We start from the raw sequence: 144,179 nt of genomic DNA on the forward strand, positions 1-144,179 counted from the left end.
CATCAGTCTCAGTGCTGGAACTAAGGGCATACCTTTAACTGCATAGTTTTATGGTATTGAGTGCAGTCATGTATGCACAATAATCATTTGATCAATAACGGACCATGTACATAGCAGTACATTCAGATCTTACAGTCTGAAAGCATGCACTATGATGTATGCTAGTTGTATGTAATTTACTGCCAGCTTGGTTTGTGTGTTCTGTAATATCTAAGCTAGGATGAAATTGTCCAGTGATGTATTTCTTAGAATGTATTTCTTCGGCTAAGCAGTGTCTGATCATACATTTACCTTAACAATGAATATCCAAAGGTTCTTTTGCTTTGCAAGGCTAAAACTGACTTCCCATTTCTCCTTCCTCACAGTCCTTGGCAACTACCACTCTCCTTTCTGTCTTTCTGATATTGACTATGCTAGATTCTTCGCCCCAGCTTCCTAATATCATTTTCCCAAAAAAGGAGCTAGCAAGATGGCTCTGTGGGGAAAGGCACTTGCCACCAGACGACCAGAGTTGGATCCGTGAAATCCACGGGATGGAGGGCAAGAACTGACTCCCAGAAGCTGTCCTCTGATCTTACCTTACACATACATAAATACATAATATAATAAAGAAGGAAGCTGTTTTCCATGGCGTCTGCACCACTTTTGCATTTGCATCTATGGTGCACAGGGTTCCCATTTCTCTACGTCTGACACTACTTGCTATTTTCTTTTTTTTTTTTTATTTGTTATTACTTTTTTTTTTAATTTTTTTTTATTATTATTAACTTGAGTATTTCTTATATACATTTCAATGTTATTCCTTTCCTGTTTCCGGCAAACATCCCCTCCCCCCCTTCCTTATGGGTGTTCCCTCCCACCCTCCCCCATTGCTGCCCTCTCCCAACAGTCTAGTTCACTAGGGGTTCAGTCTTAGCAGGACCCAGGGCTTCCCCTTCCACTGGTGCTCTTACTAGGATATTCATTGCAACCTACGAGGTCAGAGTCCAGGGTCAGTCCATGTATAGTCTTTGGGTAGTGGCTTAGTCCCTGGAAACTCTGGTTGGTTGGCATTGCTGTACATATGGGGTCTCGAGCTCCTTCAAGCTCTTCCAGTTCTTTCTCTGATTCCATCAACAGGGGTCCTGTTCTCAGTTCAGTGGTTTCCTGCTGGCATACGCCTCTGTATTTGCTGTATTCTGGCTGTGTCTCTCATGAGCGATCTGCATTCACATTTTGATCATCCGTCTTGAGTTTCATTTGTTCTAGGCATCTAGGGTAATTCAAGCATTTGGGCTAATAGCCACTTATCAATGAGTACATACCATGTATGTCTTTCTGTGATTGGGTTAGCTCACTCAGGATGATAGTTTCCAGTTCCAACCATTTGCCTACGAATTTCACAAAGTCATTGTTTTTGATAGCTGAGTAATATTCCATTGTGTAGATGTACCACATTTTCTGTATCCATTCCTCTGTTGAAGGGCATCTGGGTTCTTTCCAGCTTCTGGCTATTATAAATAAGGCTATATGAACATAGTGGAGCACGTGTCTTTTTTATATGTTGGGGCATCTTTTGGGTATATGCCCAGGAGAGGTATAGCTGATCCTCAGGCAGTTCAATGTCCAATTTTCTGAGGAACCTCCAGACAGATTTCCAGAATGGTTGTAGCAGTCTGCAACCCCACCAACAATGGAGGAGTGTTCCCTTTCTCCACATCCTCGCCAGCATTTGCTGTCACCTGAGTTTTTGATCTTAGCCATTCTCACTGGTGTGAGGTGAAATCTCAGGGTTGTTTTGATTTGCATTTCCTTTATGACTAACGATGTTGAACATTTCTTTAGGTGTTTCTCAGCCATTCGCATTCCTCAGCTGTGAATTCTCTGTTTAGCTCTGAACCCCATTTTTAATAGGGTTATTTGCCTCCCTGCTGTCTAACTTCTTCAGTTCTTTGTATATTTTGGATATAAGCCCTCTATCTGTTGTAGGATTGGTAAAGATCTTTTCCAAATCTGTTGGTTGCCGTTTTGTCCTAACCACAGTGTCCTTTGCCTTACAGAAGCTTTGCAGTTTTATGAGATCCCATTTGTCGATTCTTGATCTTAGAGCATAAGCCATGGGTGTTTTGTTCAGGAAATTTTTTCCAGTGCCCATGTGTTCCAAATGCTTCCCTAGTTTTTCTTCTATTAGTTTGAGTGTATCTGGTTTGATGTGGAGGTCCTTGATCCACTTGGACTTAAGCTTTGTACAGGGTGATAAGCATGGATCGATCTGCATTCTTCTACATGTTGACCTCCAGTTGAACCAGCACCATTTGCTGAAAATGCTATCTTTTTTCCATTGGATGGTTTTGGCTCCTTTGTCAAAAATCAAGTGCCCATAGGTGTGGGGTTCATTTCTGGGTCTTCAATTCTGTTCCATTGGTCTATCTGTCTGTCTCTGTACCAATACCATGCAGTTTTTATCACTATTGCTCTGTAATACTGCTTGAGATCTGGGATAGTGATTCCCCCCTGAAGTCCTTTTTTTTTATTGTTGAGGATAGTTGTAGCTATCCTGGGTTTTTTGTTATTCCAGATGAATTTGCAAATTGTTCTGTCTAACTCTTTGAAGAATTGGATTGGTATTTTGATGGGGATTGCATTGAATCTGTAGATCGCTTTTGGTAGAATGGCCATTTTTACTATATTAATCCTGCCAATCCATGAGCATGGGAGATCTTTCCATCTTCTGAGATCTTCTTCCATTTCTTTCTTCAGAGTCTTGAAGTTCTTATTGTACAGATCTTTCCTTGCTTGGTTAAAGTCACCCTGAGGTATTTTATATTATTTGGGACTATTATGAAGGGTGTCATTTCCTAATTTCTTTCTCGCCTGTTTCTCTTTTGTGTAGAGGAAGGCTACTGATTTATTTGAGTTAATTTTATACCCAGCCACTTTGCTGAAGTTGTTTATCAGCTTTAGTAGTTCTCTGGTGGAACTTTTGGGATCACTTAAATATACTATCATATCATCTGCAAATAGTGATATTTTGACTTCTTCTTTTCCGATCTGTATCCCATTGACCTCCTTTTGTTGTCTTATTGCTCTGGCTAGAACTTCAAGAACTATATTGAATAAGTAGGGAGAGAGTGGGCAGCCTTGTCTAGTCCCTGATTTTAGTGGGATTGCTTCAAGTTTCTCTCCATTTAGTTTAATGTTAGCAACTGGTTTGCTGTATATGGCTTTTACTATGTTTAGGTATGGGCCTTGAATTCCTATTCTTTCCAGGACTTTTTATCATGAAGGGGTGTTGAATTTTGTCAAATGCTTTCAGCATCTAATGAAATGATCATGTGGTTTTGTTCTTTCAGTTTGTTTATATAATGGATCACGTTGATGGTTTTCCAGATATTGAACCATCCCTGCATGCCTGGGATGAAGCCTACTTGATCATGGTGAATGATTGTTTTGATGTGCTCTTGGATTCGGTTTGCCAGAATTTTATTGAGTATTTTTGCATCGATATTCATAGGGGAAATTGATCTGAAGTTCTCTTTCTTTGTTGGGTCTTTGTGTGGTTTAGGTATAAGAGTAATTGTGGTTTCATAGAAGGAATTCGGTAGTGCTCCATCTGTTTCAATTTTGTGGAATAGTTTGATAATATTGGTAATGAGGTCTTCTATGAAGGTCTGAGAGAATTCTGCACTAAACCCGTCTGGACCTGTGCTCTTTTTGGTTGGGAGACCTTTAATGACTTCTTCTATTTCCTTAGGAGTTATGGGGTTGTTTAACTGGTTTATCTGTTCCTGATTTAACTTCGGTACCTGGTATCTGTCTAGGAAATTGTCCATTTCCTGCAGATTGTCAAGTTTTGTTGAATATAGGCTTTTATAGTAAGATCTGATGATTTTTTGAATTTCCTCTGAATCTGTAGTTATGTCTCCCTTTTCATTTCTGATTTTGTTAATTTGGACACACTCTCTGTGTCCTCTCGTTAGTCTGGCCAAGGGTTTATCTATCTTGTTGATTTTCTCAAAGAACCAACTTTTGGTTCTGTTGATTCTTTCTATGGTCCTTTTTGTTTCTACTTGGTTGATTTCGGCTCTGAGTTTGATTATTTCCTGCCTTCTACTCCTCCTGGGTGTATTTGCTTCTTTTTGTTCTAGAGCTTTTAGGTGTGCTGTCAAGCTGCTGACATATGCTCTTTCCTGTTTCTTTCTGCAGGCACTCAGCGCTATGAGTTTTCCTCTTAGCACAGCTTTCATTGTGTCCCATAAGTTTGGGTATGTTGTATCTTCATTTTCATTAAATTCTAAAAAGTCTTTAATTTCTTTCTTTATTTCTTCCTTGACCAGGTTATCATTGAGTAGAGCATTGTTCAATTTCCACGTATATGTGGGCATTCTTCCCTTATTGTTATTGAAGACCAGTTTTAGGCCGTGGTGGTCCGATAGCACGCATGGGATTATTTCTATCTTTCTGTACCTGTTGAGGCCTTTTTTGACCAATTATATGGTCAATTTTGGAGAAAGTACCATGAGGAGCTGAGAAGAAGGTATATCCTTTTGCTTTTTAGGGTAGAACGCTTCTATAAATATCCGTTAAGTCCATTTGGCTCATGACTTCTCTTAGTCTGTTCTACGCCTCTGTTTAATTTCTGTTTCCATGATCTGTCCATTGATGAGAGGGGGTGTTGAAATCTCCTACTATTATTGTGTGAGGTGCAATGTGTTTTGAGCTTTAGTAAGGTTTCTTTTTATGTATGTAGGTGCCCTTGTATTTGGGGGCATAGATATTTAGGATTGAGAGTTCATCTTGGTGGATTTTTCCTTTGATGAATATGAAGTGTCCTTCCTTATCTTTTTTTGATGACTTTTAGTTGAAAATTGATTTTATCTGATATTAGAATGGCTACTCCAGCTTGCTTCTTCTGACCATTTGCTTGGAAAGTCGTTTTCCAGCCTTTCACTCTGAGGTAGTGTCTGTCTTTGTCTCTGAGGTGTGTTTCCTGTAGGCAGCAGAATGCAGGGTCCTCGTTGCGTATCCAGTTTGTTAATCTATGTCTTTTTATTGGGGAGTTGAGGCCATTGATGTTGAGAGATATTAAGGAATAGTGATTATTGCTTCCGGTTGTATTTATATTTGGATGTGAGGTTATGTTTGTGTGCTTTTCTTCTCTTTGTTTTGTTGCCAAGACGATTAGTTTCTTGCTTCTTCTAGGGTATAGCTTGCCTCCTTATGTTGGGCTTTACCATTTATTATCCTTTGTAGTGCTGGATTTGTAGAAAGATATTGTGTAAATTTGGTTTTGTCATGGAATATCTTGGTTTCTCCATCTATGTTGATTGAGAGTTTTGCAGGATACAGTAACCTGGGCTGGCATTTGTGTTCTCTTAGGGTTCAGTATGACATCAGTCCAGGATCTTCTGGCCTTTCATAGTTTCTGGCTAAAAGTCTGGTGTGATTCTGATAGGTCTGCCTTTATATGTTACTTGACCTTTTTCCCTTACTGCTTTTAATATTCTTTTTCTTTATTTTGTGCGCTTTGGTGTTTTGACTATTATGTGACGGGAGGTGTTTTTTTTCTGGTCCAATCTATTTGGAGTTCTGTAGGCTTCTTGTATACCTATGGGTATCTTTTTTTAGGTTAGGAAGTTTTCTTCATGATTTTGTTGAAGATATTTACTGGTCCTTTGAGCTGGGAGTCTTCACCTCTTCTATACCTATTATCCTTAGGTTTGATCTTCTCATTGAGTCCTGATTTCTGTATGTTTTGGACCAGTAGCTTTTTCCGCTTTACATTATCTTTGACAGTTGAGTCAATGATTTCTATGGAATCTTCTGCTCCTGAGATTCTCTTCCATCTCTTGTATTCTGTTGGTGAAGCTTGTATCTACAGCCCTTGTCTCTTCTTTTGGTTTTCTATATCCAGGGTTGTTTCCATGTGTTCTTTTCTTGATTGCTTTATTTCCATTTTTAATTCCTTCAACTGTTTGATTGTGTTTTCCTGAATTCTTTCAGGATTTTTGTGACTCTCTCTATGGGCTTCTACTTGTTTATTTATGTTTTCCTGGAATTCTTTTAGGATTTTTTTGTGACTCTCTCTATGGGCTTCTACTTGTTTATTTATATTTTCCTGAATTTTTTTTAGGAATTTTTATGATTCCTCTCTGTAGGCTTCTACTTGTTTATTTATGTTTTCCTGTGTTTCTCTAAGGGAGTTCTTCATGTCTTTCTTGAAGTCCTCCAACATCATGATCAAATATGATTTTGAAACTAGATCTTGCTTTTCTGGTGTGTTTGGATATTCCGTGTTTGCTTTGGTGGGAGAATTGGGCTCCGATGATGCCATGTAGTCTTGGTTTCTGTTGCTTGGGTTCCTGCGCTTGCCTCTCGCCATCAGATTATCTCTAGTGTTACTTTGTTCTGCTATTTCTGACAGTGGCTAGACTGTCTTATAAGCCTGTGTTTCAGGAGTGCTGTAGACCTGTTTTCCTGTTTTCTTTCAGCCAGTTATGGGGACAGAGTGTTCTGCTTTCGGCCAGTAGTTTTTCTTCTCTCACAGGTCTTCAGTTGTTCCTGTGAGCCTGTGTCTTGAGTTCACCAGGCAAGTCGTTTGTAGCAGAAAAGTTTGTCTTACCTGTGGTCCCCAGGCTCAAGTTTGCTAGTGGGTGTTGCCTATGAGCTCTCCCCACGGCCTCAGCAGCCAGGAAGATCTGCGCCGCCTTCCGGGAGGTTCCGGCACCAGGGTTCCAGATAGCTTTTGTTTTCCTCTGGGGTCAGTACTGTGCAGCGTGCAGTCTCTTCTGGTTTCCCAGGCGTGTCCGCCTCTGAAGGTTTAGCCTCCTCCCACGGGATTTGGGGTGCAGAGAACTGTTTATCCGGTCGGGTCCCTTCAGGTTCGGTGTCTCAGACGCAGTGGATCTGCTGCTCCTGGGCCCTCCTCTACGGGTACCCAGAGGCCGTATACAGTTTCCTCCTGGGCCAGGGATGTGGGCAGGGGTGGGCAGCGTTGGTGGTCTCCTCCGCTCTGCTGCCTCAGGAGTGCCCGCCCGACCAGGCGGCCAGAACTCCCCTCTGGGGGGCCTGGGAGCAGAGAGCTGCTGAAGGCAGGGATCCTCCGCTGGTCCGGGACTCTGGCCAAACCGCTATTTTCATATAGTAATATAGAATCCCACTGAATGTAAGAGTATATGGTTTATATCTATTTTTGCTCTTATCATCTACTCTTGGTGTCATAGCCTGGACGTTGTTGTCATGTCTACTGTTATGAAGATCCCCCTCTGTTTCCCCCGAGAACTTTATAGTTTTAGCTCGTTGGTCCCTTTTGGATTGATTTTCCTGTGGTGTAAGTCATTCTTCTGCATGTGTACATTCATTTTCCATGCAGCGTTTGTGTAGAGGTTTTCCTTTCCTGATGGAGCAACTTTGGTTCCCTGAATAATCTTTCTTATTTGGCCATATATACAAAGGGACTCTTAATTTTGTCCCTGAGACTGAAGGAAAGGCCATCCAGAGACTGTCCCACCTAGGGATCCATCCCATGTACAGTCACCAAACCCAGTCACTATTGCTGATGCCAAGAACTGCTTGCTGACAGGAGCCTGATATGGATGTCTCCTGAGAGGCTCTTCCAGAGCCTTACTGATACAGATTAAGATGTTTGCTGCTAACCATCAGACTGAGCACAAGGATCTCAATGGAGGAATCAGAGAAAGGACTGAAGGAGCTGCAGGGATTTGCAACCCCAGAGGAAGAACAATATCAACCAACCAAATCCCCCAGAGCTCCCAGTGACTGACCCACCAACCGAAGAGTACACATGAAGGGACCCATGACTCCAGCTGCATATGTAGCAGAGGATGGCTTTGTCTGGCATCAATAGAGGAGAAGCCATTGATTCTGAGAAGTCTTGTTTCCCCAGTGTAGAGGAATGCCAGTGTGTTGAGGTGGGAGTGGGTGGGTGGGAGCATCTTCATAGAAGCAGGGGGAGGGGGATAGAGAGGGGAGAACTAAGAAAGGACATAACATCTGAAATGTAAATACATATCCAATAAAAAATAGAAAATAAAAAAACTGTTGTGTCTTTGTGTATCATACTGATTTTACTGCTCCTGACCAATAATACACAAAGCCCCAACTTTTGTACATCCCTCCTGGAATTGGTATCATCTGTCTTGAGTCTCAGTCATTAGTGATGTGCAATAAAACAAGGCTCAGGCTCTAGTTCATTTCTCTGACGAGGAATAAAGATAAACATCCTCTTGGGTAAGTATTATGATAGATGTTCTTACATCTCCTGGTTGGAATGCTTGTTTAGATTTGCTTATTTTAAATTGAATTTATGTGTTCTTTGTATGCTCTAGAAATGTGTTTTGTCATGAGCGCACCTTATGCTTCTTTGTTCACAGTGTACTGAACCTTTTCACAGCTTGTGTTATATGTTTTGATAAAATACAATTTCTCCTGTCTTGATTTGCTTGTGTTGACTTATGGTTTAGACAGGTTTTTACCTACACTTCAAAGTCATTTTAGAAGTTTTAGTTTGCAAAGATTTAAATGTTTAACTTTTGTATTTGGACCAGTGGTTCTGGGTTAATTTTCATATGTGATATAATTAGGGTTATTTTCATGTTCTAGAAACACTTTTTTAAATTGAGGATGTCTTACTTGTATCTTTTCCATTTCTAACTCTTTCCATGTCCCCTGCAACCACCCCTCTCTAATTAATGATCTTCTGTATGTGTAACAGAAACACACACAAACACACACATCATACAGGAGCACACACATGAACATACATGCATACACGCACATGCATACACAGGCACATATACATGCACACATACACACACATGTGCATACATGCACACACAGGCATGCACTTGCATACACATACATACTCACACACCCATGCACACATGTACACATATGTATACACAAACACACATACACACACACAAACACACACACACACACACACAGCTGAGTCCAGTTAGTGTTGCTTTTATTTGCATGTATTTAGGACTGACCACTTGAGATTGGGGTCTCTTCCGTAGGAAAAAGAACTGGTTTAGAACCACTACTTAAAAGTAACAGGCCAGAGCAGATATAGGGGAAGCACAATGATGTGCATGTATGAAAATGCTGTAATGAAAATAAACCAATCAAAACCAATTATTATAAATCTAAATAGATTACTCTCACAGACAAAGGATCCACTTTCGGTTTCTTCCTGTTATCCCATTGGTTGCTCCATTATGGTCACACTGTCTTCATAGGAGTAGTTTATTAAGTCAGAAAATCAATTTGTGTCTTTTTCTTTTTCCAAACAATCTTGATTTTTCTGGGTTTGTTGTTTTTGTTGTTGTTGGTTGTTTTTTTTTTTTTTTTACATAAAAATCTTTTTTTTTCTAGAAAAAAGCCCAGCAGATTTTGACTAGGAATGCATTATGCTTGACTCTGACCCAAGGGCGTTTGTTCTAAAAAATTGGACGGCAGCTAATGGGACTTTTTGGAAATGACTGGCTCCTGAGGGCTCTGACTTCATCAATGGATCAATTCACTGATGGAGTCCCAATCTGATGACATGGTTGGGAAGTGGTGGGGACTTAGGAAGCAGGTCTGCCTGGAGACAGCAAGTCACTAGCACATGACTTTGAAAAGTGACTTGTCTGCCTCTGCTTCCTGGACTGCCGCCATGATGCTCTGACTCACCCCAGGCCCACAGTAACGGGGCACTCTCACTGTGAACCAAACCCTCTAGGACTGTGAACAACAGCAGCAGCAGCCGCAGCAGCAACAACAACAACAACAACAACCTCTCCTCTCATTTCAAGACGTTCTCCCAAGTGTTGTCACTGACCCAACAGGCTATCTTGAGAGGACTGTGATCCTAACAGTGCTGAATCGTTCAACACAGCAACACGGCATCTTATTTTTGAAGTCTTTCACTTTTTATAGTCGGACTTTATGGTTTTCAAAGCACAGATAGACTGCACGTATTTTATTCAGTTTACCTCAGGCAATTCATGCGTTGGCCGCTAGGATAACACTGTATGCCTTATCTTCATTTCATTTTCACAGTTTTGGTAACTAACCTGAGAAGTACAGCTAATTTTTGTTACCGACTTTTTTCTATCTTCTGCAGAATTTATTTCTTATTACTATTCGCCAGGTACAGTTAATAAGCAAGAAAAAGAAAATTAAGAAAGGAATTTGAAAGGCTTTTAATCCATTACTTTTAAAGTTGATCTTTTGGTGGTGATAAAATAGTCTATAAATAATAACGTGAAGTATATTGGGCGTCTTTGAATTTTTCTACAGATGACACAAGGGATAATGGTTCGTGGAATCTCAAATTCTCTGAACCTATCGCTTTCCACATCTTCTCTGTTAAATATCCCAGCTGCCCAGGATTGATCTAAAACCCTAAAACACCCCATCTCACTCAGCGATGCTCAGCGAATCTCCTCCTGGAGCGGGCTCTGTACCTTGACTTGGCAATACAGCAGAGAAAAGGCACAGGTGAGCCAACCGAGGGCATGAGAGAGGGAGAGCTGGCCCTGCTCCCTGCTCTCTGCTGACCGCCATATTGGGTGAGCTCGCCAAGACAATGCTGGAGAGCTGGCGGATTGACTTAGCTACCACCCAGGCCCAGAATCAGAGCTTTGAGTTGACTCACCCAAAATCTACCTCATTATGAACTGTTGGGACGTACAGACGAAAGGACCAGTCGTGGAGATCAGTGCCTGAAGCTGCAAGATCTCCCTGGCACAGGGCGACAAAAGGATAAGAGAGAGGAATCGCGGTGAAGATCCAGTATGGATGGTGCAGACATTTCCAAGAGAAGATGTGTGGACAGAGATGGTGTACTGTGGGACACACTGTGAAAAACTTCAGTTTCCACAAAGATATGTTTTCTATGCTTAGTTGGTCTTCTTTTATTCCTGTTTGTGTTTTGTTTGTTGGTTTTGTTTTTTTAATTCTCTTTGGTGGGGAGGCTGCAAGGGCAAAAGGCAGATACGAAGGGACAGGAGATGAAAGGGGGATGGGAGCACAAAGGAGACACTTACAAGAATCAATAAAATAAATTATTAAAGAAAATATTAAAATATTAAATATCAAAATGTTAAAGAAAATATTTTTAAATATTAAAGTGTCCTCCTGGTCTGTGGATATGATTCAGTCAGTAAAATGTCATTTTTCAAGGATGAGAATGAGATTTTGATCCCTATCCTAGTTTATCTCTCATTTTCTAGGTTCAAAAGTTGCAGATAAAAAAAACAAAAACAAAAAACTATGCCCTTCAGGCATAAATCTTGCTGATTATGAGCCATTAGTGGTTGGTTAGTCTGCCTAATTTTGAGTTTCTCCAGGCAACTCTTGAATTTATTAAGAGTTTTGCCATGGATTAGTGTTTAAATTTGTTTTCAGTTGACATTCATTGGCACTTGGATTGCCCTTCACGTAGAAGTCTACATTTTTTAATTTTTATTTTATGTGCATTGGTGTTTTGCCTGCGTGTACGTCTGTGTGAGGTGTCAGATCACTTGGAACTGGAGCTACACACATTTGTGTACTCCCATGTGGGTCCTAGGAATGGAACCCAGGCCCTACGGGGGAGCAGCCAGCCAGTGCTCTAAACTGCTGAGCCCTCTCTCCAGCCCCCCTTTTTTTGGTCTTTTTTTTTTTTTTTTTATCTTTTTATTCAATATTTGGCCATTTCTCAACTACATCATTTTTTTTTTCAGGATCTCTTGGAGATACAGGATAGCATTTCATCCTAAGGACTGTTTGTGGATGTCTACTCACATGAACTGTTTTCCCCTTCTCTTGTGTCCAGTGACATTTACTCCACATCTTAGGTAATTTATTCATATAATTTGTCGGTTCTCCTCCGCCCCTCCCTCTCCTTCCCTTCCTCCCGCTTTGAGAAGGATATTCCCTTCAATTTTCTCTACATCCAGGCAGACCTACTAATCACTATGTAATTAAGCTGGCTACAGAAAATATTTGGTTTTCTTTGAGACCGCTCTCCTGTTTTTGAGTTACTTGATGAACATTTTTGCCAGTTTCCTTTCTTTGCATAGCCCATCTTCAAACATTCCCAACATTCGGTTTGCAAGCTCTCTAGGGCTGTGTTGGCTTTATTCTGTGTGTGCGAGCTCTGTCCACCTGCCCAGAGGGGTCTGACTCGCTTCCTGTCACTGTGCCAACCTCACAGGAGGTGTTGCAGTTCGGCATTCAGACACGAGGGGGCGCATGACCACAGGCACTTGCTTGAAGCATCTCTTTGTGCCTTAGATCTGAGAAACTTGACCTTCAAACGTGTACCCCAAGCAGAAATCCTGAATTACATATGCAGGCTAGAGGAGCCGCACCAGCCTTTCCTTCTACGGTGAATTAGCACTGGCCATCGGCTTGTCTGGATCAGTGTCTGCCACCAATGGCAAATTTCCTATCTTCCTCTGCCCAGCTCTAGACTCGCCAGGGTTCAAATCTAACTTAAGTCATACTTTGTCTTGGAACATCCCTACGCCTTTCCCCTTTCGCATCTTTAGTCAGTCATTAACACATTTTCAGCAGAAAGAGCATCCCCTAAAATGCTGTTAGTGCCCATATGTGGGAGGGAGGGTCTGTGTGCATTCAGGATCAAAGGGCCTGAGGGTCTTAAAACTCGGTTTTAATGATGTGAATGTTTTATGGCGTTTAGAATGTTTCAAGCAATGTGGGTGTGTATCATAAAAACCAGCTAAGCTCTCTGGTGAATAAATGATGTGTTACAACCTCATATCCAGTAGGACAACTACATAGAAAATGCACAGAAACAATCTATGAGGCAATGTAGTGTTTAGTGGTGGTTTAAAAAATATTAGTGTGTGTGTGTGTATGCGGGCACACAAATGCCACATGACCCACATGTGGAAGTCAGAGGACAACTTGCAGGAGTCAACTTTTTCCTTCCAACAAGTTGGTCCTGTGAATCGAACTCAGTCCCTGTGGATACCAGGCAGCCTTGGTGGCAATCCCCTTACACACCGAACCATCTCATCTGCTCCATGACTTTTCTTTTTCTTTTTCTTTTGTTTCATTTTGAAAACTAGAGCATTTACCCACAAATCCAGTTTTCTTGTCTTTTTAAGAGCAAATGGTTTTATTCAACTACTTAAAGGCAGGTACAGAAATCCAATCATGAGAGCTCTGCGGTGATCTGTCTTCCAGCCCCATTCCAACTGGATGGAGTTCTCACAGGGTGGGCCTTGATAAGAACAGACAGGAATCTTACTACTCTACAGTAATTGGTTATGGGGAGAAATGAGTCTCTGCCCTGGGAAGCTATTCTGAACACCTTCCTGATTTTAGATTACTGGTGACTCAACTCAAATACAATACCTCTGACCTTTCGAAGAAGAAGAAGAAGAAGAAGAAGAAGAAGAAGAAGAAGAAGAAGAAGAAGAAGAAGAAGAAGAAGGAGGAGGAGGAGGAGGAGGAGGAGGAGGAGGAGGAGGAGGAGGAGGAGGAGGAGGAGGAGGAGGAGGAAGAGAAGAAGAAGAAGAAGAAGAAGAAGAAGAAGAAGAAGAAGAAGAAGAAGAAGAAGAAGAAGAAGAAGGGGGAGGAGGAAGAGGAGGAGGAGGAGGAGAAGAAGAAGATGAAGAAGAGGAAGAGGAAGAAGAAGAAGAAGAAGAAGAAGAAGAAGAAGAAGAAGAAGAAGAAGAAGAAGAAGAAGAAGAAGAAGAAGAAGAAGAAGAAGAAGAAGAAGAAGAAAGAAGAAGAAGAAGAAGAAGAAGAAGAAGAAGAAGAAGAAGAAGAAGAAGAAGAAGAAGAAGAAGCAGAAGCCATGCCAAAATGGAGGCTTTGTTTCCGTACTGGGTCTGCTGCTATTGTTTGAGACAGGCAGACCTCACATGTATGGCCCTCCTGTCTCAATCCCACTCAGAGCTGGAATTACAAGCAGATCCCACCAGGCCCAGCTCAAGTATGCATTAAATTTAATAAAATGTTAAGGTCCTACATTTCAAAATATCAGTAGAACAGAAGTAACCCCTTAGAATGAAGAAATCCCATTCAAAGCTCATTTACAACCATTTCCTGGTCAGAGGCATAGAGATGTGCGCCCTCCTCGTGCTGTTACTCCTTCATTCTTTGCAATTCCATACATTCCAACAACACAATGTGATCATATACATACCACCCATCCCCCCACCCCAGCTTGCTTCCTCTTAACACTCCCTTACCCTCCAAACTTAGGTTGTTGTTGGTGGTGATGGTGGTGGTGGCGGCGGCGGCAGTGGCAAGGGCAGTGGCTTTGGTAACCCACTAAGTCCAATAATGCTGCCCATGTGTGCTCGTTTATGGGGTCATCCATTGAAACATGGGCAACCCTACTGTCAACAAGGGGGCTGAAGGTACCTGGAAGAGAATGGGGGACAAGAGACACGAAGAAGGACACCAAGACAAGAGTCTGATCAAGGCGACAATTTTATTTTTCCCCAAGGCTGAATTTATACCATAAGAGGGGTAACAGAGGGAGGGGGGAAGTAAAAAACATTTACGCAGGCCAAGGACACAATATTCATGTGGTCAGGGAATTGGCTGATGTTGACAGATGTCAGAAAGGTCACAGGTTTGTCATATCTATTAGTCAGCAGGATGTTGGTTTTTCAGAAAGGTTACAGGTCATCACATTGGGTATCTTAACGTCAGATGTTATCATATGAGTATTCATCTTGACCACCACATTTGTATTAGTCTTTTGCAGCTGGCTGGATATTTTCCATGAACCCAGTCATACTTAACGCTAACCATAATAATAACATCAATAATGGAGGGCTTCAAGGGCATCGCTCCAAACACCTTACTAGTTGTCACCCTCTCAAAGATGAGCAACTCTCCCCCAGTAACTCTCAACTGCCAATGGTTTCTCACTAAGGGACATGGTCCGGCGAGCGTCTCCCCCATCCATTCAGAAACCTTTCTGGCTTGATTTTGTGTGTTGTGCTGGAAACCACGGCCGGTGAGAGCTCATGAATGCACTAGCCATGTCCTATCCAGGACGCAGGACTGACGAAGGGCATGGCCTCAAGCCATGGCGCATGGGAGATGGAGAGTGGAGGATCTCTGGGACGTGGAGTCCGGCCTTGTCTGTATAATGTGATCTAGGACATCCAAGGATGCCCAGTGACACTGTGCCTCAAAAATCAACAAGGATGAAGAACCTCAGAGCATTCCTCCCGGTGCTCCAGCTTTTACGGTTTTGATCTGCCTCCTTTCTTGTGACATTCCTGAGAGTTGGTAGGGGTGAGGGGCTGATAAAAATGTCCCATTTAGGAGTGCATGCATGCCTTTAATCCCAGCGTTTGGGTGGGTGAGTCTGAGTTTGAGGCCAGCCTAGTCTACAGAGGGAGTTCTAGGGCAGCCACGGACACAGAGAAACCCCTCCTTAAAAAAGAAAAAAAAAAAGAAAAGAAAAGAAAAAGAAATGTAACAAACCAGATTAAAACAGACCACTCAATGAAAATATAATATTATATATAAATTAAAAGCTCTGGACAGGAGGGTGTTTACAATAGCTGGAATTTCTACTTGGGATGTAAGTACTTCTGTTATATATTTAATTAATGAGGTCTATTCTAACACCATTCAATAAATCTGTAAAGAAAACAAACAAAACAAAAAACAAACAAATTAAAGGGCATAGGCTTTAAGTTTACAAAAACATTAGTCTATTGAGATGGCTCAGCTCAGCGATACAAGCCTGCTGATCTGATTTTTATCTCTAGAACTCTGTAAAGATGAATGGAGAACTAACTTCACAAACATGTATTGAACTACACACATGGACAACGACATATGTCCCCACCCATATCAAACATACAATAATAAATAAAATTGTAGGACCCTGAATCTAACAAGACAGTAGTTATGCTTTAAATTCAGTGGTAGATTAAATAAATTTTATTCAGTCAAGGAGAGCTGAGCAACCAAGCATTTCGAGTTTCTGAGCTCTCTTTAGACGCTCAGTTAATAACCATTTAGACACAAACATCAAGGAACAACCAAAAAAGAGCACAACAGCCTAAATTCCTAAGGTCCTTCAGTTAGTTCTTCAATTTTCCAATGACAATATTTTTACTCTAATGCTATTAATAAATTTTATAAAAGGGCTCACCTGTTGACTTGAAAATTTCACTTTTGGATTGTTATCTATCTCCCACAATCCTTCATTAAAACCTTTGCGTTTATTTGGTTCACCATACTTTTCCTTACTTTCTGATTAAGGAAATATGTCCTTTGGTCCTAAAAAATAAAAAGCACTGTAATAGAAAGGGAAGATGTAACTGCAAAGCAAACTCAAATAAATTCTATATTAAGCTACTAGATTACATTATTCAATAAATACTTTATAACAAAAAATAAAATAAAAAGTGTCCCCGTTAGGGTTCAGCTTGCTATAACACTGACCTGCCTGGCAGCGTGTGCCCTCTGGTGTAGTAGTAACATGGTTCATATAGGGCGATTGTAGTTTTGCTGGATTTGAGATTTGTTCCACAGGAAGGAATTTCAGGTCTGGAACTAAAACTGTCATAAAAAAAATCCATGGCTTGGGAGACCCTAGCCCTTAGGGAAGAACCTATTGTTGTTTTTGCTAAGTGGTCACATTCCTTTGAGCCTTCAGTATTTCAGTGACTGATCAGAAATACAGTCTGCCCTTCCACACCCAGAAGTTCCACATCAGCAGCTACAACTAACTGTGCATAAAAAATGTTTGAAAAAAAAAAAAAAAACCCAAAACATCTGGCGGGCAAATCATGATGTAAGAGCCTATAATCTCAGTACTTGGAGGGTAGAGGCAGGAGGATCGGGAGTTCCAGGCCATCTGCAGCTATGCGATGAATATAAAGCCAATCCTGGGCTATGAGAGAATGTTTAAAAAAACAACAAAACAATATTTTATCGGCGATGACCAAGAACAAACCATTTTCCTGTCACAGCCCCTAAGTGACACAGCTAAACAACCATTTACACGGTGCTTACAATGTGCTACATATTATTCTAGAGGTGACTTGGGAGTTTGTGTTTACGTTATATGCAAAGTCTTGCCCTATGAGTACTGGGCATCCTTTATGTTCGGTGTCTGGGTCTTGGGTCGTTCCCCCAAGGACAGCAGAGGACAGGTAGGATTGCTGTAAGACTATCTAAGACGCAGGCGCCTTTTCCACAAACCCCTCCTCCGGCTTCTCTCGGGCCACTGAGTCTCAGTAGCAGGGTCCTCCAGTCTCTGGTCAGGGAGGTGGTGAACCATTCTGGCCATCGGCTGGCAGAATTCCAAATGAATGCTGATCCCGTGGGGAGCCTCATCATCAACTCGAAGATTCCAAGGATGTGTTAGGTCTTCCGTGCTCTTCAACTTTACCCAGACCCTTTCTTCACCAGAGGCAGTCAACCTCTTGATAGAGAAAGCTGAATTTTAAACAGATAAAATCCTCTAGGTTTAAGGGGGCAGGGGAGGGTTAACTACTCATTAAGCCGGTTTAAATGTGAATTAAAATGTGTTCATAAGGGAAAAAAAAATCACCTTTCACACAAAGCGTGACACCAAGAAATGGCCTTAAATGAGAGCCTCCTTGGAAATGATGTTGCTGTGGAGACAGGTTTCATAACAGACAACATTTGTGTAGCTTCGGCTCCATCGCTTTGTATGTGTGAAGAGGGCAATATGCTCTGCGGGGAGTGTTAAGGCGTACATCTGTTTACCCCGTCGCACAGCTGAGTAAGATCTGAAAAATATGTTTTCCCATTTCAAAGGGGGGAAAAAAAAAAAACCCAGGGAGTCCTTGTTGATGAACAGTTTCCAGTTACATAAATTTCTTTACCTTGCCATTTAGGCGACATGTGTGACTACCAAAACAGCTGGTGGGGCTCAAGCACGCACTGTTTATTTTAGAGCTGTTACGTGTCCGGGGCAGACATTTTTATCCTAGAATTTTCCCTGAACTAGGATGACTCTTCTTAATAAACAACCCTGGGCTTGCTTCGGACTTCCTGTCATGTGTCCTGGTAACCCAGCCCGGTGCTGGAGAGGTAGCCTGAGGCTTCCCCCTACAACTTTCTGGCAAGCTCAGATGCAAGCCAGTGAGCTCCGTGTTACTGCAGGAGGGCGCCTCCCCGGCGCAGGCTGATTTATGCGCTGCGTCACCGTCACCGCAAAGGCCCAGCGATTCCAACCACCTGCAGAGTCACTACAGCTTTGAGCACTGGCTCATCACCTCAGGCACAAGCGTTCTCTCCGCCCCTGACTCCATAGGAAAATGCCCAGCAACACGAATTTATCCCCATCTCCTCAAAAACATGTCCCTGTCCTGGCGTTTCAGCCTTGCGTTCAGATTTGCATCTTTCTTCCTCTCCTGTCGTGTGCCAGCTGTGTGGGTGCCTTAGCCACAGTGACATCAGCTGGAAAACACTGGAACTAGGACCTCGCCTCATCCCAGAAACTGCACACTCATGTAAGCAGCATGCAAATTCCAGTCGGACTAGAGGAGAAGGTCTTATCAAAAATCCATAGAAAGAATAAAAATAATTTTAAAGATGTATGTGAATGGCCCTGAGATATGATTAAATACTTTGGGAGATATATTGATGACCATCTGAAATTGATCTCTAGCCTTCAGGTTTTTAAAAGTAGATTTTTTTAAAAAAAAAAATCATGACACAAATTAATAGCCAGTTAATATTAATACTTTCAGATTGTATCATTATTCAATATCTCAAAATTACAAGTTTTCCTCTGCAGCTGGTGGGAGCAGGGATGCTGTGTGTGCTCTGAGACTTGCTTTCTGAGCTTTACTCAGGTGTGCTTTTTCGGCCTCCAGGAAGCTGCGTCCTCAAGACAGTGAGCCAATAAGTGTGGGAGAACCTTCCACAGACCTCCCCAAGTGTCGCCTGATGGCTGCGTTTTGTGCTCTGCAAACTCGATCGGTATATTTATTTTCATTTATATGTATGAGTGCTCTATCTATATGTACACCTGCATGCCAGGAGAGGGCATCAGATCCCATTACAGATGGTTGTGAGCCGACATGTGGTTGATGGGAATTGAACCCAGGACCTCTGGAAGACCAGCCAATGTGCTTAACTGCTAAGCCATCTCCCAGCCCCTCTGCAACCTCTTAGAGCCCCGTAACCTTCTCCTAACTGTGTCCTGGAATCTTATTCCCCAGAGCACAAGCTAGGGTAACCTCAGGCTTTACCTCGTTATTCCCTCAGCATCCTGCTAAGTGCTGCCTGGTATGAGCATGGGAAGCTCCTGTCAACATACTAAGATCCTACATGTGGACCAGCAAGATGGCACAGTGGGGAGGGCGCTTTCCTCCAAGCCCAGTGACTTACCTGCCTCACATGGCAGAAGACGTTGTCCTTTCACCTCCACAAACAGGCACGTAGCCAGTGTGCTCAGGGGCACAGACATACACACTCACGTGAGAACACACAGAGAGACCGAAAAGCAAACAGCAAGTGTTTAAGAGCATCTCCCACTTGAGACTGATGTGAAAGAACTCCAAGACTCAGACTTTAAAAACATGTCACTCCCGGATTGTACGGGTAAATAACAACAAAGAAAACCAAGTTTTGTTATACAGAAAAACTCATTTCTTAAAAAACATTTTTCTTTCAATTTCACTCTGGACACTCCACACATAAACCATCCCAAAGTCTCTGATGAGAGGAGAGGCAACTGTTACACAGCCTGTCTTCCCACTCCCTCTTTCTGTGAGACAGAGTCTCAAGATGTAATCCTTGAACTCGGAAATCTGTGACTGACTCCTGGGTGCTCCCGGGGATCAGAGACAAGCGCCTCCATATTTGTCTGCATAGAATTTCCTCCTGCTGATGTACGCATGTGTCAAAGTGAGCCACTTTGGTGCATATATGATACTGTTTCCGCCTCAAATCAATAAGTACCCCCGGAGCAGGGAGACCCTCACTCAAGTATCGGGATGACACAACCCCCCAAGAACTCACAAGAGACCAATCTTGATGTAATCAATAAGAGGTTTATTGATAGGGACGACAGAAACCAGTGTACTGGGGTCGAGACTCGTATCCCACACAGGGGTAGAGGAGTTCGACCTCGAATGGTTGTAAGAAGGGGTATTTTTTTTTTTTTTGCAATTTTATTTTTTTTTTTTATTAACTTGAGTATTTCTTATTTACATTTCGAATGTTATTCCCTTTCCCGGTTTCCGGCAAACATCCCCTAGTCCTCCCCTCCCTTCCTTATGGGTGTTCCCCTCCCCATCCTCCCCCATTGCCGCCCCCCCCCAACAATCACGTTCACTGGGGGTTCAGTCTTGGCAGGACCCAGGGCTTCCCCTTCCACTGGTGCTCTTACTAGGATATTCATTGCTACCTATGAGGTCAGAGTCCAGGGTCAGTCCATGTATAGTCTTTAGGTAGTGGCTTAGTCCCTGGAAGCTCTGGTTGCTAGGCATTGTTGTTCATATGGGGGGTCTCAAGCCCCTTCAAGCTCTTCCAGTTCTTTCTCTGATTCCTTCAACGGGGGTCCTGTTCTCAGTTCAGTGGTTTGCTGCTGGCATTCGCCTCTGTATTTGCTGTATTCTGGCTGTGTCTCTCAGGAGCGATCTACATCCGCTCCTGTCAGCCTGCACTTGTAAGAAGGGGTATTTAAAGGAAAAACCATACCGAATCACAAGGAAGAACCTCCTGTTTCTCATGATTGTTCTTTAAGATTTTAATCTAACTTTATGGTTAACCAGTTCCTGCTACTATGGTCAGCTGCTATTTATTATGGTCAGCTGCTATTATGGTCAGCTACTATTATGGTTAGCTAGTTTCTGGAACAAAGTGGCTGAACCAGCTGGTGCAATTACTCTTTCTGTGATCAGCTAGTTTCTGGAACAGGCAGTTCTAGGGCCTGCTTTTGGCTTCAACTTTTGTCTAGGGGACAATTTTAAACTTTTTCCTTTCACCATTTTGTAAGGAATTGAAGTTTTCTTCTAAATTTCTCCAATGATTAAAGAGACCAGGCAGTTTTCATCGGTAACTCTATTGGAGATTTAAACATTGCCAGCACTAAACCCAAGTCACTGGAGATTAGAAAAGGACATACTTCTGACTTTGGGGATCAGCAAGGAATACAAGGGAATACAAATGCAGGCCAGTGTCCCTTCTGAACGAAGACAATCACCACGGGTTAGCAAAACAGATCCACTGGCAAGCTGAAGTACATCAGAACCAGGGTCGATTCGACAAGGAGAGATTCAGTCAAACCGAGCATGCACCTGTGGTCCCCACAGCTTGTAAAGCTAAGGTGGGAGTGGGGGGTGGGGTTTGCTCGAGCCCAGGAAACCGAGGTCAGCCTGAACCACATAGAATCTGTCCATTAAAAAGATGCATCCACTCTAACTTGCCTCAGCTAAAGATATGAGTCCAGAAGTCTAAGAGAGAACCTTCCGCCTAGCCATCGTGGTCAGTAGAGGACAGATTTGTGAGAGCGATTAGTGACAGAATCCCCACTGTCAGATGGTGTGGAGGACAGAGAACAGAGGGACGAAGGGCACTGGAAAGTGTTTCTTTGGGGCATTTGGGGTGACAGGGGCTCCATTAATGGAAAAGGAAAAACAAGGAAAAGCAGAGACGAATGAAAATATCAACTTTGCCATATTTTGAAGGAAATGTCCTATTACTGTACATCTCTGCAAACACTTGACAATATTTGTGGGTTCTGGGAGGTCATTGCAGTTGTTTTATTAATGCCTGCAAGTCTTGTTAATGATTTGTGAAGTCATAGTTGCCTACCTTGAGGCTGAAGGAGGGGTGCCCGATACTGAGCCCCAGGATAGGGATTAGGTAGAGACTAGGGGAGCGTAGTTTCAAAACGCCTATTCTAAGAGGGTCTTGTCAATTTAGGACCACAAGGGACAGTGAGAAGGCAGAGGAGCAGTAGGAAAAGAAAAGGGCTGGAGGTTGGGAGAAGACTCTGTCAGTGGCCTTCCCATCTCATTAACATGAGGACTTTTGGGTCCCCTGTAATTCACATTAAAAAGCCGGGCACTAGTTAGGTACTGTACTGTGCACCTATAATCCCAGCAATGGCCGGATGGGAGGCAAAGGCTGGAGGATCCCTGAAAACATGTTGGTCAGTCGGCCTGGCCAATGAGAGATCCTGTCTCAAACTAAAGGTAAAGGGTACCTAAAGGCCGACACTCCATGTTCTCCTCTGGCCTCCACATATATGCTGTGAGCATAGGTACATAATCCTAACATGGTCAGACACCTACACAGACGGCCAAAACGAAGACCAGAATGACACAGGCAAAGCATCTCAACCTCAGAGAACAGGAGGAACCACGATCCATGTGCATCCCAAAAGATAAACTCGACCGAGATCTTCAAACTGTGAACTTAGAGGAAATGAAGAGACTATGCAGCAGGGTATACCGGGTGTGCTGGTGGTCACCTAGAGGCTGGCCAAGCTTGTTCCCTGGCACAAAGAACGGAACACAAAGGACAGAAGAGAAGCTACGGAGAGAGCAAAAGTAACAGCTTTAGCCTTCCGGGTGGGAGGGGCTGAAGGCTGGTAGTCTGCCGTGTGGACTTTGGCTTGGGTATTTTATGGGGACCTTCTCTGTCCCCTATTGATACTGTTTAGATATCCTCCTTCTGGCCTTCCCAACATTTCTTCTGGCAATGTCATTCTGGATCAAGCAGTCACCACATAAGGAACTCAGCTTTCCCTCTTCTTCCTCCTCTAACCTCCCTTCAAAGGCTTCCTTCAGCAAGCCTCTCTCAGCATTAACTCCTTTGTAACTCTAGACTACTACTTAGGCTGAGACTGACTTTCTTAAGAAATGTATCCAGTTTCCCCTGGCTTATCTAATTCACTCCTGCCAGGCCCCACTGGAAGAGACAAATTTAACTCTTTCTCCCCTGAGAGAGAACATTGGTGTCAGAGATGCTACAGATGACTCAAAAACCAAATAGCCACAGGAAATTCTTGCATGTTCCTGGGCAAAAGTGAAACATAGAAACAACTGCAGCTGCAGCAGCAACAACAACTTATTTTGATCTCTTTCCAAAGACAGGGATATGATGTGTTAATACTTAGAATGCCAAATGGATGGCAGGGGGGTTCTAACAGAAGTAAACGTTTATCAGATACATATCAGAATATTTCAACCCCAAATCTACTCAGGCAAGTGATTTTTTTTTTACCTCCTGAGCTGTCGTCTTCTCCTTGCTAAATTCTTCAGAAGCTAAATTCTTACAGCTCAGTCCTGAGTTTGGTCTTTTTTTTTTTTTTTTTTTTTTTTTTTTACAAGAATGTGTCATATGAATTCTGCTTGGCAGATGCTTTTTCCAGCTTACGAAGCAGGAAGTGTTAGTGTGAATTTTGAACCCCTGCAAACTGTGTTGGCTGGAGGGTAATCCTGCCATTTCTAGAGCCGTGCACCAAGAAACAGACTTGAAAGATAAAATATTAAAGACAGCCTGGCATTCTTCACTTTCACACCAACGCCCTTGCGGTACGTCAGTGTGTTTTGTAATGAGATCTGAGATTGTCATGGAGCACAATAGCCCAGAAGGTAAGTCCTTCAATTGTTCTCTCATCACAGCTCCTTTTTGCTTCAGACATTTTTGCATGACCCAGGTCATGATATATACTGGTCTATACAATAAACATAGAAACCATACCTATATTGATAATGAATCATAAGGAAATTTATTTACAAACAATTCCTTGGCATACATATGGCTTTATCATTGATTATGGAAGAAAGGAAAGTTGCTCAGTAATGAGACGAATGTCTTTGTTTATTTTACATAAAGGACAAAGTCTCAGGCTGGGGAGATGGCTCAGCGGTTAAGAGCACTGACTGCTCTTCCAGAGGTCCTGAGTTCAATTCCCAGGAACCACATGGTGGCCCCCAACCATCTGTAATGGGATCCGATGTCCTCTTCTGGTGTGTCTGAAGACAGAGACACTTAACGTAAAATAAATAAATATATCCTTAAAAGAAAAAACAAAGTCTCAGCTGAGTATTAATTACTTCCTGGTTCACAGATTATCCATTGTTTTTCAAGTTGATAAATACTTTTATTTTATCAGTTCTGACAATGTTCCTTCATAAATACATAGTAGAAAATGGCAGAGGCATTTTAGGATCACTTCAGAAACTGTTGGACATTGTGTCCTAATCCTAAAACACAACTCATTTAATGATTTTTTTTTTCCTGAAAATCAGCCACTCGAACAGCAATTTCCAAAGATTTAGTAAGCTGACAAACACTGAGGAATGATGGCTTGGAAGAATTAAAGTTGCTACTCCATTGTGTTGTTGTAGCAATAGAAACCTTTCTGTGCAAAGCAGTAACATTGCAAGTTATGGCATTCAACCACCTTTTCCCCGGAGCCAAAGTGTGCCAGGCCGTGCTCGCTGGCTTTGCACAGGTGTGTGCACGTGCACGCCACATTAGTGTGCAAACTGAGTTTTCAGGAGTAGAGTTGCAGCGAGGTCACATAAGGCAAAGTCTATGAGCACTGCCTGAGGCACCTTCCAGTCAGTTGGGCTTCATTTAGAAGTAATTTTTGACTGGGTAACACACTGACATACAGCAAAGGCATTGGGAAGAAAAAGTGACAATCGGCAGGCTGTCGTTAATATTTTATCTTTCAAGCCTGTTTCTCGGTGCATGGTTCCAGTTAGAAGTTACTCTGAAATCCTACCTTCAGGGACCTCTTGCTGTCCCCAAACCTTTCATGCTCTCCAAATTTGGTTGCATTTGGCCACTGGTTTTTTTCTTTTCTTTTCTTTCTTTTTTGGATATTTTATTTATTTACATTTCAAATGTTGTCCCCCTACCCCGGTTTCCCCTCCAACTCCCCCTATTCCATCCCCTCCCCCTGCTTCTATGAGGGTGCACCCCCACCTACCCACTCCCATCTCAACACCTTGGCATTCCCCTACAGTGGGGCATTGAGCCTGCACAGGACCAAGGGCCTCCCCTCCCATTGATGCCAACAAGGCCATCCTCTGCTATATATGCAGCTGAAGCCATGGGTCCCTCCATGTGTACTCTTTGGTTGGTGGTTTAGTCCCGGTGCTCTGGGGGGTTCTGGTTGGTTGATATTGCTGTTCTTCCTGTGGCGTTGCAATCCTCTTCTGCTCCTTCAGTCCTTCCCCTAACTCCTCCATTGGTATTGTGAAGGGGCCTCTAGACAGTCCTAACCCACAGTCGAAGAAAATACTTGACATAAAGTTTCACAAAGTTATTTCTCAGTTTGATTTTATGTGGCATTAAAATCAATCATATTACGATTTCGGATATACTTCAGGGAATGTTACCAGTCAGCTATTGGAGGCTCTATTTCTTTGTCCAAAGAAAAATTCTGAATTGGCAGTATGGCTTCCCTACGTGTCAGTTCCCAGTCCTTGGATGCTGAGGACTCATGGGCTATGCTAACAGATCCAGAGTGCTAGGGTGGCAGGTGTGTCCCATCTCCTCAATAACTTTAGGGTCACAACTATTGGGGGTAAATGTGAGAGGGCTACCAAGGTCTAAGTAGCCGCGGAGACCATTGAGGATGGATCTCTCCAGAATGGCTGGCTTTGGATCCCACCCTTGCTTTTCTTTAGTAACCCCCCAACACTGGAAATATCAGCTTTTCCACTCTTCCCTGGGATTTAAACACTGATAACAAGGTACAGACATCAGGATTTGCTGTGAATCATTTTTTTAAAAGCTATTTTCTTTTTGTAAAGAGAAAAAGAAAGGAAGAAAGAAAGAGAAAGAAAGAAAGAAAGGAGGAGGAGGAGGAGGGAAGGAAGAAGAGATGGGGGAGAGAGAGGAAGAAGAGGAGAAGGAGGAGGAGAAGGAGGAGGAGGAGGGAAGGAGGAGGGGAGGAGGAGGGGAGGAGGAGGGGAGGAGGAGAAGGAGGAGGAGGAAGAAAATGCACCTTTGGTTGTCAGAGATATGAAGTTCTGATCTACTTCAAAAATGTAAACAGTACACACTGCTAGATCCTTCCTGAAGAGTTAATCCAGCCAGGCCCACAGTAAATCTGATTCACACAAAGACACACTAAGAAGGGCTGGCTGCAGTGACAGCTTGGTGGTTAACTGCACTTGTTACTATCTCAGAGGACTGGAGGTCAGTTTCCAGCACCTGTGCCTGGGCTCACAACTGTGTTAGAGTCCTAGTCCAGAGCATCTGACATCCTCTTCTGGACTCTAGACACCTTCGGGTGTACACACACACACACACTCTCATACATGCACACACACATGAAATCTTTATAAAAAGTTATGCTAATGAAAAACTAATATATCCCTATAATGAAATAATCTAGGTAGCCTTTCCAGAGGTCCTCCCTCACACTGGGTGCTGGAAGGCGTGTCATTGTGGGTGTGAGCTTTAAGAGACTCATCCTAGCCGCCTGGAAGTCAGTGCTCTGCTAGCAGCCTTCAGATGAAGATGTAGAACTCTTAGCTCCTCCTGCACCATGCCTGCCTGGATGCTGCCATGCTCCTGCCTTGATGATGATGGACTGAACCTCCGAATCTGTAAGCCAGCCACAATTAAATGTGACATTTATAAGACTTGCCCTGGTCATGGTGCCTGTTCACAGCAGTAAACCTTAATGAAGGTACTTGCTGATCTCCATTGAGGAGAATCTGTTTCTCATACCATAACTCAAGACACAACTTTCTCTCCTCCATCTCTCTCCTGGTGGCTTCTGAGATTTATAGCTTGCCACCCTGTTGTTTTTCCTCAAACATTAATAAAATTGTCCTCAATCTTGACACTTGTTCCAGGTAAGTTTTGTACATATTTGGTTGTGAGCCTAGCCTTTATCGGCTGAGGCATCTCACCAGCCCTCAGGTAAATTTTAGAGTTGTTTGCACAAATATTGATTTCATATATGCAATAAAATAATATGATCACACATTATTCACCCAGATTCAAGTTTTCAGTCTTGCATTGAACTGCCATTTTTATCTGTATTCCACTCTCTGAAATACTGGGAAACAAATGAGTGATATCATAGCACTTCATCTTGACCCAAAGTACATTGCTAATGGACAGTCTTCCTCTTTGCCCCCCCTCCCCCCGCTTTGCTATAACCACAAAAACTAGTACTGCTGCCAAAATATGTACAGCAACCTCAGGATTTTCAATTATCCAATGTTCCCTAATTAACTCTCACTTATAATTTATTTATTGTAACTAGGGTCCAAAGATCACACACTATTGAATTCATTTGAGACTTATATCTTTTATCCTACATATTCCTTTTATTTTTGTAATTTGTTTTAAAGAGGGGTGTGTGTGTGTGTGTGTGTGTGTGTGTGTGTGTGTGTGTGTGTGTACACATATCCACAGAAGCAGGAGAGAGCATCATCATCTGGAGTTGGAGTTACAGGTAGCTGTGAGCTGCCTGACAGGAACGCTGGGAACTCAACTCTGGTCCTCTCAAAAAGCAGCATATACTCTTCTCAAGCACTGGGCCATCTTTGCAGCTTCTGTACTTGACATTTTTAAGAATTATTTGTATCACTTTTTCACTTGTACTTTGCTGATTATATCCCTGTAACTAACAGGTGCTTTTTGCTTTATTTTTTCTATAAACCGGTCCTAAACTCGGGGACTTATCAGATCATGGTTCAGTTTCTTTTTCAAGAGTAGTCCTAGGGGCTGGGATTTAGCTCAGTGGTAGAGCGCACCTAGGAAGCGCAAGGCCCTGGGTTAGGTCCCCAGCTCCAAAAAAAGAACCAAAAAAAAAAAAAAAAAAAAGAGTAGTCCTAATGCATCCTATTATGGAGTTTATGACCATCTCTGAGCTGTGTTTGGAATGCTGTTGTGTAACGGTTTCCTCCAGATTGAAACATTTCCTATTGTAGAAAGCTATTCAACCAAGGTAAACACCTCAAGACAGCTTCAGGAAGTCCCTGAAACTAACCAGATTCACTAGGCTCCTTCCTACCTGAGTAAGCAATAAAAGCTGAGCATTCCTCTTAAATGGAAGGATGTCGAGCTGCAAGGAAGACTCTGAGACCAGACCAGCCTCCAGGTAGATTTAGGCCAGCTGAGCCTCCCCACAAGACAGGGTTTCTCTGTGTAGCCCTGGATATCTTGGAATTCACTTTGTAGACCAGTTTGTACTTCAACTCTGAGGTCCTCCGACCTCTGCCTCCCCAGTGCTGGAATTAACAGCATATGCAGCTGCTGCCTGGCTAACTTGTAGAGGACATTCTCCAATCTGTTGAGCTACCTGCAGGCTATGTGTGTAGTGTGCTTTGTGAACTGTCATCCACACTGGCGTGGGCTTTAGTGATACAGCTGTCTTTGACTCATTTTTGTTCCTGTAAATAACCTCTCACCCATATTCCTGCTCACCAGTTACTTTAGTGGTATCTATACTTTGGTCTGTTATGGGTCAAGAGATGTGTTGTGTCTTCCCTGGAAGTTCTGTCACATAACAGATGCTAAGACTGATGTATATACTCAGGTATCCCCATCCTTCATGAGATGGTCTAACACCTGGTGGTTCAGTAGCCAATGTTGACACCTACAACCACGTTTGATTTAAGGCTGGCTATATTTAACACAAATATCTCACTTTAGATAAGATGGAGCCAAGTGACACAGGAAAGGTACCCAGTTGTGTGAGTCACTTGCTCAACACACTGGCCACACCTCACCTTTGTTAGTGAACCTATTAGTAGTCTTTACTGAGACTTACCCCAATGGAAAAAGATCAGTGTTAAAAGTTTTAAGTCTAGCCTGCCCTTAAACAAGTAACCTTGACATATCTAGACCTCAACTTTTCCATTTGTAAATTAGATAGTACTGATATGCACATCAAAGGGCTAAAAAAAAAATAAGTGAAAAGGTAAATGAAATGTTTGACACATCTAATGGAGTTGCTCAATTGAGCACTGAGTCAAACATATTCAGCACACTTTACCATTACCTGAAATGAGCTTTACCATTACCTGAAATGAGCACCAATTTCCACTACAACAAATCATAGGTCCTTACGCTTATTTACTATAAGCAGATATATATATATATATGATCCTATGATTGATTTGTCATCAAATCCCAGTTTAGGATGAGATGGTTTTCACCACTCACAATTAAAGGGAAACAGCATACTCTAAAGTTAATGCAGTTCATAAATATTAGTTTCTTATTTAAGCATGCCCAAGTTTACACATTGCTGGGCTACAAAGCAGCAAATGACATTTTAAATTGTAAAGTCTTGTCTGAAACATCCTGTCACTGCAGGACTCAGGAGCCAGAGGCAGGAAGATCACAAGCTTGGACTCAGACTACTGATTACAGTCAGACCCTGACTACAAAAAAAGGCGGGGAAAAGTTAAATATAATAGCTTAATAATTATTATTTTTAAGGAACAGCATTTTCAAAAGAATTTTTATTTTTATTATTCAATTAAGTGCATTTGTTTCTGTCTGGGTATTTGCATGTACATACCGGTTATCTGTAGAGGCAGGAAGAAGCTATATAATAAATCCTTTAGTTAGCAAATGTGTCCTTTGCATGTGCGGTACCACTGAGCCATCTCTCCAGCCCTCAGACTGCCTTCTGACAAGTGGTCAGCCTCACTGCTTTACCTGCCACTCTTCTTACCCTAGTTCTGTGGATGAGAATATGCTTCTTTTCAACCCACTAATTACATTCGGCAGAATCTGGTCTACCCAAACTTACATTTTTATTTCATTTTTGTGTGCATGTGTGACAGAGAAAGAGAGAGAGAGAGAGAGAGAGAGAGAGAGAGAGAGAGAGACAGAGACAGAGACAGAGACAGACAGAGAGACAGAGAGAGACTGAGAAAGATACTTTGGGGATCACTACTTTGGTAGGTTTCAAGTAAAGAAAAGAAATACAGAGGAATCCTAAGTACATTTATTAGAAGTAGACCCCAGGAGCCTGAATTTTTTTTCCAGAAGAAAACAAAAACCAAAAACCTTTCAACATAAGAATTTATTGTATAATAGTTTATTTTTCTCATTTACTATTTTTACATTTTATGCACAAATATTTATCTGAGTAAAAATAGAAAATAACTGTTTTATGTAAAATTACAAAAAAACAAAGAAATACATAATTGTTATTATGATAGTATAAGTGTCTTTATTTAAAGAGTAAAAATGTATGCAAAAACTCTCCTCTCTTCTACAAAAGACTGAGAGTATTTTTTTTCTTGGGAATAAGTGAAATATCAACATTTTTATAGCCTTTATCTGAGGACATTAAGTCAGTCACAGGTTTGTTTTGCAATTATAAATTTTAAAACATTTTTTGTGCTATTTCAAGGATACACTAGTTCTTTATAAAAGGCAGTAGCATAAATGGCAAATGCAGAAAATGACAGAACTTGCCAAAAATATTTGGAGGTACACTCTTTAAAAGAAATAACCATACTCGAGCATCACTGCTTACCTGGGGAGAAGAACTGAATAATTTTTCCTACTTTATTTACATGGATCGACACCAAAATGACTGTAATTGGTTAACCCATCATGTGGAGCTCAGCCACACCTAGCACTTCTGCCTCCCTAAGGGACTTTGCAAAATGCTGGCACAACTGGTCAGACTTCAGGCCAGCACATGTATAGAATGAGCTCAATGTAAACATCACACGGAAAACCTTCCTAACAAAATGAACATTTCATTATAATTGAACTTACAAGGTACAAAAGATGGTCAGTTTTCTGATGTTTTTGTTTAACTGTATCTTATGATCTATGAAAAATGCACAACAAAATTGAGCAAGGAATAACACGGGTTAATATCCTTTTATAACATGACTTGTTTTAATAGAAGATAGCAAACTGTGGCCTCAAAAGTAACAAATACTTTAAATCTAGGTGGAGACAGAGTAATAGCGCTGAGTCAGGGAGAAGCCCTTCCACATCCTGTGTGAAGTGGATGGAAGGACAAGGGCTGAAGAAAACGAGCACCTCATGACTGAGACCTGTGCTCAAAACACAGCTAACAACAGCTTCTGAGGAGAGCAATCTACAGAAGCCAGCTTTTGTGTTTTGTTTTGTTTTTTAAAGCATTTGAAAATGTTTAATTTGATTTTAGGGACCTAGAACAAATAAAAATGTTCCTTTCCTTAAAAACATATTTCTCTGAATGATACACAAAGTCTGTCCTCTTGGCTAAAACTTTAACGTAATGTCTCTAAAACACTGTAACTCTAAGATTCTCAAGCTCTGATGTACTATGAAAATCTTCTGTTTTGAAGCAGTGACTTATGGCTCCCCAGACTTTCCGAGATGGGGAGAACCTAACTGTTATCTGAAGTCAAGGCCTAGAGATTGTTCTTAGACTCTACAGTCTTCAAATCATGGTGAGCAAATTGTACGAATAATTGCCAGCCTACCTACTGTTTTGTGTGTGTGTGTGTGTGTGTGTGTGTACATACACACATACATACAAGCAAAAGTAAAAGATCCAACTTAACTCTAACTACTTCCTGTATAATCTTAAAGGACTTAATATAAAGACACCAGCCACACACTTGAAGCCTGACAGCCCAGCACTGGAAGTTACGCTGTAGGAGGTAAGCAACCCTTCCTTCTCCTCCCTAATACTCCAAGCCGCACCATCAGGCTGCAACTGCATGTGCTTTCTCTCCTGTCAACTCTTCTAAAGCCAATTTGGGAATGAATTGAAAGAAAAACAAATGAGAGGTGTACATAAAGTAGCCTTTATACCGCTCTGAGGAATTCCTTTCTGTTATGAAAACTATATGCTAATCTCTCATATCATGATTTACGGCTAATACTTTAAAATAAACAAGACTTTTCAAGCCATTTCTTCTTAGTGTTAGCAAGCAGTAAGGCATTTCATATAAATTTAAAGATTTTAGAAATATTAATCTCCCCTTGAATAACTTTCTGTCTTCATATATGAAGAAAGTGGTTAGCTAGCCATGTGTATAGTATTTTTAGAGTCATATATGCAATATTCAAAAGAAAAAAATGAAACAAGTGGGAAACTTTATTTAAAGAAGATCTCCTACAGAGCCCAGGCAAACACCCTTTCATAACTATTCACAAGGAACTTACTTCAAACCTTAAACACTTTCGTCTGATCTAAAGTCTTCATTTTGTCAGAAACACAGAAGAGAATATATAAATGGTGTTGCATAATAATCTGGTACCATAGATTAATTCTTTAAAAAGAGGAAGTCAAAACTAAACCAATTTCTTCTTTCTAACTGAGGTATACTTTAAAGTCTGAGAGAAAAAAATGATATCATTTTGAAATTTTTGCAATAGCTGGTTTATTAGAATTAAATGCCTCTCTCAAAATAATTTAAGTCCTTGGCTTGACATAATGAGTAATCTACACAGAAACCATTAATAATGGTTTGAGTTAAGCCAGCTTTAAACCTGGGTCTCATTCAACACTTTCTTCTGCCAGTTAACTTATTTTTTACTTGCAAATATATAAATTAATAACCTGATAGTTTAGCAATTATCATATAATTTTATTTGATATGACTGTTTAGCTCTGCTTGATTAGATGAAACAGGCACACATGCTTTAGCTGAAAATTCCCTTTTCAGGCTCTATGTAAAGCAGCAGAGAGGAAACAGCTACACTCCAGCAGTGGCTACTCCAGGCTGCTTCCTGGAAATGCTTCCTTCCTGTCATCTTCAGACGCTCCTGGCTATTTTTTGGTAGGGTAGACATTAATACTGACCAGTTTAGCTTTCCTGACTGTTAGCAAACTACCCCCGATGAACCTGCTCTCGCCTGCAGGCATCGTGGTGATCCTTTAACATATTCTAAAATATATGCTCAACGTAAAAAGATTCAAATTCACAAGAGTATGAAATATTTATAAAAAATCATGCATCAGATTGTACACTCTAGAAATAAGATTCAAATTCAGTAATAAATGTTAGAGCAAAGCTTGCTCTAAATATTTAAGAAAAACCTTAAGACTTCTCAGGAGGTCCTAGATCTCAATTGTCCTTTTCTGTCTGGAGAGAGGCAGCAGCCAGTGCCACGGCTGTGACTGGCTGAGCAATCCCGTGGAGCTGCATCTTGGCAAGCTTCTTCTGTTCACATTCTGTGACCAAGCGGTTCAGTTCCGCTGCACTGTATCCAATCAGAGTCTTCAAGTCACAGACAAATTTGTACACAAATCTCTTGCCTTGAACTTTACAAATCATGTCCCCATCATAATAATACCTTTAAAAAGAGAAACCACATTAGTACCTGGTAAAAGATGAAGAGTTTGTACTCCCTACGATTTAGACTTTTCTACAAACAGAAGCCTAGCCAAGTTCTGTACCCACTACAATAGTTAACACTGACACCACAGAGTTCTTAGCATTACAAATCAAACTCCAGAATATTACTTACAAAAACTTCAGTCCACATTACTGCAAAAACTTAAAACAACTGTGATAACACTGATTTAGAAACCAAGAGAATTACTAACAAGAAGACAACACAAAAGAGCTTTGGGTGGCAACGGCGCCGGACCAGGGCTTTTAAGCCAGAGACTATGCTGCAAAGCTTCCCACCTGGACGTGCTGCCTGTGACCACAGGAACATCCTAGTTCCTTTACTCTCTTAGTCCTCATCCATAAAATGAGGTTGATACCCTCACAGAATTGTTGAATAGAGGGATAACCTTTATAAAGTGCTTAGCATACAATGACTGCCACAGTTACCTCTCTATAAAATATAAGCTATATTAATAAGAGTCCAGATAACAAAAAGTTACAGATGGTTGTGAAGTTCACTTTTGTTCTATAAAAATACTCTATTATGATATATTTAATACGATAAAGAAATGCCTTCACCTTCCGCTTATCCTATAAAGGCTCCCCACATTTTGGAGGGGTGAGAAGTAGCAGACTGCAGGAAGAGGTAAGGGCATCGCACAGAAGCACGGCTCTAGCCTGCCGTTGCAGAGCTGACTCAGAGCCCACGCTAGAGGGCTGCTTTAGTACACTTCCACGGAGACAGAAGCAGCTGAGTTTATAGCTACTCTGCACATCAGACTTCAGCCACGAAGAATGTGAGTTTACTAACTGCCAAACTGCTTGTCACGAAGTTTAAAAATACATGTTTATGATAAATAGACATTTGAGAAAAGGAAAAAAGAAAGTGGTTTCATTATTTCTAAAATGTAATTAGGACTGATGTATCATCATTTCTTGGTAAAAGAAAAAAGCCCACATACCTAAGCCTTGAGTGTGTCTGATACTTCCCTTCTTCAGCCTAGGGCATACATTCACAGCACCGCACGGCAGCATGGACCAAATTGGTCCTCTCCCTGCACTGTCACATGGCTGCCCCCACTTACCTTTGTCAAACTACTTTTTAAAACCTCTTAAATTTTGAACTCTACCACATAAATAGAAAAGACACAAAAGTTAACATTCAAAATGCCGACTCACCATTAAGTTATCACTCAGGTCTAATAATACATTGTCAATAACTGCAACACTCTGTGTTCTTTTCCAACCATGGTTACTTTAAAAGTATAAACACAGCTTGCTTGAAGACAGTAACTTCCCTGCTTTTCTTTGTATTTTTTCCTTAAGGGCATATCCACAAATGCTGTAGTTTGCTTTTCCTGTTTTAGCAAATTATCCTAAGCAGACACACTCACAGGCTATGTTTTACAGTTACCACAAAGTCCTTTGAACCACCCCCTTCCTGACTCTGCACCATCGTGTGTGGCAGTCCTTGAGTCTATCACAACTGCTTCACTCGTTTGTCTGCTGATGGGACACAGGGGGGTGCGTTCTGATTTAGGATGTTATGTATGGACACTCAGACATTTCTGCTTGTGGTCTACCAAGAAAAGTTACTCAGCGACTTAGCCGGGCACACATTCCAGTTCACCCCGGGGACAGTCCTGCAGCGTGGAAGGCTCCCACAGCCTCCCCGCACCTGGCAGTGGGTCTTTCCAGCTAAGCTGGTTCAAATGACTAGGGAGACCCCGGCCAAGCGCTACACTTGGATGTTCAGATTTAGGCAGATATAGAAGGATAAAACTGTGAATGTAATTGCAAAAACAGAAAATCATGAATTGATACAATATATATTCAACATGTAAATAGTCTTTTGTAACTATAAAAATATTTAAGATTAACAAGCAGGTTGGTTTTGAACACAAATGATATGCTTTTAAATCATTTAAAGCAAATAATCTTATAATAATCTTTTTAAAAAGCTTTATGGACCTCAAAATTATAAGGAGAACTCTTAAGTAATTTGTAATATAATGCATAAAACAATTAGCTTTAAAAAGATTTTTTAAATCGCATTCTCTGCTTATTCTCTGGGTGTAGGTGTGTACGAGCCTGAAGCTGGTTATTCTCTTGCCCCGTGGACTCAGAGAGGAGATTCAGCTGGGCAGCAGGCTTTCTTCACTGAGTCATCTCATCACACACACACACACACACACACGGATGCATGCATACAATCTTAAGTATTTTATTTTGATTGCATACCAGGTTTATATCAAGAATAAGAAGCTACACTTTTAGAGAAGTCTGGTATTAGGAAACAAAAACAAATGCTTACCGTAATGCACGGCTAAGTTTCTCATAGTTCATTGTAGGCTTGTTTTTACGTTGTCCCCATTTTTGTGCAACTAATTCAGGCTGATTTAGCTTGAATTCCCCTTCATCACCAACCCAAGAAATACAGTCTCGAGCATCCTTGTCAGTAAGAAGTTCAAGCAAAAACTGCCATAGTTGGATCTGACCATTGTTTCCTAAATCCGTAAGCACAACAAGCATAAGTCATGTAAGAAGCTAACACAGGTCAAAGGCAGTGCACAAGCACTGGTCCAACCTCAACCAAAGTAAAAACAAACTAATATTTTAATAAATGTTAGCTAAATACTGCCAGAGGCAGTCCATATTAATACTTTAATATATATATATATATATATATACACACACATATATAACATATATATATATATATATATATATTTTGACAAGTTATAAATCTAATTTGACAAGTTTTCTGATAACAGTTCATGCAAAAATACCTGTTCTGTTCCCCGGTGAGCTCCTATCTTCTCCTGAGATCCTTGGGGACCTTTGAACTTTAGCTGCCTTTGCGCTACTGTTTATAACCTTAATCGTAGTCGGCGTAGCAGAAGGCACTGATGCTGGAATAATTTGCACAGCTAAAAGAAAAGGCAAAAAGGAAATATATTTTCCTTCTAATTTAGAAAGTAAAAATAAATGCAATCAATAAAATTAACATTCCTCTAATTATGTTAAGACTTCAGTTTGTGAATCTCAGCTTACAGACAGTTAAATTTTCTATTCCAAAGTAGGAATGGCAAATATTCATTATCAGAAAGCTATAATAAACTTGTTTATGAAAATGGTTTAAACATGATGAACATTTAAACTATTAAGAACTCACATTTGTCTCGAAGACTGTAAGTTCACAAGCCCAGTGAGAAAGCTGGGCTCACTGGAACTGGGAGGTAGAAATAGACATTGAGGAGACTACCTAAAACCGACTAATCTGGGCAACTTTGCACATTTTTAGACAAGCAATTCAGCAGCCAAAATGAATAAAACATAGATGCAAGTATCAACAAAGCTAAGTCTATCAAGTGTTAAGTAATAATTCAGCTTATCAAAGATTCATATAACAAGCCTCAAGCGTGCATAGCTGGTAGAAAGGAGGGGGAAAAAGGGAGGAAGGGCAAGATTAGGTATGGGAAGAGACAGGTAGGGGTGTGTGTGTGTGTGCGCGCGCGCGTGCGTGCGTGCGTGCGTGCGTATGCAGAGGGTCAGGAAAATGAACAGAGGTGTATGGCAATGGGGGATGGGGACCTGGTGGGGGTAACCACCACAAAGTCCCAGATGCCAAAAGAGCAAAAGGCTCCCAGGACCCCACTGGGATGACATAGCTGAAATACCCAACAAAGAGGAGAGAGACCATATCCACAGGTTAGGAATGACCCCTGGTTGAGGGATGGGGCCACCCACCATTCACAAAATTTTAACCCAGAATTGCTCCTCTCTAAAGGAAATGCAGGGACAACAAGTAGAACAGAGACTGAAGGAAAGGTCATCCAGAGACTGCCCAACTTTGCGATCCATCCCACATGCAGCTACCAAACCCAGACACTATTGCTGATGCCAAGCAGTGCTTGCTGACAGGAGCCTGATACGGATGTCTCCTGAGAGGAGGATCTGCCAGAGCCTTACTGATACATCAGACTGAGCATGGGGACCCCAATGGAGGAGTTAGAGAAAGGACTGAAGGAGTTGAAGGGGTCTGCAACCTCATAGAAAGAACAATATCAATCAACCAGACCCCCCAGAGCTCTCAGTGACTAAACCACCAACCAAAGAGTACTCATGGAGGGACCCATGGCTCCAGCCACATATGTAACAGAGGATGGCTTTGTCAGGCATCAATGGGAGGGGAAGCCTTGGTCCTGTGAAGGCTTGATGCCCCAGTGTAGGGGAAGATTAGGATTGTGGGGCAGGAGTGGGTGGGTGAGTGGGGGAACACCCTCATGGAGGCAGGGAGAGGGGGTGTAATGGGGGATTTTCAGAGGGGAAATTGGGAAGGGGGAATAACATTTGAAATGTAAATAAGCAAAATAACCAATAAAAAAATTAAAAGAAAAACTTGAAGAATAATTAAGGATAATCAGCTTTCAGTTTAGAGAGAGACAAATACGCCCTCAGGTAAGCAAAGCAACCTGGCTCTCTATTCCCGGTCTACATGGACTTAGTTTGGCTGCTCGGGCCCTCTGCAGTCAGAAAGTTATGTTGAAAGCTTTAATGTGAAGTTATCTAACAAAGAAACATCTCTTACTGATAGATGGGCACATTCTATAGGAATGAATACTCACGCTGGTCAATTGTAACTATCTCATTCATCTGTTGCTCTTGGCTTGCCAAAACATCTGAAGAACACAAAAAATTCATTTTCATTTAAAACCAAAAATACAATTCCCAACACAGTAAAAATGAATTTAGCAAACACAGCCTTAAAACAGCTCCATTATTAAAAACAAAACCAGTAAGATAAACAAGATATATATTAAACAACTGAAACTTAGAATATTCCTAAAGTTAAATTTTCAGCTGTCCTAAATGCTTCAGATTAGTCATGTTTAAAATACTGCTCTCAATGAAAGACTTTTGCTACAACCGTACATTAGTTCATTATTAGCTCTGTTCCTTAGAGAATCCTGACTAACAGGCCTGAACAGAATCTTCTACAAAAGCCTTCATTAAGTATCTGTCACTCTTCCCAGGCCAAATGCTATTCTTACTCTGTCACATATTACACATAGACAACTACGTCTATCCTATCTCCGCCTATCCATTAAAGCTGAACCTGTCAGTGATCACCCTCAGAATGAGTGAGTCATGAGACCAGGACTCCAAGAAGATTCTGAAGGGTGTCCCACCTGGGTTCAGTTTTGTGATACAAGAGCTGTGAAGAGCTGGGAGACTCAGGAAGACAAGGTCTGAAACCTACTTATCAGATGGAATTTTCTTTGAGGCTCCTAAGTTTGAGAGCTTAAATAATTATTTGAGACTAGCCTCAGAGAGGTAAGGGTTTAGAACTTAGCAATCACTACCACTTAAGTAAAATTTCAACCCCGGATACTAATTCTTCACATCTGAATGAAATTTCACACACCTCACAAGGCTGTTATGAATCTTAAAGAAAAATGTTTTCAAGAAGCACATTACAAAGTTAGCTCTTCAATAAACTGAGAATTTTTATGTTTTATTTAGACCTCTAGTTCTGAACATTCTACTCATAACTGCTCTCTTAAACACTTTGTTTGCTTTTTCCAGACAGGGCTCCTCTGTGTAGCACAGGCTGTCTGGAATTTGCTCAGTAGACCAGGCTGGCTCAAACTTTTTAGAGATCTACCTGCTTCTACCTTCCAAGCACAGGGATTAAGGGTGGGCATTACTGCCACCTGGCTAAAAGCTTTGTTTGTGGTGTATTTTTCCTCAGGAGTTTTTAAAGTCTCATTGACGAGAACTAAAAGTGTTCTGCCACTACATGGATATAAGCAGCTTAACTATAAAGAAGACCAATCAGAAAGGAACCATTCATTAGACAGCTCGGATCCTAGCAACCTGCAAACTCAGCTCCAAACCCTTGATTCTCAGAGACTTGAGTTTGGTGTGTGGTTCTCAGGGACTCTCAAAGCAGAAAGCAGAACACAGGAAGTAATATGGAATCTAAGAAAATACAGGAATCCTGAAGATCATACTTCCTCTAAAGTCCCCCAAGCCTTGGCCATACATGAGAGAAGAAACACAATGCTTAAAGCAAAGTCCTGAGGACCATGGAACAGTTATGAGGAAACACTAGGCCTAGGGGTATGAAGCAGAACCAGTCCTTTTCCCTGAAGACTTTATGTGAGACTTTAATGTGAGCCGACAGATGCTCACATTAAAAGCATGCTGAAGAATTTGCATGCTTAGAACATTTCTTACATATCTTCCCCAAATATAAGGGAACCTGAGAGAAATCTTAACTTAGGATCTGCATGCAAGTAGGCCAAGTGGTAATCAAAGTACCAAAGTTCTCTTCAGACAGGGTCACAAGAGATCACTAAGGCTGACAAAGTGACAGGCTTATCACTAACAGTTCTGTCCTAGGAAACAGTACCTTTCAGAGTTATGCTACAGACCTTTCTTCTTTCTGCTCATAGAACCGTTCTGAGATTTGGTTGCAATAGAAACTGTCAGAAAAAGCCTTGCAGATCTACCCATTCTGTAAATGCTGCACTGGACCTTAAGTTCTAAAACCAAAACCACTTCCTTTCTAAAGCAGAGGAAGGATTCATGCTGGACTGGCAAGCAACTCCAGGAGATATTTATGGAGGCTGTAAAACTCTGAGCAAAGCTTCTCTGAGGAAAACCCAGTCTATTGCACAGAAGAGAGAGAAGAAAGCAAGACTCTTGTTTCCTGACCAGGAAAGTGAGTCGTAACTTTCACAGTCTGAGAAACATGAGGTGAATCAGAAAGTGACAAGTGCAAGAAAGAGTTGATCGTGGAAAGACTGGGAAAACCAGGACTTTAGAGACTACTCTAAGTACTATTATTATAGTTCCAAGAATTCCAACAAGAAAATGTTGGAATAAATATGATTCAGTTATGATTCTGACACTGAATGACAACCAAGACATTTAACTTACTCACGTTTAAGAACCGAGGCTGGTAATAACCCACACAGCCAGTGAATATAGGTCTGTCTCTTAGTAACACTTCAAAAAACATCAATGAGAGTCCATTCAAGAGGAAACAAGCACAGTGTCTTTCCGGAGCTCATCTCCTCCTCAATGGCAGGGATGAACCTTGGGTAACAACGCTAAGCATCAAATTACTGTTTTAAGATCCTCTTTCCTCATCAGGTGCAGAGCAGCACAAAGTACAAGACATTGCATTTCCATACATAACTCTAAACAAAAAGCAGAATCTACTCCACTTAGAAACAGAAAATTATGGAAGTGTGGCAAGCATCGAACATACAAAACACTATGAGGGGATGGACTGCTGGTAAGATGGCATAACAGACACCTTAAAAGTTATAAAATATGGAACGGACTAAACCAAAAATTTAAACTTTTTGGTCAGCCAGGTAGATTCTAAGTTTTCCTCAGAGAAGTTTTGCTCTAGAGGACCCCTCCATAAATAACTCTCTTAAAAACCTTATTTATTCCACTAGGAAGGGCATTTAAAAATGCCTAATCTCACAAATAAGAGACTAGGAGGGAAATCTCATGCAATCCAGTGATCTTAAAGTTTCTAGAAATGCAGGTGATGATTGCGGAAAGACAAGGCAATGATCAGAATGTAGATAAAAGGCTAAAGGTGGAGCCTTGGGTGAGATTTTAAGAACTTGGATTCTAGCCAGGCTCACACCTGTGATCCCAGCCCCGTGGGACGTGGCAGCAAGAGAATCCTGAGTTGAGGCTAGTCATGGCACAGAGCAAGACCTGTCTCAAAAAGACGAACAAAAAAGAGAGACCTTGGAATGCGGTATAAGCCCGAGTTAGAATCTTAGTTTGGATACCTGCTATGTCTAACCCTCTGTAGGGATCCTACAGCCTCAGTCTCTCACATAAAAAATTAAAAAAAAAAAAATTGGGAAAGAAACAGTTTATGGTATTACTATAGGTATTTAGATAATACATAAAGAACTCTTCACACTACCTAAACAATGTTAATTATATATAGCTTAAGTGTTTGCTTATTAACAATAAAATGAAAACAAAGTTACAAAAAATTAACTTTAGTTACAATGAAAAGAGATAATAACTCTAATTTTATACATTTTCGAAGAAGCTCCAGATGACTCCAGAGAATTTCTCCCCGAGGGACCCGCTGAAAAAAATCTTCTTGGTTGAGACTACATAATTCTCTTCCCGAAATGTTGAGTGTGGTGAGGTCTATATCAGTCATGCTGAACTCCTTCATTACCCAAACCACCCAATGCAGGACTTGGTCTGTGGACCACTGTATAGGATCTAGAAAGAAAAATATTACCTTTAGCCTAGTTCCATCTTAGATAAATTTACAGTTAATTTTTCAATACACAAATATACACATATAAAATCCAGACATGTTTTTCCCAAGTGAAAACAAACTGATTTTGTGAAGAATGACTTTTATGCTGATGCTGCATTTTCTCCTCCACTCTTTCTCAATTTCTCAATCTCAGTTTCCAAGTAGGAACCAAGGAGTCACTTGGTTCTACATCATTTAGTCTGGAATTTTATCATGAAAAACAGACTGTGAGATTGTTCTCCGGTGGGCTAAATGACAACTACAGTGTATAGATAACTCCATTATCTTGGAGATAATGGAGGACACTGCCCAAACTCAAATATTAGTTTGTAGCACTGTATGGTTCGGTGCCTTGAGAAAAACTCAATGGTACACTAGGGAGCTAGCCATACCCTTCACATTGTGTATAATGTACTCTTTCTCCATCCCTTCCAATAAAACACTGGTTACTGTGTTCTCACCCTTGGTGGCACTTACGGTATGACATGCTAACTCCCTGCTCACTCAGCTGTCTCCCAGTGGCATCAAGTCCATAACTCTAAGGACTGTGTGCTAAACCTGATTTCAGTTTACCACAGTGACTTGAACAGGCATTTGTTGAATGTACACAAAAAAATACTTAAATTATTTCATTTTGTCTGTTATTTTTATTTTTACAAGCTAACCAAACAGAAAATTAGAGACTGCAGCATATGTAAAGATTGTGTCATTATTCTCCTGGAACTAAGTGACGATAGTATCTGTGGGCACTTGATGCCGGACTCGTTCTGGCACTGCATTCTTGCTTTTTGGTTTATTTAAATAGTACTGCATATACCCAATAAATGAGTGTTGTTCAGTAAGAAAATGTGTAAAAGTAACAATTAGACAAGGAATAATTTATAGTGAAAATAAACCAAAGGAAAATATATCCATAAGCTTGAAAGCCCAGAGAAGAGAGGAGAATGTCGAGGAAGACAGGAACACAGCTTATCTTCTCTGAATGTGTGCAGAGAAACAGAAAGAACAACTAAGGGTGAAACCCAAAGCTCACAGATCCTTACAGAACCCAGACAGACCCCACTCGATAGATTATCCACCACAGATTCCATACTATACATTAGAGAAAACAGCAATTTTTATAAGATACCGGGGTGGTTATACTCTGTAACCCAGCTGAGGTGGCTTGAGGGCAGCTTGGCCAACAGTCAGCTCTCATCTCAGGAAGGAAAAGTAATCTACAAGCTCTCTAGGTTTCCAAACCTATGCAGACGCAAAATGAGCACAGGACGCCTGACTAGAGCCACGAAGTAGTCCGTGAAAGCACGGCACACCAAGATAAAAGCAAAGCTAAAGAAACATCCCTAACGCTGCAGCAGCCGCACACAGGGTCCAAACGGAAGGGTGAAAACAAGAGTGAGAAGCCCAGGGACTGAGAGCAAGGAAACACACAGAGGCCTCAGGCAAGGGGGAGTGGGAAGGAAACAACAAAAGGAAAAGTAAACCATGCCTATAAACCTGGTTACCTGGGAGTTCAAGGCCTGCCTGAGCATTTTAAGACTATGTCTCAAAAAGAAAAAAAGAAGAAAGCGAAAGGGCAAAGCGGGCTGAGGCTCCGCGTCAGCGCTGGGTGTGTGTTCAGCATCTGCGAGCCCATGAGCTCCACCCCCATTACTGCCACAACGGAGCAGGAGGAGACAAAGGGAGACAGAAGAGAAAGGGGTGATAGGGTAGAGTATCTGAGAAGGAACGAGGCACCCTAACAGAGCTGAGGAAGCAAGCTGCTGCTCAACTCTGCATGCTCCCTGACAGCAACGGAAGCGGCTCTGAGTTAGCCAAGTTACCACGAACCACACCTCCCTTTAAACTGCTTAAGAAAGTAAACTCATCTGACATAAAACTCTTACAAGAAACTATCAAGATCAAGTATGGTGGGAAAAATGACCTGTTTTCCTTAAATACTACCAGGACTTCTGGTTTAATATATTGAATTGGCTATGTGTATTTTGTCTCCTTTCTCAAAATAATAATGAAATACCAGAAAAGCAGTATTGTTTAGTTTGCTTTTTCAAGATGTGCAAACACAGCAACTCAGATATAAAATCAGAGTTGGAGGGGAGATTTCAGCTAGTTCCTAAAATCAATAAGCTGGACAACAACCAATTTATTCAGTAAAGAGAAATTAATTATGACCAAAAGGTCTGTACAGAAGGATCCCAGTATGAAATGAGAACTCCTCCCTTCAAATGTTATATTGCTCAGGTTGTGCTGACTCTAGAAGTGAGAAAGGCACTAAGGGTACTCATTTAGTATAAGGTGGGATTATTCTTTTAAGAATACACATTATGAATAAATACCAATGCATAAAATACAATAAAGGAAAAGAAGCTCAGTATAACCAAACTAAGATAAAGACCAGACACAAAGAGCAGATAAAGAGCCACAATGCTCAAGAACTTGAATTAGGTTTCAAACAACAATGGAACAATGGAACAATAGAACAGTGTCACTAACAGAAAGGTGAGCTTTAATGTGCTATGCACACAGTACCATAAGCAGAGCAGAGTGCAATAAGTTCTGTCTGGAAGTGTAAAGTCAAGCATCTTTTTAAGTTACCCTTTCCAGAGAACCTGTAAATAGAATGAAAACATGCTGACTAGAGAACTGGCTAAAGCTACAAAAACGAGAAACAGAGGACGCAGCCTCACGGAGGACCCCAGAGAAGAGGGGCTCAGATGGCAGCTCTGGACACAGGGAGACTATGTCAGATACATGAGAAAGAGGCAAGGCAACAGTTGACTACTCAGTGGAGGAGAAAGTCTTCATACCTACCCAAACCTACGTGACTAAAACCAGGACAGTTGGAGGGGGCTGAGCAGAAGAGAGCCGTGAGGACAAAGGCAAGCTGGCTACATGGTGAGTTCTAGGATAGCCTGGGCTACAATGCCAGACAACTAATCAACCAACAAAAATGAAGTCAACACTCAACTTGGAAACCTAGCAGTTGTCTAACTACAACACGTGGTTCTACCACAAATGAGCAGTCCTAAATCGATTAGATGAACATACATGGAAATTACAAATCAGTTTGTGAAAGAGAAGGAAGCCAGGTGTCTGCAATTCTAGCAAATGGGGAGGCTTAGGCTAGATGACAAGTTTAAAGTCCACCCTGGCAACACAGGAAGATGTCACCTCAAAACAAAGCAAAGCAACCATATACATCACACCACACATAGCACCAAGTTGCCAACATGCGAGCAAAGTCCTACTTTGTCATCCACAGGAGGGAGCTAAGTCTCATTCACTACAAGTGAGGCAGTGACGAGTAAAAGCCATCAAGTGAAGTGGAACACGGCTGTGGCTAGGGAGCAGAACTGGCTTCTCACGGGCTTTCTTTCTATCAGACTTGGGACAGAAGACTACACAGAGGAGTCGACCAATGTGGAGAAGACAGAGAGCTACAGAATTGGACAGCCCTTGGATATAATCTTTAATACTTTTTGTATGTGAATCTATGTTTATATATTTAAGACTCGATATATGTTATTAAATGTTAGAATCTGGCAAAACCATGAATTTTTTAAAAATACTCTAAAAATACAATTGGAGCCTATCATTTCAATATTTGTACTTCATAAAAGAAAAAGTACATATTAGTTTTTATTGATTTTGTATAGCTCATCTCTTTTGGATAGATTTCTAACTAGGTATTCATTTCCTCTTCAGATGAGTCTCAGGGACAACACTAAAACTAGCCACACCTGCGACCACGCGTGAAGAGTGTCTAAGCCGCTGTCAGGATAGAAACTGGTTTACAGTAATGTGAACTTCAGGGGATTAACTAGCTGGAACTAGTCAGTTATACTGCAGTGTTGCCTGGAATAATTAATTAATTAGTCAAGGAACTGCATGTAGGTATGGAAAAGAATCTTATCAACAATGATCTCAAGTGATTTAAAGTACTTCTGAGTAAATGCCGTTCTAGCCGTGTCATCATGCATTACCTCCTGAAACCACTCCTAGGGACGTCTGTCAAAGTCTAGCGAACACTCAGAACACTACTCGGAGCTTCCATGTCCCTTTCTTCTCCTCTCTGCATTTCTTCTCAGATGATCCCTAACTTTCTACCACTAAGGTCAAATAAACTATCCATGCTAGCTTCCACAGGCCTACAGTGAATTTCTATCTGTCACATCCCTGGGCATTTGGGGGATTGGTTTCAGGAGGCCACCACTCCTCATGGCTTCATTCCTCAGAGGCTGCTCCTTCGAAGTTGTGTGGTATTTGCTTTAAAGGATGCAAGCGGATGCATGTAACTTAAGCAGTGTCTAAATAACACGGGTGATGCAATGCAGATACCTAAGGAGTTATTACTGAGGGAAGAAGAGGAGCACAAGCTGTCTGACCATTTATTTCCCTAATGCTTTTCTTCTCTATTGCCTCAAGAAATCCTAATCAATTTTCTCTACTTTGACTACAATTCAGCTTATCTAAGCCAACAATTTATATCAAAGTTGAACAATAATTCTTTGATTACCAAACTAGATGACATTCATATTCTTGACCTTCTCTAAAGCATCTCAAGAGTCGTAACTGCCTGTAGCTCTCCCTGCAGAGCAGCAATACTACATAGTTCTTTCTTCCTGTCTCAGCTACACCGCTAGCTGTAGGTCTTATTTTGGAGTCTCCCTATGCAGTCTTGACTGGTCAGGAGCTCAACAATCTGCCTGCCTCTGCCACTGGAGTGCTCCTGGAGTGCTGAGATTAAAGACGTGTGCCACTACACCTGGCATCTGGTTTTCCTATTTCCTTTCCCCTTCCCCTGTTCAACAGGTACAGTCTTGGAACCAGTAATACTGTGTAATATTCTTCTCCACTTTGCTTCTCTCAAAAGACTATGGTTTTTATGGCTTCAAATTTCTAATTCAATAATAATGATACAGCATCTGTATCTCCAACCTGTGATTTGTGATCCTGAAACTGATTATGCACTTTACTTCAAAGCCAAGTGCTAGCAACACTTTCCCTTAAGAAATCTGTCCCATACTAAAAATGCTATCTTCCTCAAAGACTTTCGAATGCATGCCTAGGGTTATGAATCTAGTTTAGATGTCAAGTGCTAGCCTAGGAACATAAAACACTGAGGCTAGTCCTATATAGGGTTAATGCATGCTCTGTCCCTCTGTATCATCATTAGCCCAGAATTTACCACAGTGCCTGGCATACAGTATCATTCCATTACATGTATGACGATGCTGCAACCAATTAGCTTCAAAACTATTGCCCTAGACCCTTAAGCTTGAGAAGCTAGGTCACATGGTTTCCATGCTCTCATGCTGTCCTCATCACTGCTTTCACCTATCTTTTCCTGTTTATGACCAACGCACCCACCTAGTCTATGCTAATCTGGACAGTATTACTAGTGTACAAATGACAAAAATAGGCTCTTCTTTTCTCTCCACTCAGTCTCTCTGTGTCTAATGGGACAAATGAACAACATTTATTTTTTTCAGTTACTATTTTCACTAATCAAGAACAGGTCTACAGTGTCAGAGGTAACTTTTGATCCCGCATATTCCTAGTACTCTTGCATCCATCCCGGTTTAAGCTGGTTCTGAGTGTCTCCAGTTTGAAATAACCTTCATGTAAATATAGTTCTCAGAATGAACCCGTCCCCACTTTCTTCAGACTCGTATCCCACTAACATTCTTGATTGTTTTTTGAGAAAGGGTCTCCTACACAGCCTAAGCTTACACTGCATTTGTCAACTACTGCCTCAATTCCATTTGGCATTCCTCAAAATAGTCAGTTTGACTTCTGTAAGGTTCTAAAGACATGTTCTGTTCGTATTAGTTATTGGTATTAGATTAAACTTTATGACAATCGCCTCTTCACAATCATCTTCCTTCTCTTCCACTACACTGTGACCATGCTAAGGGTAGAATTTCTTCTAATAATTCTCTGTACTCCTAGAAATCAGCATAGTATTTGTTCATCATGTGTTTGTAGTTTGTTACAGTTCAAAACTAACCAATATTCTTTCTATAAAGTCTACATTAAAAAAATGTCCTCTCAGATCCAAGTGGTGTTTTGTATCATTAATTTAACCTTTACTGCTTCTAGCCAACAGCGGTCTCATTACCATAGGGGATCCCGAGGCGCTCCTGCTCTTTTCTGTAGCCTTCCAGTGCAGCGGCCCATCTCGTCACTTGCTCTGAGGTCTCATCTGAAATGGTTGTTATATGCTTGGTGCCGTCAAGAGTTATCACTTGAGCTTCTTCAACGAGATGTGCTTCTGCTTCTGCGTGGTGGGCATCTGGATCAATGACCACTTCAACTGTTTCCGCAGTCTTAACAATTTCAAGAATGTTTAACTTTGGCTCAATTCCTAACAGCAGACAGGAACAAAAACACAAATGTAAATAAAACCTGAGTGACAAAGAAATGAAATTTAGTTTTCCAAATGAGAAAAAAAAAAGTGTGGTGTTCTTGAAATAGTGAGATCATAAAAAGATCCTTATTGCCAATAAATTCAACTCAACAGAGACAGTACTATGTCAAAGTAACCTCTGGCTTTGGTAATTATGACGTGACTACATAAAGAAAGCCCAGGCTTTGCTTACTGTGGTACTGGGGTCAGACATGGCCTACATGAGGGCGTGCTCCAGCATCGAGCTGTCTGCCCAGCCTAAGACCCTGTGTTTAAGGAAACATGGGTGCTGATATGTTTAGAGATAGAAAAGAATCATGTCTGCAATTTATCTTGAAATAGTTGCAAAATAAAATGTGTACTGAAGAAAAAAGTAAAAGCAGATATAATAAAATTTAACACCTATGTAAAGAATATTGAAACTTAACTTAGTGTTGTGAATTTTAAAGAATAACTTGACAAACATCAGCTACAATTACATGGGAAAACTGCTGTTTCTTACAATAGTGAGATAAAAAAAAGTATTGACATGAATTATAGAAACAGAAACCATATTAGAGTGTTTAAGTGAGTAGCTACACGTTCTAAGATTTTTTTTTTTTTTTTTTTTTGGTTCTTTTTTTTGGACTGGGGACCAAACCCAGGGCCTTGCCTTCCTAGGCAAGCGCTGTACCCACTAAAGCTAAATCCCCCAACCCCTAAGATTTTATACTTTATAGAAAATTAAAATGAGTCACTCTTCTACCCCCTGACCACACACACTAAACTGGACTGCATATAGCCCAGGCTAGCCACAAACTCACTACAGAGCTTAGGATCATACCAAACTTTTATCTACTTGCTTTGGCCTCCTAAGTATGAGGATTACAAACCACTGTGCTCGGCTCTGTCTGCTTTCATTTCACTTCATTTATTCGTATGGGGTTATGTGTGTGTGTGTGTACGTGGGGGGATACATGCACATGAAAATCAGAGTTCATATGGGACATCATCTTCCTTAATCTTTCTCCACTTTACATTTTGAGTCAGGCTGTTTCACTGGATCGGAACCTTGTCAATTCATCTAACTTAGCAGTCAAAGTCCCAAGGATTTCCCTTTCTCTGCTACCAACACTGGGACTTTAGGTAAGCCATTGTGTCCAGCTCTGTACATGGTGCTGGGCATCCGGACTCAGGCCTAGGCTCATTCAATAACAGTTAACAGACTGAGCTACCTCCTCAGCCCCTTTGTTTTCCCATCATAAAACTCTGCTAACTGTTCAACTAAATTCAAATCAACTGACTTCAATCCTAAAGCCATTCAGGCCCTCTGTTCTAGTTCTTACAGAGAGGAAAGACATAAACATCAAGTGAGGGGTTTATTACCACAACGGTTCGTGAATAGAGATTTAGTTATGCAAAAACTTAAAGCTACTTCATAAATCAGAATTACATTGTTACATAACTGTAGTAAGATACAGTATTTATTAAGATGATAAAAATACCATGAAATTCTCAAAGAATAAAGCTATTTGAGACAAGCGCTCTCTATGGTGAGTCTCCTTCCTTACTGTGGTTGAGCATACACCACTCTCTGACTTGCATGCAGTGCCCTTACGTTCAGCCTCACCCTGACAGCCAAAACTACAAAGCAAAGGCATGAGTGTGAGATCACACGGGTTACCTGGGCACTCATCTTAAATACCTTCAGCAGACAAATGTTACAATTTCAGAATAACATGAGCTAAACTTTTCAATACCTGTCAACGAAAGTAACTTACCTTGGTAAGAAATTACCTGTACACTAAGCTGTACAGTCCCATCTGTTTTCACTCCTTGATCAAACAAACTTCGGTCTGGATCCAGCTTAACATAGGTAAATAAAATGATTTTAACTCAGTCATTAAATAAGTTACTATCTATGGTTTATTATAAATCACTGTACCATTTCTGAGCATACTAATTAAATTATAAGAATACATTTAATTATCAAAGTTGTCATACATTTATTTACTAAAACTAAAAATAGTTTCACTGTTGAGAGTGTAATGGAGGAGGCAAAACTCTCGCAAGTCACTCCTCCTTTTCTCTTAGTACTGGACTACAGTCAAGGCCTCACATGTCCCAGGCACACAAACCTTCTGCAGCCATTCCCTGCCACTAAAAGACTATTTTAAGTGGCGCCTTTCTATGGGAATCTCTGCTGGAACCTTAACACAAACAGGCAATTTTTCATCCTATAAATGCAATTAAAGTACAAGGTAATGCAATGTTTATCATAAGAAAGGATATTAATTCATAGCTGACGATTTATCTAAGTCTGTTAACATAGTCTTGTCATATCTCCTTTGTAACTAATGTAACTTATTAAAACTTGGGATTAGCTTTAAAGATGCCCTTCACAAAGGTAATACAACTAAAGGCTTCATGGTCCGACTCCTGGATCTACTGTAGCTAGATCCATACATGGCCTTGGAACTCTGCGCTCTTTCCCTTCAAATCCCCTTCTAGTGAATGCATATTCTACCATGGCTTACTAATGGAATAAAAATAATTTTGACTTTAGATACCTGATCCCAAGCTTGGAACAGGCTTCTATCATATGCATTCTGTTTAGATATGTCTGCATAAACACTGTTGAACATGCAGGTCTCCTATCACTCTCATTACTAAGAATTCAGCCACAGTAAATCAATTTCAATTATTTATAATATCTTATACATAAAACCTACAGTGCTAAGTGGCCTTCATATTCATCTTGAGCAGGAACAAAACAAAGTGTATAATACCTTGTTTTAAGGGTGGCAGTTTCTACTACTTAATGTAAATCTTTTCCTGATATTTAAAAATTCTCTTAACCTCAAGCTTTCCAGAGTCTAGAAGATACTAGCATTATCCACTAGAAGTTGTCCTGAAAAGTAAGCTCTCAGGTCCTAAGTACACCATGACAAAGACAAGGCTCCAGCATGTCAAAGAAGTACAACTCAGTGATTGTTGGAGAGGCTTTCAAACTGGCATTTATCTGATGATGCAAAGGTATTCCCAGAAGCAACAGCACTCTGATGTCAAATGCATGCTTGCACTGACATGAGGACCACGAGCTGACATGCTTTATTCAGGTGAGCAGAGGGGCCAGAAGGGATAAGAAGTGCCTGCAGACCCAATGATAGCTCTCAAGTTAATGACTTACATATGCTTCCCTTTACGGAGAGAAACTATGGGAGAGCAAGTACTTTGTAGGTCTTTTGTCATTGCCTGGGCCAGGCATTCTATCTATCACAGCAGAATATTACTAAAACAATGGTCCTTTTTAAAGATCGATACAGTTAAATGGGATCATCTGGAACTGTTCTGCGAGAGCTAAACTCAGTATGTTCTGTTCTCTAGATATAGTTCACTTCTAGTGAACTACTTTCACTTCTGAATTTATGTAGTAAATATTCGGTTTGTAAGATTTGTTCTTAACTGTCTGGAAAAAGGAATAAGAAGCTTCATAAATATACTACTGCCCATGCAGATGGTGGGTGAGCATTAAGTAGGAACAATTTCTTGATGTGGACCTCTTGGTCATTTTCCACTTCTAATAAGATACTAAAGTGACCAAGTGCCAACTGCTTTCAAAAGACCATGTGATCTTTCACTACTAAGAAGAAAACTCATCATGTTGTTTTAGGTACATACAATCATAGTTTTTAATTTCTTGAGATCAATATCCAAACACAATTAACATTTACTAGATATGTATTTTGAAAGAAAAAGATTAAAAGTGGCAAATGGCAACTAATGCATAAATTCCATTGTCATATGTCAATTTATAGTAGAGTCTTGTGAAACATAGCTGCAGAGGCTCTGCATTTTTAAAGTAACAAGGCAAAGCTTTCTAATGTTTTGAAAAATGGTATCAAGACAGGCAGGAGGATTACAGACAGAAAAGAATAAAGCAAAGCGAACAATTCAAAAACTGACAAAATACATTCACATTAATGTGAGAAAGTACACAGATACCGGTACTTGTGAATTAAGAAAAGGTATGGAAAACTACTTAAACAATCTTACTCTTAAGCAATCTTACTACCTTAAAGTACATCTCCTGGGGGAAAAATGTAGAACCAGTCTGTGAGGATGCTTTAAACACATAATGCAACAATGGGAAATCGCAATGCAGTTAATGTCAAGAAACAGCAACTAGTATTTAAATTTTACTACCAATAAAATATAAACGAAATAAAAACAATTTAGTCAAGGGACCTCATTTTAAAGGTTAAGAAAACTGACATAAAACAAAGTTTAGTCACGGCACAGACTTCTTCAGTCCCCAGGGTCAATGTGCTTCCCACCATTCCATTCTTACATTCATTTCCATTTTAATTTGATTTTATATTAATGAATGTAAAAGGGATAAGTGATTTATTATTCATTTATTTCAATTTTATTACTCAACCTTTTAAATTTTAGATACAAGAAATTTGTTCAAAGAATTTTCATCTCTAAATGCTCAAATTTTATATATCATAGATCAGGGCTATCTACAGAGGTGAGTCTTACCTGAATATCTTGTAGGCAAATTTCATGAGCATCCAAAGAACACTGCAGTCTTGGTTCTAGTAGTTTCTTTAAATTGCCTATTGGTTCATTGATGTCTATGGCCTGGCTTACACATTCAGCTGGGGTATAGGTTTGTTCCACAATGCTAAACGTTAACAGAGATAAATGTTAATAATTGCATGTCACCCTAACACTTTGCTCAAAACAAAATTAGTATCAAAAGTACACACGACCTTTGAGACGTTTCTTTCCTTACTACATCCTGAACTCTTTTCTTCGATGCTGCGTTAGACTCAATAAATAAAACTAAATCTCATGGATAACTTGAAACCTAAAGCACTCTTGAAAACATGCTCAGTTATGCACATGAATGTATGCGCCAGCACATAAATAAATACTGGACGCACACTATTTAAGGGGAAATGTCTGCCTTTATATTATAGCTCAAGTTATTTTCAAAATTTAAGGCCCAGAAACATGGCAATATATTGTGTCTTTAAAATCCAGACAATTTGTTGGGATGGTGGCATAAGTCTATAACACTTGGAAAATAGACACAGGAGGATAAGGAGTTTAGGATCAACAACCACCCTCAGTTCCACAGAGAAACATAAACCAGCCTGCGCTACATGAGCCCAAATTTCAAAACCAACTCCAAACCTAACAAGAATTTTATTTATATATATATAAATAATGATATATATATAGAGAGAGAGATAGATAGATAGATAATTTCTACTAATCAAATTCCTTCCCAATATAATCTAGCAAATATAAATTAATAAGTGTAATAATATAAGTCAAATACTTGCATTTTAATTTAAATACTAGTCAATTACTATAATTAGTCTTATTTGGTATTATTCTTAGAAAATTCTATTGTATCTTAAAACGTACTTAGAGCTCTTATAGACTGCTATTTCACAATTCAAATAGGTTTGAAACCTTGGTAAGTAACTGCAAATAATTCTTTGTAAATGCTTACAGGAGGGCAAGGAATGGACTGAAAAAGTAGTATTTAAGGAAATAAGTTTCACAGCGTATTTACTTTAAATATGACTTAAACCTCTCCAAAGTTATCAAAACTATGTATTAAGAATAAGTGTGACGTGGGGGCTCAGCGGTTCAGAGCTGGTTTGAGGTGGCTCACAACCACCTGGAGCTTCAGGTCACCAGTGCTCTAAAGCTTCTGCCTCTCCTAGCACCTGAGCTCACCTGCACATAGCCACATCCACACACACAATTAGAATAGAACTAAACTCCCAATAAGAGACAACATGAGCGCACGTCTAGGGAGATGGCTGAGGGAGGAGCACTTGCTGCTCATGTAGAGGCCCCGAGTTCGATGCTCGGAGCCCATCTAAAGCCAGGTAAGGCAGCACACAGCTCACCAACGCTCCCACGGTGAGCTAGATGGGCTATGCAGCAGCAAACACACGAGGTCCTGTCTGAATAGGACGGGTTACGAGGACCAATACCTGAGGCTGACCCCCAGCCTCTGCGTGCATGTTTTGGCTTGCAGGTGCACACATTTAATACATACAAACAAGCATGTTTAAGTACACAAGTGTGCACACATATAAATGTGGCCATTTTATATTTACATATTTTCCAAGTATAATGATAAACTTTAGGGAAAGTATATCACATTTTTTTTCTTAAAACATTTAAATTTAAAGTTCATAAAACAGACCCACTAATGATAATATTACTGTAAATAGTATATTTGGTTAATATAAACATTTCTTGACTAAGTGAGTACTTCTGGCATATTTTCTGTCTATAAGCACAGCAGCCTATCCTTTTCGGTTAGTCTCTACAATTATCATAAATAGCTACTGTTAAGTAAGTTCAGTTGAATTAAACTCTTTGAAATGAAAGTCAAAAGCACTTAAACTGGGGGGGGGGAGTACCCTTAGATGGGGGTGGGTGCAGACTATTGCAACTGTGTGATCTGGATCAACTAAGCTTACTGCTGCCTGTGTTTCAGAACTGCCTTCCTCTCTGAGCTACTAAGTCAAAGGGGGATGACAAAAAACAAAGGAAATGTGAGGTCAGGTTAAAAACAAGCATGTTGGCCTGCTCCTGACTTTCACTTAGTAGACTGGTAGTATGAAATCAGAAACACCAACCTTTCTTCTGTGCACTCCGGTTTCTCAGTCCCATCGATCTCAATCTCTATCAGTTCTTCTGCTTCTCTCTTAGTCATGGTGGAAGTATTTCAAAAGTTCAGTCCTGGAAGAGTTAAATTTTAAGAGCTATTTTTAAAAAATAACATGTGTATGAATGATATGCAAGAGACCAAAACTGAATTAAAGCAGAGGGAAATGAGGTCCTCTGCATATGTAAAAGCTCACATACAGCATTTATAAAGCAAAGGTCTTGTCTAAAGTGGCCTCTGTGAGCCTGATATGGTGATTTTCATTACTCTATGTATGGCAGCTTGTGGATGTTGCAGGAGATCTGCTCACACTGAGAGTCCAGGATTGTTGAGGCAGGGCATTGTACTGCGGCTCAGTTCTTAGCTTTAATCCCTTTGGCTGCAGTACAGAGATGCCCTTAGTACACACCTTTAATCTCAAACCTTGAAGGTGAAGTTGTTACTTCATAGAAGGAAGCACTTGTTTGTAAGTGATGTCTAATAGAGTGGGCAGACAAAGTGATGGATCAGAAAGATTTGACAGAACACAGCCCACTTCTCACCAAGAGAGGAAAGGGAAGCTGTTTAAGAGCGCAGTGCACAGAATAAAAAGGATAGAAAGGAGACAGTTTTACAGTTATAGAGATAACAAAATAGAAAAGGGTGAAGACAAAACGGGGCGGAGAATAAGAAGCAGCCAGAAGATTAGAACAGATTGCTAGAGTTACTTTCAGGCCAAACAAGGGAATTCAAGAGACGTGACAGATTGCTAGAGTTACTTTCAGGCCAAACAAGGGAATTCAAGAGACGTGATAGAGAAACCAGACTGAATTAGTGTGGAGGAGTTTTGAACCAGAACAGATGAGTGAACCAGCCAGCCAGAGGTTAGAAAGAGCTAGAAAGGATGAATTTATTCAGCAGTAAGTCTCAGAGGCTGCAAGAATTCTAGGCCTAGATAAAACTGTGTGGAGGTTAGAAGCTTCCAAGACTAGGCCTAGGTTAGAAGACAGGCAGTAAAACTCCTAGACAATTACCTCAGGTGAATAAGTTATATTTACATGCTAGCCTAGTCTAAATCAATAAGTTATTACAAAAGCAAACGAAAAATGTATCAACTATATTAAAGCAACTTGGATTCAATCTTGAAGCTTAATATGGAGATGAATTACAATTGTCTGGCTAAAAATCTGATTCAATTACATAAAGATTAAAATTCTTGCTAACACACAAGTTATAGAACAGTAATGGTATCTACAGATCCTGAAAATGACAAGGGACTAATAAGTGGAATAGATCAAGTCTTCAGTTAACTTGGGACAAGTACCAAAGTTGGCAAAGCCCAGCAGCACAGAAAAAGGAAGCTCACCAAAGTAAATCAAAGAATCCAGGGTATGAAGAAATGCACAAATGTAAATTATTCCAAAATGAAATTTAAAAGTAACTATCCATGGTGCATTGTGTATTTCCTAGAATATATGGTCAACATTAGAAAAAAGTATAGTATGTGCATCTGTGTTGTGTGTGTAAAGAACAAAACACAAATCTGATTAAAAGTTAAAAACTGCCCCGATGCTGCTATTAATGATCCTCTGCTATGCTTGCAGATGGGAGCCTAGCATAACTGTCCTCTGAGTGGCTTCACCCAGCAGCTGATGGAAATGGATGCGGAGACCCCTGCCTAACATCAGGCGGAGCTCAGGGAGTCTTGTGGAAGAGTTGGGGATAAAAATGAGGGAGTTGGAGGGGTCAAGGACACCACAGGAAGACCTCCAGAGTCAACTAACCTGGACACACAGAGGCTGGACCTAGACCACCTACACATGTGTAGCGGATGTGCAGCTTGGTCTTCATGTGGGTCCCCTAACAATTGGAGTGGCGCTGTCTCAGTCAGTTGCCTGGCATTGGATCCCCTTCCCCTAACTGGACTGCCCAGTAGGTCTCAGTGGGAGAGGATAGGCTAAGGCCTACTGTGACTGGATGTCCCAGGGTGGGGTGAAGCGGGGCTTCCCTTCAAAGGAGTAATGGGGTGAGGGATTTGGGGGAAAGGGCAGGGAGGGGAACGACTGGGATGTAAAGTGAATGAATGAATTAAAAAGTTAAAAACTGAGCCAGGTGGCAATGGTGCATGCTTTAATCACAGCCCTTGGGAGGCAGAGGCAGGTTCATCTGAGTTCAAGGCCAGTCTAGTCTACAGAAAACAGTTCCAGGACAGCCAATGCTATACAGGGAAACCCTGTCTGAAATCCTGCCCCCAATCCCCTTCTGGTGAAAAGCATACGAGTTCTCAAAACTACTGATTTCCTTTTCAGTCCTGTAGGTTTGTTGTACAGTTGCCAGAGACTCAGGTTGATTCAGAACCTGGCTCCCCAAGCTCCTCAAACTTCCTATCTCACTTAGTACTTAATTCACTGTCAGGACTATGTACCCCCACTTCCACTTCTATTCTTGAGTACAGATAAATGGACTTCAATCCTGTCGGCATTCAAGTATTCACACAAATACCGAGGGAGGGGGTGCTAACAAGGTGGCCAGTGACTGGTGGAGTGGGACACCTAAGAATGTGACAATCAATGGTGGATCTGTATGCTTTTGCTCTTGACAGCAGTCACACCTATCATTAGCTCAAGCTACCAGTTTGCATAAATTGAAGAGGGACATAAACATTTGAAATGTAAAATAAAATAACCAATAAAAAAAAATCGCACTTATTTTGCTAGGCATGGTAGAGCACGCCTTTAATACCAGCGCTCTGAAAGTAGAGGCAGATAGACCTCTAAACTCTAGGCGGGTCTAGTCTAAAAGGCAAGTTCAAGGTCAGCCAGGCTAGAATTTGACTCACACACACCCAACACAAACTTACTCGTGTGTACACACACACAAACACAAACACTTTATAGGGTGCTCATGCGCATTTGTGGAGGTCAGAGGCCAGTCAGTCCTGTCCTCCTTCCACCTGGATTTGAGGCTGAACAGTCAGGCTTGGTTGGCAGCAAGTGCCTTTACCTGTCGAACCATCTCACTGGCCTACCTAAGGATTTAGTTTCAAATGACTGCTTATCATGAAACGATGCGTTGGCACCACTCTCGATGCTGTTTAACCTAAGGGTGGAATCACTAAACTCCCTCGTTGTGTTCACTGCACTACACCACAAAAAGAGGGGGATAAAGTTGGAAAGGCATATTAACTTTCACTGACATCTTCGGTTAAGAAACAGAAAGTCATCCTATACATTAGAATGATGGCACCGGTGCGACTCTGAGACAGTTCCAGAAAAGCAACTGGGTTTGGAGTGCGGGGATGGTCGAGTGCGGTGATAGGCAAGCCTGGCATCTTTCAGAGAGACCCGAGAGCTCCGGGACTATGAGCACCGTCAGCGCGCAGAGCCTGGACCGTGCCTGGCGACGGGCGACTCCGCAGCGTCCCGCAGCGCGGCCCCGGCCACGCCGCTTCCCGCGCCCCTCCCCTCGGCTCCCCGCACAGCCTCTCCCGCCCCTCCCCACCCGGCTCCCTCAAGTCTCCACGAACGGAAATGGGAGTCACAGCGCCGGGGACCAGCGGAAACAAAACACAGAGGCGGCCGCGGGGGGGCCGCGGCGGGGGAAAGCCCCGGAACCAGGCCGGCCGCGCGGGCCCGCGCTCCCCGCCAGCCCGCAGCCACACTCACCAGCTCCGGAATCCGCCCCGTGGCCCTCGCCCGCGCTCCAGAGCCGGCTGGGAACGGCGGCGGCGCGGGCTCCAGGTACAGCGTCTCTCTGGGTAAGACGCGCCGGTCCCGCGAGTAGCAGTGTGAGGCCCCGGGGCCCTTCCCGCGGAATCGGCGCTAAGGAACCCCAGCCCCTCTCCCGCCTCCCAGGCACCCCTGGGCCTGGAACTACAACTCCCAGCAGGCTGCGCGACACGAACGCCCGTGACAACGGGGGCTCGCGAGGCACAAACGCCCCAAGCCGCTTTGTTTTACGCGCTCGTTTTACCCCACATTACATCCACCTCCCCAACCCCAAGGATCAGGACGTTGACTCCGTAGGGAGCTTGAACTAGGGGACAGGCCAAAGTACGCATGCGTACAGTGCAGTGTTTCCAAGAGGGAAAAGAGGGTGAAGTTAAGTGTAGGAAAGATGGCGGAGTCTTAGCTGAGGGACCCGGAAGCACTTACCCTCCACTTCCTCCTCCTGTTTGGCTTCTGTCTCACCTAGAGGCGTCCGGTCGCAGACTCTCTTCGAGGCGCTTCCTGTCCGGTGAGCGTCGAACGACTGAAGCGGTGGCCCATAGTGCATTGCGATGGCGGGTAGGCGTGTGTAGGCGGAGCCAGGGCCGGAAGTAGAACGGTGGCGGCGGCGGTGACTCTGGCAGCTCGGGACTCAGTGCAAGGTGACTGGGAGGGTAACTAGGCTAGGTTGGCCTCTTGGGACTGCGATTCTGGGTTTCTTCACGAGGCAAGGGCAGCCCATCACCTCTGCCCTAGTAGTAGAGAGCAGCCCTGTGTCCTTGGCACCTTTATGGCCTGGCCTGGGGTCACAGGTGACCTCCGCCCTGCTGGGTATTAAAGTTTGCCTTACGCCCAATAAATAAGACCGTTAATACCCTTTTGAGAGCAGAACAGGGCTCTTGAACGGCAAAAAAAAAAAAAAAAAAGGCGGGGTAGTATGCCTTGCAGCTCGCCTGGGGCAACCCAAGGTCAGGGCAGAGAAACTTGTGAATTATGCATGAGCAGGTCGTGGCCGACTAAGACAGAAAAGGGCAATGGTGACATCCTAAAAGTTTGTCTCCAGTCTAGAAACTATGGTGCTTAAACAGCTTTGTTGATTGACTTTATGATTAGATATTCACAGGCAGCAAAAGGACCAGCCTTTGGCTGGGCTGGTCAGTCAACTACTTCTGGGTTTAAACTTTGATTTTTTTTTTTCCCCAATGCTTCCCCGCAATATTTTTAATATCAGACCCCTAACAAGCAGCTAGCTAGCACCGGATATTAATTGAATACAGAATTTGTCACAGATAGTGTTTTACACTTATGATGACATTTGGCTTCTGTGTGATAGTGAACAGGTAACATTCTCTATTTAATTTGAAAAAGTGAAAGGCAGTAAAGAAGAAGCAACAAATAGTTTTGGTAAGAGAGTATTTGTTCATTGTTTGGACGATTACACGTATGCTTGATCAATTAGAAATTCGAATTGGAAATCATTGTTTTGATGATGCATTTTTGAAAGTGAAAATTATCTTGCCCGTCTTGTAAAGAAATGACGGTTCTTGCAGTTAGATTGGAAGCAGGTTGACGTAGAATGTTAGGTAAACAATGACCTCTTTTAGACATATTTTTTTAATCATCTTTAAGCAAGAGTGAAAAATCACTTTCCCCTCACACTTTAGAGAGTATTTCCTAAGTGGGCAGTATGGAAGTATTTTGCAATATTTTTAGGGCTAAAGAAGTATTGCTACCTTACTGATATGTCTTAACTGTGTGCCTAGATTTCCAGAATGAGTTGGGCGATGTTTTCTGTTTATAAAGTCTTATTTATTTGCCTGTAGCTCTTTCACCTGTATAATTCTCTGGTAGATTATGAGTGACACATTGATTTCTTCAAATGTTTTGATTTTATCCTGATTAGTGGATGAAAACTCACTGCTTATTTGATTTCCCAGCAGTACTAAATGTTCCTCCAGGTTTGCTGAAGTTGGTGCTATTGACACTTAGAGATTAGATACCTCTTCGAAATGAGGAGAAGGGGGATTGATGTTTTTCATGTTGTAGGGAGTAAGTATAGCAGTGTGCCCTATCGGGGCACACTCTCTACCCACTATAGGCCACCTTCATTCAACTTATTCAGGACAGGCAAAATTATCTTCAGACAACAAATATGCCCTGAGAGAGAAAATTACACTCTCTCCCTTCAAATATATTTAATAACCATGTGCTAGTCAGCTGGCTTATAGTTAATGATTCTTGAACTATTAGTGGTAAAGGACAGCTCAAACCCCTCTATCCCTCTATGCATTTCCTTCCTTCCTTCCTTCTATGCACCTATCTATCCATCTGTCCATCCATCCATCTGTATGTGTTTATTTGGGTTTGCATATATATGTGGACACTGCATGGGTTTCTCCGATGGCCAGGGTAAGCCTTTGCTGTTAATCTTCGGGTACTGTGCACATTGCTTTTTGAGACAGGGCCACTTAGTATCCAAGGTCTTGCAAAGAAAGCTCCAAAGGTTTGCCTGAGTCTGCTTCCCGAGTGCTGGCATCATAAGCTTGATGCCAGCCCTGACTTTAAAAACAAGACAGAGTAGATCTCACAGGTTCCATCACTATTCTGGGAATTGTTGATTTACTAAATTCAAGACAAATTACTTTGTCAAATTAACGTAATAAAGATTTTTTTTTATATTTATTCATTTATTATATATAAGTACACTGTAGCTGTCTTCAGATACACCAGCAGAGGGCATCGGATCTCTTTACAGATGGTTGTGAGCCACCATGTGGTTGCTGGGAATTGAACTCAGGACCTCTGGAAGAGTAGTCGGGTGCTCTTAACCGCTGAGCCTTCTCTCCAGCCCCATAATAAAGATTTTTAAATTTTTGTCTATACTTTCTCTATTAATATGAACTAGTAGCAGTATACTCACTGCCATGGTTCTCTCAGCAGAAGTAAGGTGTCAGCAGGCAGGTAGATACTTGGGGAGAGTGTGGGAGCACGTTGGCAGAGCATGATTTCCTCAGGGGTTTGAGGGGCCCTTTGTCACTGACACTGTGAGAAGTAAGACACTGTAAGTACTATAGCACAACTGTTACTATAGATGTGCGGTGGGAGAGGGGCATTTTTATTTCCAGGGTGCACTTACTGTCTGATGAACTGTTACAAAGCTATTGGGTGCAGCGTGGCTCTTCTGCTGTTATCTCACTAGGGTGTGGTGAGCCCTTTCATTTTTTAAGCTAAGTCTAGATGGGAAGAGATTTTTTTTGTCTAAGTTTCAGCCTATCTATCTCTTCCTTTTAGATTCTGCTTGGATATATTTTTGTAACTTGGAATTCTTTTGATTTTGATCTTTAAATTCCTATTTTACTCAGGTCTCAATGAGAATTATCCTCTCCTTTAATGTATTTATCAATGTTTTGAGCTACAAAAGTATTTGTTTTAGCTTCAAGGAGATGAGGAATAGAGAGGCTTTCAGCTCAGTGTTTCAACTTTTGATTTTGACCCTCAGTAAACTCCTTCTCTCATGAGCCTGTATCATCTAATCTCTCTGTCACTGCAAGGCTCACTTGGCCTTGTAGCTGCTTTTCTTTGCTGTTTCTTTTGGAAGTTGACTGGTTACAGTGTTAAGTGGCTAGGATCCTGAGTTGTTAGCAGGCAAAGCTGTTTTCCTTCCTGTGAGCCTATGAAGTGGAAACTTCCAACCTCTCATTCCTGGCTAAGACAACTGTCTTGACTCTCTTTGTCCCTTCGAGAGAGAGGTCATGGAAACTGGCACAGCATAAGCAATTTGTCTTTTCCTGCTGGTGACAAGCAGTGTTCTTAAACAGCCTCACCTCACTGTTTCCTCAGCTCCGAGATTAAGATCATGGGAGAAAAAAGCACTACCCCATACGATGTGTTTTCCCTTTGCTTTTAACTCTGGTAGAACTCTCAGCTATTCCTAGGTCCCAGGGCCTCTTGGTAAGAAGGAAAGGCCTTGTAATGGAAGGGTTACATGACTGGCCAAACGTAGCTTGAAGTCTGGTGTAATTTAGTGCTGTAACCTAATTCTTAGAATTAGGTCCTCAGCACATGATGTATTTAAGGTGTTTTATGGAAAGCACATTAACTTCTGATGCTTCTTTAGTACCACAGACTCAACCATGATTGTTCAGAGGATCTTCAGGCTCTCCTCTGTCCTTCGGTCAGCAGTCTCTGTGCATTTGAGGAGGAACATTGGTGTTACAGCTGTGGCGTTTAATAAGGAACTTGATCCTATACAGAAACTCTTCGTGGACAAGATAAGAGAGTACAAAGCAAAGCGACTGTAAGTGGGTAGATGACAAAGCACATTGTGACTATAAATGTTCAGACATGTAAATTTCAAGACATAAGTCCTAACTGTATCTTCTTTTTAAAGGCTCCAGGGGACAATTCCAGAAGGTCTATTGTCATTTGAAGTATAAGCACAATTATGTCATTACAATGAGATAAGTCACAGAAGAACGCAGGATCTTGAAATCATTTAGTAGCTATTTAAGAAAATTAAGTACTTTAGACATTGATTAGTTTAACATCATAAATTAACCCTGATTCACCGACAAGTCATACAGTCAGTCAGTATTTCACCTTGTTTTCAGCTTCTCTGGGATATGATTTGAGGGATGCATGTAAATAGCATTTTTCTCTTTAAGACTGTTTCCATGGTGATCTATCAAAAGACTTAAAGTGGCATGAAATAAGACATGGGAAAGCAAGACTGCAAACTACATATTTGAGGTGAATGTACAATATATCTATTATTTGATTTAACCCCTAAATCTTGGGAAAATAATACCCGTCAGTTTATAATTCTTTTGTTTGGTCACCTGTCCTTTACAAGGAACTTGATGGTTAACTGATATGGGCCGTGTCTTTTTCAAAATGCAGTGTCTTAAAATCTGATAGAAGTAGAAAGCTTATTAACAAATATAAGGTAATTTGTGAGGTGTGGGGTGAGTGCTTGGAGAGTTGAAAGGAATAAACACTCCTAACCGGAGACAATTCGAAAGGCATTTCGGAAAAGTTCATGTTAGGCTTTGAAGGCAGTGCGTGGGTCATTCTGCCCTTTTGAGAGTCTCTTGAGCAGCTATAAATCATCTCCCCAGTGTTAAAAAAAAAAAAAAAAGAATTTACTAAGAATTTGCTTGTTTTTAGTTACCTTTGGAAGACACCCCTAGGACTCTATAACGGGTTAAAAATAGTTGTTTTAAAGACTGGGCAGGGGGGGGTTGGGGATTTAGCTAAGCGGGAGAGGGCTTGCCTAGCGAGCGCAAGGCCCGGGGTTCGGTCCCCAACTACGAAAAAAAAAAAAAAAAAAAAAAAAAAAAAAAAAAAGACTGGGCAGGTAAATGGGAGTAGGAGGGGTATCTGGTAGAAAAATGATGCCGGGTAAGGTATACAAGCTAGGAAGCACCACATTTGTTTAGAGGATTACACACTTGATCCCAGAGGAATAGGATATAGGAGGAGTGTGCACAGTTTTTGACTTTATAAATGATGGTGTCAGGTACAGTGTTCTGCTGGTGTTAGGTGCAGGTTTGAGTCATCAGAGAAGAGGTGGCTGCAGTTGAGGAACTGTGTCCATAAGTTAGGACCATAGACAAGCTTGCAGGGCATTTTCTAAGTTGGTAATTGATATGGATGGAAGGGTCTAGACCATTGTTGGGGACACCTCTGGGCTGCAAGTCATGTGCTCTATGAGAAAACAGTTTGAGCCAGCCTTGTGAAATAAGACAGTAACAGCACCTTTCCACTTCATCAGCTCCTGCTGTCAGGTTCCTAGCTGCCTGAGTCCCTGTTCTCACGTTCTCTGATGATGAACAGTATATGGAAACTTAAAGCAAAATCAATCCTTTCCTCCCCACGCTGTATTGACACAGTACACTGCGCTTATGGCGTTTCATCCTAACAGTAGTAACCCTACCTAAGACAGACGTCAGAGGTTGCACCCACCTTGATTGAAGTGTCAATGCCAGATAACTATTTTGGAAGTCTGCAAGGGTAGCTAACCATGCTGTCATCAAAGGTCTTGAGGACCTGGAAGATGGTCCAGTTGGTAAAGTGCTTGCTGCATAATAAACAAGGGCCAGAGTTTGGATCCCCAGTACCAGTGTAAAAAGCCAGATGCAATAGCCACAGCAGCATTTGCCTTATCTGACATTATTCCTGAGGTCTTTCTGACCAGCCAGTTTAGCCAGTTCATGGGCTCAAGTTCAGTGGAAGCCATGTCTCTGAAAATGATGTGGTGAGATAGAAGTAGATAAAGTCACTAGATACCCTCATCGACCACTGCTGTTGACACATGTATACAATACACTGCTTCAGAAGCCATGTATTTGTAATAATTAACCCTTGATATCTCCTATTTAACCTGTACGTTTTGCCTCAGTGTGTGTGCACACATGTACGCGTCCATGTCAGTGTGCCACATGTATGCCCAGTAGCTATGAAGGTCAGGAGAGCATTAGGTTCCCCTGGAAGTGGTGTCAGTGGAGAGTGTGAGCACACTAGGTAATGAGAACAGAGCCTGCATCCTTTGCAGGAGCAATAAGTATTCTGAGTCGTGCAGCCCTCCAGCCCCTTGATCATTTTATTAGCAGCTCCCAGACTTAACATTGCAAGCCTCCAGTGGGTTTTGATGGGGAATTTTTGTTTTATTGGTTTGCGTTTTTTTCTTTCTTTCTTTTTTCTTTTCTTTTTAAATCTGGACTGCATAATTTCCATATACTGCAGCTCAAATCCTGAGAAAAATCTGATTAGTTTGTTAGATGCTAACAAACCGTGAGGGTTAGAGATTTGTTTGAAGTTACCTCATCTCTGAAACCTTGTTCTAGAATAATTTGAATTGAGATGCAAATAGAAAAGTCACTTTTCTAGCCTTTTCTTTTCCCCCACATGTGTACCTTATTAAGACTGGACGATAAAATAGTTTTGGGTTTTTTGATTGATTGGTTGGTTTCATTTTAACTAGTGCATAAACTCGTTTTCTTTGTTTATTTATACACTAGGGCGTCTGGAGGACCTGTTGATACTGGCCCAGAATATCAGCAAGAGCTGGACAGAGAGCTTTTTAAGCTTAAACAAATGTATGGTAAAGGAGAGATGGATAAGTTTCCTACCTTCAATTTTGAGGGTGAGTCTTGTCACAAATGAAATTTAGGGGGGTTATTGTAGGTGGAGAATATGTCTGTCACTTATCCTTAAGAGGTTTTGAGGTGTTTGGAAGGCAAGTGACACTGACATGTGACGCTCCTACAGCACGGAAAGCTTGGGTCACTGCTCATGAATTGGGAGGCCTTTCTCATTGGATTGCTCTAGCCATGCAGCACATGTATAAACACAGATTAAGAAAGAGCCCCACTCACACAAGGTGTTGAAAGTTTATCAATTGGTCTGTTTCTCTGCACATTTTTAAAAACAAAAAAAAAGAATCTTAAAACTGGCAAATTTCAGCATGGTACCTAATCTTGTTATTCCAGTATGACTAAGCCTGAAATGTTTCCTCTTTTTAGATCCCAAATTTGAAGTCCTCGACAAACCCCAGTCCTGAGGAACATACAAACCATGTGGTAATTTGTCATGAATTAGTTGTACAATTAATCTAAAAAATTCAAATAAACATTCACTTCACAGTTCTCAAATGTCCTTTCAGTTCTTTGGTGATGGTGGTGTGTGCCTAGCAGTGCTGTGTCTGTCGTTTCTAAATCTTTTCATTCTGGTAGAATGACCCAGCTGGAGATGTTGGTTAAATTGGATACAGTTGTCTCCTCCCCAGCTATTCTTCCCAGTGCAGTGCTGTCCTCTGTAATAGTGGACGTATCACCTAAGGGCTTGTGTGCTGGGAAGGAAGGATGCTGTATTTGTCGTTTTCAAGGATGGCTTTCTTAGGAAATCTGTAACTTAATATGTACAGGGATGTATGTTGTGTCTTAACCACTGTCGGCTCAAACTGATACCCCTCATTTTTGCCTGTGGGATATATATGAATGCATGGATTCGGGCGAGGTAGCAGCTGGGAAGCAGAGGCCCTGAAAGATGGACTGTATAAAACAGTCTTTTGGCCAGCTGTAAAAGAGCCAACAGTTATTTCCTGGGGATGTGGTAAATTAGGAACTTTTACATCAAGGTTCAGCAACTGTAGGTGGCGCTCAAGGAAGCTAGACTTCTAAAGAGATAATGTCTGTTTATTAAACCTTTAGCTACCTTGGGGGCAAATTGAAGAATAAGAATCCTCATACATGTGAGGTCTCTAACCAAGTTATTCTCAGTCTGTTTTTTATGTCTCTCTCCCCATTTCTTCTCATCACTAATACAGCTATACACACTTAAGCTTTTATGGCCTGCAGGAGGGAGAGACTAGAAATCTCAAGGTAGCACTGTCTTCAGGTAACAAAGGGATGTTCATACCCAGTACAGTCGTCATTTTTAGGAAGGTGCAACACTTCAGTCACTGAGCAGCAGAACAGTCCTGTTAACACACTGCTGTGTAAACCAGTCTTCATGGACACAACTTATTTCTTTGTATGTATTATCCTGAAATCTAGAAAGATACATTTTAGATCTTCAGTTACTTCAGGTGATTTAATGGTTTGAATTCAATTCAATGAATACTTTTTGGAAAGAAAAGTCAGTTTAAAAATGAATAAAATGAGAGTAGCATGTCCCTGTAATCACAGCAATTGGGACTTGAAGACAGGAGGATTGGGAGTTCAAAGCCAGCCTGGTTACATATTGAGACCCTGCTTTTATTTTTCAAATTTGAGGAGGTAAAATATAACCAACCAATGATAGTTCACCTTAAATTTCCTCACCAGTTATTACAGCTAAAATGTTCCAAATCTTACCGAACAAGAAACAAGAGTTGAAAAAGACAAGAATTGTGTGGATAAGACTGGAGAGACACCTCCATGGACAGGAACCTGCTCTTCCAGAGGCCTTGAGTTTGAGTCCCAGCACTTACATGGCAGCTTACAACCATCTGGAACTCCATTTCCACGGGGTTTAATTCCCTCTCCTGATGTCTAGGGGCACCCACATGGGCAAACCACCCATACATAAAAATGAGTTGTATAGAAATGGACAGCTAATTGCTAAAAGGGAAAATAATGTTTGTCCATCCTTAGTTCATGTAGTAATAATTCATAGAACATAAGCTGGGTTGTATCAGAATACAATGTTTTATTAATATTCTAAGTAGATGCTTACATTTAATCATTCTTTATGCTTCACAGGTATTCAGCGTTTTTAGAAACTTTTTTCATGTCAGATGCCATTAAACACCTTAGGGTTTATGAAGACCTGTACAACATGGGTCTTTTTCAGGTTTCAGGTTGGTGGAGATGTCACACATACATACCTCCCTGTACTGTAACACAGAAATCAATAAATATCACAAAAGAACCAAATACCATTGGACTTGAGAGACAAAACTCACTGCTGGGAAATGGGAGAACGCTGTCCCACGAGAGCTGAATTTGACTTGTCAGGAGTAAATAGGATTTCCATAGCTTGTGGTGAGGACTAATGATCTAAGGAATGTAATACAAATGTATCGGAAAGGGCAGACTAAATTGTAAAAACAAACAGTTCAGTTTGGTGAATAATAAGGCAACAAAAGAGAACAGGTTCTGGATTGGTTGTGTATAAAATTGTTGTATCCTTTTGTTTTTAAATACTAGAGTTTGACAAAGATAAGTTGGGGACCGGGGTAGGTGGGGTGGGTGAGCCAGGGTTACTGAGGATGAAGAGAATGTGGAGAACTAGAAAATTTAAAATGAAGAAAATGTGTGAGCTGTGGATCAGGTGGCTGTATTCATAAAGAGCCCAGCTCCTCCATAACTGCCCTGCAAGCCCGAGCCGAGCCGTCACCCACTGTCGAACGACAGGCTCCTCTTCACAGTGGCCTGCACTCCCTTACCCTCAACCTCTGACACACACAACACGAGTTGGCAGGTGTCCAAGCGGAGAGACCAGAGAGACCTTGACTTGAAACTGCTGGAGCTGCCTCACAAGTGCAGGTGTGAGGGAGGGAGGAGTTTCCTGGGTTTCACTGAACAATAGGTGAGTGACTTCCCCCTCTGTTGCAGGGGACTAAAACCTTGAGCTGTGCATAGCTATTTTTGTAGCATGAACTTTAATCAAACAAAGTGAGTTGTAGAATGAAGGAAGTCCTTTGTAAAGTTGTATTGAAAAATCAACATCCAGACTTTGCTGTTAACCCCTACCCTGACTAAAAATAAGTTGAATCTAGTTACAACAGCGACGATACTAAAACTTGCTCTCATAGTTTCTAGACCCTTATCAAACTTCCACTGTGGAAAAATAAAATCAACATGTTCTAGAAACTACAATTCAATTTTGACACAATGTTAGAGTTCAAGTCTCAGAAAACAGCAAAGGGACAAGTCTTCATGGCAGTGGCTCCCGATAGACTTAATAACTAGATTAGTGCGCACAGTCAGGTCCTTTATGCAGAAGAGCACTCTCTACACAGCGACTTCTGCTTAGCTGTGTACAGTAGTTAAGAATGTATAATAGGTGTTTGGCACAGACTTTGTTAGGTGTCTACACTGCTTAAAATGAACCTTTAGGCTTCAGTGTCTTAAAAGGAAGCTTTTCTATTAGTGAAGGTAAGGCACTAGGTAATTGTCCTCTCGCAATGTGAATTTGTGTCATTTAAATTGACGCAGTTGGTCTTGTGATGCTATGTGGGCCTGAAGAGGCATCCTTGAGAGTTGTACGTCTGCTTGGCACTGCAGGACAGCCTCCTACCAAAGCAAATCTCTTAGTCACGGCACAGGCAACATTTACCCTGATGTCTTGTACACCACGGTGTTTCTTTGTCATTTGCTACCAGGAAAGAGGAGCTTGGATCTGTGGGCAAATCCTACACCGCTGACACACTTGTACTGTACGTTGTGACAGAGATGAGTGGTTGTAACAAGAACCCTGTGGGCTGAATTACGTACTGTGGTGTTCTTTGTAGCTTGCTGGCTCAGTTAAGTGTGGATCTGACCTTGAGGGCCAAGCCACTTTACAGAAGTCAGCCCTTTGGGAAGGTGTCTACTGATTAGGAAGGATTCAAGGCCACAAAGTTAAAGGGGAGCAGTATGGCAGTAGGCATCACCCCAGTGACCAGATCACTACCAGGTACTCACTGGCCACTCACCCCGTTTGCTTTTGATGAGAATCCTGAGACTTGGCTTTGCCTTTTGGGTAGAAAGCCAACGTGACCATGTTCAAAGCCGGTAAAGGAAGTAAGTGACCTTTCGTGCATAGTTACCCAGAACTAGACATCCTCAGTTGCATTTTTTATTTTAAATATGGGTAAACCAGCCCCCAGCAGGACCAGTTTTCTTTTGAGCCCCAGGAAATCTAATATTCTGACACTAGCTGGTTGGTGGCCTCTGGATAACCAGTTCAGAAGACACTAGACCCCTGTCTCATTTCAGCCATGGTTTCTCCTGTGCCTTGACTGGATCAAGAGTCAAAGTGAGCTTGGTCATCTACCTCTTACTCATGGGGCAAATGTTTCTCTCCCCTGTGCTCCTGCTCCATCCTATGCAGGCTGGGAACCCTGTATCTTCACCGGGGAGGAGCTAGCCCAGTTCAGAATTGCTTTTAGAGACAGATAAAAGGTCACCACTTAAGCACAGAAAGCATCTGGAGCTGTGTAGGTTCTAGTAGTGCATTCTGATGTCCAGGTCACTGAGCCCCTCCAAGAGTCTCAGGAATTGGCGGCAGCAGCTCCCTTCATGTTGCTTTTGGTTCTGAGAAGTGAAAGAAAATATAAAGTGCAAACCCTTAGACGGAAGGCCCAGCCCTGGGATTCCCCTACGGGATACAGAGACACAGGGCAAAGGAACCCGGATTATTTAGAGGTAAGAAGAGGATTCTGGTAGGAATTTTGCGAACAGGGTTTCCATTCGTTAGAGTATTTCCTGAACATGTAAGCCATTCTCACCAGAGCACATACAGTATATTCCTGCCTCTTGGGTTAGCTTTACAGTCAGTATGATCTAGTCAACTCCAAAATTAACATTCATTTGCGTTTCAAAACCTCAGACATTTCACTTTAGGTCAGACATAAGATCCCAAATTGTATTTTAGTGATGGCAAGAACACTTTGCTTAAAATATTTCTTGTGAGTTAGAGGTCATAACAGTTATGATGAATTCCCACTCTCGTTTCTTCGTCCGTCTCTTTGCAAATGTAAGACAAAGCAGAGGTTTACAATAGTTTAATAACTTGTGTGACAACTGTGGTTTTGGTGCATCTCAGAAGTGGGATTCTTTTAAATTATAAAGGATTTTGTGTGCTTGAAATCCTAGAAAAGAAAGGAAAAAAATAAGTGTAAATTTAACATGCTTCCTTGTGTTTAAATACATTGATATTAAATCTGATGAATATCAAACCGAGATTCTTCAAGTTACAGTCAGTATGTATGTATCAGTCTAATCTTACAGACAGTAAATGCTAGAAACCAAGAAACTTGAACTTTGCTGAAAATACAGAACTGGGACTGGCATTAGAGACAGGGGAAGTTGGCTTGTTAGGAGTTAATGCACCGCTGCTGTTCATTGCGGGCTCAGGGCAGCACAGGAGTGGCTGGGAAACCCTACCAAAAGCAGAGCTGAACTAGAGATGTGTGTGCAACTGAGGGGCGCAACTGAGAGAAAAAACATTTGTTTCCTTTTAATTCAGAGACAATATCCCTTTTACTGCTTGACAGAATTATTCCAGTCTTTAAGGCTTTCTCTGTAAATTGTAGAAGATAAGATGTGATATTTGTCCCCTAATTAAAGAAGAGTGTGCTCAGCATAGTCAGCTACTAAATAGGGTGACCGGTCACATCATAAAGTAGGCAATTTTTAAAATAACTTACGGGGCAGGAGGTTAAAGAGCAGAAGAGGGTGTGAAATACTAGTGTCTATAGGAATCACTTAAATGTTTAAAGTACAGACACCTGAGGTCTGCTCTAAGACGTCTGAGAATCCCATGCCTAAAGAACTAAAGAATTCTGGGAGTCCTTCCTTGGGAAAGGGTTTAAACCTCAGAGAATGTTGGATGTCCTACCTCTATTACAGTACCAAAAACTAGTCCAGTAGTCCAAATGATGTGTCCTGAGTTATCCTAACTAGATGATAACTTCCTTTTAAGGGGTTTGAAATGCTCTTTTTCCGCAGTAGCGGATGATATTTTATATCCCTAACCATCCATAACCAAAGGCAAGTTCTATAACATAACATGCTGGTAACCATCTACTGGGTCAGGCTAGTCTCCACCTTTGCCGGTGTTAGCCTTTCCTCATCTAGCAAGAATGGCTGAGAATGCCAGACTCAGTCGCATTAAGGAGGTAGGTTTAGAGCCTAACGCCCTCAACAGAAATGATACAATAAAAATGACATCCAGTAATTGCTCTGCAAACATCAAACATCTTCATCGTCCCAAGCCACATGGAAAGAAGCCTAACATTTACCTGGGTCTTTTAATGTACCAGAAGTCTAAAGTGTATTAAAGATGAGGCCACAATATTCACATATTTGCTTCACTTCCCTGCTACAGTCCCCAAATATCCTGTTCAGTAAACATGCTTTAGTAGTACTCACATTTTCGCTCATTGTAGTGGCTTTAGATGCAGGACTACCCTTCCTATTTGTAGAACAGAGAGACAGTATTTACAACGTTATCACTTCCAATCCCTGTACCCATCCTCATTCAGCAGGACTAAGTTGGCCAGCAGGAAGAAAAACCAGCAGCCCAACCTGGATTCCTGACATTTATAGACAGTATCCAGGGAAGCCTTGCAACAAAGTATAGGTTTGTGTCAAGCCCTGAGCAACAAAATGTAGACTAAGGCTAACAGATTAGTTTTGTTTTTTTTTTTTGAATACACAAACAAGAGACTTATTTTCAACCTAATATATTAACATTAAATATTTTAAAAGTTTCAGTTGTTATCATCTGAAATTTGATTTGTCCATGGAAAGTATTATGTGTTGAACAGGTTTCTAGTGCAATTGAAAACTATGGATATTATAAATGGACAAAAGTGTACAGCAATAAATTGCTTCTTCCTGGATTATAAAGACTCCTGCCTGGTTTGACAGAGGCTCAAACTAAGAAAGTATAAATCTCCCTCACCGTTTATTTAAGAACAGGTGTCACTATGCTCAAAACCCTCGAGCGTTTCGAATCTTAATAAAAACTTGAAGTGCTCACAATTGCCTGGGGCTGGGGTGGTATTGGGGAGTAGCTACCCGTCCAGGAGCTCTGCTCTGAGTAGCCTTGCCTCTTTACTAATCCTGACATCTTAGACTTTATCCTGTACTAGCACTAGGGTATCATGAGATCCAGACACCAAGGTTGAGGCGGGCATCTGGGATAAGGAAGTCAGTGAGAGCAGGAGTCTTCAAAGCGGGGAAAGGAAGAGGAGTGTGAAAAGGATCTGCTGTGCCCATGTGGAAAGGGAACTCAGCCACAGATCCAGTGCAACAAAACTGGGGCTTTGATGATCTTACTCATGTCTCGTGCATGACAGCAACATTTTTATAATCAATTGCGGGGTTAGAAAGATGTCTCGGTTAGATAGAGCATTTGGTCTTGCAGAGAACCAGAATTCAGCTGCCAAAGCCCATGTAGTGGCTCACAACTGTCTGTAATTCTAACTCCTGGAGGTTTGACACCGTCTTCTAGTCTCCATGGATACTGTGTGCACTTGATGCACAAACATACATCCAAACCAAACACTCGGATGTTTAAATATCTCCTCCAAATTCCAGATTCATATGTATACTATAATGATTATTTCTCCTCAAGCGTCTAATAGGCTTATCAAATACTGAAAGTTCAAGTGCTCCGCGTGACTCTGCACCTCCTCTCCAAGACCTTGCTACTAAAGCCGTACCCGCATCTTCCACATTCAGTAAACAATGTACGTCCTTGTGTCCCTGAAGCCACCTCCATGTTACTCTTTTCCGACCAACCTGAATCTAGATCAGCGAGTTGCTGGAAATAAACCCACTACTCCATAACCCGCCAAACACTCTGACACACCACGTTAGCATTCCATGTGTGCCATGTTGTCTCTTGGCTCCCTTACTAGTATTTTCTAGTTGGTCTAACTGCTTTCACCTTTAACCCCTTAAAAGTTTATTCTTAACAGAGAAACCAAGGTGAGCGCTAAAGAAAAGTTTAAAGCTGCTCTTCCTGGACTTCCTGAGTTACTTAGAACCAGAGTCAAATGCCTCAAAATCCTCAAAACTGCATGGCAACATCTCTGTATATAGTCTGGCCCCCAGTACTTCTGTGTGTTCCCCACTTCTCTTTCCCATACAGCTCTAGGCACGATGCTCATCTTCCAATCTTCTGATATACCGGGCATCCTGACCTTGAGCTGGTCCTCTCTTCTCTCCGTTATACAAGAGTACCATTGTGGATATCTGCTTGGCTGGCTTCCTCCCTCGGTCTTTACCAAACATGGCCTATGTCCTCTCTTGACCCTCTATTTAAAGTGATGGTCTCCACTCCTGCTCTTTGTATTCTCCGCTTTCTTCCTTGTTCTGACCTCTGCTGTGCTTGTCACACTCTGGAGTGCTGCACAGTATATGGGTTTAGTCATTTTCTGCTTACTTAGTGGAGTAGAAGCTCCACCATGATGCTAATTTTGATACTGATTTCCAATACAGATTTCGTGGACGTTTGCCCCACCTTTTAATACAGTGGCAGCACCTAGAGCAGTGTTGGGCACGAAACTGACTATATTTTAGTTAAGTATGAAAGTTACTAAGTGAAAGCTTATTTGAAAACTTTTAGTTTAATTATCCACAGAAATGTGTTTTTAAAGTTGTACTATAGAAATGTCTACACAGTTGGAGACCACACGTCTCCTCTTGTCACTTACAAGTAGGCTCAAAGACAGAGGGAGTGTATTTTTCTTGATGAAGCTGATTAACTGATCACAGGATTATTCTATACAAATAAGTTACTTTTTGCCATTAAACAGATGGTTAAAAACTAAAAGACAGGAAGACAAAGTGAGTATTAAGAAAGGATACTTACTGGAAGGAAGTTTCTTCTGCAAAAGAACAGGTATATGTCATTAATGCAGGAATGTGTATGCAGACCTATCTACAGTGACTGGGTGCATTTTCTTTGGAGGCTAACCTGTAACATTTGTACCTTCTAACTGCAAGTTTCCCTATAAACGGTCATACGTACAGCAAATGTTTGGGTTTTAGGGCTCGTGAATAAAATCAAGGATACTTTGGAGTTAGTAATATAACCAAGAAGAAAACAAGCTTTCAAACATGTCATTAAACTTTAAAGTAATAAAATCTCACCAGCTTATTAATGAAAAGAATAGGATTCTTTTGGTGTAGGGTTCACATTTGACTGTCTCAAGATAGTGTTACTACTATTAGTTACAAATTTGCCTTTCTAAAAATTGAGCTCAAAGGCCCTAGAAAGCCAGGTAGGGAGCTGAGCCTCATGGTGTAAACCTGGAATCCCATATACTTGGGAAGCTAAGGCAGGGTGATCGTAAGTTCAGAGCCAACCTGGGAAACTTAGTGAGACCCTGTCTTAAAATAAAAAGTAAAAAGAAGACTGGCCTCCCATTCAAGTACTAACCAGGCCCTACTCTGCTTAGCTTCTGAGATCACATGAGATCCAACACATTCATGGTGGTATGGCTGATTGATAAACGAAGAGGTTGGCCATGTTGTTTAGTAGCAGAGCGGTTGTCTACCATGCACAATGTCCTAGGTCCATTCCTCTGTACCAGAAGTCCTGAACCCTCTTCCCCAAAGGGTGAAGAAAAACAGATGTAAACTGGACTTGGCCAGAGGTTAGAGTTTGCTAATGCTGATCCCAAATATAAGTTCACAAATACGGTTCCCTTGGACAGGTCTTCTGCCATATGGAAAGGGAGGTAGTAATCTAAGCTAAGGAACTCCTACTATCTGTGTCAACTCTTTCAGTGTTTTCAGAAATATCTTTACTGATCCCTCATTTGAAAATCATTTTTCCTAAGTAGGTAAAAATGACAGGAGTTTTGCATGATATTTCATTTATATTTTCATGTTGACCAGCAGGGGGACACAGCTAGAGTCTACTAACTGGACTGGACTCTCGTTCACAAGTTCACATTCTCTTTTTCTTTCTTGATATGGGTATTAATTTGTAGACCACGTTAGCCTTGAACTTACAGTCCTAGTGCCTCCGCCTCTGTGTGTGTGTGCTATGATTACACTTCTAAGCTCCATGCCCAGCAGCCACACAGAAGGAGTTACCTTGAATCAGTGATCAGGGAAACATTTTTGATGTATAAGATTTATTTATAAATGCTATTGAAGCTCCTTTTGATTGCATTTCAATATGAATCATTTTCAACCTAAATTCTAAAACTATTAAATGATGGCTCTAAATTGTGTTGACATTATAATTTATTATTTCATTTAAAAATTCAATTTCATACCCTTTTGTTAGCACAGGAGGCTCTTGAGTTTTCATAAATATAAACACTTGGAGTGAAGGCATAGATTAAGAGAATAAAATGTTTAAATCTCAAAAATTTACATCAAGCCAATTGCACAATTGAATGTAGTTTAAAGTTACAAAAGTTCTAACTAAGAAGAACTAAAAGCTCTAATCCAGCAGGGTCTGTCTGTGTGTGCTCATCATTGTAATTTTTTGAACAGGATCATGACCCTGCGCTACCCTCCAGTACTGGGATCACAGGCTATACCAATGACCCAACTAGGGTTCTAGATGTGACTGGCGGTTTTCTTTGCATTAAATTAAATATTCAATACGACACCGTTCTATATTGAAACATTTCACTGATGGCTTATTTTAATGAAATAATTTATAAAATTAGAAATCAATGCCTATCATAAGAGACATAATTTCTAACATAAAATGTAAGGATCTCATACCATATGTTAATATACTATAAACATTTGTCTACATTGAACGTGTTTGTGCTGTCACACTCCAAGGATGATTCTTACACATTCCATAGAGTTCCCAGAATTTGACAAAAAGGAAGCATTATTTGGTTGCCGAAGTGTATCACAACCCATATGCATGTTATTGGGAACACTTTCTGTACCACAGTAGCAGTACAAATATTCTCCAGAGTTGATAGAACTTCATAGGAGAAACAATAACTTTAAAAGAAATCTCTATATTCAGAAGGAATCATGTATCTGAGAAGATGAATTTAACTTACTTGAAAAGTAGCCTTTTCTCTGAGCATAGCATATACTAAGGCCACACGCAGAAATGACGAAGGCCACAACAACAACAGCTGCTATGATGCCACTTATGTTGAGAACATCTGGAATGTGACATAAAACATGTGTGAATTCTTGTTAAGTAGATGGACAGATGCTATCCTAAACTCCAGCAGTCATTAAAAACTCCCTTAATAATGACCGTATGCTTCTGAAACCTACTTAACTAGTTAATTTCAATTCATAGCTCAAATTGATTGGAAATACTCAGAGAACCAAGCTTTTACAAAATCTTAAATGTTAGGACGAGCAAGATGGAACAGTGGGTAAAGGTGCTTGCCTTCTCTCCTGGATACCTGAGTTCCAGCCCTGAAGCCCCCCTTTGACATCTGCTCGTGCCTTTGGTTTGATCCCTACTGTTGCAAGTGGGAGGGGGTATGCTCCAAAACTCTTATTTCCTAGGAAAGACTAGCGCTCTCACTCTCTTGATTCCAAAAGTCATTCTGTGAAGTACAATATATTGTAGCTGCATTTTGAGCAGTCTAGATCCATAACTATTCCGTGTGTCTTTCTGGAAAACCTAGCCTGCAGTTAGGATAAGCTCAGTGTTTCTGGGCCCTGACACAACCATCATCGATGACTTGCTGGACCGTGACCCAGATGGCTAACGCTTACATAATGCTCACAGCACACAGGCACTGCTGTGTCACTGTAGTGTAACCCCAGGAAGAGAGACACTGCAGCACCCACCAAGCCGGTTGGCAGCAGTTTACGTGGGCCCCTAGCAGTACATACTGAATAGCACACTTAGCAGCGATTTGGAAGACAGATTGCTTAGAAGAGCTTACTTTAGAACACATATTTGATGAATTAAAAACATCTGTATATATAGGCCAAACTCTCTTACTTGTAAGATTAGAAGACAGATATATAATTTTTTAAACATTTCTTCCACCGTGTCCATCCCCTTGCTCCTTTAACCATCAAACACTCCACACTCTTCACACACAAATTCTTCTCGGTCCCCACGCTTACCTACTTGCATCCGTTTCCCGGGACACCTGCGATGCCCAACAGAGTTGCGGGCTTCACAGTGATACTCCCCACTGTCCATCTTGGAGATCATGTTGAATTGCTGTTTGTACAAGAAAAAACAGACCCTTACTTAGGCTGTCAATCTGCAGGCTCCTAAAACAAATACTGTCCTTTGAAGTTTGTCACCAAGTGAGTCTGTCCTTTTGTAATGACCCCGAAATATATATTTTTTTCTTGTGAATTGAGGTATCTACCAGAATCTGCCAGGACTTTGAGAGGTAAATAGGTAGGCTGTTTAATTTGGCAGAGAAAGACAGGCATATCTGAGGAAGTCTTTCTCCCTCTTCCTTCTTTTCTCCTGGTACCTTCAATGGTGCGCAGTATGTCGCCCAGGCTGGTCTCAAACCGTCCATGCTCACTCTTCTGTCCTCACCACCACAGGCACGGGGCCCCTCAGTCTCTCTAATTTCTGGGAAGTGCCATGCATAAAGGAAGACCTCTGTCATGGTCTAGTGTATTTTCTTAGTCACAGTGAGCTCACTGCAGGAGCAAACCACAAGCACTTTCTCCCAAGAGTCAGAGCGATGGCCAGGAAGTAGCTCGGGGCCCACAAAACCACAACTGATGTTTTTAGGATTGTAAATTATAGCAATTCCAGAGTACTTGAAAATCCTGAAAAGAAAAGTTCAACCCTCCTAGGTCATGGGGACACCTTCTTTAATCCCATCACGCAGGACGCCAAGGCAGGTGGATCTCAGTGAGTTTGAGAACAGCCAGGGCTACACAGTGAAATCCTGTCTCAAAACAAAAAGACAAAAAACCCAACAACACAAGTTCAGCCCTCACTACTTCTCCCTGCCGTATAATGAGAGGTAAGAATTTGGTATAAAAGACTATCATTTGGACCAGGAGAGTTTCTGGAGGGAAAGAAGAAAGGGAGGGGGCTGACAGAAGGAGGAAGAGCTCCAGTTTAAGCATGAGGTGTCCTTACCACATACCCCAAGGGCCGACTCCCCGAGGAGAGAGCATCCCAGTATTTCAGACTTGCCTCAGGGCTTTTATCACCCACTCAGAAAAAAATAAATCTGAGAGTAAATATAGCAGCGTGTGACGGCAGGTTTAGTGCCCAATTTCACAGTGTAAAACGGCTCGGACCTGCTGACTGCTCCTGAAGACTGGAAATGCTAGCACATGACCTTATTCCGAGGGCAGCACCCTCCGCTCCTCTTGCTCAGTACAGAAGCAATGTGCTTTCCTGGGCATCGGAAGATCTGGCTTTTAAATGATACTGCACTAGGAGGAAGAGTAAATACAAACGATCTACCTCCCTTCCAAATCCCTAGCACTCGTTAGCGTTACCTTACCTAGAGGAGGCTTCTTTTTCATAATAATACTTGTGGTAGTGATGTTGCATTGCTGGAAACAAAATATTTAAAACCCAGTGTGATATTATCTTGATTGGAAGCAAAAGATTTCAAACAAAATGATCTGATTTTTCTTCTCCCTCTCCTATCTCTACTGTGAAAAATCACAGATGAAAATGAGTAAAAACAGTCGTTAAGATTGAACGGCTTACTAATGAAGCTACCTCAGTTATCTCTTGGAAAGGAAACACTCGGACAATCTGGACTAAGTTTACACATTAGGTTACAGATAGGTGAGTCCCAGAGACCACAGTGAAGAATCTGGATCCACGGGAAGGTTTAGTGACTCAGACAACCTAATGTGGTTTTCCTATGGCCACTGTTTCCACATGGTGAGCCCTCAGGTTCAGGTATGTCCAACCGAGTTCTTTTGTGCATTTCCTCTGTGTTTAAAATTGAGCTTGAAAAAAAAAAAAAAGAAAAAAAAAAAAAAAAAACAAATTTAAAATTGAGCTTGAGGTTGGTGATTTTCCAGGCCATAGAGCTAGGTGGCTGTAGAGTACTGCTTGATGCATCATGGGAAAGCTTTGGCCCGCCCTGAGTTACTGTGCTGAGCTCCGTGGTTTCCTACCTCATCCTCCCACTTCCCGCAGTTGTCTGTCCCATCATTTCTTTTTTTTCTTTTCCAGAGCTGAGGACCAAACCCAGGGCCTTGTGCTTGCTAGGCAAGTGCTCTACCACTAAATCCCCAACCCCTGTCCCATCATTTCTTAGCATGTCCATCCTCTTTCCTGCTACCACCTCCCCTCTCCACTTAGGAGGCAATGAGCGTGATCTCCTGTTATGTATAATTTAAAGTTCTAACAACCCTTTTATCACAATGACAGACAGAAGTTTAACACCTGAAACAACCTTACCAGAGTTCCAGATTTTGTGTTCATTGTGTACGAGATGTTCCTGTGTGCACCGCCCTTTGGATTGCCCAGCAAACTTGTGCCATCTTTAAACCATATGTACTCAGGGGCTGGATTTCCTTCTTTTTCTTGACACCGTAGCTCCACAACACTCCCACTCATAACGGAAGTAGGTATTTCACATGAAGGGACAGCGGGGGCCACTGGACAGTGGAAGCCAAATAGCGTAGATTATTCATTAGCTGAACATGGGAGTCAATTGTCTGTATTGAGTGGACAACTGAGACGCAGATGGGCCACCATTCACTGGATGTGTCCTTTCTTGAGCACAGAATACACTATAATTTTTACCCTTCTTGATGCCAGGTAGCTTATATTCATGAGTTTGGCCAAAGGGATATAAGTTAAGGTGATATGACAGTTTTCGTACCTGATCTATTAACATTTCATGTATGCTTCATCTCCTCACCTTACCCTCATCTGCACCAAGTAGTTATCAGCCAGGGATTGAGGGTGGTGGTTGTGTCTTTTCCTTCCCTAAAGTAGGATGTTACCATTTAAATATGAAATATCCTCCACGGGTTGCTTCATGTGTTGGAACACTGGCCCTCAGCTGCTGGTGGTATTTGGGGAGGTTGTAGGACACTTGTGAGGAAGTGTGTCCCTGGAGACTCGCCTGGAGGTTTATAGCCTAGGGCTGCTTCCGGCCCCTCTTTGCATCTGGTCTGCCAAGATGTGAGCAAGCAGCCTCATGTTCTCATTTCCACAGAGGAGCTGGGCCCATCTCCATGGCTTCCCTACCACTCTGGACTTACAGCCACTCAAATCATGAGCCTTCCTTAAGTTGCTCCTTGTCATGTAGGTGGTCACAGAAATGAGAAAAGTGACTAATAAAACTTAGCACCAAGAAGTGGAACCGGGCTGGAGAGATGGCTCAGTGGTTAAGAGCACTGACTGAGTTCAAATCCCAGCAACCACATGGTGGCTCACAACCATCTGTAATGAGATATACTGCCTTCTTCTGGTGTATCTGAAGACAGCTACAGGGTACTTATATATAATAAATAAATAAATCTTTCAAAAAAAAAAAAAAAGAAGTGGAACCACTGCTGGGAGTCCCTGACCTCATGGCTCATAAGTCTTAGGAACTGATTTGCAGGACTGTGATAGAGTTTGAAGCTATAGACTAAAGAAGTACGATACTGCTATAAAGAGAGCTTAATAGGGCATTCTGGTGGGAGTGAGGAAGTGTGGCAATGGGAGGGTGAACAGTAAAGATTGTGCTTTTTTAAGGCTTGGGGGCGGGGGGTCAAGGACTCGGTTTGAATCAGAAATTAGGTGAGAGGCATTAATATGAAAAATCGACAGAGAGTCTGGCTTCTTTTGGCCAGTGTCCTGAAGACTGGGGAGAGCCTGAATTTTAAAAGAAGTGGGCTAAGTTGTTTGGCAGAGGAAATGGCAAGACAGTCTAGCATTGAAGCTGTGCTTGGTAGCCATGGTAACTCCACTGAGTCTTGTCAGATTTACAGGGAAAAGGTAGAAAGATGTGAAAGCAAAGGTTAGCAAGGAGAGGTGCACAGAGATGTTTAAACTGCAGGCAGGGAGGCCGAAGGGAGTTCAGACAAAGCAGTTTCAATTGTTAAACACACTGGCAACCTGAAAGAAGATAAGGGAAAACCCACTTCTCAAGAAGGGCTCCATGCTGTAACAATTCAAATTCACGTAGAAGGAGCATTCCTGAAAACACAGCCTCATGGGTATCATTTTGTAAATAGGCATTAAGGGAAGAATTTCCTGAGAACAGTAGCACATGCACACAGAGGCCACTATCTGTCTGTCTGTCTGTCTGTCTATCCATCTATATAGATACAGATATAGATAAACATAGAGATAGAAATAGAGATAGAGGTATCTTTGATCTATGATCCAAGAAGATCAGGACACATCTTGAGCAGGATACAGTTCTTGGCATTAGGCATTATGTCTATGCTGCTGGTATTTTTGTTTTCCATTTGTTTGTTTATTTTTGTTTGTTTGGTTCCTTTTAGACATTCTGGATGCCAGCATCCCAGAGAGCTGCTGCAATATCTGTGTAGCATGTCAGATTCTGGGCATGGAGCTGCTGTGTGTGAGCAGCGTGTGACACTGAAGGCAAAGCCCAAGTTTTAGTAAAACCCTGGAATATTAGAATTGTAAAAGGCTCTGGACCTTCGATGAAAAAACATTCAGGCACCAAATTGAGCTATCCTAAAAGAGAAGCCACATGTGCCTCAGGAAACTGAACAATGGGGCCACCCAAAGTCGTTGAGCCTAGAAGATCCCACCAAGAGCTCCAGGTAGTAGACATGGAGCTGGGGAGTTTGGTACTTTTCCTTCTGTCTTGGCCTTTCTTTGGCCTAGACTTTCCTTATTATGCCCCATTGTTCCTTTTAGAATAGGAATGTTTATTCTGAATACTGCATATTTTAATTCTTATTTTATAGGGGTTGACAGTTAAGCGATTGCCTTGGACAATTTAAAACTTCAGACTTTAGAACAGTATTTGGACCACGGGACTAGTGATTTTTTTGAAGTTAGACTTAATGCATTTCCCCTTATTAAATATTCATGAGTGTTTGGGACTCAGGGGCAGAACAATAAGATCTGAATATGAAGTGACTCGTGGACTCATGTATCTGAACACTTGATCTCTAGCTGTTGACACTTTTGAAGAGGTTGTGGAAACTTTAAGAAATGGGGTCTTAAGATGGATGAAGCAAAGAAGTGCAGAAGTGTAGATCGCTCCTGAGAGACACAGCCAGAATACAGCAAATACAGAGGCGAATGTCAGCAGCAAACCACTGAACTGAGAATAGGACCCCCGTTGAAGGAATCAGAGAAAGAACTGGAAGAGCTTGAAGGGGCTCGAGACCCTATATGTACAACAATGCCAAGCCACCAGAGCTTCCAGGGACTAAGCCACTACCTAAAGACTATACATGGACTGACCCTGGACTCTGACCTCATAGGTAGCAATGAATATCCTAGTAAGAGCACCAGTGGAAGGGGAAGCCCTGGGTCCTGCTAATACTGAACCCCCAGTGAACTAGACTGTTGGGGGAGGGCGGCAATGGGGGAGGGTCGGGAGGGAACACCCATAAGGAAGGGGAGGGGATGTTTGCCCGAAACCGGAAAGGGAATAATACTCGAAATGTATATAAGAAATATTCAAGTTAATTAAAAAAAAAAAAAAAAAAAAAAAAAAAAAATGGGGTCTTACTACGTAAAGACTATACATGGACTGACCCTGGACTCTGACCTCATAGGTAGCATTGAATATCCTAGTAAGAGCACCAGTGGAAGGGGAAGCCCTGGGTCCTGCTAAGACTGAACCCCCAGTGAACTAGACTGTTGGGGGGAGGGTGGGGAGGGGAACACCCATAAGGAAGGGGAGGGGGGAGGGGGATGTTTGCCGGGAAACCGGGAAAGGGAATAACACTTGAAATGTAAATAAGAAATACTCAAGTTAATTAAAAAAAAAAAAGAAAGGGGTTCTTTTATTTTATTGTATTAAAAAATACTTTTTAAATAAAGGAAAAAGGTAGGGTCTCATTGGAGAAAGCAGGTCTTAGGGCTTGAACTAAAATAGAATTTAGTAGATGTGGTAGTTTGAATAGGAATGGCCTTCACAGACTCATGTTTGAATGCTTGGCCCATAGAAAGTGGCATTATTAAGAGTGGTGGCCTTTTTGGAGTAGGTGTTGCCTTATTGGAGGAAGTGTGTCACTGTGGGGGTAGCCTTTGAGGTCTCCTATGCTTAAGCTGCACCCAGTATGACACACAATCTCCTTCTGCTCCCTGTGGATTAAGATGTAGAACTCTTGGCTCCTTCTCCAGCACCATGTCTCCCTGGATGCTGCCATGTTTCCCACCATAATGATAATGGACTGAACCTCTGAACCTGTAAGCCAGCCCCAATTAAATGCTTTCCTTACAAAGAGTTGGATGACCATGACATCTCTTCACAGCAATAAAACTCTAATATTATTAATAACTATTAATAATCTCCTGGAAAACTCAGGACAGACAATGGTAGGCAGAATTCTGACAGTCCCACAATATCCCCATCTTCAGTATATATGCATGGACTCTCAGTAATTAAAACATAAAAGTACTGTGAAGAAATCTGGAAGATGTAATTAAGATTTCAAATCCATTCTCTGTAGTATAGAAATGTGGATATGGCCACACAACATGGTGGTTTTAATGTGTATGAATGTTTTGCCTGTATGAATGTATGTATGTATGCACACATGTATGTATGTATGTATGTATGTATGTATGTATGTATGTGTGTGTGTGTCCCAAATACATGCAATGCTTATGGAGGCCAGAGGAGGGTAGCAGATCTTCAGGACCTGGAGTGACAGAAGTTTGTGAACCACCATGTGTAGATTCTGGGAAATGAACTTGGGTCAAATCGGGTCATACTCTTAACCACTGCTGGCCTGGTTAAATGCAGGGTTCATGCTGTAATTACTGAAGGATGTATCTTTGATTACCTAGTATTTCAAAGTACAGAAAGGATCCAGCAAGCCTCTGTTGTGCTGAAGACAAAAGGGTGAGGTGACAGGGACCTTATGCAGTACCATTTAGGCTACTGAAAAGCAAACAAACAAAAGCCACAATGCTTCCCCAGGGCTGGAAGATGAGGATGGGACAGCTGACAGGCATTGCGCGTGTACAGGAGCCTTACCCAGGACTTCCAGCATGACTGTATCTTCCTGCAGGTTCTGGCCTTGTTCAGTCGGGGCGCTGACTTCGCAGCGATACTCTCCAGCATCATGTCTTGTGACATTCTTGATTCGTATATTGAAATCTATCATCTCTGCACGGTCTTTAAAGTCACCTTTTGGGGGAAAAGAAGAGAATAACATTAGAAATAATCAAGCAACTTTCTATGTAGTTTCTTCCTCGGGTCACTTTGTTCAAAACTAAAGCACTTCTTTTCCTGGGTGAAAACTTAATTTTAAACTTTACATGTGCATATTATACATTTTGTAGGACATTTTAAAACATCTTTCTCTCCCCCTCCCCCTCCTTCCTTTCCCTCCCCCCACTTCCCCCACCCCCTCTCTCTCAGACAGGGTCTCACAATACAGCCCTGGCTGGCCTGGAGTTCTCAAATTAGACCAAGTTGCTCTTGAGCTCAGAGATCATCTACCTCTGCCTCCTGAGTGCTGGGATTAAAGATGTGTACCACCATACCTGGCGCTGTGTTTGGTTTAAAAAATTCAACCAGTTGTCTGCCTTGCCACCTTTCTAGTGTCTATTTCTTTTTTTTTTTTCTTTCCTTTTCAGTGGTAGGCAAGCGCTCTACCACTGAGCCAAATCCCCAACCCCTCTAGTGTTTATTTCTGCTTTCAAAAAATGAAGAGCTTGATTTAACTGGTCAGAAATATATATATATATATATATATATATATATATATATATATATATATATATATAATCTTCAAATGATACCAGAGAAGAAAAGGTAGGAGGCAAGGATCTTAAAAAAAAAAAACATCATATTGATTTGATTTTAATACTAACAAGCACTGAAATAAAATAAAGTTGGCTCTGTGGGCTGGCAAGATGACTCAGTGGGTAAAGGTGCTTGCTGCCAAGTCTTATAATCTGAGGTTCATCCCTGATTCCACAAGGTGGAAGGAGAGCCAATTCCTGCTAGTTACCCTGGCACACATTTCCCCATCCCCCAAAATACATAAAAAAATAATAAAATGTGTGTTATATGCAGGTGCCTGAACTGACAGCTGTAGAAAATTAAAGTGAAAATCCCCGGACTATTAGCCATTTGAAACATATAGTCCTATCTGAAGGAATAGAATCAGATGACATATGTTATTTGATTTTTGATAGAGTTTCACCACGAAGCTTTGAGTGTCCTAGGACTCATTATGTAGCCGAGCTTGGCCTTGAGCTCTGGATTCCTCTACCTGCGGAGTGACTGGCATTAAAGACTGTGACCGTCAGAGGACATGATGGTTTGAATGAGAAGTGTCCATCATGAGCTCATGACTTTGAACACTCGGCCCTGGGTTTTGGAGGTTATCAAGCATAGGAGGTGGGGCCTTGCTAGAGGAAATATGTCACTGGACATGAGCCTTGAGGGATTATAACTCCACCGCACTTCCTTTTGTACATCTCTACTTTCTGTGTAGATAAAAATGTGATCAGCAAGCTTTCTGCTCCAGCTGCCGTGCCTTCCCAGCTGTGATGGACTCTGTGAGCCAAAATAAATGCTTTCTCCTTCAAGTTGTTTTTGCCATGGTATTTTATCACGGAAACAGGAAAGTCACCAAAACACAAACTAATGCCATAGTTCATCCACCACTATCACAGTTTAATTAATAATAAATTATATAACCAGCAAGAAGAATGGAGAGTGGAAGACATGTACAAAAGTGAAAGGTACTTGCTAACAGTTATTTTATCGAATGGTCTAACTCTCCAAGCTCCACTGTAACTAGTAGTCCCCAGTCCTAACTCTCCAGGCTTCTCAGTGGTAGGCTTGATTTCTAGAGAGAAATGGGAAAACAGGAAAACTGCTAAGCAGGAACCCTACATCCAATCTCATACTTGTTTGTTTGCTTTGGCTTTTTTTTTTTCTTTTTGAGCCAGGGTCTCTCTTTATAGTCCTGGCTGTCCTGCTATGTAGACTATGCTGGCCTTAAACTCACAGAGTGCATCTTCCTGCCTTGGTCACTAGAGTGCTGAGATTAAAGGCATGTGCCAGCACGCCTGGCCCAATCTCAGATCAGCCTTTTTCTTTTTCCCTTTCACTCCACAGTTTAATTTGCTAGCCCAGCAAAAGTGATTGTATTTTGTGTTAAACAATGTTAAGCAAAGGTCCGAGGACATGGAGGAATTCATCTTCTTTCGGTCTGTCATAGCTCTCGTATTTTCGTCTTAGACACTACTCACTTCATCTCACACTTACAGAAACACGTTTTCAGTAATCAGTTTTCCCTGTCCCCATTTCTGAGTTAAAGGAGATGGCCGTCCTTGGTGTCTTCTCACTCTACCCTCTACACTTTCTTACCTTGGAGAGCCTGTTGATAGTAGACCAAGGAGACTCCCTGTCCCAGCTTCTTCCACTCTAATCTGGAGGAAGAGGTCTTCTTTGGGGTTTTACAAGCTAAAATAGCCTCTAGGAACAATAGGAAAAAATATATTTTTAATGTTCCTGTGAGTTCGCATCTTATTTATCTAAAAAAAAAAAAAACATTAAAACATCTTTAAATTACCTTTGTTTTCCATTCCCATTCATTCACTCATTTCCACCCAGACATACAAACAGACATAATCATGCCAGTAGGTGCCATGTGCATTTAACCCAAAGATGAGTTCAGAGCAGGACGGCTCCTCTCTGTGACAATTATGTGGCAGAACCCTGCTTTCTCTAGTCGTGGAATCTGAGTTTTCGCCCTCGAAATGGGATGGCAGCTCACGAAGTTGTGAGTCCTCAGCAGTAGCAACATATGCAAGACACACATGTCTAAACACTGTTTGCGCTTTACAAACAGCCCCATAACCTATCATTTACTTGTTATTCTACACCTCAGCATCTGAGGAGTCCACAGTTTGCTGGAAGATGCAGGTAAGCTAAGATCATTCTAGGCAAAAATTGATAGGCTTCAAGAGTGGTGTCTAAGCCGGGCAGTGGTGGCACACGCCTCTGATCCCAGCATATGGAAGACAGAGGGAGGTAAATCTCTGTGAGTTTGGGGCCAGCCTGCTCTACAGAGCTAGTTCCAGGACAGCCAGGGCTACACAGAGAACCCCTGTCTTGATTAAAACCAAAATAAATAAATAAAATTTAAAAAAGTGTCTGGAGAGAGTACTTTGCTTTTTTACCTATCTAAGAAGACACTTATTTCATTCCAGGCTATGCTGGGAAAATGCACAGAAGCTCCTCACAGGCTACATTCCCACTCGGCTCCCTTGTGACTCACTCTATGACTTCTTAATGTACAGCTATATTTTATATTGTAGGCTCCTACTGCAAATGACTGCATATAACTTTGTCTCAACCAGATAAACTATGAAAGTTTTATTATGGTCAGTTTGTGACATTTGCATCACTTAAGAATCCCTGGAACCTCTGAGGGAGTCACCCTTTTTGACTGTCCAAACAAGATGACTAGGGGAAAGGAGACCAACACTGGTTCTCAATGCTACTCCAAGCTGCCAAGCAGATATTCTAGCTATAAATAGTTTAAAAGTATGTTACAACCAGGCTCTTTGGAGTGCCAACTTCATATTTCTGAGTATTTTTTAACCCTGAGGCATAGGGGTGAACATAAAACAAAACAAGCAAGCAAGCAAACAAACAAACAAAAAACCTCATAGGATCTTTCACTGAAAGAAAAATTAGGTTGAAATTGTCTCCCCATATCTAATTTTGATGTTTAAGAACATTTAATGATTTTCTATATATATCCTTTGCTATGTGTCTTAATTTTCAATTGTACTGCTATTGACAGAAATAAAATGAAAAGTAGTAGGAAACTGACTGGGGAAAAGAAAGGCAAGAAAAAAACAGAACCAGGAGCTGTTTTAAAGATGCTTAAAGCTTAAAGCTTCCACACCACACAGAGCAATCATTTTCAGAGGTGTTTACAACTATGCTACAAAGACAAATGTGTGCTAAGGAACCTGTCTGAGGAAACAGTTCTGTTCTGTTGATTAAGGAGAAAGGGTGGTAACTTCCGGAGGCCTGAGTTTCAGATAGGTTTCCTTCCCGTATTTTGTTGAGTCTTCCAACAATTACAAACACACCCACCCTCATTTTCACTATTTCTCCCTGACTTACTCCTATATCTTAAGAGATAACTTTACACATTATTTTGTATATTTAACTAAACATGCAGACAAATACATCCCTTTGGTGAGTTTCCCATGACTCTCCCCTCACTGTTCTGTGGAAATTCTTTTAGAAAACAGGACCAACTTTTTTTCTCCCTACCTACTGATTGGACTTTAGTCTTCTTCTCACTGAGCACATATAATGTGAAGAAATGACCTATCCAGCTGTCCAAAATATGTTCAGTAATATTGTGTGACCAACATGGTTCTTGAGCTGTAATCAGTGAGCAGAGAAAGAATCCTTTGCCATTTGGGATCTGACAATCCAGCAGAGAAAGTCAGGCCAACAAACACTAAGTCTGCCAGAAGAATGAGGGAGACAGAAACAGCATTGGGGGAGATGGGACAAGGGCACAGTGTAAAATCAAAGATGGCCTCGTTCAGGAGGTAATGTCCAACCAAAGCTTTAGAAGACAAGGAATGTAGTTCCAACAGTCTTTGAGAAAGTGCCCTGCATAAGGGAAGAGGCAAGACCAAGGGCATCAGCACCTTGACACGGAATATTAATATAGACAGTGAAAGCATTAGAATCATGGAGCTAACATCTCAGGATGAAGAGCCCAGATGCTAACTTTCCTTTTGTCTTTGACAGAATTCAAAACTCACAGCTGGCATAATTTTCCATATCTAGCTTCTGGGCTGTGGACATGGTAGCTCAAAGCACAGGCCATCAAGTCAGACCTTTGTCACACAAAAGGCCTAAGATGATGTGACTCTCATACTTATATCAGTGAAATGATAAAATAATGATTCCTGTCACAATTATATATGTACATATACATGACTACACAAACATATATATTGCTTGATGCACATTGTATCTTGTGTACTGTATGCGCTCTATGAAGGTTTGTTATTGTTTTCATCCATAGGAAAATTAGTTCTAACTGTAAGCTCGCCTTGACATGATAGAAGTGTGTAGAGGGCCGCAATAACATTCGCCACCACTATATGGCGCTGGCTTCCACTGCGCCCCACGTGGAAGGCCAGGATAGCCTCCGCCATTACAAGATGGCGCTAGCCTTCACCGCACCAGCCGACTCCCTTTCAGGAAGTTATCTGTGTGCGCATGTGCAAGAGTGCCTTCGTGCCAGGTCTTTGCCCACTCCGGGGCGTGCCTTATGAGATCATGGGTAAGCAACCAATCAGGTGTGGATGCGCCGCGCTAGGGTGTATATAAGTGCACCATGTTGGCGCGCCGAGGCTTCTTCTTAAGATTAAAATAAAAGTTTGGTCACAGCAAGGATTTCTATGTCCCCGCGTGTTTCTTGCCGGCGAGAGGTCGCGCGTGGGACAGAAGTGAATACACAACACACCACAAGTCTTATATTTATATTGCCCAAATCTGAACTAAAATTTCACCTCTCTTTTGGATAGTAGAACAAACAGTTTTGATATAAACCATATTTTTTCACACAAGACACCTTAATGCACAAAAAGGTACAACCATTTCCTACTAAGGTGGATTATGTTGTCAAAACATCTGTTTAATCTTTATTGAAAAAATGATTATTGTTTAAGAAATTAGATGTTGTAAAAGATATTGAACTCTGACGAATAGCTTTCAGGTCCAGATGCAGCAGAGAGCTGCTCATGGTGAGCAAGCCTGGCGGTGCTGCCCTGATTTCCAGCTTAATCTGTTCTTGGCAGCATCATGGGAAGAGAGGCAAACCAGCGGTCTCGAGCAGCAGGGATTAATTCACAATTTTATGACATCAACGAATCATGCGGTGTGGGGGGATTGTGAATGAAATATGTTGCACATTTACAAATCACAAAATGTCACAGACTTTAGAGTTACTTCAAAAAAATACCCCTAAACAAAAACGTGTAAGAAACTAGAAATAGAGTTTTGCTTAACAGAGAGTCAAATTAAAATGAGCAAGTCACAGATAGAACAGAACGAAAACATACAGCATACTGAAGTAAAAGAGTAGAAACGAAGGAAGTAAATATTTACTCTGGAGTCAGATGAGTCTCTCTCTGTCTCTCTCTCTCCCTCCCTCCTCCCCTCCCTCCCTCTTCTCCCCTCCTTCCCTCCCCCCCCCGTGTGTGTGTGTGTGTGTTGTGTGTCTGTCTGTCTGTCTGTCTGTGGGTGCACACATTAAACCCAGAACCTCATACATTCATACATGATAAACACTGGCCTTGCCATAAAGTAATGTCTCACGGAGCAGAATGACTTTATCACTGAGATTAACTTTTGATTGCAATAAATTATGAAAGGATTTTCTATATTAAGAATACAGCATGTCTTTAAAAAGTAAAGCCAAGTAGGTACAGGAGGATGTCAGGTGAGAGTGTAGGAAATGTTGTGAGTCTAGAGAGGGGTGCTGGTTTTAGAGCATCTTGGAGATACTGAGTACCACTGAAGGGTTTACATTTTAAGGCGTCAGATGGTAATGTTGTGATAATTTTGCATCAATGTTTCAAAAGTCATGTAAGAACAAAGGGTGCAATTTTGACTTTTTAATAAAGCTATGCAAACCCAGCAGTGTACAGCCTGGGGCTGGCTGGACCTGGGGAAGTGCCTCTGGGAAAGTGAGTAGCAGACTTTCTTTGACTCTGGGGGTCATGCTCTCCCGCTGTGTGCACTCTGCCTTTCCAGCTCCTGTCTGGCATGGTGCCCAGCTCAGCTTACCCTCCTGTAAGTGCGCCAGACATCAAATCACTCTTGGGCGTTTACTTCCTCTTAGCCACCTTCCTCATTTGAAACTAACCCACAATAAAGTGTGCTGTCTTAGCTTAACTGTGTAGTATATTACAACTGAAAGACCTCAACTGAGGTAGCCAAGTGGGCTTTCTTTTACCATCCGAGTCATGTACTGCCTAGGGGACCCTAATAGAGCTTCTAAGCAACCCCTATCTTGCTAAGCTTTGAAGACAGTATGCCTGAAGGCCAAAAGTTCCCCTTCAGGAAATAAGATGGCTTTCAGAGTGACCACTTGAGAAGCTCCGAGTATGAGGTAAATGCCATCACCAGAACCAGACAGACCTTACAAGAAGGAAAATAAGGTATAGGCAGGCAGTAAGATGGCTCAGCAGTTAAAAGGCTGACTACGGAAGCCTAGAGTCCTGAGTTGGATCCCTGGAATCCACATAAGGTAAAAGATAAAACTGACTCCACAGAGTTCTCTCTCACTGGATGCTCTCCCCCAACACACACACACACACACACACTCACACACACACACACACACACACACACACAGAGAGAGAGAGAGAGGTAGAGAGAGAGAGAGAGAGAGGGAGAGAGAGAGAGAGAGGAGGAGAGAAAATCTAAAAGACAGACAGCATCATACAGCATCGTGTATATAACATCGTCATGAGGTATGTAAACAGATCAATCACTTAAACCTATAAGATGCTATACCTTGGTACTCTATTACTGAAACTTCTTGACGATGATCTTTTGATGCAGAAAATCCATTTGCCTTATGATCTGAAAGAGAAAAATCAATGGATAATCAATATGGAAGTTTGCTTTCAAATATTTCATTGGAATACAGCATTTTACAAAGCCAGCCTAAACTGAGCAAGAATTGTTACATAATTCATCCCACATAAAACATAAAAGCAAGGCAAGCATGCCACACACGTCACTTCCTTTCTTTATGATGGTTTGGGCTTTGAAATACTTCCTAAGCAGAACAGACATCAGAAAGGGCACTCTCCTCAGCCCCTCTGAAAATAAGCATGCCCTTAATTTACCTTATTATGCAATATAGTGTTCTTCCACCATTCATGCACTTATCTACCCACCATCCACCCTCCCAGCCATCTTTTCCCCACTCACCCACCCATCTATCCACCCACCCACTCACTCACGGAATCATCCATCTATTCACCTACTTACCCACCCATCAACCTACCTATCCACCCATCTCTCCACTCACAGTCTTTCTACCTACCTACCGTTCATCCATCCATTGACTCACCCATCTACTCATCCAGCCACCTACCCACCCCAACCCACTCACCCATCCCCCATCCATCCATCCATCCATCCATCCATCCATCCACCCCCCCATCCATCCATCCATCCATCCACCCATCATCCATCCATCCATCCATCCATCCATCCATCCATCCATCCATCCAGAAATAACTTGTTAAAGAAGATTCAACCATCTTCTTTTTAGAGACTTTTATCTTCTTATTGACTCAATTACTAATTTTTGCAAAAACCACCACCAACAACAACCCCCTCCAATAAAACCCTTCACAAATCCTTATCACTAGTTCTAATAGCTCTTCTGGGATGAAAACGGCAAGCCTTTCCTTCTCCTAGATTTCCATGTCTCCTTTCTCTACTTCCACCACAAACTTATGGGCCAAAGTAACACAGCAGCTTGGATGCAAACGTTCCGCTATTTCTACAGTTCAATCACAATGAAAGGCATCACAGCACACAGGGTCGCTCCTGCCAGAAACTTGCACTTTTCCCAGGATATACCCATCTTTGCACCCACACTGACCGAGCATTCTGCCACCCACCGCAGCGCTTTGGACTATTTGTCCTTTTTGCTCTTTGCCCTTTGCTACATTCATCAATGTTCCTGGTCTCAAGGGGGCACATAAATACCCAAAACCAAGCAGGAGAAAAATAGGGTACCTCTTGCCTCATCACCTTAAAAGAAAATACTGGTCAGGACAGATGTGGAAAAATTGGACAGCTTAGGTAAACATTTGAGAGAAACCACCATTACTAAAATACACCTGCCTCCCAGACTTGTGGTAGACAGAGGAAGTGAGTTGGCAGGCATGGATTTTGGTATAGCCTGGAATAAAATAACAGTGGTTAAATGGTTCCTTTTTCCAACATGTATTAAGTTCTTATGTGTCAGGCAAACATCCCAGGTGCTTCCTAAGCATATACTCATTTAACTCTGTAGGATGATGTCATTATGCAGGGGAAGGCAGGTACAAGACAGAACGAAGCCTGTCATTGGACAAGAAGGAAGAATGAGTGGGAGAAAAGTTTTAGACTGGAGCAAGGAGGAACAGCCAAGAGAACATGGAGGCAGATGTTAAGATTCCACTCTGTGCATTTACAGGTTGTTATGAATATTCTTAAGGGATGGATGTGTATAGGGCTTTGCATGTTTAGGTGGGCAATTATATCTTATCAATTGGATCAGAGGTTATTGTGTTGTATGTTCTTTCATGTGGCGATTTAATTGAATTCATGAGTGTGTGGTGGCCGGAGACATTGGGCTGCCATGAAATTGGGATGTGTATGTCTGGCATGGTGGCAGCCTGCCTTGGGAACTAGAAGGGTAGAGAGATTGTTGCCAGGCTTGGAGAGTAGCCATCAGCAGTGCGATATGGGATGGAGCAAAGCAGGTGAAACACTTTGCTGACTGAGATGAAGACATCCAACACGTCTTAGGGCACTAAGGTGCCAGACTTAGTGCAGGATAAATGAAAGCAATTTTTATTTAATTTTACTGCACCATAACTCCAAAGAATTATCTGTGGCTATAGACTGAGTATGAATGCTCCCCCAGGGTAGATTCTCAGCTCGTGGTTGTATTTTGCGAAGTCCTGGAAACTTTCTTAGGTGTGGCCTTGCTACAGGAAATTAGTCACTGGGGCAGAGCTAACGTTCCCTTGGCCTCTTTCTATCTACTGCTTTCTGTTTTCTGTCCACCATGGGTTGAAGAAGGTTGTTCAGCCTATAACTGTGCTGTCATAGGGTTCTTCCAAAGCTCTTCAGGCCAACCAGCCATGAAACCATGAGCCAAAATAAAATGTTCCCGCCTGCAGGTTTTCCTTGAGTATCTTGATTACAGCTATGTCCATGCCCAATGGTAAAGAACCATGGAAATCTCAGACAGGTCTTGACCAGGGTTTCCCAATACGGATGCTATGACCTCTGAATTCAGATCATTTCTTGTAAGAATCTGTCCTGTACACTAGCATGCACTTATACCATCTCTAGCTTTGAACCACTAGATGTAGGATTCACCCTGCCCATGATCCTGACATCTAAAACTGAAGAGATGGACAAATAAATTTGCACTGGAGGTGTGCTGTGGAAATCGTTCCTGGTTGAAAAGCCCTGCTCCAGTCAGGCTAGCTTAAGAGCCATGTATAGAAATGAACCAACTAACCAAAAGAGAACAGAGGATTTCGAGCTCAAGGATTTTAAAGTTCTTGGGAAAATGAAAATTTTTAACAATAAAAGGTAATTTATTACATTTCTAGGGAGGAAAAACTCTCATGTGCTATGGCTTTTTCTCTTTTGCTCATTTTTTTCTTCTCAGTCCTAAGGGACACAACCACTAAGGTGTAGACAACATCAGGCCACCGTGCTCAGTGATAGAGAGGAGTCAGGGCCACCAAAGAGTCATTCCAAACAACCCCTTTGGCTCTGTATTTCCAGAACCATAAAGAAGGTCTTCCAGTCTTTCTGCTTTTCCCATGGACTTCCTTCACATGCAAGCTGGTTTTCCTCCCTCCCACATTCCCCTGAAACCTCTCTCTCCCCCTTCTCCATAGTTCCTTTTTCCACCATCTTCTCTCCCTCCCCAGTTGTGTTCTGCAGAACTCAAAGATGGACACCAGATCTTCAGAGAGCAGAGGATGGATCCAGACGACAGCTAAACCGGATTTTCATAAATGAGCTTAGGAGAAGGCAGGGCCTTCTCGTGTTATCCTCCATTTAATGATGAAAGCTCTGGATGTTTCTGTAATAATTATGACTCCAAACTTGAAGTGTTTCAAAACTTTCCAAGGACACTTCCAAACATCTGAGCTGGTGTCCCATAGCAGGTCTTGATCATGACTAACGAGTCTTGTTGAGTTTTGAAGTATATTACTGGACTTTTTAGACAAAACAATAAAGACTTTGGAAGCCAGATAAGGGGAAATCTGAGCAAAAACGAAAGAAACGATCTTTGCCCCCTTCACATTGTCCTGGCTTTGAACTTTCCAAACGCCACAGGCCTACTGAGTGTTTATTTTCTTCAGCTGGCTTGAAGATTTCCGTGTATCCAGGAACACTTCAATACAATGTGAGACCGAGAGGTTTGAAAGCTAGGTTACCTGACTCAAAATAGGAACATGATTTTTTTTTTCTTCTTCGTTGTCAATCCCAATTTTCTATTTACTAAAACTTGTTTTGAAATTTTTTTTTTAAATTTCAAAGATCACTAAAAGTTCTATGGAAAAGAACAACTTTATCTACAAGTTGTACTCACTCATAAATTTTACATGCACGTCTTTGAAAGTTTAAAACTTTTATGAATTTATTAACTCTTTCCTTTTAATTATGAATTTTATTTAGTCTTTATAATTGCATACATAAAGAGGGACTGCATACACATATAAAATAAAATGTAATCATATCCATCCCCATTCACTCCCCTCTAATTCTTCCTGTATCTCCAAATCATATTCTTCCCCTTTCCATTTTCATGTCCTGTGTGTGTGTATGTATTTATGTATGTATGTATGTATGTATGTATGTATGTATGTATGTATGCATGCATGTACGTGAACTGGTGAGCGGAGTTTGATCCCAGAACCCAATGGTAGAAGGAAAAAACAGACACACATTTATACACACACACACACACACACACACACACACACACACACACACACTGAAAAAAGTTTGACTCTGGGCTGTGTTTCATAGACATTAGTCTTCTTTTATCTATAATTTTGACTGGAGATGGTAATAAGAAAAGAGCCCACCAATAGCCGTGGTAATGGAAACCTGTTGAGCTTTTTATCCTAATGAGCATGCGTGTTTTCCCTGCCTCACTGTGCTCTGTGCTACCGAGGCTGGGATCTTCCAGATTTTAAGTTGTCCCTTCGATTACACGGCCGATCCGGTCATGAACGTCCCAAACAGCCATGTCACCTCAATTATGACAAGTGCCCTTTCCCACTCGATATTTGGCACAAAAACACTTTGCTACTGTCTTTTAATATTTGGTTTGAGTGAACTTCAAAAGTCGGACCGTCTTCTAGTTGCACACACTATCCTGATGTCCTTCGATCGTTTCAGGATGCAGATCCTAAAGCCCCAGAGGTTCAAATGTATGCAGATAACCATCAAGCTATTTTTTAAAATCTGTTCGTTTGACTGCCCCGAGCGCCTGTCTGTTTTGTGAGCTCACAGAGGCGGGGGTGGGACCATTTTTTTTTGGGGGGGGACCATTTTTTAAACGAGAGTACGTCAGAGAACTGCCTTTATCAAGAGAAAAAGGAAATTATAACCCTTGGATTTACAAGAAATGAGGGTAGCTAACATGTGAGTGATGTTCGCCTGCCGATCGCAAACCTGACAGTTAAGGCACGCCAGACCATTGTTTCCACATTCCGCACTTTAAAAGAACCGGTTCTTGTCCTTTGGGCTTCCTGAAGACTAATCAAAGGAAACCAGAAGCAACAATAAGCAGGGCGGTTTCCCTTGGCTTTCGGATGCCTTCCGTAAGCATTTATGTCAGGAGACTATGATTGCTACCACACATGTGAAATGTGAAGGCTCAGAGTCTTGAAGTCCTCATCTTACTGGAGACTTGCAACATAAAATATATACAACCTTCTATGTTAACGATGGAAGTTTGGTAGAACTTCTGAACGTACACGTACACTCACTGCTCGTAAGATCCTCAATGTTTTAAAGGCGTAATTATCAGACCACAGTCCTTCCCCAGCTCCGAAAAAAAGAACCAAAAAAAAAAAAAAAAAACAATCAGACCACAGTCTTTGGAGACCACTTCATTTATCCAAGCCCTATCGTAGTCAAACTGGGAGACTGAATAAACCTGTCAATAAGAAGCTCTTAATGCTATGCTCTGTGAAAGACAGTATAAAAAAGTGTCCTTCTTAAGCTAGGCACATAGCTAAGTGAGAAGCATGCCTGCCTACCCTATATAGGGCCCCTGGCTTAATACCTTGACATTAAAAAAAAAAAAAGTGCTCATAGATGGGTCCTCCCTACCCCATGTCCAGGGCCTTTGTTGATGCCCAGGCCAAGATTGGCCCCAATGAGCCTCTCTTTTTTTTTTTTTTTTTTTGTTCTTTTTTTTTTTTTTCGAGCTGGGGACTGAACCCAGGGCCTTGCGCTTCCTAGGCAAGCGCTCTACCACTGAGCTAAATCCCCAACCCCCTGAAATGAGACTCTCTTAATGAGACTCTATTGTATGTCTTCTGCTTCGGAAAAATTTTGCAAACAGCAAAGCTGAAGCAAGATAAATGCTCGTGCAAAAATTACAAATGCAATAGCACGGTAATATTGGAGAATTCTATTGATAATAACATAATCTGCTTTAAACAAATTGAAGACATCAGGCTGTTACTAGTGACCCTGAAATTGCTTATTAAGACACAGAAGTACGGTCCCCAGCTCCGAAAAAAAAGACACAGAAGTAGAACTCAAAGACCACAGAAAGTTTAAAACAGTACTAAGCACGGGTGTGGGCAGGGAGGGTTTGGTAGGAGGGAGAACTTTCTTGCATCTGATACCCAAGTGATTGGTTTTTAGGATTTTTTGTATGCATGAGTATTTTGCCTTTATGTACTCATATATGTATATGAGTACTGTGTGTATGCCTGATGCTGCTGCTGGAAGCCAGAAGAGGACATCGGATTTCTTAGAACTGGACTCCCAGGTGACCAAGAGCCACCATGAGAGTGCTGGGGACTGAAAACGTAAACCATCTCTCTAGCTCCCGCTTAAGAGATTTTTATAAACATAAAAGATAATTGTGGAATAACCATTTTCCTGTCCCTTGGCCAAAACATCCACCGAACAAGTTCAGAACCTGCCTTTAAGATATTTCATTCTGATTTTCAGATTTTTTTAGAGCCAGAGTTGGTGACTCGGAACTAGAATTCTAGTTCTTGAACTCAGATTCAAGAAACAGGCTTTAAGCATTTACCCTGAGCTGCTCCAATTGGAAAAGTGACGTGCAATAGTTACCTCAAATATGACTTATTAGATAATTCCATTGTTTCCTTGCTCTTTATTTAAGTTTTTCATACAGTATATTTTTATATACTCTGCTATATATTTTTTCCTGTTCCCATGGTAACTCTACTGTTAAACTCATTTCTACTGAGAAAATAACTAAATTTTGGCATGGATTTCGGACTTTTGGACTTTAAAAGCCGTATATCACTGCATCGTAATTAGATAATTACAATTGCAGAGTAAAGGGCAGTAGATAATCTTAATATGGCTGTCAACACCAGGTGGACATTTCTCCTGTCGAGGGGTACCTGTGATACACCCCAAAGCACCCGTCGTCTCAGAGGTTTGTCCCTCTTCCTTGTCATCACTGAGATGGGTATGTTTTTGATACCTGATGTTGTAAATAATGCCCTCGCTTGCTGTTGACTTATCTTAGAAGGAGCCAAGCAGAACATGGAAAAGTGGAAAGTCAGCTCTGAGCATCTACAAAGTCAAGTGCATTAGAATGTCAGCACTCTGACGTTACAAAAAGTCAAGTGCATCGGACGTCAGTGCTTACCAGTTGCATAATTTCTTTTTTTAAAGATATTTATTTATGTATATGAGTACACTGTAACTGTCTTCAGACACATCAGAACAGGCATTGGGTTCCATTACAGATGGTTGTGAGCTACCATGTGGTTGCTGGGAATTGAACTCAGGACCTCTGGAAGAGCAGCCGGTGCTCTCAATCGCTGAGCCATCTCTCCAGCCCCAAATATCAGTTTTCTTAAGAGGAAAGGCCAGAACGTAAGGTTTCAGGGTAGAAGGACATCTGACCATTTGTTTCTTTACCATCCATCACCTATGCCCTCTGTCCTCTGCCCTCTGCCCCCTGCCCCCTGCCCCCTGCCCTCTGCCCCCTGCCCTCTGCTCCCTGCCCTCTGTCCCCCACCTCTCACTCAAGTGTTTGCATGCTCTGTACGTGTGTCTCTCTGTGTGTCTGCCTGTTTGTCTCCATCGCTTTCTCTCTCTCTCCCTTCTCTTTTTCTTTCCTCCTTCTCCCTAGGTCTAACATGGTTGAATGACTATGAGAGAGATGACCACGCTATCTAACTTCTAACTCCTACCTCATGGGGCTACTCTCTAGCCGTATAAGTACTGTCCATAGTAAATTCTACGGAGTGTCAGGTTCCTCCTGATAAGCCTGTGCAATGTGTCTTAGTAGTGCAATCATCACCAGTTATTCTAAAAATACATAATGATCTAAATATTTATTTTAAAACATAACTTATGTCCACTTTCGTAGTAATTTTATATAAAATACTGCCTATTTTACTTTTAAAATAAAATCCCCACCATACCTCATACTTTGAATCATTTCTAAATGAAGTGTTATTTAAATAATATCTTAACAGTAGCTTAAAATCAATATTCACTCTTTGTTCTAGCAGATTATCTTAGATAAGTAACGGAGAAGTACAAGAACTTTTATTCTTAGTTGCAGGGCTGGGGGAGAGGCGCATGGTCTCCTCCAAGGAGGCAGGACTTCAGCAGGGACTGTTCACCATAACGGCAAGAATCATGTCTGCCTGGCTTTGGAACTTCTGCCAGTGGTTTTGGTCTACATCTGTAAGAATCGAAGATGCTCTGTAGCTAACTTTAAAACAACCACTGACCTCAACAATCAAGCCCCACATAACGACTTTTTGTTTATTTTCCTCCTTCACACTGAAAAAGAAAACCTTGGTCCAGTAAAGAAGCCAACAGAGGTCATTCCTAACATCTGTCGATGGAATGCTGAGGTGGAAATCCAACACTTCGTCTTCATAGAAGGATTTATTAGGTTCAAGCTTTAAAAAGTGAAGTCTGAGTGGGAAGGACGAAGGCAAGACAGGCATGTTAGAATGTTTAAACACTTAACAGTGATTTAAAAGTCTTAAGATTAGGCTAGGACCTTTTCCTGTTTAGACAAGTTCAATATAAGTGGCCAGGCTTCAAAAGTTTTTATCTCATTTTCAAGCCGTCTTTTAAGTAAACGGAACTAAGAGAAGTGCGGCAGTCAAAGATGCTCCTCAAAATCAAAGACGTAAGCATAGCTACCAACCTTACCTGTATTTCCTGATCTATTACTAATATTAGCTACCAAAAACAACTACCTATATATTGATATATTCAAACAGATCTTCAATCCTGGATACATATCCAGCAGAAGTGAAGTGGACATGGCAGGGACATCTGTGCTCCTGTGTCCACTGCAGCACCACTCCCAGTGGACCAGGAAAGGAAGAGCCTACGTGTCCATCAGCTGGCAAATGAGGAACAAAACGTGCACACTCGCTCACACGCTATGCTGCTGGACTACTATTCAGTCATAAACAAGGAACCTTGTCATTTGTAGAAATATGAACTGGAGATCGTCACATTAGGCGCAGTAAGTCAAGCCAGAGCGATATGCACTACACACTGCCCACACATATAGGGAATCTGCCAAAGTTGGCCACCTAGAAGTTGCCGGTAGGCTGTGGGAGACGCTGGCCCACAGGTGGTAAGCTACAGTTTTAAAAGGAGCCAGGAGTTCTGGTGTGCCACGGGCGACTTCAAAGCAGCAGTAACGATTATATTTGTTAAAAAGCTAGGAGAAAGAATTTTTTTTTTTCTTTTCTTTTTTTTTCGGACCAGGGGACCGAACCCCAGGGCCTTAAGCTTGCTGAGGCAAGCGCTCTACCACTGAGCCAAATCCCCAACCCCAAAATTTTCTTTTATGATGGAGAAATTTTTTTTTCTTTTTTTTTTTTTGAGCTGGGGACCAAACGACAGGGCCTTGCGCCGCTAGGCAAGCGCTCTACTGCTGAGCTAAATCCCCAACCCCGAGAAATTTTATCCTAGCAATTCTGTGACAGGGAGATGATGTTCGAGGTGACAGATGTGCTTAACCGGGTTCAGACTTTATGTAATACGTAACAAAACACTGCTCGTTGCTCCTCTGACGGGTACCATTTTTATATGTTTTATGTCTCAGTGAAAATTAAGTACATAAAATATACAAACAAAAAAAATCTCTAAATCCTTATATATTTTGCCTACATTTTTCTGCCAATTCAATTTTTCTTTTCTTTTTTTTTCTCAAATATATGCACAAAAAAATGTTGCCCGGGCGTGACGATGCTTGCCTGTAGTAATAACTGGGGAAATGGAGTCAAAGGGACCAGACATTGGGTCATCCTTAGCTACATAGCCACTTCTGGGCCATCCTGGGCTACACAGAACCCTGGTGTGTGTGTGTGTGTGTGTGTGTGTGTGTGTGTGTGTGTGTGTGTGCGTGCGCGCGCGCATCTGTATGTGTGTATGTGAAGGTTTCCTTTATCCAAGAAGTATAAGACCAGCCTGAGCAAAATAGTGAGACTACATTTTATAATGACCCCACCCCCATCCACGCACATAATGGAAGCACTGATTAGATTTGGTGTGGTTTTTACTTGCTGGGCCATCTTGCCAGCCCAAAGTGGAATATCTTTAAACAAAACTCACTTATTTAGTTTTGGAAGTATAGTCTTCTATGTTTCCCAAACTCTGAATCCTGTGGGTTAACATCCCTTTGAGCTAACATCAGATATTTTATTCCCGACTTCTTAGAACCAACTGAGAAGGAACAAGATCAAGTGCGATCTGCGTCAGTTCAGTTTGGGTAAGACGCAGTGTTGGTTTGCTTACAGATAGAATGAAGGGAACACTGCCTTCCTTCACTGGTTCGTAAACGTTCAATTGAAGTCCGTAATTGCTTAGTGTAGTTCTGGAACATGACAGCTTCTCTACAAATACTTCTAGCGTCTTCCCTTTCCCTTACTGTTTGCTGCTTTTTCTACGGTGTGATCATGCAAGTTCTGTGTTCCAAAGTGACCCCATAGTAATCACACACGAGGGTGGACTCTCAACACAACAAACTGGTAGGCGTGTGCTCTCTCTCGCTCTCCATTAAAAAACAGTTAGCACAGCTCCATCTCAGTGGCTATTCGGAGTGGGAGGGCCTAGTTTACATTCTTTCTCTTGCATTCTTGCTGACATGTTTATCAGCTACTGGCGTTCTAGCCTGTCGCATGCAGCACCTGAGAAACAGAGTCAAGGATGGTGACCACTTCCATGCTACCTTAATCAGCCCAGCTCATCACACTTTTCTCCACACACTTCTGCACTGAGCACCCAGGACAGACTTCTCCCATCCAACTTGTGCTTGCCTCTTCTTCTCTATCCACTTTTTTCTTTTCACAACGATGTGATCCAGACGATCCTGACATTAAGCACCAACAAATGCCAACAACTCGTAAATATTTATCTCCAGTCTAGACATCTTTGCTGAACTCTGGGCTCAGACACGAGTGTCTATTCAGCCTTGCCACTTGAAGATTTAAGAGACATTCAAACCCGGTATCTAAATGTTATCTTCGAAGCTTACTCCGTCTTTTCCACCCTAGGCAGTGACACTCTAACTGCTGCAGTTGCTCTGGCTAAAATCTGGGAAGTTTTCCTTAATCATTCCACTGATTGAAAACAAATTCAATCTATGAGTAAGCTCTGTTTGCTCCACTTTCACGGTGCAGCTACAACTTGAATGTTTCTTACTGTTCTTATTCCCAGAAAGGACTGAGCACAAAAGGCTCTTGCCAATCTATTGTAGGAGCCTGGGCGTGGCATTCTGCATCTCTCTTCTCCTCTCAACACACTGGCTACAGTGACTCTCTGATGGGCACCGCCATATCAGGAAAGGCTTCACTGGTGGAGTCCTTACACTGACACATTTTAGCAAGTGCTTATTCGGTGATTGCACAGCACGTTCCACGGTCATTATTTCAAAGCACTGTCCCCACTGAGTTTGTTTTGCACATCAGCTAAAATCAGTGCTCCGGAAACAGAAAGGTTGTTTTTGTAAACTACAGTATATATAATATGCTGTAAACTACAGAATATATAATATCTTCTACCACAAACCTCAAACTCCAGTGCAGGGATGCAATGTCTATACAGTTTGCACACGTTAATTTTAATTCACTGGTTCTTAACTCTATCAGACCTGTTCTGTATCAAGGGAGAGGAGTACAGGTACATGCACACGTGTGCACATGAGCGTGGGGCACAGAGGTTAACCTTAAAGGTTGTTCCTCAGGTGCTGTGAGCCTTGTTTTTAGAGAGATGGTCCCTCACTGGAACCTGGAGCTCATCAATTCAGCTAGAATGGCCAACAACCAGTGAGTCCCAGAGATCTTCCTGTCTCTGCCATACTGGGGTAGGACTGCAAATGTGACTCACCACACCTGACTTTCTATGTGGGCGCTGGGAATCAAACTCAAGTCCTCACGCCTGTGAGCGAGCACTTCAGCGACTGAGCCTCCCCAGCCCAGGGGCTCTCTGTAAAAATTGCTGGCCATGCCCTTTGAAACAAAATATATTAATAACATTGCATATAATATATATTCAAAAACTAAATGTGATATTTCTTAATGTTAAGTAGAAACAGAAAGAAAACAAAACAATAGATATTTTAATTAACAATGCTCATTCATGAGTATACTGGAAAATTGTATCTTAGAAAGTTATATCTAGATTCAATCAAGAGAATCAAAACCCCTTCCAAATAAAACTAAGAACCTCATTACTAGAGATATTAAAATAGAAATTTGTATATTTAGTTAGATGAGACTTACAAAGTTGCTTAGGGGTTGAACAGTGCAAATTATAGGCTTAGATAATTACACACTTTTCGCTTAGATGAGTTGGCAGTTGGATTCTGGAAAATCATGAGGATTGAAGGGCATGCGAGGGGAATTCTTCATTTTGATACTAGAGTGATCCATTAAATGCTAATTAAAATCGCCTCCACTGCCTGGTAACCCCCACAGCATCTACTTATCTCAATGACAATCAAGTAGTTTTCTTAGAAAGCACAACACTCTCTCCTTTTTAAAAATGTAATTATAGGGGTTGGGGGGATTTAGCTCTCCAGCGGTAGAGCGCTTGCCCAGCGAGCGCAAGGCCCTGGTTCGGTCCCCAGCTCAAAAAAAAAAAAAAAAAACAAAAAATAAAATGTAATTATTTTGTTTTTTAAAGATTGCTGAATTTTTTTAGTGACTTTTTGTTTTCATTTTATGTGTATGAGTGTCTGAGGAAACTGGATCCCCTGGAATTTGAGTTACAGTTGGTTGTGAAGCCCATGTGATGCTAGGAACTGAACTTCCACCCTCTGCCAATTGCGCTAACTGCTGAGCCACGTCTCCAGACCCTAGATTGGTTTTATTTGGAAACTGCATACCTGAGCGCTGAATCCACACTCTCCTATCTTCCTCCCCCGGTCAACTGTCCCTATGCTCTACCCTACAACTCATCATCCTCTTTCAACTAGCATGCTTAGATGTATATACATATGTACATGCATACATACGTACACATATGCACATATGTATATACATATGTACTGAGTCTAACATTGCTGCATGTCCATGTGTCCAGGGGTGACCCTATGGGCGTGAACAATCTGCATGGGCGCTGGCTCCTGTGGGAGACTAGTTCTTCCTCTTCAGCAGCCACTGACCGACCGCCTGTAGCTCTTCATGTAAGAACAGGACCTGTGGGATTTCCCTTATTCGTGTCACCATACCAATTGGACAACAACACTCTCTGGCTTTTGTTGATAGCCCCTGATTTAATTCATGAACACACTTTTACCTAGAAAAGCTTGAGAGTTTTGTTTTGTGAACTTTTTTTATACCTACACGGTAATATGACTTTAAGTTGATTTTTTTTTTCTTTTCTTTTTTTCGGAGCTGGGGACCGAACCCAGGACCTTGCGCTTGCTAGGCAAGTGCTCTACCACTGAGCTAAATCCCCAACCCTTTAAGTTGATTTTTAAAGATTAAAACGTATCTTTTTCATTGAGTTCTATGGGCTCCACTTGTATTCACAATTACAAAAGACACACTGTAGAAGACACAGGATTGATTCCCTGCCACTTTTTGTACAGTTTGAGGCATTTTGACCCTCTTATTTTCTATCTGACCATTCTGGACTTGTAATCTAAGCCCAATAAGGGATCACATTTTTCAGCTGAGAAAATGCTAAATAATTTTTTATTTATTTAACCGGGATAATTATTATATATTTCAGTATTTAATTTCTCAAGCATACACTATTATCTTTTAAAATTATCTTAAAGTCTTTAAGGAAATCTTTGAAAATACATACGTATTAAATCACACTCTGAGTTTTTCTGCTTTAAAAGATGCTACACAGATAGTCATAATAATTAAACTGCAATTTTCTGGACCCAAGTTAGAAATCCTGGACACAACTCTTTAAAATAGTTCCAAGTGCTTTCTTATTTATCCTGTTGCCATAGAAACTAAAGTTGGGACGTGCTAAAATACAAAAGACATTGTGAAATATGACCAAGGGAATTAGTGAAAAAAGATATCCTTTGTTTCAGAATGCAGCTCGCATCCTCCCCTCAGATAGCACATGTGGCTGTAAAAATGTGCACTTGTATAGACCTAGGAAAACGTAGGGAGCCAGGGAGATGGTGCATGGCTAAGGGTACTTGCCAGGTTTTAGTTTGGTCCCAAGAACCCACGCAGAACAAGGAGAGATATGATGAATGGAAGTCATGTGAAAACATGCACACACACACACACACACACACACACACACACACACACGCCTAGGAATCCAATGCCACAAAAAGCATTTAATTTTAAGAAAATATGGGTTGGAGAGATGGCTCAGCAGCTTAAGAAACTGACTGCTCTTCCAGAAGTCCTGAGTTCAATTCCCAGCAACCACATGGTGGCTCACAACCATCTGTAATGGGATCCAATACCCAATTCTGGTAGGTCTGAAGACAGCTACAGTGTACTTACATACATAGAATAAATAAATAAATACATACATACATACATACATACATACATACATACATACAATTTTAAGAAAATATTAGTAGGCACCACATGGTGCTGGCCGGTGGAGCACACGACAGAGATGCCCCCGCTCCACCCCACCCCACCCCTTTACGCTCTCTTGCTGCTCTTTAGTACCCCCTCTTCCTCTGCTGTTCTTCTGTGAACTGGGCATGTCCTATCTCTGACTCATTCTGTCAAATCTTTCACAGATTCATCACTTTGTCTGCCACTCCATTAGACGTCACTTTCAAACATGGCTGCATCCTTCTACAAGCTAATCTAATCTTCACTGTTAGAGGTTAAAGGTGTGTACTTAGGGCATGTCTGTATTCCAGACAGGTCATTCTATAATCCTGGGTGTGTCTGCACTGTGGCTGGATCATATCTTTGGATGTGATCTGTTGCCAGAGCAGCCATGTTGCTGGATTAAAATTCCTCTAAAGTTTTCTTGAAAGAAAAAAAATTAACATTTTCTTTAATATATATTTTAATGGCCTCTTTTTCTCCTTCCTTTTTAATACAATCTGTGATCCTGTTAGATGGCACAATTGAATAATAAATCTCTCAAAATATTGGATGTGCTTATATCTGGAAACTCCATTTAGTTAAATATTTTTTACCATAAAATATTTATTGTAGGTTTATGGCTTATACTTCATTTTAATATTGCTTTGAGAAATAGAAAAACAACCATTCCTTATCCATTAAATGCACACCATCTTTCCTCTGGTTCTATGCATTTACAGCCCTAGAGCTTCTATTTTTATTTTATTAATGCCTCCCTACCGAATCTAACCAATCACTAAATCTTAATGTCTATTTTTCTTTTTCTTTTTTTTTAAACATTTATTTATTTATTTATTTAGTATACATCATACAGCTTTCTGCCTACAAGTATGCCTGCAGGCCAGAAGAGGGCACCAGACCTGATTATAGATGGTTGTGAGCCACGATGTGGTTGCTGGGAATTGAACTCAGGACCTCTGGAAGAGCAGACAGTGCTCTTAACCTCTGAGCCATCTCTCCAGCCCAATGTCTATTTTTCAATAGTTTTGTGAATTATCATCTCCTCCACCATCATCGTCAGTTTGTTATTGATAAGGGAATCTTACTGTGTAGCCCTAGGCTGGCTGCAGATTTGTGAGCCCCCTGGCATCTGGGACTGCAGTAGTGGAACAGAGTACCTGGCCAATTTTAACTTGCACTAAACCAATTTGAACAGTTGCTACTTTAATCCTAGAATCCATCATTTAATGCTTCATGTAGTTTCAGAACATTTTTTTCCTCTACAAGGTAAAAATTATTATATATCATAAAGAGCACTTTATAAATTGCTTCAGTCTTCTAAACATCCAGAAACTTCCTGTTGCCTACTGTGCCAAATGCAAACTGCACAGCATAATATGGGAACAACTCCATACATACCAAAGGTTAGAAACCCTTCTCTCACATTTTTTTTTTCTGCTTCCTTCCAAAAACCTCCCTCATCTGTAACAATTCTGAAGGAGATAGTTTAGAATTTAAAAATAAATTGCAATCACGTATACATGAAATAAACTTATCAAAGACTAATTATGGTTTACTTTCCCACTCAGAAGTGTTAAGTGAAATTTTAGAAGTCACTAACTGCCATTAAATCAAACTCTTTTATTGTACAAATAAGGGACCACACCGACAAGCTGACGTGCAGGGAGGACTGATAGCCTTTGTCCATACAGGATCTTCATGTTCTAGATGGCAATAGTATTATTCTGGGGATTTTAAAGGCGTTTCATTTTCTGTTATTCTGAAATAGATTGAATACATTTAGAAAAACATTACTTAAAGATAATTCTCTTTTCTTTACCTTTCTTCCTCTCTCTCTCTCTCTCTCTCTCTCTCTCTCTCTCTCTCTCTCTCTCTCTTTCTTTCTTTCTTTCTTAAAATATAGGCCACCCGGGTGAAGCTAATGTTAGTTTGTTCTTGCTGCCATGATAAATAACTTTAGGCCGGGCATTTATAAACAGAAGAATTTTATTATTTATAGCCTGGAATCAGGGAAGAGGGACAGGCTGCTCTGAAGTCTACAAGGGTTAGCTCCTTATAGATGGGCTTATAAAGCACCTCTCTGTTGTCACACACCAGAAAGAGGGAACACGACCAAGGCCCACCAAGACTCTTTCTTTTCTTCCTTCATTTTCTTTCTACCTCTTTTTGCTTTCTCCTATCCCCCTCCTTTCCTGCTCTTCTCAGGCCTTTAATGTGAGGGCGCTGACCCCATTCCCAAAGGCTGTGCCCTTACAACCTGATTATGTCCCAAAGACCTGCCTCTCTCAGCGCAGTGGCACTGGGATTAACAATCAATATAAGCATGGGGGAGGGTTATAAACGGGTGGATATGGTCCTTAACCCACAGAACTCCCTGGTCGGTTTCTTTTGCCTTTTAAACGGGTCATGAACTCACAGGATCTGTGATACCTGCAATCCCAAAGGGCTCAGTGTTCTAGTCAGCAATTGGGAGGGGTTCAGGGGAGCCCCTGCCTTCCTCAACAGCTCCAGTGGAGTTGCTGTGGGAGGTTTTCTTCAGGGGTGTGGCCCCTGGTCTATTCTCCAGTGGATAACCTCATACTCCTGTATGAGCAGTACTAGTTGAACCCAGTGGGTTATAAAAATAAATTAATACTTAAAAAAGAAGAGGGTATGAATTAGAAACACCTAAAGCACTGGCGAGAGTCTGTCTGTGGGGGCATTTCCAGAGAGGACTACTGAAGGGAAAGACCTATCTTGAATATGGTTGGCATCATTCCATTGGTTACAGGTCTAGGCATAATAAAAGGGACAAAAAAAGAAACCCAAGAACCATTAGCATTGTTCTGTCTCTGTTTTCTGGCCCACACAATATGAGCTATCAAGGTTTAGCAATTAAAAAGTGTCCTAGGGGAGGCTGGAGAGATGGCTCAGTGGTTAAAAGCACTGACTGTTCTTCTAGAGGTCCTGAGTCTAATTCCTAGCAACCACATGGTGGCTCACAACCATCTGTAATGGGATCCGATGCCCTCTTCTGGTGTGTCTGGAGACAGCTACAGTGTACACACTGTAAATAAAGTGTCCTAGGATTTTTATCAGGAAAAGGTCATATAATTTTATGATGTAAAAAACAAACTCCTGGGGTTGGGGATTTAGCTCGGTGGTGGAGGACTACCCGAGGAAGAGCGGGGACGCGGGTGGGACCCCCCGCACCAAAAAAAAAAAAAAAAAAAGAAAAGAGGAAAAAAACAAACTCCTGTTTGCATATTTTAATTAGCTGAGGATTAAAACATGACAACAAAATACATACTAATAGATGTTACACACACACATACATACACATACATAAACACACACACACACACACACACACACACACACACACACACACACACACACCTCTCACCTGTTCTGGAACCAACTGAAATGATCTCCCAGCAAAAATACATTTATTTATCCCGTATGTTATTATTTTGTGTGATATAAATGGCTGCAGGTTTAGGTTTATCCCAGAAAATAAATAGACACTTGAGTCACAGTTCATTCCATTGAGTCACATCTGCCTCTACCCATCCCCTTTTTAAAAATACCTCTAGAGCAGTTTTCTAAGACATAAACACCAGCCTCCCTTTCGAAATTAGCACTTCTCCAGCAGCTTGCCGCGTTCTCTTTTTACTTGCGGTCATTCCTTCTTGTCTGGTCTCTTTAAATAGCAGCCGTTCGCCCTGTGAGTCTTAGCTGTAGCTGAGGCTCTCTCTGGGTCTGGCACGCACAGACCCTCTTACCCGGACTTTCTAATTGGATCCAGGTTGGCATTTTTCCCTCCTGAGCTCTGGTCGCTGGTTTGGAAGTCTCCTTCCCTCAATTGTGTTAATTACTCTCTGCCGTTATTTGCTTTTGTCAGTGGATTGCTTCTGTTGCGTTTCGGCATAAAAACTTTCAAGGCTTCTCTACGACATTATCGTGCATCCCAAGGGCGAGGCCTAACTTTGCACAGGGGCTTGGTTGCTAACAAAAAGAAACTTTAGTAGAAAGGAGAGAGCACTACATGTATTCTACGACACTACACAGTATAATTTATTCTTGCTGGAGGAGGCAAAGTAGCAAACTTTGATCTTAACTCCGTTTTGAGACAGGGGTCTCAGTAGACAACTCCAACTGGCATGGAGTTCCTTACGTGGCCCAGACTGGCGTAGAACTGATGGCAATTTGTCTCCTTGCTTGTCTTTCTCATTTGTGAAGAAAGGACATAGATATATTCATACATCACTGGAATTGTTTTCTATTTCCTGAAACTGTATGCAGGAACTTAAGAGCAATTACCTGCAAGTCACACAGCAGGAACCAGATGCTGCAAAGAAGGCCTTTGCATGCTATGTGGCTTTACCGTGAGTATGTGTTATCTTACATATGTATTACATAAGTAAACACATTAGTAAGTCTTATTTTTGGTTTGGTTTGGTTTTGCATGTAGTACATATTTTGTGGGTCCTCACGATGGGAAAGAGTTCTAAGAACAGGTCAAACAGTGTAGCAGACTCGAGGCAAGCAAACTGGACACTACAAGCAAGGAGGAGACGAGGAGTGGTTTCTTCACACTCTACGGGCTGAACACTGCTTTGTCTGAAAGGCCTGGCACCAGAACTGTTTTGGTTTCTAGCATATTTGCACAGACATAATGAGATATCTTAGGGAAAGGAGCCAACTCTCACTAGAACATCTATTCCTGTTTCGTGTGCACCTTGTGACCTGAAGGTTATTTGTAGGCTGTTTTCATTGTACCCGTGTCTCCTGTAGAATCTCCAACTTCTGGCATTAAACCAGCACTCGAAAAGTTAGAGAATAATGAACACTGAAAAATTTCATATCAAGTTCAGCATGTAAAAGATAAATTGTCAAAAAAAAAAAAAAAAGACAGATAAACTGTCCCTCTGGAAAAGGCCAGTGTTTTTAACCTAAACAAAACATAAAATCTTATCCAACTAGTTAAAAACTGGGTGTTGATGATGATGATGTTGTTGATGATGATGATGAAGATATAATGAAAGGGACACACACATACACACAAAGAGACAGACAGACAACAGACAGACAGACAAAGAAACACAAACATACACAGAGACAGAGAGAGACAGAAAGACACAGATTCCAATAAAGAGCCAAGGTCACAAGAATTTTTGCTCAAGACTTTGGAGTCAAGACAGAAAACAGCTAAACATGTACTCTTGTGTACTTCACATTCACAGCCCTGGGCCAGTGAGGTCCTTTGTTTAGGTGCCCATAAACTGAAGGAACAATGCAAACCACAGAACACTCCCTACCCACTCACTGGCCCATCCAAAGGCTGCAGTTTGGTGGTCTTGTCCACTGAGCAGAACAGACATTTGTTTATCCATTTAAATATCTATTTAAACAGGTGGACATTTATATTCTCTCTCTCTCTCTCTCTCTCTCTCTCTCTCTCTCTCTCTCTCTCTCTCTCTCTCTCTCTCGTGTTTGTGTGTGTGAGAGAAAGTCTATACCTAAAACAAAATAGCCTTCCTAAGGGTGGCAACTCAGGGACTTTTAGAAACACTTAAATAAATACTGAAGAAGGCTAGACCCAGGAACAAGATTGAAGAAAGTAAGCAAAGAGCTAATGCTTCATATCCGAGGTGAACAGGAAGTGGGACACACCTATGGCAGACATTACTTTAAAAAATCCCTTAGTGGCTCAAGAAATTGATCACTGGTAGACTTAGTGCTTAGCACGTGCCAGGGGCTGGGTTTAATGCCTACAGAAGGCGATGGATGGGGGCCAGGTAGAGGAAGAGGGAAGGGGAGGGAAAGGGAGAGAGATGAGAGGGAAGACCGTAAAGATCTAAGTGTAATTTGTCAAGTCCCTCATTAGATTTAAATACTTTTCAAAAATAAAACAATTCTCTGTGGGCACATAAATTGTGTGATTAAGTGTGTGTGCATTTTAATAAACCATTAGGAAATAGTTATAGAAGTAATTGCCAACTTGATAGTCACCCCTACCTGTGTGTTCTCCACACACCACCCAGTATGCCCTCTTGTAAATGCAACTTTAACTGATTATGTGTGATCTGGCTGGCAGCTCCAATTTCCTAACTGCGTCAACAAACTTAATTCTCTGTCAACTGCTATAAGGTTAACATCATTACGGGGATAATCACCATCACTAGTGAGTAAACTGACAGAGAAATTAAACAACTGGTACCAGGGCACCTAGTCAGGGAGTAGGACAGAGTTCAACATCACAGAACATTTTGTGGTTTCTTTTTTACATTTTCCTTATTAATTTTTATTTATATAAGTACACTGTATTTGTCTTCAGACACACCAGAAGAGGGCACCAGATTCCATTACAGATGGTTGTGAGCCACCATGTGGTTGCGGGGTGAAATGAACTCAGGTCCTCTGGAAGAGCAGCCAGTGCTCTTAACCACTGAGCCATCTCTCCAGCCCCCCATTTTATGGTTTCTTTAACATTTATTTATTATTGTATGGGGATGCATGTGGTGGTCAGAAGCAACCTTTAGAGGTTAATTTTCTCTACAGCCTAGGTCCCAGGGATCAACCTGCATTAGACTTGTCAACACACGCCTTTCTTGACTGTGCCGTCACTCTGGACCGTAGTACACTTTCTTTACCACTGTCCCACACTGTCAAATGCAAAGCAAGAATATAGCTTCAAATTACTATGAGCGACAGTCTACAGCTAAAAGTTACGATTTCCCTTAGAAGATGTTCTTGACCATGACATTCACCACACCTCATCAGTACATACACACCCATGTTTTATTCTCCCAACCTATCAATGTTACTTTACATTGCAAGAAGGAATTAGGGCTATGATGGAAATGAAGCTGCTAGTCAGTTGACTTTGAAATGGCTACATTGGCCTGAATTACTCAGGAGAGACAGACAAAAGGATGGGAACCACAGACGAAGCTGTTTGACATAGGTGCTGGCTTTGAAGATAGATGGGTAGGCCCTGGGATGGCTTCTAAAAGATGGAGAAGGCTGAGAAACAAGTTCCCCACTGTGACTCCCAGAAGGATTAATGCTTATTGATAAATTGGTTTTCTCCCAGTGAGGTCTGTTTCAGACTTCCGGATTGTTAACCTGGTGAATTAGTGTTGTATTGTTGTGGCCTTTATTTTCACAGCAACAGATAACTTACCATTTGGGTTAGTTTTCTGAATCCTGCACTTGAGCACAGTAAGGCCTTCCAAGAAAGCATTTTTCAGTTTTAAGACTTCCTTTCCTAGGTTTGTCAAAGGAAACACCTGAGTCAGTCCGAATTCCTCTTCTCTCACCTTCCTCTACGAGTCCTGCCCTCACCTTCCTGATGAATAGGTTCAGCAATCTACCACTGACACCATGCGAAGATACAAACAGCCAGGCAGCCAGACAAACAAACAAATGTTTTTGATATGATAACCTTAGCAGATCCCTGCTGACTTAAAAAAAAAAAAAAAAAAAAGACAGCAGCTTTTGCCTACTCCTCTGCTGACAAGCCCCTTGGGAACAATTCAACAAAGGAAGGTGTGGGTGGTCAGCAACCACAAGCTCCGTGGGAGTTCTGCTTGGCCATGAAAGGGATGGTTTGACATGGTTCCTGCCCCTGGAACAGAGCCAGCAGGGTGTGGGCCTCCACAAGTGTTGGTGGTTGCTGTGGGTATAAGGCTTATCTGTATAAGAATATACATATTTCCATGCTCCTCCTTTGAAGAATGTCCTCTCCTTTCTGCCAAGGTTAAGGACTCCAGGACAATGAGAGACAGCGTGAGCCTGGGAGTTAAGGGTGTGTCTATGTCTCAGCAAAATGATAGAATGCTATGACCTTCAGGACAGCTGTTAAGGCTGTGGGAAAGGACTGTGAAAACATGAGTTCAAAAATATATAATGCCTCAACTAAGCAAAATATAAGGGTGCAGTATGAATTGTACAAGGAATTTCACAGACCTATCTAAAGGCACAGAGGCAGCTGCACTGTGAGCCAACTTGTCAGAAAGATATTAAGGAAAAAGATAGGGAGTGATAATCACAGGACAAGATTCCACCCAGCTAAGTGTTTTTGTTAATGCTTACAAAGGCAGGCAGATTCCTGAGTTCAAGGTCAGCCTGGGACAGAGGGAGTTTAGGTCCAAGACCAGGCAGGGTAGGAATGATAATTTTGAGGCAGGGTCCCACTCAACTACCTTATTGTCTGAACTGTGCTTGCGGTCTCTTTGAAAGAATCAAGGGCCTGGGGTCATGGGATACTGATTCATGGGATACTCAAAAGGGAACCTGGGGTAGAGACTGAATAGATATGTAAATAAAAGACTGGGCTTTTGGTCTGCAAGTTATGAACTACTCAGAGAGTTCTTAGAATTGCAGAAAAGTTGTTTTGAGCAGAGAGCTGTCTGGAGATCTCTAGAGAAAGCAGAACATAGAGAGAGCAATCTGGAAAGCTGTCTCAAGCAGAACATAGGCTGTCAGCTTGTAACCTGCAATTTGACTTTGAGTCATTTGTTTCGAAGCTCCCAGACATTGCTTCCTCAGAGCCCTTTTCCAAGCCAAGGTTGGTCCTTACCAGGCTCCACGTCTCACGCACAGGTGAAAGGATGAGAGGTCTTGGCCAATGAAAACTCATTTTTCTGTTTAAGGTTGGAGCTTTTGGTTGAGACTCTTTGAAATGCTGTATCTGACATAGTCTTTAAATGGTTGTCAGCTCTACCAACAAAACTCTCTCTTTTGACCTTTATGGTCTTTAGATAATTAAGACTGTACCAGCTCAACTAATTGGCTTCAGCCAGCTGATTGTGAGGTCTGTCCTGGACAACATTTGCAAAAGGCAGAAGTTTCCTATCAGTGGCCCCCTGGAGTCCAATGATGCTATGAAGGATCCAGACCTTTCTTTCCTACCACAACCCTGATTACTTTATGAGAGATTACAGACTCGGGCCAAGTAGCTGGGGTCCAATCCAAATCTGAAAACCCAGCTGTAACTAGTCTGTTGAGTGGCAGGAAGTGCTCTCTGAGAGATCGAAATACTCATGAGAGCCCCATTCCCAACACTCATTTCTCCTGTTTTTTTAGAAATAACAGCCTAACACTTTACTCCATCCACTCAACCTGAAGTTAGTGCTTTGTGATTTACAGGATTATCATTAATTCACTCTGTCCACCATGTCTGTCTTTCCTATGTCATCCCCATCCCATTCTATAGTCTGAATGTTTGTGTCTACTGAAGTCATATGTGGAACTAACGTGATAGATGGCATTAGGTCATGGGACTGTTGGAAAGGGGTTAGGTCATAAAGGGAGAGGGGTTAGGTCATAAAGGGAGAGGGGTTAGGTCATAAAGGGAGCCCTTGCAAAGGACATTAGAGCCCTTATATAACAGATCTCCAGAGAGCTGCCCCGCCCCTTCTACCACATGAGGATGCCATGAGGACCCATATATGAACCAGACACTGGGCCTTCATCAGACATTGAACATGTATTTGTCTTGACTGTATACTTTTAGCACCTGTAACTGTGAGAGAAAAAATCTTTTAAAAAATAATCTACCTAATTAATTTATGATATTTTGTCATAGCAGGCTGCATGGACTCAGAAGTCATCTGACCATCAGATATACATTCATATCTACTATGGAACGCGTGCTTTGTTCAGTCATGGAAATAAGAACGGCAGTGAAAGATCAAAAAAGTCCTGCCTCACTGGAGAAGGAAGGATAGTATAACTGTTTATAGCATGAATGAGTATTCTCCAAAGACCTGTGTGCTTAAGGCTTGGTCCCTGGCCTGTGGTACTCTTGGGAAATGGCAAAACCTTTAAGAGGTGAGGCTACGTGGGTGTTCTATCATTGACGGTGTGCTCTTGGAAAATAGGGAACCTTATTCCTTACTCTTTTTGTCCCTTGTCGGGGCCAGAACGCTGTTCTTCATGTTCCCTATGTGCTGTGTCAACACAGCCACAAAAGCGGAGGCCAGACACAGACTGAAATCTCTGAAAGTAAGAGGCAAAACAAACCTTTGCTCTTTCTAGTATGATCACCCTAGATACTTTATTGCCGTAGCTGGTAGGGGACCAAAACATCAACTAAATAAAAAGTAAATGTGCATAGATCAATAACTCATGTTGAACTCATTCTTTAAAAACAAAAACCACAACAAAAATTTCCTAGGCTACTTACTGTGAAAGACATTAGACGCTCACAGATGTAGAAAGGATGTGATAAGCACGATATTATAAGTATATGTGGTTGGGACAAAGGAGCGGTACAGTTGTATCCGAGAGGAATATTTAAAGACACAAGTGTGCAATTTCAGCATAAGGGATGCTCTAGTTTTTTAATAAACAAAACTAGTATTCTATTACCAACTAAATACATATCAGCTATATATTTATTAATAAGCTCAGGCTGGTATTAAAGTAAGTGATTAAAGTGTGTAAATAAGTTTGAGAAGACATTTTTCTGATGCATACAAATCCGAAATAATTTTACTCCAAAGAACATGTGTTCCTTGGTGTGTGTACACACATACTCATACATATGTGTGTCCATGTAATGTAAGTACTTATTTCTAGCCCCTACTTTCTACCTCTGAGACCCTCTGCCCACTCTCATTCCTTGATTATTTTTGGAGATAGTCTCACTGTAATCCAGGATGTTCTTGAATAGTTTATGGTCTTGAATGATCTCTCTGCCCCCTGCCTGACTGCTGAGATTATAGTCATGTATCACCAACCTAGCCTCTGTGTGTTAGTGTGAATTGCAAATATTGACTTTCCTTTAAAAAAATATAGTATGGAGTTGAGGACAAAACAGTAGGGAACCCAAGGAGAAAGCTGACACACACTGCCTCCACCAGGCAAGGAAGGTTAAAATCATAGTGTTAAGTCATGCTCCCTGGATTATGACAGGATGGAAATGACTTTCCTCTCTCTTCCGTTCTTCCTCCAAAAATCCTGTAATGTCATCTAACCACAAATGAAGTATCTGAGATATACCGGTTGAAGGAAATTTAACAGCACAATTGACCAGCACTTGTCAAGGTTATAAAAAAAAAAAAGGGACGTCTGAAATACTGCCACAGCCAAGAGGAGCATAAAGGAACAAGACCATGGAGCCCAATGTGGAATCCCAGGACAGAAAAGGACATTCCATGAGAATGAGGAGATCTAAGCAGAGCATCCCATATGGACAGTCATGGTGACAACTGGGTAGGGAGCATTGGGGGGCTTCCCTTGCTAATGTCCCCTTTCTTTAAATCTGAATTGTTTTTAAAGTTTTAAATGTATTAAAAGGAAAGAAAACACTCTCAAAACGCCAGACTTTCTGGCACCTGGAGAAGAGAATGGGAAAGATCCCACGCTGTTTCCCAACTTATTCCTTACAGGTATCAGAGTTAGCAGAGCCCACAGATACCTAGAAATCGAAGAACTCATTCTACACGTTCAGTAAATCTTTGCTTGGGACTGGATTGACTGCTGGATTGACAAATAGCGTGCATTGTTTCTATTTTGATGACTGAATGGGAATAGCAGAGAAAACTATTTTTTTTTCTGTTTTCTTTTAAATGAGCAATTCTACACCACGGTCACACTTCTGTTAAAGAGAAACTTGGTAGCTCAGAGGAACACACAACGTTTAACTTTAACTTTTTTTTTTTTTTAAGTTAAGCTTCCTCCAGATTCCAGCTTCGTAGCTGATTTTCATGTTGAGTGCATTACCTCTCAACCCCCGAGTGTTCCGTTTGATACAAGCTGAGATTTCAGAATGCATAAAGATTTCATTGTGAATCTTCAACTTCCTGGCTTGTTATATACCTCTCCCTGAGTCAGCAGGCACCCTGTTTGAGCTCAGAGGGACAAATCGCTTTGGGAGCTTCCATCACTTTGCACTGTGACTAGAACTTGAACGTCAACAATAACACATTTACCACCTTCACCCCACCCCCAACCCGAGGAGAGCAAAAACAAGAAAAGGTAATGGGTGGGGTGGTGGTATCATCATCATCATCAACAACAACAATAAACAACAGTAACAACAAAGACTTCGTCGCCTAAATATCGATAGTAATTTACTACCTTTTCCTAAAAAGTTAACGCGAAGAAAACAAAGTCGAATTTCAAATCACATTAGCCCAGCATCCGTGCAAATCCTCTTTAAAAGCACCCAGAGAAACTGGCTTTGGGACGCCTCGCCAGCTACACCAGCTGCCAGATTACTCATTGATCTCCTGCGCCTTTCTAACAATCCTAACAGTCCTGCTGGCTGGACATCCCCCGAGGACACGGCAGCTGGCTAGAGTGGACAGACAAGACTTCTCGAGCTAGGTTTTGCGAAAAGCGTCAAGGCGAAAAGCTCCAGTGGCTCGGCGAACTTCTCCAGCACCTTGCCAGGGCAGCTGGGACTGTGCCACTGATCCCTCAGCCGCTGCTACTTAAGAGTGGCCTTCGCCAACCCCGGATGCCATCTTTCTCGGGGCTCCTCGCGTCTTGAATACTTAAGAGAGTTTTGCATTCTGATCACGTCCCCGCGTCTTTGAAAACTTCCTCCGACTTTGCAAGGAGACGAGAATCGTCTATTTTCTTCAACTGTAACTGCACAAATCCAACACTATTTACAAGACACTCAGGACTTCAGTCTCCCCGCCCAGAGCCTGCCCTCATCCAGATTACCCTTCGTGCGCCCAGACTGCTAAACCTGGTGCCCGGAGACAGACCCCCAGCCCTGAGCGCCATGCCTGCAGGCAAGGGTCCCGGAGGCTGATATAGCGAGACAGGAGGGTGGGTCGCGGGGTGGAGTTACCCCAGAGACTTACAGTCCAGGGCGACCATCAAGTAGTGCAGCAGCAGCAGCAGCAGAAGGCCTTGGGGGCTCCTCGCCATCTACGCGGGCGCCAGCTGGCTGCCTAGCCGAGGGTCCCCCCGCAGGAGCGCGACAGGCGGCTGGGTCCCCCAGCACTTCGCGGGGCGGCGGAGCAGAGGAGGTCCCTGAGAGGTGGAAGCAGAGGGGCGGGTCCTGTCGCGATGTCAGTCTCTCCGGTCAGGGGTGTCTCCACCGGCTGTCGTGGGGCAGGTCTTCTGGCCCTGGGACCTGGGTTTGGGACGTTCCTTCTTTTAAAGGGTGGAAGAGGGTTGAGGGGAGGGCGTGGACGCGGGACGCGGTGTCCGCAGGGTCCTAAGCGAGGGGCGGCGGAGGACTAGCTTCTGGAGGGAGAGCCCTGCAGGTCGGCCCCCGCCCCCAGGCTGATCCGCTTTGTGTCTAGTCCCGCGCTGGGCTGCCAGCTGTCCCCAGGGCGAGGAACCAGGGGCAGGAGAAGCGCAGCCAGGTGGGATGGGCAGGGTGTGTGTGTGTGTGTGTGTGTGTGTGTGTGTGTGTGTGTGTGTGTGTGTGTGTGTGTGTGTGTGTGTGTGTGTGTTGGCTCGGTCGGTCTCTCCACTTCTCCACTTCTCTTTCCTTCTTTCGGCGCAAAAAACTTCCTTTTCAGTGTTTTGCCTAACCTGGGAGATTTTTTTGTAAATATTCTACCTAGCGGACAAAACCGCTGGGAAAGCGCTCTTAAAGTATAGGGGCGTGAGCTCAGCCTCTGACTCCAGAAGCCGGGGTGGGGTGGGGGGCACAGCCATCACTCGTGCTGCAAGTCAGGTCCCAGGTCAGGCTTAGCCTCTTCTTCGTTCAAGTTGGCCCTCCCCGCCCCCACTTAGAGAGTTAAGGTGTGTTCCGCGTTCTTGGCTTCTTCGTCGTCATCTGGAAGTTCATCTAACGGTGTGAAATATTTATCTTGTTTCTTTCCCGTTATGTAACTGCCGCCTGTGGAGTTTTCCACATGTTAAAACTCTACAGCTGCCCTTTTGTCAGGTTTATTTTTGGTCTCCTGTGCTTTTAAAAGGGAAATCCATTATGAATGCTCCGGTGCGTGCTTTAAAATTGACCCGCACTTCGGAAGCACACACTTGCAAAGGCGATTTTCACATTTCCTCTCCAGAACTGATGTCTGCGGCATTCAAGAAAAATGACTCGTTGGTGTAAAGGTCGTTTTCAGGTGAAAACATTAAATATATATATGTATATATTTATTTATATATCGCTTTAAATAAGGCTAAAGAATGAATAATTATGAGTAGAGGATGGCTGATTTACTGGTGGACCACTTACAAAGAATTGAGCCTGCCTCGTGGACAAAGGCTTAAGATATACTTAGATATGCAGAGCTGTGAGGAATGAGGCATCCCCAGTGTTGCCTGGGCAACAGTGATGAAAGCTTTGTCCCCGTGGGGAAGAGGAGGGGACAGAAGACCCCCGGGGGGCAAGAAAAGCAAAGTTAAAAAAAAAAAAAAGAAACAGGCAAAAATGGCGCTGGTAGTTCAAACACACCAATGGTAAGGTTGTCATCTAACTTAAGGGTTATAGCCTGTGCGCCAAAGCAGTTTAAATCAATGATCTTTAACAAGCCAATTAAGAGTCAAATTAGTAGTGAAAATTGGAGAGAGAGAGAGAGAGAGAGAGAGAGAGAGAGAGAGAGAGAGAGAGAGATTGATTTTCAATGTGGCTAGTTGTAGAGACCCAGTGAACCCCAAACCTGTCTTTGCGGTTCTGCAGTGAGATAAAATACAGGGCCAAGGATCTACACATCTAAGCAACCCACGCCTAAGCCACCATTGTTATTGTCTGGGCTTCAGTCTCATCCCACAGGGTGATAGGACAAGTTCTTAGAACTATGGGAATTCTTTTTCCAGAAAATGAGCGGCCTGTCTGGATGGTGCCTCTTCCTTCTCTCAGCATGAGATGCCTGGGGATAGCCCTTGCATTGGCATTCTTTGTTTCAGTAGTCTGATACTTAGGGTGAGAGCTCTATGTGTCTCTTTAGAACATTTTAATTTATTTCAGGCCCTATGAAGAATACAGAAGTAAAAAATCTGCCTGGACACATTGATCTTGGATTAACCTGTTATTTTGTTGTTGTTGTGTTAAGGTTCTGGGATCTCTCAGAGATTCACCATGACCATAAATAAACTTTAATAATAATAGTTTTTGTTTTTTGGTTTTTGTTGTTGTTGTTGTTGTTTGTTTGTTTGTTTTTTTTGTTTTTTTTTTTTTTGTACTAGCATCCAATGTGGGGGCAGGACAGCACCTGAGAGTGCCCGCAAGATACAGCCTCTAGCCAAAGCAGCCTAAGGCAAATAAGGGCAAACCCCACAAAATTATATGTACTTTATACACATATAGGCAGGGTCTAATTTAACATATATAGTGGCCTTAGTCATATTTTTTGAGCAGAGTAATCAAGCTTGGTCACAAAAAGCGAAATAGCAGTTAGTATTATGACCCACTACTCGCTAGAACAGCAAGTTTTACAGGATCAGTCGAGTTAAGAATAGTCTTTAATGGGGTTGGGATTTAGCTCAGTGGTAGAGCGCTTGCCTAGGAAGCGCAAGGCCCTGTCTTCGGTCCCAGCTCCAAAAAAAAAAAAAAAAAAAAAAAAAAAAAAAAAAAAAAAAAAAAATAGTCTTTAATGTCTGGGGAAAAGGGGAAGTGGGCTGCTAGGGTACAACCTACATAGCTCCGGCTGTCCTGGAACCCACTCTGTAGACCAGACTGGCCTCAAACTCATAGAGATCTGTCTCCCCCTGTTTCCTTGCGCCACCACAGCTGGCCCAGAAATTTAATACATTTTCACAAGACAAAGTTGGTTTAGTCCTCCTCCCTCATTTTTGCTATAACTGTGTCTTTTCTTGTGCTGCCTTAAAAAATCATGAAAAAAAAAAAAAAGAGAGAGAGAGCGTATTCTGTGACATTCTATTTAGTCATTGACTCATTTATTAACAAGCTGGTCAAGGCATCTGGCCAATGGCTACAGTGTATCTCCAGAGAGAGCACTGAATAAGCCCCAGCTTTGCTCTTAATAAACTCCCAGTCTCCAGGAGTGAGACAGTTCCATTTGTAAACATTTCTAAGGTCACATGATAACTGTCGGGGGTGGGGGCCACAACAGCTGGCTTTATTTTGTGCTTTCTCAGTGGTAGAGTTTAAAAGTAGCAATACTTAATCTTCCCTAAAGGAGGAAATGTTAGCATTCTCACTTTACAGATGAGGAAAACCAGGTTGAGAGATGCCCCATGGCTCACCCAAGTCAAGGATAATAGGAAGGTCTCCCTGATGGGGATGAGGTCAGGGCTTTATTTACTGGTCTTCAAATATGGAATATTTGAAAGGAAAGAAAAAAGGGGGGGCATTTTAGGTGGGACGAATAGCAGCAATGGCAGCTGGGAGATCTAAAACTGGGGTTTGCTTGGGAGAAGCCAGACTCTCAAGTGCTAGAATATAAATGGAGAGTTGGACGGAGGACATAGGATTGGAAAAGCAAGAGATTGGATTACAGATGCTATTCAACACCGCACTACTGACTGGTCATGCTACAGGAAATGAGTCCTTGGAAAGCAATGTGGTGGAGGAGGAAAAGATACGTTAGCTAAAGCAGTGTCAAACCACCTGCCTCAGGCATGGTTAACAACATCCCACCTGGGATAGCTGGTTGGCTCCTAACTTACTCCTTACAGTTTAGATTTATTGTTCTTGTGTTCTCTCTCTGGGTTTTCCTCCCTGCCCCCTCCCCACTCCTGTTCCCCCCTCTCTCCTCTTCGTTCTCATCCTCCTCCCCCTCCCCTCTTCCTCTCACCTTCCCCCTCCTCCTTCCCCCTTGCTTTCATCCTCCTCTTCCCCCAGTCTCCTCCCTCCTCCTCTTCCTCTTCCTCCTCTTCTTCCTCATCCCCTCCCCCCCTCCTCCTTATTTTGTTTTTCAGACAAGGCCTCTTTGTACACATAGCCCTGGCTGTCCTGGACTTCACTCTGTAGACCAGACTGGTTTTGAACTTAAGAGACAGAGATCTGCCTGCCTCAGCCTCCCAAGTGCTGGGATTCTGGGCATGTACCACCACACCCAGCTGGCTCTCATCCCATTTCTTATTGTAGTTATTTATGTGCCCCCCCACCCCACCCCCCACCATTTGATCTCACTGACTCTCCTGGCTTCCCTTGTCTTCCAGAACCACCTCCTGCCTCGAACTTTTAATCCCTCTGCCTCTGCTACCGTGACTAGCATAAGAACTATATTTTAGAACTGCATTATCCAATGTAGTAGGCTCTAGACCCCAAGGACTACATAAGTTTTAATTTAATTTTATTTTAAAATTCAGTTCTTCAGTCTCACTTGTCATACTTGTAGTATGTAGGTACTTTGGGGGAGGAAGAAGGTGTGATGTAGAATGGAATGACGCAGCACAGAGTTATCACAGAATGGATAGGTTGGAGATAAGAGAAACACTGCCTCAGGAGAGTCTAGAGCCATTATTATGATCTGTGAGAAAGACAAAGGTGTGAAATAAATGGGCAGAGCTCAGGAACGGACTGTGAATTCTGTCCTGTCGGTACTTCACAACCTGATAAGCAGGATTATGTTTTCAATTAGCTGTGAGAGTGAGAGAGGACAGAAAAAAAGGAAAAGTGGGAACGTATCTATAGTTAGTTACAGAAACTAGCTACCCATAGCCCACCGAAGCCCCGCCCGGCTGATCTCCGCTCGCACCCCACTTGTCAGACTCACTTTCGCTTTTTCACTATAAACAGGATCGTTCAGGTACGCACAAACGCAGACTTGGTATTTTGGGACTCATCAGCATTTCCTTTCCTTCCCACCCACTCTAATTCTGAATTCAAATACAGTTGAAGAGGTGTGGAGGCGCATTTCCTAAAACAAGCCGGGAAGGAAAGGGCTGGGTTTAAACCTAGTGACTTCTCACGGTGTCTCAGAGTTGGTGTCTCTGTGTTGCAAGGGTTATTTTTCCTCATGCGTGTGGAGAAGGTGAAGTGTGCCCACGCTGTAATTTTCAGAGAGCAGAAAACAAACCTATCTGCAGTGCCACACGAATTCTCAACTATCTCACAGATCAAATTTAACCTTGGAGGGATAAAAGTCAAGGTCTTTTAGAAGGTCCCCCACTACCCAGCTTCCCTATCTCACATCACCTCCTCAGACCTCAGACATGAGTGTCCCTTGGTTCAACATTCCACCCTGAGTACTTGTGATGACCTTGTTTCCTCCCAAAAGTCCCCACTTAGACGTTTGGCCCTGAGAGGGGATGATCCTGGAAAGCGCTGTGAACATTTAGGAGGCGGGGCCAAGTGAAAGGTCTTCCGGTCACCGAAAATGTGTGGTTTGAATAAGAATGGCCCCGTAGACGCACGTATTTGAATGTCTACTCATCAGGTTGTCCTTTTTTGTGTGTGTGTTCCTTGTTCCTGAACTAATTATAATCACTGGGTTTGACCTTCCAATTTAAGTGAAGTTCATTAGCAATCGGTTAATAAAAGTATTGATTTCTCCTTTCTTAAAAAGCGTATTTATTTACCAGTTGAGTAGCTGGAGTCTTCATTAGCAACACGATGGAGAATTAAGTGATAGGAAAACATTTTAAATAGAATTTCTTTGGGAAAATAACAAACAAAGGTTACCAGTGTCAAGCAAAGGGTCCCCAGGTGCTGATTAGTCTATAGTCAGGGACTCAGAATACCACAAGTTGGGGAAATTTAGGCGCGGTTTTCAACCCCACACCCTGACGAGCATTCTCATCTCCTTCCCTTGACACAGTAGGAAAATGTGGCTGGCCTTGGTTTTATCTGCTTGCCATCCTACAAGGTCAGGAAAGAGCCCTCCTTGCCTTGAAGCAGTTTCTCAGCACAAATCCTTCTGTATAGACGGGAGGCGGTTTGCCAGTTTGATTATGGTAGGGTAAAAGATCTGAACCTAATTTCAGGTTTGAAAGCTGACCAAAATTCACCAATTCCTGGCCTTGCCCTGAGCTCAGGACTTGAAATCTCACCAATCACCATGTTGGAAAATTCTGCCCCACTCCAAACCCTTATAAACCTGCCTCTCACACAGCGCCCTTCTGCTTTCTGGAGCAGGAGTGGTCATCCTCTTGTGTCTTTCCCAATAAATCTGTTGTGTAAGGTTTGTTGTGCAGTATGACTTTGTGGTGTTCCTTATCTCTTGACTGCCAGGATGCCTTTCCCTTCAGAGCTGTAACACTTACATTGAGGATTTCGCCTTAGAGTTGCAACACCTGTATTAGGGAAAGCTTTTGTTCAGAGCTGTTACACTTACTGTTAGCATTCTGTCTAAGTTCCACCCCGCATTTACCTGGCAATAGCCAGGTGTGCCTGACACTATAAAAGGGGGCTGCTTGCGTGCGCCCCAGCCCTGCTCTTTTGCTCCTCTCTTGCTCTTGCCTTCCTGCCCCCACCCTTTCCCCATTCTTTTCTCCACTCTTTCTCTCTCCATGAGCTGATGGTCGACCTCTACTCTCTTCTTCCTGCCTGTTCTTCTTGTTATTCTTGTTCTTCTCCTTCTCCTTGTTGTTGTTGTTGTTGTTCTTGTTGTTGTTGTTGTTCTTCTTCTTCTTGTTCTTCTTCTTGTTCTTCTTCTTGTTCTTCTTCTTGTTCTTCTTCTTCCTCTTCCTCTTCCTCTCCCTCCTCTTCCTCCTTTTCCTCCTCCTCTTCTTCTTCCTCTTCTTCTTCCTCTTCCTCTTCCTCTTCCTCTTCTTCTTCCTCTTCTTCTTCTTCTTCTTCTTCTTTCTTCTTCTTCTTCTTCTTCTTCTTCTTCTTCTTCTTCTTCTTTTTCTTCTTCTTCTTCTTATTCTTCTGTTTCTTCATGTCCTCTTCTGCCGCCTCCACCTCCTCCTTTTCCTCCTTCTTCTCCTCGTCCTCCTCCTCCTCGTCCTCCTCCTCCTCCTCCTCTCCTCTCCTTCTTCCTTCTTCTTCTTCTTCTTCTTCTTCTTCTTCTTCTTCTTCTTCTTCTTCTTCTTCTTCTTCTTCTTCTTCTTCTTCTTCTTCTTCTTCCTCTCTCTCTCTCTCTCTCTCTCTCTCTCTCTCTCTCTCTCTCTCTCTCTCTCTCTCTCTGTCCTTCTACTACCCCTCTTAACTCCCCTCCACATGCCCTGAATAAACTCTATTCTATACTATACCATCTTGTGTCTGGTCCCTCAGGGGAAACGGATGCCTTAGCATGGGCCCACAGAGGCATCCCCTTCCCCTATACCTCACCACACTTTCATAGAACATATCCCCCCTCTCTTTATCTTTTTATAAACACATCACTTACATTTATAATTCCACCCATCTGATACCTTGCTTAGGCAACTAAACTTAATCTCGATGAGAGTGACAGAAGGTATAACTCTTCTTGTGTTACAGGGAACTATGCAGTTTAACTCAGTGTATTGAACAGAGGAGTGATAGTCTAGATAAGAAGATGCTCAATGGACCTAGGATATGTTCAGTCATTTTTCCATTTGGGCCCCATCCCACAGGACATTCTAAAATATAATGATAATGGTTTCCTCTGGCCAGGTTGAGCTGTGCTTGTTGAAGGACAGATATCTTAAGCTGGGATCTGGTGGGTGTCTGCCTGCTAGCACTGCAACCCAGAACCCCGCGTGTTTATTAGTCACACTACAGAAGGAGGGGTTCGCTGGTCTTGTTAGGTAGGAGGCCTCTGGAGGTGAGTAGTCTCAGGCTGTCAACATCCTAGAGGAGGAAGTTACAGTTGCTTCTGTTTGTACATACTGTAAATCCTTTGTAAGTACACATACTCAGACCTTCTGAAGAAAGCACTTCCATTCTTCTTGAGCATCACCTAAGTAGAGCTTTGTCACTACTCAGGGACTGAGGCCTAGAGTCCTTAACATGGCCACACCCTGTTAACAACACACATCTATCAGGGCTTCACTCAGGATCTTCTCTATTTACTACAAAGTATGAACACTGAGTCCAGGAGATGGCTCAGTTTGTAAGGGCACTAACTGTGCAATCTGAAAGCCCTGAGTTCAATCCCTGAAAGCCATGTAAAAAGCTAAATGTGGTAGTATGCGTTTGTTATCCCTACACTCCTATTGGGAGGTGGAGGCAAAGACAGAAGTGCGTAGGCCAGGTAACCTGAAGCAGACATTGGAGTAATGAAACAAAAGGTAGTCTGCTTCGACATCAGGTGGGGTGACGCCATGCAGGAGGAGCTGCATTGGGCCAGTGAGCTTCTGGAAGATGGCCCACCATTTTCCACAATGAGTGTACCTGGAGAGACACAGCCCTGGGGGTGTCGTCCCATGATTGCTTCTTGCACCTGCTGCGCCTTCTCATGTATGTCACTGCTATAGACCTCATATACCTGGCATGGTGTGAGTGGGTGTGGGGAGACCCTCACTGCCTATAGCCTGGTGTGATACTTCCTGGATGATAGCACACTCTATTGAGCCATTTTCCCGCAAATCAACATCAAGATGAACACTCATAAAATAATATTGTTTAGATGAATTATTGATTTTATGGTTTGATTTCCTGGTTTGATTGAAATAGTTTTAGGAAGTTAGAATGGTTGATAGGACGGTTTAAGTTGTTTCACCTAGAAATATATACTAATTAGAATTAAGAGCAGAGTATGCCCCCTCCCTTGTAAAACAGTGAGGTCTGTGCAGGTTAGAAAGGAAGGACAGTGAACTTTCATTCTTTGCAAGCATGGGATTGAACTTAGAAGAGAGAAATAGGCTTGGGACAATTTAATGATCACAGAAAACATTCCTTTCTAGGTTGGGTCTGAGTTCCTGGATCTTGTAATTTAGGGATGTGGCCACAGGTTTCAGTGGGCACCACGAGAAAACAGGGTTATGAGTAAAGAGTAAATAATTCTACTATGATATAAAAACAGAGAATAGATGATTAGCCAGTATAAGCTGAACAAGACTTCAAAAATAAGAAGTAAAATAGATAATTACGTATTTCTTGGTAAATACAAATTGTCCACAGCTAAGCATAGGGGAAAAACTTGCTTAAACTTTGTTAATTTATGACAAAAGAATTATTGCCTTGGGGTTATGATGAACTTGTGAAGAGAACAGTAGATGGGAAATCTCTAGTTAGGAAGAAGAATACATAATCAATAATCCTATTGTAAGTTCCTTTTGTGTAATGATTTTAATCTGTTGTGGTTTTTTTTGTTTTTTTTTTAGATGTATTTCTTTATTATATATAAGTACACTGTACCTGTCTTCAGACACACCAGAAGAGGGCATCAGATTTCATTACAGATGGTTGTGAGCCACCATGTGGTTGCTGGGATTTGAACTCAGGACCTCTGGAAGAGCAGTCAGTGCTCTTAACCACTGAGCCATCTCTTCAGCCCCTTTAATCTGTTTTTGAAGAATATGTTTCATGGTGATTATTTAGAGAACTTACGGCTATGAGGTAAATATATATATATATATATATATATATATATATATAGAGAGAGAGAGAGAGAGAGAGAGAGAGAGAGAGAGAGAGAACTCTGCCTTAGGCTAAGAGAGAAAACAAAGTTGTTGGAGTCAACTTGCTGGACCTTTCTCTAGCCACCAAATATTTTATGTGTATATATATATGTGTGTATGTGGTTTGTTAGAGCTTGCTTGTTGAAGCTTGCTTCATCCACCAAATGTGTGTATGTTGTGTGTACGTATGGGAGACAGTTGGAAGCACTCATTGGAGCTTTGTTCCATCCATTCAATATATCTGTCTGTCTGTCTATGTGTATGTATGTGAAGTTGCTGGAACTTGGCTTGCTTTATCCCTCAGTGTGTATGTGTGTGTGTGTGTGTGTGTGTGTGTGTGTGTGTGTGTGTGTGTGTGTGTGAGATTCCCCCACTCGTCTTCCTCTTCTCCTTCTCATTGGCCCCTAAGTATTTAAAGAGTTCAGAGAGTTTCTTGCTGGTCACAGGGAGCGCCAGCCTCAGTGAATCAAACTTTATTCCCTCACAGCAAAGTCTGCTGAGTGATCAGTCGCTGACTCCACACTCAGGCCTCCTCAGTTCACCCTGTGGCATGGAAGCTGGCCTTCAGCAGTAAGGTAAAAGGTCAGAAGCAACATCCAAAAAGCTTTCCTTCGACCGCCACATGAACACCATGGCTCCTGTGAGGGCCCCTCCCCACAATAAAAGAACAAATCAAAATGTAAAGGGTGAGAAAGGTGAACGGGGCACAGCCACACACATCTGTAATTGTAATCCCAGCACGCTGAGGCAGAAGGATCCTAAGTTCCAGGATAGCCTGGGCCGTATAGTGAAACTGTCTCAGGGAACAGGAGGCAGGCGATTGCTGTTTAGAGAGAGTAGATGGAAATAAAATCTATGAGCCTGACTGGCCATGGACACAGACCTAGGGCCCATGCTGCGGAGGAAGAAGAATCCAGTGATTAGCATTAAGTTACGAGGGGGATGAAATGTGCTGGGCACTCCTACTGAAAGTCCCCAGAAGATCCCAGCAGCTTTTAGAACAAAAGCAGAAACCACAACACCAGTTTCCCACCCTTTTATATTTTCATTAGGTTCCTATGGCACCTTTGCTCATGTGGTTTCTCCTCCTCAGTTGGTTCTTTCCTTTTACTTACGTTTATTATTGTCTGGCTGCTATTAACCGTATCCTATCAGATACGGTGCTCAAGCCTTGCCATGTTACTGAACTTAATCTTCATGACAATACTATTCAATAAAGGACAATGACTCTTTCTCTTTGCTTTATGGGTGAGGTATCTAGACCAGAAAGGTTGAGCAACATGCCAGAGACACCATGGCTTGTGTGGGTTGAATGTTTGCGTCTCCTCAAACTTCATTTGTGGAAATCCCGACTGCTCAACTGATGGTGTTACGTGGTATAATGTTTGGATTGTAGTTACACAGTAAAGATAGAGCCCACATGGACAGGATTGGTTCCTTTATTGGAGGAGACGGCAGGTCTTAAAAAAATGAGACTCAGCAAACCAGGAAGTGAGCTCTTACTAAGCAATCTGCTAGCCCGTTGGGGTTGGACTTCTCAGTCCCAAACCTACATGAGTAAGTGCTTATATCTTATGCCTCCTACCTGTGGTATTCTGCTAAAGTAGCTTGAATGGACTGAAGCTGCCCAGAGTGAGGTTTGAACCAGGCTTGGCTGACTGCAGACCCCTCAGTAGCACTGCTTTGAGCTTCTGCCCATTGATTGTCAGCCCTGATTTTCAGCTTGGTGGATCTTGAGTCAACTAAGACCGGACCCTGAGGAGCATCCTACTCCACAGGGCGGGTCTGTGAGGACATTTCCAAGAAGGACTGGAGACTTTCCTACAGCAGGTATCACCTGCCAGGAACAGCCTGAGGAGGAGGGGTCCTGAGGGAAATGCAGTGCTGTGTGCTTCCCTGTCTATTCGTTTTGCTGGTTAGTGCATCTACCCATTGCTGCTGCTGTCATCCTCCGCTGATGACAGGCTTCAGGTTCTCCACCCTTCTAACATGGACTATGAGTCTTTCAGGCCTTCCTGTCAGACTGTGACTACCAAGACAGTGACCACCCAGCTTTGAGGACTGGGAAGCTGCTGGTTTCTTAGCCTACCATGTACAGAGACATTTAGACTTACTCAGCCCCTACCATGTGAGCTAATCTAATAAATACCATTTAAAAAAAACCTGTAGTTATTCTATCAGTTCTTTTCCTCTAGGGAGCCTTCATTTAACATTTTATCTGATCAGTGCCTACTCATCCTCCTGCCTCTGCTCAATAGCTATTTTCCTACAGGATATCTTTCTCTCCCCATGGAATCAAACTCCGGTATTTAAACTTCTTGTTTCTCTGCCTGTCTGGCATTCGAGCTACACTTTGACATACAACTCATCCCAGTTTGTCAAAGGCTAATAGGCTGGTTCCATGAAGTCAGTGCATGTATTTTTGGACGACTTTATTCTCTTTGTCTAATAGCTTGCTATGTCGGCTGACGAACATACAGTGACCATTTGACTACTGGATGACTACGCAGATGTAAAGAGAATGTCATGTTTTTAACATAGCAACATCATCTTTAAGTCAATAGAAAACTGAAGGTTTAATATCTGTTCCAGGTACCAGATACATATCTTAGTCCAGTTTCTATTACCATAACAGTGTACTCCAGATGGAGGAGCTTAATAATGATTCTGGAGGCTGGCACTATGGGTCTGGGGTGGCTCAGAGATTCACCATGACCGTAAATACGACTCTTTAACCAGCCAAAGAACATACAGGAGCTGGTTCAAGGTCACCAGCACATATATAGCAGAGGGGTACCTCGTCTGGCCTCAGTGGGAGAGAGGGTGTGCCTAATCCTGTAGAGGCTCGATGTCCCAGGATAGGGGAATATGGGGAGGGTTACCCTCTTAGAGAAGAAGCAGAGGTGGAGAGGGGGGAAGAACTCTGTGAAGGGGGACAGGGAGAGGGGCAAAGTTTGGGATGTAAATAAATAAAATAACTAATTAGTGAAGAAAAATAAGAATAGAAAGAGGATGGAGGAGAAGGAGGAGGAAGTGGAGGAGGAGGAGGGAAGAAGAAAAAAGAAGAAGGAAGAAGAAGAAGAAGAAGAAGAAGAAGAGGAAGAAGAAGAAGAAGAAGAAGAAGAAGAAGAAGAAGAAGAAGAAGAAGAAGAAGAAGAAGAAGAAGAAGAAGAAGAAGAAGAAGAAGAAGAAGAAGAGGCTTTATTAAATACTGGTGCTGAAAACTCAAGCCACCAGGTCTTCGACTAATAGTGTTCCCAAGATGCAGCACCTGAGTACAAGGTTTACAAAGTCAAACCCACAAGACTTTCTGTATTCTGAGCATGACCCAATCAATTCCTAAAGATCCTACCTCTTAATACTTTATAATAAAGAATAAATTTAACACACACACACACACACACACACACACACATATATATATATATATATATATATAGTGTATACAGCTGTATGCACTGGCCAAGGGTCAATGTTTGAATCTTATTCACTCACCTTGATTTTTGACATTCATCTAGATTGGTATTGTGTATGGGGAATGATGTAGCTGTACTTCTTAGTTTGGAATCCATATGCAGCAAGCAAATGTTAGAAGAATCAAATATTAAGTACCACATCATAGAAACAACATGTAGTTAGCAAAATATCATCACATCGACGCTTCCAACACCCAGCGGAAGTGACTGGGGAGGCCCTTCTGAAATGGCAGTGCTAACGTTCCTTTTTAAATTCTTTTCATTTTATTTTATGTGTATGGTATATTTTTGCCTGCATGTATGTCTGCATATATGCACATCTGGCATGTAGTGCCAACAGAGGTCAGAAGAGGGTTGGATCTCCTAGAACAAAGTCATTAGACGGTTTAGAGCTATCTGTCATGTAGATCTGAGAAATGGAACTGGGCCCTGGGGAAGAGCAGCCAGCGCTCTTAAACACTGAAGCATCTCTTCAGTCCCAAAGCCGACGCACTTAATGAAGTGATTTCCAGGCAGGGCAGATCCATCTCCCCACCAAGGAGCTTCCACCAAGATTTTAATGCCATTCCATGAACAAAAGGGACCTCTGTTGGAAAGGATTTCTCTCTCTTTCTCACTGTGCTAAAGGACACAATGCTTTTTTGTTTCTTTCTCCCCCCTTTTTTTTTCTCCAAATGACTTACTCTCCTCCTGTTCTCAAGGACATCATGTTTTAACTCCTGGGATGTTTTGTTGTTTTCCTTTCTCCCTGTTGCAGTGGCAAATGACTAACTTGTCCCAGAAAAGGGAGTGGACGTTCACATTAAACATGTCTGAGGTCTGACACAAAGTAGCTTGTCTTGTCCTTAGAGTCAGTGCTTGGCAGTCACAAACAGTACATGACAATTTATCGGTGCAAGCTGTATTGGAACTGGCTGGGCCGCGAGCATGAGGGATCCTATCTCTGCCTCCCCAGCACTGGCTTAGAGCAGCACATTCCCCAGCACGCCAGGCTTTTCGTGTGAGTCCCGGGGACCCAAACTCAGGTCCTCACGCTTGCACGACTAGTATTTTACAAACTGAAACATCCCTCAGGCTCCCAATCTGAATTCTGGGAAGAATATTTAATACTATTTAAACAGCTGCAATAAGTTATAAAGCTAGACAGTTTTAAGTTTTTTGATTCAAGTTTATGATAAATTTGCATCATGAATACTTGAACTTTTTCATAAGAAGTTCTATTCCCTTGCCTATTTGCTGAGAGAATATTTCTGCCACTGTACCAAAAAAAAAAAAATAGAAAAAATATAACTTAAAAGAAAAAAGGAAAAGATAGAGTCCTTTTCCTGTGTAACTATACTTCAAGCACTCTTTTGAAAGACCGAATTTACTGTGTATCATTTATGTCAACTTAAATAAGTAGAGAAATAGGAGAAAAGTAGCAAAAATAAGTGTTAGTGGTTTCTTTGTGTTTCTACACTATCTCCATGAGCACACACATGTGAAACAACGTTGCTTACCACCATCCCAGCTTTACATTTTCACCCTGAAAGAGTCATCTTTCCGAAGGGAGTGGAGAGCGTGAACAAACAGAACATATGGGTTAGCGGTGCCATAGACATGACACATACTGATGCCTTCTCCCTCCCAAAGACTCAGGAATTCTTCTGCATCCTTACATCTGTCCACTCTAACAGTGGATGGTCTTGGCCTTTCTTAAATGTTCTTTTTGGTTGATGAAATAACTGCAGACTAGAATAGCAGCAGAAGATTAACACTTAGTGCCGTGATTGATAACAGTGTGACAATGTTCTCTTCTCCCCCATAAGCCTAGATATTTGTTTCTTCCAGAATTACTGGAGGGAGGTATTAGGAGTTATACAGATACTATTTAGCAAAGTAATGGCCATGGATTCTCCCCTAAGACCTCTGACCTATTTAGCTACCTTGTCTTGGCTCCATTTAATAATGGTGTCAGGAATAAATTCTATCTCTTAGAATGGGACTTTGATCCAATGTGAAAGTGGCCAGCTACTTCCACTGCGTTTGTGCCATGAGACTCAGTGAGCCTATCTTGTCAGGTACTCACTGTTGTAACTCTCCAAAATCACAGCTGGAAGAGACTGAAGCTCGCTTCTCTCCTTCTGGAACCTGCTATAATGTAGGATGCTAGCCAGCAGAGAGGAAGTCTGAATGTAAGTACCAGCCAAATGTTTCCGTGTCCTGCGATTCACGTGTGTAGTGTCTTCTGCAATAAGGTCTTACTGTCAAGTTCTAGAGGGTGACCAGGAGTAATCACAATAACCCACAATATTTGGAGATCTATGTGACACAATTGGGCAACAGCTCAAAAGGAAGTAACTCAGTTCCAGGAGGTGACCCCTGGTAGACTGACCATACCCCAGGGCAGGCCATAATCCCAACACTAGATGGACTTGATCGAGAAAGAAAAAAAAAGAGCTATTCCCAAAGACAAGTGGGAAGGAATGAGAGTTGAGAAGGGTGGGGAGGGAGAGAAAAAGTTCAAAATACAATATACAAAATTCCCGACAGTATTTTTACAAAGGGGGAATGCTTGCTCATGCAACACCTGCTTGTTCGATTTTAAGGCTTGCCTTGAACTTCACACATGTGAATGCTCAGAAGTTAGGACCGTTCTTCTGAAGTGTCCTTTTTCCTGGAATGATAACATGAAGAAAGCCTGTCTGTTGGCTCTTAAAGTGCTAATGTTAGAGACAGAAATTCAAATGTTTGTCTATACACAAGAAGACTTTGTATACTTTGGGGTGGATGGTCATTTCTAGAGTAGAATACTAACCATTTTAGAGTACTGAAAACCAACGATTTTAAGATTCTCAGGTTACTCCAGAAGCAATGATAATGGTCTCTTGACACCCTGTAAGCACCCTAAGCACATCTGCAACTTTGTTTCTTCCTATATAGAGAACAGGACTGAGAGATGTGATTTTACAGATTTTTTTAAAAAAATTTTAATTGCCTTTTTATTTACATTTTAATGTTATCCCATTTCCAGGTTTCCCCTTCAGAAACTCACTATTCCCTCCACCCCACCCCCCACTTCTATGAGGGTGCTCCCTCACCCACCCACCCATTCCCTCCTACCTCCCCACCCTGACATTCCCTTACACTGAGGCATCTAGCCTTGACAGGACCAAGGGCCTCTCCTTCCACTGATGCCCGACAAGACCATCCTCTGCTATATATGCGGATGGAACCATAGGTCCATCCCTGTGTTCTCTTGGGATGGTGGTTTAGCCCCTGGGAGCTCTGATCATTTGGTATTGTGTTCTTCTTATGAGGTTGCAAATCCCTTCAGCTCCTTCAGTCCTTTCTCCAACTCCTTCATTGGGGACCCTATTCTCAATTCAATGGTTGGCTGTGAGCATCCACCTCTATATTTTTTATTGGACTTTTTTATTTATTTACATTTCAAATGTTATCCCCTTTCCTGGTTTCCTGTACATCAACCCCCTATTCCATCCCCCTTCTTCTATATGGATGTTCCCTCACCTATCCACCCATTCCTTCCCACCTCCCCGCCCTGACATTCCCCTGCACTGGGGTTGGGGTGGGTTCCAGCCTTGGCAGGACCAAGGGCTTCTCCTCCCACTGGTGTCCAAAAAGGCCATCCTCTGCTACATAGGCAGCTGGAGCCATGGTCTGTCCATGTGTAGTCTTTGGATGGCAGTTTAGTGGCTGTGAGCATCCACCTCTGTATTTGTCAGGCTCTGGCAGAGTCTCTCAGGAGACAGCTATATCAGGCTCCTATCAGCATGCACTTCTTGGCATCTGCAATATTGTCTGGGTTTGGCGGCTGTATATGGGACGCATCTCCATGTGGGGCAGTATCTAGATAGCCTTTCAGTCTCTGCCCCACCCTTTGTCTCCATATTTCCTCCAGTGAGTATTTTGTTCTCCCTTCTAAGAAGGACTAAACCATCTACACTTTTGTCTTCCTTCTTCTTGAGCTTCATGTGGTCTGTGAATTGTATCTTGAGTATTCCAAGTTTTTGGGCTAATATCCACGTATCAGTGAGTGCATCCCATGTGTGTTTTGTGATTGGGTTATCTCACTCAGGATGATATCTTCAAGTTCCATCCATTTGCTTAAGAATTTCATGAAGTCATTGTTTTTGATAGCTGAGTAATATTCCATTGTGTAGATGTACTACATTTTCTGTATCCATTCCTCTGTTGAAGGGCATCTGGGTTCTTTCCAGCTTCTGGCTATTATAAATAGGGCTGCTATGAACATAGTGGAGCATGTGTCCTTATTACATGTTGGAGCATCTTTTGGGTATATGCCCATGAGAGGTATACCTGGGTCCTCAGGTAGCACTATGTTCAATTTTCTGAGGAACCTCCAGACTGATTTCCAGAATGGTTGTACCACTCTGCAATCCCACCAACAATGGAGGAGTGTTCCTCTTTCTCCACATCCTCGCCAGCATTTGCTGTCACCTGAGTTTTTTATCTTAGCCATTCTGACTGGTGTGAGGTAGAATCTCAGGGTTGTTTTGATTTGCATTTCCCTGATGAATAAGGATGTTGAACATTTCTTTAGGTGTTTCTCAGCCATTTGATATTCCTCAGTTCAGAACTTTTTGTTAGCTCTGCAGCCCATTTTTTAAAAGGGTTATTTGATTCTCTGAAGTCTAACCTCACGAGTTCTTTGTATATATTTGATATTGGACATCGGATGTAGGATTGGTAAAGATCTTTTCCCAATCTGTTGGTTGCCATTTTGTCCTAATGACAGTGTCCTTTGCCATACTGAGGCTTTACAGCTGTTTTTAAGTACAAAACTAAACTGCCCTTATATTTGAGCCTTCAAATTTAGAAATAAATTCTCATAGCAAAACTATATTCCTACTAATTGAATTTATTCTTTGACATATACACTTCATCAATGTGTATAATATATCCCAATAACTCTCACCCGACTCCCTTATCTGCAGTCCACTACTGCTAGCTTCCTAAACATTCCTTTCCCACAATCCTGTCTTTTGATTTTGATTTTACCATTTTTTTTAAAGATTTATTTATTTATTCTATATGAGTACACTGCAGCTGTCTTCAGACACTCCAGAGGGCATCAGATCTCATTACAGATGGTTGTGAGTCACCATGTGGTTGCTGGGATTTGAACTTAGGACCTTGGAAAGTGTGTGTGTGTGTGTGTGTGTGTGTGTGTGTGTGTGTGTGTGTGTGTGTGTGTGTGTGTGTGTGTATGTGGTGTGTGTATATATGGTGTGTGTATGTGTGTGTATGTGTGATATGTGTGTTTGTGGTGTGTATATGTGTTGTGTATGTTGTATTTGGATGTGTGTGTATGAGTGTGTGTGTGTATGTGTGTGTGTGCTTATGCATGTGTGTGTGTGTGTATATGTGTGTATGGGTGTGTGTGTGTGTGTGTGTGTGTGTGTGTGTGTGTGTGTGTGTGTGTCTGTGTGTGTGTGTGTGTGTGTGTGTTGTTGCCCATGAACATATGACCACTGAGCATGTGTGGTCTCTCACTAAACCCTGGAGCTCATGGCTCTGATTAGATTAGCTGGTCAGTTAGCCTCAGGGATACTCATGTGTCTGTGTTCCTATCTAAGATTGTAGCCATGGACTCCTGCCCCCAGCTTTCAAAACTAATAATGATTATCATCATTATTTTCTCTTTTAAGATAATTTCTGCCTAGGAAGCGCAAGGCCCTGGGTTTGGTCCCCAGCCCCGAAAAAAAGAACCAAAAAAAAAAAAAGATAGTTTCTAAAGTAGGGCATATTTATACATTTTAGTTTTAATTTTCTATCTGTTCATCTTCACCTCTTCCTCATCTCATTCTTCTTCATCACCACTGTGATGATGGTTTGTATGTGTCTTGTCCAGGGAGGGGCACTGTCAAGGGTGTGGCCTTGTTGGAGTAGGTGTAGCCTTGTTGGAGTAGGTGTGGCCTTGTTGGAGTAGGTGTGGCCTTGGAGTAGGTGTGGCCTTGTTGGGGTAGGTGTGGCCTTGTTGGGGTAGGTGTGTCACTGTGGGCATGCATGGGCTTTAAGACCCTCATCCTAGCCTCCTGGAAATAAGTCTTTTCCCAGTGGCCTTCAGATGAAGATGTAGAACTCTCAGCTACTCCTTACCATGCCTGCCTGGATGCTGCCATAACAATACACTGAACCTCTGAACCTGTAAGCCAGCCCCAAATAAATGTTGTATTCATAAGAATTGCCATGGTCATGGTGTCTGTTCACAGTAGTAAAACCCTAAGACAACTACTCAGATCTTTGCATTTCCAGTGTCCCCAGATTTGTTTCTTGCATGAGTGCTAGATTTTAATCTCAGATCCTCATGCTTGTGTGACAAGTACTTTATTGACTGGGCCATCTCTGTAGCTCCTTGGACTAAATTCTTAAACAAAATCTTCCAGTACTCACCCACACTTTTGTACAGCACTTCCCAAGCTCTTCGGCTTTTGGCCTAAGTTGACTACTGTCATCAATTGTTCAAGATGACAGAGAGCTTGGCTTCCTTTTGTCAGATCCTTTCTGGAAACTCCAAACCAGAAAGTGTCAGCTGTTACTTCACCCTATTCTAACAAGTCCAAGTACTTCCTTTCTTCTCCCTTGCTAGTAGAAGAAATAGTGACAAGAATAATAATAGAAACTTTTAAATACTACAAACGTCTTCTTTTAATTTTAAGACTGCAGAAGTAAAATTTAATTCTTTTATAAGAAAATAGTATGTTTAAAAAATAGATACACCAAAGAGCCAGAGATATAATATTATGCTACCCATATAGTTTATGTTAAAATACTTCAGAAGAATCAAGTGGCAGCAAAAATGTGACAAATTGTCAACCCAGGCGCCTTAGTTTGCTGAGACCGCTGTAACAAAATGTGATCATCCAGGGAGCTTATAAACAACAGATCTGTGTTTCTTGCCATTGTAGAAGCAGGGAGCTTCACAGTCTAGGTAGGGGAAGCTTCAGTATCTGATAGGGTCCACATTCTGAGGGATGTGTGAGTCTCTTTCATGGCATCTTTGCAGAGTGGGAGTGGAAGGGCTGCTGCCCAGGGCATCTTCTATAAAGGCACTAGTTCTTGAGGACTCTTCCCGATGACCTCATCACTTACCACTGCTCCTGCTCCTATGACAACTGAAATCAAGCTCAGTGTGGTAATTATGAGGACTCAGCATCTAGGCACTAGCACCACGGATGGGTACATGACTATGCTTATGTTATCTGTTTCTTCTTTACTATAGGTCAAAAATGTTTAATATGTGCAAAAAATGGCCTTAGTTAGGGTTTTCCTGCTGTGAAGAGACACCATGACCAAGGCAACTCTTATAAAGAACAACATTTAACCGGGGCTGGCTTACAGGTTCAGAGGTTTAGTCCATTATCATCAAGGTAGGAGCATGGCAGCATCATGGGGCTGGAGGAACTGAGAGTCCCACCTCTTGTTCAGAAGGCAGCTAGGAGAAGACTGGCCTCCGGAGAGCTAGGAGGAGGATCTTAAAGCCCATGCCCAGTCACACATTTCCTCCAATGAGGCCACACCTCTAAATAATGCCATCCCCTGGGCCAAGCCTATAAAAACCATCAATGAATTAATCCCACCTTCACTAAGAAGAAACTTTAGTATACTGGGCTACTTTGTGCTCTTTCTCCCTTATGTTACTTTTCATTAATTTATTAAGTAATTTACATCCCAATATCAGCCACTCACCCCTGTCCCGACCCAGTACTCCCTGGCTTGACAACTTTATGTAGCTGCTGTTCTCTGGATAAATCACGTCTACGTTAAAGATCCTGCAGAACAATCTTGGCCTGGAACGCTGTGGTTGCAGAGAGATGGATTTCATAGGTCTAGGGCTAACACAGGATCTTTAATAATGTTTATATTAATATGCCTTACTTATCATGAGGATAGGTAAACTCACATCTTCTAAGCTAGCAGATGTCTACTCTTCAAGATACAATAAAATACCACAGCAACTAAAACCCACAGAGAAGACTTCCAAGTTTACGATGTCCTCCTTACTCAACGCCCCACCAATGTATTATTTATAGTTATTGGCCATAAAGCTCATGCAACCTTTTCCACAATGGGACATATCGTTCCAGATAATTTAAATCCATGTTCCAGGGTCAGGGGAACTCATGTTTCATTCAAAATAAATCATTTTCTATTTTCCCTAGCAAAATAGGTAAATTCTTTTCACTATGCTTCTGTCTCTATTAATTTATTTGATCCAAGATAAGTCATCTCTGGCAAAACAGGTTCGGCTTTTGTGGAGGCCTTGAAGGTCAAGTTGACTGGGGAGGAAAAAAAAACCCAAACACTTTTGTCCTTTGTTTCCTTTTGCTTTCTAAAGTGATGTCTACTGCGCTTTCCCAGACTTGATAATAAATCCCGTTGTGGCGGCCTGTGCTGTAATCTCTGCGCCAAGGCAGGCAGACGCAGGCCCAGCCCTGTGGTTCACGTGGATCAGCCAGTCTAGTGCTCATTCCAGGCTAATGAAAGCTCCCGTCTCCCAGGAGGTGACAACATTTTGAGGATGATACCTGAAGTTGCCTTTGGGACAGACAGACAGACAGACAGACACACACACACACACACACACACACACGTACCCATAAACACGTAGCCTCACACACATGCAGTAGCAGACACCTCCATCTACACAAAAAGGCAACTTTGGGGAGTGGTATAGTGAGAAACACTTGAGAGATGCTACCTCGAACTATTATAAAATCTCATGAAACTTGGAGAAATAAAAAGTTAGTCCGCGGCGCTAGTTAAATAGTAAACATTCAGCTGCCAATACTCGGGGTGTCAGCTATATATTATCATCGTGTAGATTCTCCAGATCTCAGTGACAAACACAGCAGAAACTGATTTTTTTATTAGTGTGAGAGGAGACATTTGGATTTTCCAGCTCTTCCAGCGTCTGAATATTATAGATTGCAAAGAAAAAAAGAGGAGAATAAAGAATATCATGAACATTAAGATGATTTACGTCAAATAGGGAAATGCAAATAAATGATCAAGTCACAACTAAGTGCAAAGTTTAAAAAGCTCGAATATACACACCCTCTTGTTTTTCAGTATTTATACGTTTGCTCTCTAAATGCCTTGGATATCCCAACCTGAAGAAGACTAGCCCAACACTGTCCATGAGAACTCAGATTACCTCTCTCTGAGGCGTTGCCTGCCTGCCAATCTCTCCTCAGATTCCACCATTCCCACTATATTCTCTCCTAGTCCTAGAAATGCACTCAACTTTCAGCAGATTCCTCTAAGTTGAGGTTCAAACTATGTCCATGTGCATTGTACTTCAAAAAGCATCTGAGGTTTGTTGCTGACACAGGTTGAGATGTGGAGAGCACATGCATCGAGCATCGAGAAGAACAGAAAGTTAGATCCATGCAAATCTGTTGATATGAGCTCTCTAGAACAAGGTTCTCTATCCACTGTCACAGCTCTGGCTGGTCAAAGGGGCTCCAACACATAAAAGTGTCAGAAAATATGTTAAACTGCTCCGTATATACCATCTATCAGTCCTCATCAAGATGCCAAGCATCCGCATTGCAACATTACCCCACTCCAATTAGAACTTCTAGTGTCAATCAACAGGAGAACTAAATCCAAATGCCGGCAAGGATTCAAAAAAGGAAGAGGTTGGGCTGGAGAGATGGCTCAGTGGTTAAGAGCACTGACTGCTCTTCCGGAGGTCCTGAGTTCAATTCCCAGCAACCACATGGTGGCTCACAACCATCTGTAATGAGCTCTGGTGTCCTCTTCTGGTGTGTCTGAAGACAGCTACAGTGTACTTATATATAATAATAAATAAATCTTTTAAAAAAAAAAAGGAAGAGGTCTTGTACATTGTGGTGGAACTGTAAATCAGTGAACTGAGTGAGGAAAGCAGTATTGAGGTCTGCAAAAAGGTCAAAGGTAGATCTACATCATAGGCATATGTCCAACAATCTCACTACTGGATATATAGCCAAAGCATTTGAAACAGGCATGCCAAAAAGGTATCTGTATCCCCATGTTTAATTTGGTATCATTCACAATAGCCAAGATACCCGTTCTACCTAAATGTACATCAGCAGACGAAAAGATAGGCTAAACGTGCATGTATAAAAATGCAAGACTACTCAGTTGCAAGAGAATGAACTCCTGTCATTCACAACACCATGGATGGTTCAGAAGATCAGGCAGGTCAGGTGCAGAAAGGCAAATGCAGCTTGAGTTGCTCACACTAAACCTAAGAAAGCTGGGTTCACAGAAGCCAAAAGTAGCACAGTGGTTACTGGACGGTGGAAGGCAAGGTAGGTATAGGATGAAGGACAGATGGGTTAACACTGCAAAACCCCAGAGAAAGAGAAGGAACGCGTTCTTGTGTTATTGCACAGAAGGCTGATCACAGGAGGCAGTGCTGTGTCCCATGACTGGGTAACACCAGAAGCAAGGATCTTCAGAGTTCTCTTACAAAGAAACCATATGTGGTTGAGATAAGGGAAAATCCAAAATCCTAAGTTCATCATTACAAATACTAAAATGCAATATATCTGTAAAAGATATGGTCATTATCTGTCAACTAAGAAGTAAGTAAAATGAATTTTTATACACACACACACACACACACACACACAATGAATAAATAAACAATGAATGGGGCTCTAGTAGTTTGGTTGTCTGGCTAAAACATGGATGGTCAGGAGTCCACTGTGATTAAGTGGCAGACAAAAAACCCCTCAATGCAGTGAAGAGAGAGGGATGCTGGGCCTGGGAAGACTGGACTGTTTGAATCTGTCAGTTAAGAACTACTCCCCCCTTCCTGAGAAGGTCAACATGACGCATTTCACAATGACGGTGAATAATAATCTTGTGAGGGAAGTCCCGGCCACTTTGAACAGCTCATGGCCTCTCTGACCGTAGATACGATTTAATAGTGGAAACTGCAATTACTGACTGGAAACCTAAAGTAATGAGGATAATTGGGTCTTTGGGTAGCAGGGCCAAGGGGATGCTCTGACTCACCACGGAGCCACGTGGCGAGGGCAGTTCTGTGAAGGTCGGCAGGGTCAAAGCAGCTGTTAGAATGAGCTGCCTTGCTCAAACCTACTGTGTTGCCAGGTGATGGTGGCATTTCTGCAAATGAAGCAGATAATCTATATAACTTCTTTATTGCTCTAATGTAAATCATAAAACACTCAGAGCCCACTATAAATTGAGTGGAAAATGCCCTCCATAGGTTCTTGTGTTTGAACACTTGGTTCCCGGCTAGGAACATGAGCCCTACCTGATAGCAATGGGTTATGGGGTGGGCCTTGAAGGTTTAACCCACTGCTGATTCTTGTGTCTGTTCTAGGCTTTCAGAGCCAAGCTTCGAAGGGCAGCCAATCCATACACACTCCTATACAAGCTGCTGCTCCTGTCAGCGTGATGGACTGAAACTCTCCTAGCCTGTGGGCCAATGTAAATCTTTCCTCTCCTAAGAAGAGTTAACCAAGTATCTTTGTTACAGCTCTGAGAAAAACAATAAACACACAACTCCGATCCACTCTCAGATATGAACCAATTCATAGATCCACAACCCTTCAGTGATCAGTCGGGACACTCGATAAAGGACTTAACACTCA

The 144,179-nt window shown here is 42.0% G+C and overlaps 3 protein-coding genes across 7 annotated transcripts; 1 reads left to right on the forward strand and 2 right to left on the reverse strand.

Moving 5' to 3' along the window:
* Positions 1-31,980: 31,980 nt before the first annotated feature.
* On the reverse strand, positions 31,981-58,899 carry Gabpa (GA binding protein transcription factor subunit alpha). Its single transcript, XM_032900502.1, has 10 exons — positions 58,811-58,899; positions 54,649-54,751; positions 52,517-52,661; positions 49,753-49,837; positions 47,705-47,950; positions 41,349-41,543; positions 37,892-37,945; positions 36,053-36,193; positions 35,578-35,770; positions 31,981-33,222 (listed from the first exon to the last, which is right to left on the reverse strand). Exons 2-10 carry the CDS (start codon positions 54,723-54,725, stop codon positions 32,994-32,996), a joined length of 1,365 nt encoding a protein of 454 aa, XP_032756393.1. The 5' UTR covers positions 54,726-54,751; positions 58,811-58,899; the 3' UTR covers positions 31,981-32,993.
* Atp5pf (ATP synthase peripheral stalk subunit F6) lies at positions 58,269-66,015 on the forward strand. 5 transcript variants are annotated; one of them, XM_032900496.1, is made up of 5 exons: positions 58,269-58,413; positions 58,851-59,025; positions 62,481-62,660; positions 65,383-65,507; positions 65,887-66,015. In XM_032900496.1, exons 3-5 carry the CDS (start codon positions 62,497-62,499, stop codon positions 65,922-65,924), a joined length of 327 nt encoding a protein of 108 aa, XP_032756387.1. In that variant the 5' UTR covers positions 58,269-58,413; positions 58,851-59,025; positions 62,481-62,496; the 3' UTR covers positions 65,925-66,015. The 5 variants fall into 5 exon arrangements, with proteins under 5 accessions (XP_032756387.1, XP_032756388.1, XP_032756390.1 ...); XM_032900497.1 differs by lacking the exon at positions 58,269-58,413 and having other exon boundaries at positions 58,836-59,025; XM_032900499.1 differs by lacking the exon at positions 58,269-58,413 and having other exon boundaries at positions 58,869-58,892.
* Positions 66,016-67,528: 1,513 nt separating this feature from the next.
* Positions 67,529-119,945, reverse strand: Jam2 (junctional adhesion molecule 2). Its single transcript, XM_032900503.1, has 10 exons — positions 119,530-119,945; positions 92,211-92,279; positions 87,012-87,119; positions 84,660-84,812; positions 79,928-80,127; positions 77,647-77,746; positions 76,608-76,715; positions 74,435-74,450; positions 71,983-72,025; positions 67,529-70,700 (listed from the first exon to the last, which is right to left on the reverse strand). Exons 1-10 carry the CDS (start codon positions 119,594-119,596, stop codon positions 70,668-70,670), a joined length of 897 nt encoding a protein of 298 aa, XP_032756394.1. The 5' UTR covers positions 119,597-119,945; the 3' UTR covers positions 67,529-70,667.
* Positions 119,946-144,179: the final 24,234 nt, after the last annotated feature.

The sequence above is a fragment of the Rattus rattus genome, chromosome 4 (assembly GCF_011064425.1).
Source record: "Rattus rattus isolate New Zealand chromosome 4, Rrattus_CSIRO_v1, whole genome shotgun sequence".
NCBI classification, from domain to species: Eukaryota; Metazoa; Chordata; class Mammalia; order Rodentia; family Muridae; genus Rattus; species Rattus rattus.

Coding starts and splice junctions, on each gene's coding strand:
- Jam2 (XM_032900503.1), bottom strand. CDS start 119,596: ATGGCGAGGAGCCCCCAAGGCCTTCTGCTGCTGCTGCTGCTGCACTAC. Junction 84,813..87,011: donor CTATCAACAGGCTCTCCAAG/GTAAGAAAGTGT, acceptor TTCCCCCAAAAG/GTGACTTTAAAGACCGTGCA. Junction 80,128..84,659: donor AGTCATGCTGGAAGTCCTGG/GTAAGGCTCCTG, acceptor TCCACTGTCCAG/TGGCCCCCGCTGTCCCTTCA.
- Atp5pf (XM_032900496.1), top strand. CDS start 62,497: ATGATTGTTCAGAGGATCTTCAGGCTCTCCTCTGTCCTTCGGTCAGCA. Junction 62,661..65,382: donor GAGTACAAAGCAAAGCGACT/GTAAGTGGGTAG, acceptor TTTATACACTAG/GGCGTCTGGAGGACCTGTTG. Junction 65,508..65,886: donor TCCTACCTTCAATTTTGAGG/GTGAGTCTTGTC, acceptor TCCTCTTTTTAG/ATCCCAAATTTGAAGTCCTC.
- Gabpa (XM_032900502.1), bottom strand. CDS start 54,725: ATGACTAAGAGAGAAGCAGAAGAACTGATAGAGATTGAGATCGATGGG. Junction 49,838..52,516: donor TTTGCCTACAAGATATTCAG/GTAAGACTCACC, acceptor ACCTATGTTAAG/CTGGATCCAGACCGAAGTTT. Junction 37,946..41,348: donor TCTGGAGCTTCTTCGAAAAT/GTATAAAATTAG, acceptor TGTGTTCTTCAG/ATGTTTTGGCAAGCCAAGAG.